Here is a 143,702-nt window from a genome sequence, read left to right as displayed (position 1 = left end):
ACTGGTGGTGGTCTGGACTCCAACTAGACCCCTCCCGTGACACTTGCATGAGGCTATCGAGGAGGAAGTGAAGGAGATGCTGGACCTGGGTATGATTGAACCCTCGAAGAGCGAGTGGAGGAGCCCCATTGTCCTAGTCCCTAAGCTGGACGGGTCTCAACGGTTTTGTATAGACTTCTGAAAGGTCAACCTGGTTTCTAGGTTTGATGCCTACCCCATGCCCCGAGTAGACGAGCTCCTGGAGAGGCTCGGAGAGGCTCAGTATATTTTAACCCTTGACTTAACGAAAGGCTACTGGCAAATACCAATGGAGCTGGGATCCAAAGAAAAAACAGCCTTTGCCACACCCCGAGGGCTATATCAGTTTACACAAATGACTTTCGGGTTGTATGGGGCCCCCACGACCTTCCAGAGACTAATAGACTGACTCCTACAGCCCCACTTTGAGTATGCGGCCACTTATCTGGACGACGTCATAGTGTACAGTCGACACTGGGAAGACCATCTCAACCACCTCACGGCCGTACTCAGGGCTCTTCGTGATGCAGGCTTGACCACAAACCCAAAGAAGTGCCGCCTTGGGTGGTGAGAAACCACCTACCTCGGATACACCCTGGGGCGAGGAGTGGTCTGACCACTAGTGGGAAAGGTACACGCAATCAGGGGGCAGCCCGCTCCAAACACCAAGCAGCAGGTCCAACAGTTCCTGGGACTAGTGGGCTACTACCGGTGGTTCATCCCCGACTTTGCCACCATTGCAGCCCCGTTGACCAATCTCCTGGCAAAGACTGAGCCGGTACATGTCCACTGGACCCCACAGTGTGAAAGTGCATTCCAGGCTCTCAAGGACGCGCTGTGCCTAGAACCGGTGCTATATAGCCCCGATTTTGAGAGGAGCTTCATGGTATAGATGGACGTGTCAACGGTGGGACTGGGTGCAGTCCTGGCCCAGGAAATCAACGGGGAAGAACACCCCATACATACATAAGCCGGAAGCTATTCCCCCGGGAGCAACGATACTCAGTGGTAGAAAAGGAAGCCCTAGCCGTGAAGTGGGCTGTGGAAGCCCTCCGGTACTACCTGTTTGGTAGTCCTTTTGTAGTGGTCACGGACCAAGTGGCCTTGAAATTGGTTACATCAAATGAAGGAGACTAACGCTCACCTTATGCGTTGGTATCTGACCCTCCAGCCCTTTGCTTTTACAGTACGGCATTGGGCGGGCCGACAACATGCCAATGCGGACGCGCTCTCCCGCTTGGGGGTACTGGATGAGACCAGCCCCGGAGACTGGGACCTGGACTTGAGGGGGGTGGGGGGTGTAGCCAGGCGGGGTGGTCCCCTTCTGAGAAGGACCCAGAGGGGGAACCAGACCCACCCTGGCTGATATAGCCCCAAAGGGAAAACCATGACCGGAAGCAGGTGGGCGGGTCCAGGTCTTTAAAAGCCAGGCCTGCGAACCCAGTCAAGAGAGGATGGCCAAGAGAGAAGGACACCTCTCCTCCTGAGCTCCCAGCTAAGGCCAGGCCAGAGACCCATGCTGAAAGGGAGCGGCCAGTCTTACCCCCAGCCTGGGAACCAGTGGAGGCCTCACCAGGGTTCCCCGCTGCCTGGGAGCCCGAGGAGGGCCCACCTGAGACACCCGCGGCCTGGGAGCCGGAGGCAGGCTGGCCTGAGCAGTACAGAGCCTGGGACCCAGAGAACTTACCGGCCCTGCCCGCGGCCTGGGGGCCGGAGGACCTGGAAGAGCTGCCCTCCGAGGACGAACCCATGGAGCTTCCAGAGCTGCCACGCGTGGATGAGGAGGGCCTCGTAGGACTACCATGCCCCAGCGACCCGAAGGAGGCAGGTGCCAGGGGTTTCGGGGAGGAAGAAGCCCAGGGGCAGCCACTGCAAAGGTGGGCCTGCATCCTCCTCCCCCCTTCCCTAACAGCCCTGAGAGAGCCTCACCCTCCATACTGCTCCAGAGAGTGGCCTGCTTACCTGGCCAGCCTTGCCTGAGGGCCGGGTGAAAAATTGCTTGCCCGGGAAAAGGGCTCAAGACTGATCCCAGCGGGAGGTAGCTGGGAGGGGTGGTCCCTCTCTGAGAAGGACCCAGAGGGAGAGGCCTGGACGCTGCTCCCTGCTTCCAGGGGCACGTCCACAATATGTACAAGGGGGTCACATTAAACTGGTTTAGGTAATTTTAATTCTGTCACTTCTAACTTCTGAGCACTTGACTTTGTAACATTAATAATGTTGTTTTCACTTAGCTTTTTGCATGCAATTTCCTAGGTTATTTTACAGTGAAAAAAGGGGGGAAAAGAAAGAAAAATTCTGTTCTGTGTGACTGCAGCCTGTCCCTTTCTACATCATCAACAGGTTTTGAACTAGAGCTAGTCAAAAAAATTCGATGGAACAGTTTTCCATTGAAGAATGCAGTTTTTTCAGAATCAAAACATTTCACAGCCATGTGTCAATTATGATATTTTTTGCTGTGGAAAAGTCAAAGCAATTCATTCTGACTCCCTTGCTTTGTTTTGATAAGGTCAAAATGTTTTGTTTAGCATTTATCATTTTGTTTGGACTTTTATATTACAAGGTTATACATGTTAAATGTTTTACATGTATATTAATGTCATAAATACAAACATCTAATTCAATGATAAGGTAAAATGTTTCATTTAGACTTTATCAAAACAACACATTTTAATCTAAACGTTGGCCTGAGCTCAACATATTTACTTGTCTCCCAACAACCAGCCCATGCCCAAATTTCAAATTGCTGCCGCAAACCACAGAACGCTTCAAAACACAATTGGAAGAATGTGTATAAGTCAAAATGTTAGTCGCTTCTGCTCGCTTTGTGATTGGCAGAGAAGGTAGATGAGGTGCTCCTATCTAATACTAAATGCATAGGAGGACATTCAGAAAAATTGAACAGCAACACATTTAAAACTGTTAAAGGGATTTTTTTTTGCATGGTGCATAATTAGCCTGTGGAACTCATTACCACAAGATAAAGCCGAGGCTTAGAAAACCCAGAGGAGCAGAGCTTCTAGGCTGTGCAGGATCAAAGGTCTGTTGGAGAGAAATGCCTCCTCAGCAGGAGGAAGAAGGGGGGCAGCTGCTCTTTAAAGCTAGCTGGCCATGAGATAACTGGCAGGCTGCTGGTCCTTAGCTCCTTACCTAATGCCCTGAGGGTGCTGGCACTGGTTCAGATAGCTGAGGTTCTGCCAGGGAAGGTATTCTGATGTGAGCAACACATTCCGTCTGTCATCCGAATGAAAACAACCCACCATTTCATTGCTAAATGGTTGCTATTCTGCTGCTGCATTGCATCAAAAACCCATGTGTCAGCTCCTGCTGCCAGCTCTGCACATCCCGTTCCCCACCCTGCCAGCTTCACTGTGGCCACCAAGCATGTGTGCAAGCAAAGAACTAGGCAAAGCAAAGTCATGTCGGCCGGCATTGGACCTGTTCAGAACCACGTGGAACTCACATATCCCAAACTGGGAAGGACAAAGACAACAGGAAAAGACCTTTGGACCAGAGCTGGCTGCAGTGCACTGTGTCAGGCTACACAGATGCTGGCTGGCCGGGGCAGCTGAACTAGAGCGACAGCCATTCCAGGAACCTGTCGGCCCACAGCCACGGTGCGCGGCAACAGCGTTGCTGTGCTCTCGTCTTTGTTTCAACCAGCTACTGGAGAGGGACTGTCTACCTCTCACAGAGCTGCCCCCTCTCCGGGGTGCTTCAAAAAAAGTCCTTCCTCAGAGGACACCTCTGGCTATGTTCCCTGCCCTGCCCACGGAAGCGGTCATATTGTGCATGCTGGACACACAGCTGACGCCAGCCTGGTCACTGTTTGTCGCTGCTTCTCTCTCCTTTTCCTTTGGGTTGTCCCTTGAGCTGCCATTTCTTGGGGGAGAGTCCTGCATGGGCAGGACTGTTTGAGCTGTAATCCTGCATCTCTGCAGCTGTGGCCTAGCAAGATGCTTCCGCCTCCAGGCGTGGGTGGTTTGCCTCCAGCTACCTCTCAGGAGAGGCTTTGTTAGCTATCCAGAGCTGGCTTTGCTTTCTGGGAGCATCCCCTCCACGCAGTCAAATAAACATTCACAAGCAGCTTTTGTGCATGGCCTGGTTCACACTCTGCCCTGCTACCGCTACCTGGGCAGGGCAGTTGCAGCAGCGTCCAGGACCCATGTGTGGGAGCCCTGCAAGGTGGTGCAGAATCACAGGCCACTGCCCCCGTGGTCTACCCTAGTAATGCTCCAAAGAGGCACAACAGCAACAAGAGTCACAAGGCTGTGTCTCACATCTCCAGCTGCCAGGAACATCCCTCGCCAGCATGGGGCAGGTGAACCCATCTGCACGGCCACGGGTCTGAGGGAATGTTAATTTTACCATGTGAAAAGAAACAGAGGGTCTCTTTAGTGTAAATCTTAATGGCTTGTCACACTCCAAAGCCAACCCCAGTGTTCAGAGGGTGACTCTGCCAGTTAACTCGCCATTGGTGTGTTTCAAACCAACTGTCGCATTGTTGGAAATCTTTCTTGCTTGGCTGCAAAGACCTGAACTCTCACAAAGTGGCGTGGAAGGGCTTCCTCTGTCAACGAAGGAATCTGCCACTTGAGTTATCTCTAAAATATCGCTGAATGTCTCTCTGATCATTTTGGTTCTGAGGCTGGACTGGAGAACTCTGCTTTCTTGGGAAAGGTTTCTCCTTCGATTTGAGGATTTTAAGAAAAGACAGGAAGGGGTAAAAACCTAGGCTTTTTAAAGCACTGAACCAAAGAAAAATCCATATCTTTGAAATTGACAGTAAGTGGAAAATGCACTTCTGGCTTTTATGTTTGGGTACTAAACAAAAATTAGGCCAAGTATTTCATGTATTTTTACATATATTTTCCTATACCGCAATACACTTTAGCAAACACAATATATAACTGGTAATGGGTTTGGAAAAATAGATGATTTTCCCTAGGGGAAAGTGACTTTCACCAGTGATACACTTTACATTTAAATGCTACTGCTTAAACTGTAATTCAGCTTTTTGTGTACACACACTGGTCACTTTTAATTATTCTAAGTTTCAAACATGCAGTCCATTGGAAAGTATAATTTCTCCCTTCCCTCCCTGCCCCCAGTGCCTCTGGTTATGGGCTGCAGGATTCCTCTGCACATAGAGATGTGGGATAGATACAGATTTAATAATTATATCCAGGGTCATAGAGGTGGAAGGATGATTTTGGTTCTGTATAAAATATTTTTTGACAGCTTTTCTCATTGAATTTGCAAGAAATGGGAACTGAGAAGTTCAGCTCCTACTAATTCTGATCAGTTATAGCAGTAGTTGAGTCTATTTCCTGATACCTAGCAGTTGAATTCCAAAAGAAAAATAATCCTCCCGGTTCCAAAGGCTGGGGTCAGCCCTGGTGGCTCAGTGTGTTAGCCATATGTGTTAGCATGCTAGCTTTGAACATGGTGAGACCTGAATTCCAGTCCTGGCTTGGGTCCCAAATGAAAACTGGTTCTACTTATCCCCATCACCGAACTCGTGTGCAGTTTGCCTGTGCTAACAGCCTTGGTTCAGATGAAACCCAGAGCTAAGTATTGCATATACAATGAAGATAGATGTGGGCCTGTTTTCGAGACTTGTGCATTTGGCCTGATGCTGGAGTTAGCCGGTCAGGACTGAGGTGAATTAGCAGGTAAGGAGAGGGAAGCTTTCACCTATTTGCATTCTCACCAGCCATTACTAGTCATCCCTGACTTTCTTAGGGCCTGAGCCACGCCTCTTTGAAGCCAATGGAAAGAGTCTGAGACTACGGCTACACTGAGTCGCCGCTGTCAGATCGATTTCTCTGGATCGACTGAGCGGTCAGTGAAGACCCGCTCAGTCGATCCAGAAATTGACGTACTAAGACCACCTTCGCAAGTGGTGTAGCGCTGCGTCGACAGGAACGCGGTTCTCGTGGGCGCAGTGCAGTGGAGTTGGTGCACAGAAGAGGAGCAGAGAAGTCAACTGGAGTTATGCAAGTTTTTTGCATAGCTTGCGTAACTCCAGGCGACTGCCGCCGAATCTTGGCAGTAAGTGTAGACAGGGTCTCAGTCTCTTCAGCAGTGCTGGGTCAGGCTAGTGCCAGATTCTGCCCCTCTTATTCATGAACCGTACGTTACTGCACAAACACAGCCACTGACATCAGTGGGGTACTCGGGGCAGAAGGCGTCACTCAGTAAGAGGGCAGAATTGGGCCCTGTCATGCTAAATTGACTCTCCACTTAGTATTGAAGTCAAAGAGGGTACCTGGGGGTATGAATAAATATGGAATTGGACCCTTCTCCTTTTTGGGGTGTTTTTGTTGTAGTTGTAATTGTTTTAGTAATTTTTTTTACATTTTCATATGGACTCTGGGAGCAGAGACACAGGGTAATAACCTTCACAGGCTGATGTTTCTGCACTCATTCATCCCCTTCCTGCCACATTGCCAAGGGATAAATATAAATACTCACACTGGTCACTAGATGTCACTCTCGGCCTGTATTTTAAACAGATCCTTGCATCTGAACCTGCCCCGTTGTCCATGCTGTGGGCGGAATCCCCCAGCAGCATCCTCTGAAGCTCAGCCATGCTGAGAAATGTGCAGAGGCAAGACTCTTGCAGTGCTGCAGCGAGTGGTGACTTGCAAACCCTTCCACTGCTTTGTCACTATCCCTGTGTCACTGCTGGAGCCACTCTAACCTTCTATTAAACCTTTTACCATGCAAACCTTTTCTTAAAATTAAACATGTCAGTATTCCCTAATTTAAAACACGTCATCTCATTTTGCTGGAAAGACTCAAAACATCTTGTTCTGAATCATTTAAATATTAAGCTGCATTTCCTTAGGTTGGCACATTGCTTTATGAGAATTGTAATTTGGGAGCCTAATGCCCCCATGGTTCTTATGGGCAAAGCTTCCAAGCTAGACTCTTTCTCTCATCTCTCAGAAGAAAATCCACATTGAATGATGGGAAATGTAGTCCTCCAGGGAGTCAAGCCCATGCGAGAAAATGCAGATCAGTGTTTTGTAGAACTGATTCAAAACAACACCTTTAGGATCAGTTCAAAGCTGAAATATTCTGATTCAAGTCACATTAGAAAACATTCTGATTGGAAATTCCTGACCAGCTCTAGGAATTAGAATGATCAAGGGCCTAGAAAAACTCTCCTATGAAAAGAGATAGAAAAGACTGGGTCTGTTACCTTAGAGAGGAGAGTGATAAGAGGGGACATGATATAACTATGTAAATTAATGACTGGCCTAGAGAAGATAGGATGGGAGTTTTTGTTCTCCCCATCTCCTAACACAAGAACAAAGGGACATTCTGTGAAATTCAGAATTGATCAAAGGAAATATTTTTGCATACATAAACTGTGGAACTCATTGCCCCAGGATGTTGCAGCGGCCCAGCACCTAGAAGTAGTAGACTTGAGGAAGCTGTTCTGGAGTTATAACAGTTAAAATATGAAAAACATAATTAAGTGGAGCCTTTTGGTCGGAGTTGATATAGAAGAGGAGAGTGGGCCAATCCCCAGGGGATTCCCCTATCGGAAACCTTCAAGAGGATGAGCCAATCACCACAATCTGGAAGGACAAGACTTTAGAAGGCCATCTGCTACAGGGAATAAGCCAGCCTCAAACTGCTGCAAGGTGAGAATGAAACTCCCCTGGAACAGGTTATTCTACAGCCGCCGAGTCTGGGGTTTCAGCTACCTCCTTCTGAAGCATCTGGTTCAGGCCATTGTTGGAGACTGGATTAGATGGAGCTCAGGTCTGATCCAGTCTGGCAATTCCTATTTTCGTCCTTGGGCATGCCCTGGGATGTCCACCATTCGCCGATGTGCTGTGCATGAGATGAGTGAGCAGTGGCCCAGTAGTGTCCTGCAGGGGGCAGTAATGTCAATTAGGGTGTGAGGTTTTTTTTGCAAGATAGCCATGCCGGCCAAAGTCCTAGTGAAGATGCAAAGTTCCAGAGGGGTAGCCGTGTTAGTCTGTATACTCCATGCTAGGGAATGTCTCTAAATCATAATCTCTACATCTTCCCTCCTAAGGAAAACAAGTGAACCCTTAGATACAAATAAAAAACTATCTAATGACACATGCACTAACATCTAATAACACATAACAGCTATCTAACAACACATACATTATACAAGTCTGTATACTCCATATACATATACTTATACAAGTATATACTTATACAAGTCTGTATACTCCATGCTAGGGAGTGTCTCTAAATCATAATCTCTACATCTTCCCTCCTAAGGAAAACATCTACATCTTCCCTCCTAAGGAAAACAAGTGAACCCTTAGATACAAATAAAAAACTATCTAATGACACATGCACTAACATCTAATAACACATAACAGCTATCTAACAACACATACATTATACAAGTCCATAAACCCAACATGTCAACTACCTGGAGAGGTTATTAGCACATCACTCTCAAGTGAGTCTTTACCACCCACTTTCCTCACATATCCTAGCAAGTCTCTATGAGTCTTTCCAGATGTTTGATCACCCAATTAGATTTTCTCAGTACCAGCTCTTCATTCAAGTCTGAATTCTCTCATTCCCCCACAGTTTCTTCACCATGTGCTGATGAAACCAGAGCAGTCAGAGGAGATATGCTGGAATCTACCTCAACTTTCACGGTGTTGGAACTCTCTGGGATAACTCATAGATCCCATTGATTACGTCAAAATGTGTCCCTTTGGTCTGTATTGACCAAACCATGTGGCTGGGACCCACCCTTCATGGATGCATTAAAGGGCTGTTTGCTTTGCTCCCTCAGTGGTAGATAACAGGGTGCTCTTCCTGTCTCCCAGTTACAGTCCAATAACCCTTGGAAGTGCATCTCTAGCCAAAGCTCCCTTGCTGTTCTTCTCTTCCTATTGACTGCCCATCCTCCTGTTGGCATGCATGCAAATGCAGTTTCCACAGTTTGGTTTACAATGTTTAATTTACATCTAGGCAGATTGGTGACTATACATCCCTTTGTCTGGAAAAACCTGTCTGTCCATCCTACCTGGGAAACATTTTAAATCCTCTTTTCAGTACTTGCACTTAGTCCGTCCTTCAATATCAGCCGTACATACACTTTGCAATGTTTATGACAAGCTGTCTGATGTAAGTGTCTGTTAGACACCTTCGGTCATATTCTTTAGGGATAAATGCTCTGAAAGCAGCGTGCTAGGTGTACTGAGTTTGTCAGGCCTCTAGGGAGGCGCTGACACAGAGCAGTGAATCCTTTACCAATTGGTACCAATTGGCCTCCCTGTCACAAATGAGCAGAGCCATTCTAGGACAGAGGCTTTATCCTGGGCTGACTCCAAGCATTGATGTCTCGGTGGACCCTTTGGGGGACTGAGTGGAAACTGCAAGGGCTGGAGAGGAAAAGTTGCCAGTTCCTGGACCCGGAGGCTGAGATGTTGGATGCTGCTAGCACTGTGCCTCATGCTCCTGCATAATATTGGTTCTTTGTTGATCATGCCGAGATTGGGAGCGATGTTAAGGAACGAGTAAAACTAGTCTAGAAAACACAGCTTTGTGCATCCAGCAAAGAGAGCCTCCAATCCCAGACTCCCCAGTCCAGGGTTTTAGGGGCATGGGGAAGAGAAATCTCAAATAACCATTGCAAATGGGAAGCTCTGCTCATAATGTCCGAGTGGGAGCTAATGTTACAGGATATTTCCCCCCCCTCAAGACAGGGAAAAAGAACACCCCTCTGATTTTACATGTGCACAAATTACCCCAGAAGGGTTAATACTGAAACGTGGCCCTTGAGATCCTTGGAATAAATTGGAACCTATAAATGGCCTGTTGGAAAAAGTGCCTCAGATTCTTGGCTCTGGTCTGTATCAGGAAATGACAGAACACAGGAGCGGAGCTGCCAGAAGGCAAAGTGGGAGGAGGAAAATATCACAAAGAAAATCAAAAGCTTTTCCACATGGCAGCTGAGCCGGCAGGGCTTGGATTTATTAACCTACAGGAGGCTGTGTTTATAGCAATGTGAGTCACAGCCGGGCCCCAAGGGAGAACGCCCTTCAGCCATTCTACAACTGGAATACATGTGGCCCCAGGAGGTGGGCGAGAGACAATTCGCTACCATCCCCAACTCAGCCTGAAATATGTGACACAATGGCAACTCTCAAAACCACCCGAGCCCATGTACGTGGTTGTGCATTGACAGCCATTCCCCAGAGCCAAGCACAGACCCAATGTTCTCTAGGCTATTTCAGTCTGAATAGCCAATCTGTTGCAGGGGGAAGAATGTGCCCATAGGTGGACAAAAAGCAGGCCCACCACCTCCATAATGTGGGGCATTAGCAGGTCTTTAATCTTGAGCATCAAAGGTGATGGGTTAGTGCCCTGGCCTCTTGAATGCTTTATTGCACCAAATCAGGAATCGAGACATCCCATTTTGCTACTGAACATTTCTAAAATAAATACCAAGGTTAGTTAGAGCTACTCAGGCTAATTCCTCTGCAGAGCCAAGCCAGTTGGTTTAAACACAGAGGATTCAAAGCTTCTTTACAGAGGCCCAGCCTGGGGGATTCATACTATTCAGTGAGGTTGTTAAAGAAGCTGGCATGCCTGACACCCTGGAGGCCTTTATTTTATCACAAGATGATGGCAGTATGTCAGTTTGGGCATTTTCTTTAGCAATTTCTTTACCTAGCAGATAACTCTGTCAAGGAGAGTCAAGCCTTACATTCAGAGCATACACATTGCCACTTTTTCCCATTCTCTCTCCAAAATATTCACCCAGTCCAATACATTTCAGACCCGGAGATGAAAGCCTGCCCTATGTTCCCTGTAAAATATCACAGTGGCAGCTATGACCATCTGACTTTGTAGTTTTTTTGTAAATCCGAATTTGGGAGTCCATTTTGATTGTTGCTGAAGGTGGTTTAGAAAGTATTGAGTCTGGATTCTCCTGGAAATCAGGGCAAAGTAAAAGTGAGCTTGAAAGTTGTAAGTTTTGCAGGCGCAGGCAGCACCACTGGCTGCTCGGAGAATCTGGAGTCAATTGGTGTTCATAGCAACAGTGGAATGTTAGTCCTGCCTGCTCCAGACAGTTGTTATCGTTTAAAGATATTTTACTCATCGTCTTCTGGAAATTATAAACTGAAAGCTGTTTGCCGAATAAACATTTTGTACTCTGTCATGTGTGCGTGCACACACACACCATGGTTTGCCATTTCAGATTTACTCATTAGTGCTACACTGCAGGCACTGTTTTTTTCAGCACACGGAATCACTTGTTTTGAACAGGAAATCACAAATTGACTTGCGATGCCTGGATCAAAGGATGACAAAGATGAGAGGTAGCGAGCCGTGATGGATGTAGTTGTACTGTCACAATTTGCTACCATTTTGAAATCACCATTCTAAACATGGACACAAATAAGAACATGAGAACATAGAATGGCCGTACTGGTCAGACCAATGGTTCATCCAGCCCAGTATCCTGTCTTCCAACAGTGGCCAATGCCAGGTGTGTCAGAAGGAATGAACAGAACAGGCAGACATCAAGTGCTCCATCCCCTGTCACCCACTCCCAGCTTCTGGCAAATAGAGGCTAAGGACACTTCAGAGCATGGTTTTGCATCCCTGCCCATCCTGGCTAATAACCTTTGAGAGATCTATCCTCCATGAACTTATCTAGTTCTTTTTTGAACCCTGTTATAGTCTTGGCCTTCACAACATCCTCTAGCAAAGAGTTCCACAGGTTGACTGTGCACTGTGTGAAGAATTACTTCCTTTTGTTCATTTTAAACCTGCTGTCTAGTAATTTTATTTGGTGACCCCTAGGTCTTGTGTTATGAGAAGGAGAAAATAACACTTCCTTATTCACTTTACTTTCTCCACACCAATCATGATTTTATAGGCCTCTATCCTATCCCCCTTGGTCATCTCTTTTCCAGGATGAAAAGTCCCAGTCTTATTAATCTCTCATCATACGAAAGCTGTTCCATACCCCTAATCATTTTTGTTGTCCTTTTCTGTGCCTTTTCCAATTCCAATATATCCTTTTTGAGATGGGGTGACCAGATCTGCACGCAATATTCAAGATGTGGGTGTATCATAGATTTATACAGAGGCAATACAATATTTTTTGGTTTATTAGCTATCCCTTTCCGAATGATTCCCAACATTCTTTGACTGCTGCTGCACATTGACTGGATGTTTTCAGAGAACTATCCACAATGACTCCAAGTTCTCTTTCTTGAGTGGTTTTAGCTAATTTAGACCCCCTCATTTTATATGTACAGGTGGGATTATGTTTTCCAATGTGCATTACTTTGCATTTATCAACACTGAATGTCATCTTGAATTCATTTTGTTGCCCAATCACCCAATTTTATGAGATCCCTTTGCAACTATTCACAGGCGCTTTGGACTTAACTATCTCAAGTAGTTTTCTATCATCTGCAAATTTTGCCACCTCACTGTTTACCCTCTTTTCCAGATGATTTATGAATATGTTGACCAGCGCTGGTCCCAGCACAGACCCCATAGGACACTACTATTTACCTCTCTCCATTCTGATAACTGATCATTTATTCCTACCCTTTGTTTCCTATATTTTAACCAGTTACTGATCCAGGAGAGGACCTTCCCTCTTATCCCATAATAGCTTATTTTGCTTAAGAGCCTTTGGTGAGGTGTAAAAGGCTTTCTGAAAATGTAATTACACTATATCCACTGGATCACCTTTGTCCACATGTTTATTGATCCCCTAAAGAATTCTAGTAAATTGGTGAGGCATGATTTCCCTTTACGAAAACCACGTTGATTCTTCCCCCAACAAATCGTCTTCATGTACATGTCTGATAATTCTGTTCTGTTCTCAACCAATTTGACTGGTACCGAAGTTAGGCTTACCGGCCTGTAATTGCAAGGATCGCCTCTGGAGCCTTTTTAAAAAATTGATGTCCCAATAGTTATCCTCCAGTCATCTGATACAGAAGCTGATTTAAATGATAGGTTACATACCACAGTTTGTAGTTCTGCAATTTCACATTTGAGTTTCTTCAGCATGCTTGGGTGGTACCATCTGGTCCTGGTGACTTATTACTGTTTAATTTATCAATTTGTTTCAAAACCTCCTATAATGTCACCTCAATCTGGGACAGTTCCTCACATTTGTCACCTAAAAAGAATGGCTTAGGTTTGGGAATCTCAGTCAAAACCTCAGCTGTGAAAACCATTGCAAAGAATTCATTTAGTTTCTCCACAATGGCCTTATGTTCCTTGAGTGCTCCTTTAGCATCTTCATCATCCAGTGGCCCCTCTGGTTGGTTAGCAGGCTTCCTGCTTCTGATATACCTAAAATTTTTATTGCTGTTACTTTTTGAGTCTTTGGCTAGCTGTTCTTCAAATTCTTTTTGGCCTTCATAATTATATTTTTACACTTCAGTTGCCAAAGTTTATGCTCCTTTCTATTTTCCTCAATCAGATTTAACTTCCACTTTTTAAAGGATGCCTTTTTGCCTCTAACTGCTTCTTTAACTTTGTTGTTTAACCACTCTTTTGGTCCTCTTACTATGTTTTTTTAATTCGGGGTATACATTTAAATTGAGCCTCTATTATTGTGTCCTTAAAAGGTTTCCATGAAGCTTGGTAGGATTTCACTTTTGGCACTGTACCTTTTAATTTCTGTTGAACTAACTTCCTCATTTCTGTATAGTTCCCCTTTTCTGAAACTAAATGCTACCATGATTGGCTGCTTTGGTCTCCCTCACCCCCCCACAGAGATGTTAAATTTTATTATGCTATGGTCACTATTACTCAGCAGTTCAGCTATATTCACTTCTTGGACCAGAACCTGTGCTCCAGGTAGGACTAAATCAAGAGTTGCCTCTCCTCTTGTGGGTTCCAGGATTAGCTGCTTCAAGAAATAGTCATTTAAGGTGTCAAGAAACTTTATATGTGCATCCTGTCCTGAGGTGACATGCATCCAATCAATATGTTGAAATAGTTGAAATCCACCATTACTCTTGAGTTTTTTATTTTTATAGACTCTCTAATCTCCCTGAGCATTTCACAGTCACTGTCACCATTCTGGTCAGGTGGTCTGTAGTATATTCCCTACCACTATATTCTTATTATTCAAGCATGGAATGGCTATCCATAGAGATTCTATGGTACGGTTTGGTTCATTTAAGATTTTTACTTCATTTGACTCTGCTTTCTTTCACATATAGTGCTACTCCCCCGCCATTACAACCTATTTTGTCCCTCTGATATATTTTGTATCCTGCTATTATTGTGTCCCAATGTTTGGGAGAGGTAACAGGAAAAGTATGAGGAAGGCCAGGATTCATTCAGGTGTTTAGGCTCCTGCTTTTGTGGAACTGGGCTACTGGACCCTAAAGGCTCAGGAACAAAGAGGCACATAAAAAGAACCCAATATCATGTATTTCTTTTTTTTTTTTTTATAAATAATTTCATGACTTGAGAGACTATAACTCCTGATTTTTGAATTCTTGTGGTTGTCAAGTTATCTTGGGGTTATAGATGTGTGTTCATTATGTTGTGGAAGCCAAAACTCTACCAAATTAGGTAAGTTACTCATGATAGGTCCATCAATGGCTATTAGCCAAGATGGTCAGGGATGCAACCCCATCCTCTGGCTGTTCCAAAACTTTTGACTACCAGATGCTGCTCGATAATCACCTGTTCTGTTCATTCCTTCTGAAGCACCTGGCATTGGCCACTGTCAGAGGACAGGATACTGGGCTAGATGAACCATTGGTCTGACCCACTATGGCCATTTTTATGTTCAGCAATAGTTACAGAAGATCTTTGCCCTTGAGAAAGATGTAATATGAGATAGTATACTGCCCTTAGTGAATTTGAGAATCGAGTTCCTCACATAGGTAATGACGTGAAAAAAGCACTCACTAAGGGCTGGATTGAGAGGCAAAATACCAGTTACAAAAGGCAGTCCCCATTGGTGGATCAAATGCAAACCAAAGTTTTGACATCAGGCCAGGACATCAGTAACACTGGAAGTCACATGATCCAACAGAATAAACTTGTGCTGTCAAAATAAGACGAAAAAGTTAGAATTAAAACTTCCAGATTAAAAATTGCAGTAAAAAACATAGCAAGTGCTGTACTAGGAACACAGATATCATTGCTAAAACTAATACCAGCTTGTAGCTGGGAGGTGTGGCCTCCCTCGGAGATTGACACCGAGGGAAAGCCAACCCCCCCCTGGGGCTTGGAACCCAGGAGTACAGCACCTGACCAGAAGCAGGTAGGTGGGGCTAGGCCTATAAAAGCCAGGCCTGCCCGCTCACTCAGAGCCCAGCGGCTGAGGGAGAAGGACGCCTTTCCCTTGGTGCCTGAGCCTATGGCCGCACCCAACCGCTACCTGGAGGAGAGGCTGCCGGAGATGCCTACTGTCTGGGGCCCCAAGCACCTGGAGGAGCTACCCGAGCTGCCAACCCCCGGTGAGCCAGGGAACCTGGGGCCTAGAGGACACACAGACACCCTGGGACACACGGACCCTGGGACCTAGAGGAACTGCCCTCCGCAGATGACCCTGAATAGTTCCCGGACCTGCCGTCAAGTGACGAGGAACCGAGGTACGGCTCAGGAGACCAGGTACTCTAGGGAGAGGATGGGAGGAAGTAGCCCAGGGAAGCCGACTACGGTCTGGCTGAGCTTGCGCTCGCTTTGAGTCAGCGCGTTTCGGCTGGAGCCCCGTTGACCCAGTGATGGAATACCCCATCACTGACAGGGCCCTGGGCAATGGAGACGGGTGGGCCTGTGTTCCCCTTCCCGCTTCCTACCCCGACCTGGGGTGAACGCCTGTTGAGGGCCAGAGCCTATCCCTTGCTGCCTGCCACGCCCTGTGTGGACTAGCTACTCTCCCTGCTGAGGGCTAGAGACTGATTTCCTTCTGACTGCCCCGCCCTGCCCAAGGGCCGGGCTTTGGACCATTTCCTCGCCCCTCTGGGGCTAGAGGCTGTTCTTCCCCATTGTCTCGCCCGGCTGACGGCTGAAGGTTGTTTCCTGCTGCCTGCCCGTCCTTGTCTGGGGGCTGGGACATAGACTGTTTGCCCGCACTGTGAGGGCGAGGGACTATTACCCCTAAGGAGCGGCCTGAACCCGAGGCTTGGCCTACTAATGGCCAGAGGCGGCCTCTTTAATTTGGACTCCCCGAAGGGCGTAGGCACCAGAAGGTGTGGTCTCCTTCGGAGATTGACACCGAGGGAGAGACACCAGCGCCGCCCACTACAGGGGATCCTCTACACAGCTATAAATATTTTTGATGAGTATTTGCTATTAAAATAAATAGCACAATGATGTGCATCTGTACAAAGATAACAAAGGAAACTGACGAAATAGTAAGAGTAATAAGAGTAGGGTGACCAGATGTCCTAATTTTATAGGGACAGTCCCTCTATTTGGGACTTTTTCTTATATAGGTGCCTATTCCCCCCACCTCTGTCCTGATTTTTCACACTTGTTATCTGGTCACCCTAAATAAGAGTAATAAAAATAAAATTTTAAAAGGAGCAAAACTATATTTCAAATGGATGAGCAGGAAGGGAGAGCAATTCAGGGAATCACAGCAGGTAAGACAAACTTGTGAACTGTTATGAGACCTTATGCAGACGTATAAACTGATAAGGGATTCTTTTAACTACTCAAACGGTGTGAAACAGTTTTTGAAGGGGTGTATGTAAAATATTTCACTGAAGAAAGTCTCCTGTAGCCCCTTAGCATGTTTTAGCAGATACGGAGGAGCTGCTGTGTCTAGGCAACAGGGCGCCCTGTGCCTTTAGGAACCAAGCCCTAGGCAACAGGTGCTGAGAGGTATCGTCTTGTGAGAGGGAAATAAAGACGCCCCTTTGCCCCAACATCCTATGTTTTGCAAATAGGGCAGGTAGCTCATCCCATCGGGGTAACCATTACTGCCCCCTCCATTGCTCCTCCTTGTACCAGGTTTTTGCCCTCTGCCCCCAGCTGGCAGCACCTCGCCCCTGGGTTAAAGCCCAGATCCTGCCTCCATTAGTCCCTAATTTTATCCCTCAGCCCCTCTCCTGCCCCTGCTCCAAATGCTTGACCCCCCCAGGCCAGTAAAATTCCACCCCTGCTCAGACCCTGCCCATCCCTCCTCCAATTTACCCCCGTTACCCCTTTCTAGCCCCTCTAAAGAGCAGACAGCAGAATCTGACTCCAAGTAACGTCAGAGTGTGAGGACAGTGGCTTCAGCAGATGTTACTGAGCATGCTCAGTTCCTGTGAGCATGCTCAGTACAACCTAGGTAGCAAATCCTGACCAGGAGCAGGGATTAGCCGTATTAACTCCACTTTCCTTGAGGTACCCGAGCAAACTTCTCTGAGAGTGGGGAAGCACAGGGTGTCTGAAGAGGAAGGGGAGAGGCGAATGGAGGCCCTATCCTTGCAGCCTTGCTCAGCGTTTATTGGTAGGACCTCATGCAAGCGGTGCTCACAGACTGGCTGGGTACAGTGAAAGAAAAGGCGCGTAACGAATGTGCCGCATTGACTCACGATGGAGCTCAGTGTGCAAAAGGCATTGGCGTGGGCAGCCCTCCGGCCTGGGCTTTTCCCCTCCTAGAGCTGTACCTCTAAGTGAGACTTGCCACCAAGACACCTTTATCAATCCAGTCAGTCTGGGAAGACAGGTGTGGGCTGGTATTTTCCAGAGTGAATGCCCATCTGAATGCCCATGTGAGGGCGAAGGCATTTGGACAGCCTCCTCACAGTGTATGGGCCAGCATCGGCCAGGATTGGCCCTGGCGCCTGCTGGGGAGCGGGCCATGGTGCAGAAAGCAGCTCCTGGCGCTGTGTGAGGAAATGGTGTAGTCAAGGTTCCCTGGGTGGGCCAATTCCATGCAGCATCCCCTGTTGGCACCCTGCAGCACTGTAACTCAAAGCTGCTGCCCTCCTGGAAAATGCTGAGGCAGGCATGGCAGCAACCCAGGGGCAGGCTGGGGAATTGAGGTATCAGTCAGCTCAGCATTGGTGAATCCTGCCCGGTGGGCGAGTGCCCGCCCTGCATGTATCTAGGCACCTCTTGTGACAGCCATGCTGGTGCCACGCGGGAGGAGCAGCCTGTCCGTAAAGAGCTCATCTGCCCTGCACCAGTCACAGCTACCCCAGAGTCACACATATGGGACCGGCTGGTCACCCCCAACCATGGTAAAACCAGATCAAATTGGGCTTCTGCCCTTGTCTCTAGGTTTCCACTCATCATGACTGCTCGCCCAGGCTAGCCGCAGACCTCATAACCCTCCCAGAGGCCAGAGGGTTTCCTAATGTACCCACCATTTAATACCAGCCCCCATCCTCCAGCATTCATGGTGGGACACAGGGTCAGGTCCTCAGCTGGTATAAATGAGCATCTCTCCCTTGAAGCCAGGAAAGTGGTTCCTGCTCTCACTGGGATGGGGGCTGGCCCACTCCCTGGGTTGTCTGTGGCTTCTGCGTTTCATAAACGCATCATCACTTTCGATGTCCCAAGGTGCATTACTTGAAAGCAGAAGCTACTGCATGCCCAGCTGCTGCCAATCGCCAGCCTCCGGCACAGAACACAAAGGAGCTGGCCTGCAGGTTTGCAGAGGAGACTGGGGCAGCTATGGCCACAGCCAGGATCTCACAGGGGATTCACCCCCAGCTCAGCCCGCCTGTGGCAGGGAGAGAATCTCCACTCCTCGTCGCAGCACATTGCAACAGCTGCTTTCCAAAGCAGCGAGCACCTCATCTGGCTTCTGCGTGGGCAGATTCTCCTTTGGGGCAGCAGCGCAGGGGAGCCAAGAGGAAATGGCAAAACCAGCTGGAGAACACAGCTGCATTTGTAAACTCCTCGTCAGTGGAGACTGAGAACAGCGTGTGCTGAATCGAAAGAAAGGGGTTTGTGCAAGACCCACACCGTCACGTCGCTGATTGGCATTTCTTGTTTAGGTGCTGGCAGTGCCCGGGGCCACAGTCAGGGCTCACGGGCCCGTTGTACTGAGCTCAGTACAAGAGAAGATAGTCCTGGCACCAGACAGCCTGCTCTAGGGGTGAGATTCTCCTCTCTACTCTGTCCCCTGTGCTCCAAGGGAGAAGGCCGGAGTGAGAGAAAGGGGTTTTGCAAGCCCTGTATCTAGCCGGGGAAGATTAAAGTCACCCTGGCCCCAGGCTCTGGCGCGTCCTGCAGGCATTGCATGGGATCTCAGCCTAGATTTAGATGGTGCAAGACCCAGGGAATGTGAGGAGGAAACAGTAACCCTAACACAAGCCTGTTTTGCATGGTGGGCAGTTGGCTCCACTGCCCATCTGCTTGGGCATGGGCCATCGGCAGGTTTCTTTAGGCACCATGGCAGAGAACAAGGGCTGGGAGGAAGACAATGTGGTCTCTTCACGGATCTGGCTGGCAGGATTCCCCTTGCACAGGGGAACAGGCATGACATTTTTGGTGAAGCCGAGGGTGCAATACCTTTTCTGCCATTGACCACAGACCTTGTCCTCGTGATTTATCCGCATCTCTCTTTATCATGCTTTGCTCAGGACTGTGATGATTTCAATGACCCCAGGGCTCTGGGATGGGACTCCACAGCCGCCCTACATGGCGAGATCATAGCAGTCAGCCAGAACAGTAAGCAAATCCGTGCCAGCATCTATGACAGTGTGTGGCAGAAAAGCCATGCCCACTGCAGTACCCAGCTGGGGAAGCTGCTGGAGTCTACCAGGCTGCCACCCAGGGACAGGCATTCAGTGTCAATGTACTGTATGCCAGGAACAAGATTGCTGATGGGACCCAAGACAACCCAAATGTGCAGGACTGCTTTGTTGGATGTCATTTATTGTGCCACTGTGCTCCTGCACATGAGCAGCTGCTGCTGCTGTACCAGCCCTGGTCCCTGGGACGCGGGTCTAAGTAACATCATAAAACTGTGGGAAGTTCGGGGGCGGGGGGAAGAGATGGGGATTCATGCAAGGAGGAGCAGCAAACGTATCCTCTAGGGCTGTCCCAAGCCATATTCAGCAGGACTGGCTCATTGCCAATGCCAGTGTGTGGATGCAGGCAGAAAGCAGTTTATGGGAGGGCTGGCGGCTTTTCTGGTGAGTCACCCTGGTTGGCCCGTCTGTCTAAATATTGCATCGCTGTAGAATTGTAATGCCTCCTGAAGGGGTAATAAGAACAGTCGCTCCCCTCCGGCCCTGCCTTAGGAGCACATCCACAGCCTCGTGGGTTGTTTTCCATTGTGCATCTGTGAGAAAGCAAAGTCCCAGAGCGGAGATATGTGTTCACACACCCAGAGAGGGCCGAGGTTAGTGCTCTGAGGGGGTGCTGGGGCTCCAGAGACGCAGAGTTTTTTCCGGGAGTTGCTCTGAGGTTAGATCAGATGTGTCCAGTCCAACCACGCTACTGCAGTCAGATCCTTTAGTGGTTTAGAGGTGGCCCAGCTCTGCCCCCTGCCAACTCTCTGTCTTCCCCATGAGTATCCTGGCAACACAGAGCCCCTCAGGGAGACTACCACATCATCTCACAGCAGGGTGCGCCACCTTGAAGAGGCATTTCTGGACAAATGCACCAGGAAGCCAATGACATAACTGAGATACAGCGATGATATTTTCATCCTCTGAACAGATGACTTAAACTTCCTCATAGATTTCCACAACTTCAACCATCACCACCCATCCACCAAACTCCCACACCACCATCCGCTCCCTGGCCACTAGGATCAATTGTAACAAGGCAACCCTGCAAACAACCCTATACAAAAAACCCATAGGAGTCAGTACCATGGCCCTACATTCATAGTTTCATGCAGCTAAGCAGTTCCCTCCTCATTTCCCTCACTCCTGGTGGGCCACGCTCACTGTAGCTGGGGGTGGCGCCAGGCACAAGCATGCCGAAGCAGAAGTGTCAATAAGCAGGTCAAGTTTAAAAAAACTTTAGGGGCGCTATACAGACCATGGTACCTCCATGTGGTTCATCTGTAGCTGCTGCCACTGCAGCCCCGAGAGGTTCCCCCTGCGCACCCACGGAATTCCTGAGCCAGATAAAGAGGAGGAAGAGGAGGAATCAGGAAAACATGTTCAGTGTGATCCTGCAAGGCAGTGCTGCTTCAGACCGTGACTAGAAGGCCTGGAACATTCCCACTGTATGGAGAAGGAAAGAGTGGACAGGAGAACGGCGCAGAAAAAGGAGAGGGAGCTGCACCAGGACATAATCATAGAATCATAGAATATTAGAGTTGGAAGGGACCTCAGGAGGTCATCTAGTCCAACCCCCTGCTCAAAGCAGGACTAACTTCAGCTATATCATCCCAGCCAGGGCTTTGTCAAGCCTCAGCTTAAAAACCTCTAAGGATGGAGATTCCACCACCTCCCTAGGTAACCCATTCCAGTGCTTCACCACCCTCCTAGTGAAAAACTTTGTCCTAATGTCCAACCTAGACCTCCCGCCCTGCAACTTGAGACCGTTGCTCCTTGTTCTATCATCTGCCACCACCGAGAACAGCCTAGCCCCATCCTCCCTGGAACCCCCTTTCAGGTAGTTAAAGGCCGCTATCAAATCCCCCTCATTCTTCTCTTTTGCAGACTAAACAAGCCCAGTTCCCTCAGCCTCTCCTCATAAGTCCTGTGCTCCAGCCCCCTAATCATTTTGGTTGCCCTCCGCTGCACTCTCTCCAACTTGTCCACATCCTTTTTGTAGTGGGGGGCCCAAACCTGGACACAATATTCTAAATGCGGCCTCACCAATGCAGAATAGAGGGGAATAATCACTTCCCGTGACCTGCTGGCAATGCCCCTCCTAATGCAGCCTAATATGCTATTAGTCTTCTTGACAACCAGGGCACACTACTGACTCATATCCAGCTTTTTATCCACTGTTACCCCCAGGTCCTTTTCTGCAGAGCTGCTGCCCAGCTTGTCGGTCCCCAGTCTATAGCTGTGCATGGGATTCTTCCTTCCTAAGTGGAGGATTCTGCACTTTTCTTTGTTGAACCTCATTAGATTTCTTTTGGCCCAATCCTCCAGTTTGTTTAGGTCACTCTGTATCCTATCCCTACCTTGCAGGGTATCTACCACTCCCCCCAGCTTAGTGTCATATGCAAACTTGCTGAGGGTGCAATCTACCCCATCTTCCAGATCATTAATGAAGATGTTGAACAAAACCGGCCCCAGGACCGACCCCTGGGGCACTCCGTTTGTGACCGGTTGCCAGCTAGACATGGAGCCATTGATCACTACTCATTGAGCCCTATGCTCTAGTCGGTTCTCTATCCATTTTATAGTCCATTCATCCAACCCATACTTCTTTAACTTGCTGATAAGAATACTGTGAGAGACAGTATCAAAAGCTTTGCTAAAGTCAAGGTATATCACATCCACCGCCTTCCCTACATCCACAGAGCCAGTCACCTCATCATAGAAAGCAATTAGGTTGGTCAGGCATGAATTTCCCTTGGTGAATCTGTGTTGACTGTTCCTGATCACCTTCTTCTCTTCCAAGTGCCTTAAAATGGATTCCTTAAGGACCTGCTCCATGATTTTTCCAGGGATTGAAGTGAGGCTGACCGGTCTGTAGTTCTCTGGATCCTCTTTCCTCCCTTTTTTGAAGATGGGCACTATATTTGCTTTTTTCCAGTCCTCAGGGACCTCCCCCTGTTGCCACGAGCTTTCAAAGATAATAGCCAATGGCTCTGAAATCACCTCAGCCAACTCCCTCAGCACCCTCGGGTGCATTGCATCCGGCCCCATGGACTTGTGTATGTCTAAGCCTTCTAAATAGTCTTGGACCCCTTCCTTCAGCACTGCGGGATGTTCGCCTCCTTCCCATTCTGTGCCATAATGTGCCATAATGGGGATTCTCAAGCAGCAAACAACAGCTGCTACAGACTCAACAATCCCGGGGTTGCTGTCCATGGAGAACTCCAGTGTAGCACCTTGCTACACCTCCTCCGGAATGTGGCATCAGATATCCACATCCCTACCCCTCTGACTCCACCCTTGGGAACATCTAGGACAAGCAGCTGATGTACATGTAGCTAAAATGGACATGAATGTTCCTTCCACCTTTTAAAGCTCCATTCCATTCATTTATTAATGTTTTTATATATTTGCTTTTAACTTGCACAGAGTTTATTATAACTGTTTTTGTTACTCACGAAAACTCTGTTGTTTGGCTAACAATTCCTCTTTATAACTTCCCAACCTATGCTGCAAAATGGCTGGCAGCATGGAAAGCACCGTCTTATTGTTATTGTACACTGGGACACAACCCGCAGGGTCAGTGACAAGTGGCGTAATAATCATCGATGTACAGCAATGGGTGTGTTGTTAGTGGTCTATTCCTACATGTTCACCACGCGCCATGCATCCTAACAGGCTCCAAAACAGCTGGGCTAGGTGAAGTACAGGCCACCACCATTCCTGTGGCTCACTGGTAAAGTCTCCACCCTGAACTCTAGAGCCCTGCTGTCTGGCTGTTCAAATTCAACAGATTACTGCCCTCCACCCCGGCAGAAACTTTCCCCCTTTGCTTCACATACATTATGCAGGACACAGCAGGCAGCTATAGCCATTGGGATTTTTTTCCTCACTGAGGTCCAGTCTTGTGACTAAACAATGACAGCGCTCATTTGATCTGCCATTCAGCTGTCATTCTGGGCCAGCTGAGCCCCTAGCTGAATCTTTCCTATGTCCTGCACATTGCCAAGAGTCACAATCCTGTGGAGCAGGAGACTATTGTGTGACATGTCCCTTCGCACTTGAACAACTACTGTCCCCACCGTGGGGGTTTTTTCAACTCCAGAATGACTTCCCACAGACCGAGAGCAAGCTGGTGTGGTAAGTTTCCCAACTGCGATCATCACTCATTTGTCCACCATCAATGCAGCTCTCAGTTCGGTGTCCCTGTGCTGGAGGCTGGGCCAGCTTGGCACACAGATCCAGGAATGTGGCCTCATGCACCCCAAAGGTCTGCAGCCAGGGCTCGTCAACCCAAGCCTGCATTACGGTGCGATCCCATCACCCAGTGTTCATTTCTCAGGCTCAGAAGCAGCACTCCTCCATTTGCAGCTGCTCCATATATGCCACCAACAGCCTTGAGCAGGTTCTCCCTCTGTCCCACAGCAAACTGACCACCAGGAAATCATCCTATTCCCCACAGCTCTGCAAATACTGAAGGATTGTGCGTCTTCTGCTTGCAACTCTCGTGACATTAATGCAGTGCTCTGCAAGCTCCATGCTTGTATTACAGTTGGCGGATGTCACAGATGACAAGTCCTGTGCGAGGGATTTTCAAAATGGGTGTAAAAATGATGGCATAGAGATGGCATCATGGGGTGGAGAAAATTGCATGACAGGAACTTGACCCCTGCTCCCAGTCACCCCCTGCATGACTCATTTCTGCCCCACCATGCATTGCCAAAGCTTCCCAGAAGACAGTGCACTGAAAGGTGGCAGGCTGCACACTGGGAGGCCTACCCGTGGTGCACCGCCCTGTGCATCATCCCCTGCATGCCTGGAAGGCACGCACAGTACCAACACAAGGTTCCAAGCATGCATGTGCACAAGCGACATGCTAACGGTGGTGGCTTTGTGCCGCCGTAACTTGCGTTGGCAAAACTCTGCAGTGTAGGGAAACCCTGAGACATAGGCTGACCCAGCTTCTGGAATTGAGGTCGTCAGGCAGCCTGTGGTTTCTCTAGGCAACATTGATATCCCTTAGAAGTACAACTGCAGGGCAGGAGAACACTTCAATTCCTCTCCTCTCACGTGAGCCCTTATAATGCCCCCCTTTCTTCCCTCCCTGCCATTTTCAAATACCTGGGAAAGATGAGCCTTGCAACAACCCCTGAAGGTCACTAGTGATGTAAATAACTCATGCAGGGTCTAAAGTTGGATGTTTTACTGCCAGGGTAGTTCTATAGGAAATGGGTAGCATCCCTTTAAAGAGCCCGTGAGCCCTCTGATGGTGCTCACTATGTTCTGAGGGTCAGAAGTCAGCCCGAGCAGCCACATGTTTGGCGCTAGGCATTCCGTATTGCACCCAGTCAGTAAACTCAGTTATTTAACCTCCTACTGTTCCCACATGGCTCCTTCGGCTCTGATGGCTGTGCGCCGAGCACGAGGCATGCCAGCACATGAGAACACTGTTTATCAAATGAATTGCTTGCGCCGGGATGGGTTCCAGGTGAGTTCCACCACTTGCTCTGGGCAGTGTGAGCCCACAGCTAACATCCTTGAGCGAAGGCAACAGCTGGCAGAGCGGGAGTCCTTTCTAGCTGCCAACTCTGGCTGAAGCTGGAGCAGGGCAGGAGATAAATCCGCCTGGCAACACCCTTTGTTGGGAAACCCGGGTCATCTGCAGCATAACTGTGCCATTTCCTCGAGCCTGTTCCCTGGTGAGTGGTTTTATATCAGCTTAGAAATTTCTGGTGACAGCTGCTAAGAAATGTCCCTGTGGGCCTAGGACCCTGCTCTGTAGGGCAGTGGGACCCCTACAGAATAACAACAGGCTCTGACAGAGGCCCTGCAGGGGGAATTACTCTTTCCTGGGCTAGCAGAAGGCAGACACTAATTCATTCCATCTACCCCACAGCCCCTCGCTAGTACTGCGAGACATATACAGATCACCAAGCAAACCCCTTAGTCTCAGACACAAACCCAAAGCCTGGATGAAAGAGAACCCGGTTCTTCTGGCCATCCTGGAGCTGCCTTGCGTCAGAAACAATGGCGTGAGGCAGTGCAGACAGGACCACCCTGCACGGGGCAGGATTCCCTCTCCACTGCTTCCTGCCATCTCCCCTGCTACCCACCCATAGATGGAGTGGGCGAGTGAGGATGGAGGGCAGCTAGCTGCTTCCTTCCTGTGCGACGGGTGGAAATCACCAAGCGCCCCTTGGGGAGATTTTCCCATGTTGCATGGGAGGAGCTGGGGGCAGTTTGCCCCCACGCAGAAAAGGATGTGGGGTCTGGCCACAAAACTGGTGGGCCCCTGGGACCATGGCTGTCTTCATGGAAGCAGTGTGCTTGGTACTGCCTCTGGCCCCTGCAATCTAATTGTGTTGGAGCCAGGCTACCAGGGGCCGGCCCTGGCCAGGCCCCCTGTAAAAGATGGAGCGTGGGATGGTGCTGTTCCCTGTCCCAGGGAATCTCCATAGAGGAGGATGGGAATGATGAAGACCCTCACGGCTCCACCCCTCCCACAGTACAAAGCCCAGATGCATGGAATGCCCTGGATGGAGTCTAAGGGGAAGGGGGATGGTCCTGCCCCCCTCCACCATTTGATCCCAAAGCAGGGAGAAATCCATGCCTTGAGGGTCCCATCCATGCATGGATCACAGGGTGTGACCCCGAGTAATGCATCTAACATCAGACTGTGACTCCAGTGTCTCAGAACCCCCTCCTCCTTGCTGGGCATTTTGAGGACACTGGCAGAAAGTAGCACCACTCCTGTCCTCCACAGAATCCCAGACCTCCTGGGCCAGCTCTGGACCACTCCATGTCCTTGGAATCCATCCTGAGAAACGCAATGTGGGAGGAGTCTGCACTTAATGCAGGCCTAAAAAACCTCAGTGCCCAGCTGGATAGAGCGGGTCACATGGGGGAAACAGTTTGGCACCAATTTCAGAGCAAGTCTCACTGTGAAGTGGCACAAATGTAACTCTTCTGCCAGGCAGAGCCGGCAGCAGCAAAGGGCCAGGTTCTATATCTAGAGGTCCCTGTCAATGATACAACACCAAACCGGCTTGACCCCCACCCTCAATCACCTGGGAAATCACACACTATCGCCTGGGCGCCCCCCACAAGGCAATACTTCCCTTCTTGCAAGGACAGAGTCTGAGTGTAGAAAAGTGAACCTTTTAATAACAGGAAGGAAGTAACACAGCGCTGGTTTGGGAAACAGTGCAAACAGAATTCATGAACTCAATGAGCCAAACCCACCCGAGTACTGGGGGCATGTCCTTCGCCTCTCCCTTCTTGCTTTCCCCTGTATTGACTGTCATAGTTGCAATGTCAACCTCTTGGTTGGGGCTCGACCAGTCCCCTTCTGCAGGACCTGCTTACATGGGCTTAACCAGGCCTCCATCACTGCTGCCTCCTGCCACCTCTGGGCCTTGTCAAGTCCTGCTCCTGGCTGCTGCCGTCTGCTAGCGCCGACTGCTCCTGGCTCCTCTCTGCTGGTTGTCAGCCAAGGTTTCCCAGTTCCTCTAGTGACTTCAGCTCTTAGTGAATTTCAACTTTCAGCTCATGGGAAAAACCTTCTACTGACACTGGAGCAATGCCCCTGCTCTTAACAAAATAAAAGACTCCAACAGGAACCATTAATTCTACCTCTTAACAGTGGGAGGAGATAGTTACTCCATGCCTGAACGTAGCCCTTTCCCAGGAGTAGTACAATTTCAACAGAAGACTTCTCCCTCCCTCCCTGCTGTCCTTACAATGGTGGAACATCTGTCCACCACTCTTGTTGTGTTCTGTTTAGATGACAGTGAATTTTTCATCAGAACAGGCTAAGCACAAATCTGCTGCCATTTGTTCATACAATCGAAGGACAACATTTCATTACCCCTACAGTTAACACAAAAGTGATTTGTAACACAATGCCAGACACATTGATCATTTCCCATCATGCTCAATACCTAGTGTGCTTAGCAATATTCTGAGTACTTAATTGTACTCATGCAAATACAAAGCCCAGGCAAATAAAATGTCCCCCCTTTCAGCTGCTGAGCAGGGGGAGTGCTACTCAGACCTTGCTTACACAAATACATTTCAAATATCAGTTCTGATTGTTTTTATTTATTTATTTATTTTTTTGTTCTCTTCTCTCGCAACTAAACACAACAAACTGAATGAGGCTTGGCAATTGGGTTTGGGGTTTTCCATTTTTTCCCATCTTTCCCTTTGCTGTTCTGTCATTTTTCCAGTGGTGAGAAAGTTCCGAAAAGTTGCAGAGCAGCAAAGGAAACATTGAAATAAAGGAAGAACAATGAAAAAGTGAAAGACCCTCCCTGAAAGACATCACTCATTCTATTGCACTGGGGTAGAAATTGAAATGTCAGTTTATCAACATTTTGAAATCCCAGGCTTTGACCAAAAAAAAAAGAAGTGAAAAGCCTTTTGCAAAAGTTTCTGGTTTGGAAGAATCTACTTTTCATCACAAAGAGATCTGAACAAAAACCATTGTTGGGCTGTACTGCTCATCCATGGAGGTGTGCAATACGATACTGCAGCCTTCCGCTATTTAGCTTTACAGACAAGAGCAAATTGCAACACTCCTAGAGTGTGATCTGCATGAGAGAGTCCTGGGAGATCTGGCTCTGTGGGCTGCATGCAAGCTAAATGCAATGTGCTTGGCTCTCAGACAGATCATTGTCATAGCTCTTCTCAGTTGTTTGCTTTGCATACAGGAAACAAACAAATCACGAAAGCAGATTTTTGTTGGGTTTCTTTTGACCACTCAACTCTTCCCCTGAACAGCGTGGGTGTTTGGCTACATGCCAGCACACTGTTGCTTTAACTTCGTCCCAGATTTTAATATTCCAACCCATAATTGCGCTTTCAGTGGGGCTATGCGTGTGGTGTGTTAGCCTCCAAAAGAATGCCACAAGGAGTTCTGTGAACAAAGACACATGCCTTGCCCCAAATGGCAGCCAGTCCAAATAATCAAACACAAGCTGGAGGGGGTGATCATTTCTGATGGGAAGATGGAAGGAAGGGTGGTGGTTTTAAGGAGAGGTTGGAGGGCAGAGGACTGTGGCTGGCAGCTCAGGACAGGAAGACTGTCCCAGGAGTAGCAGACAGCCTGAGAGATGGCGGGAGAGGTGCTGCAGGAAGAAATATGGAGAGTTTCAATTTTTCCATCTTCTGTCATGCTTAATCCCAGTCCAACACTGCTGCAGTCAGGCTTGCTGGACCCTCCTTTATGAGCCTGTGCACCTTATACAACTTGGAATGCCACATTGCCACCACCAGGAGGAGCTCTTGTACTAACACAAGAGACGGTCACTTTGTGCCACTCTGGAATTGTACTAACACTTTATTCTTTCCACATTTCCACTGTTATTTATAACGCTCTTGAATGGCAAGAATGCAATCTGGCTGCTTGCTCAGACAAGGCCGTGGCCAGGAAGGCAAGCCAGGCTTCTCCACTGTTTCAATAATATATCTATATGTTTCTGCACGTAGCGCACTGGTGCTGGCCCGTCTCTGATGGCCACTGGCCACAAAAGCAAGCACTCTGCTTAACATGGCTGCCTATGCAGAGTTTAGCTTCTCAGCAGTGGCCCGCCGCGCTGGACATGCTGCCTGCTTACCTCACACTGCACTCGCTGCTGCTCTTTCAAAAAGAATACGCACTCGGGGGCTGACAGCCCTTCTGCCACATAGAATCATAGAATCATAGAATCATAGAATATTAGAGTTGGAAGGGACCTCAGGAGGTCATCTAGTCCAACCCCCTGCTCAAAGCAGGACTAACCTCAGCTATATCATCCCAACCAGGGCTTTGTCAAGCCTCAGCTTAAAAACCTGTAAGGATGGAGATTCCACCACCTCCCTAGGTAACCCATTCCAATGCTTCACCACCCTCCTAGTAAAAAACTTTTTCCTAATGTCCAACCTAGACCTCCCCCTGCAACTTGAGACCGTTGCTCCTTGTTCTGTCATCTGCCACCACCGAGAACAGCCTAGCCCCATCCTCCCTAGAACCCCCTTTCCATCAGCAGGGCAGAGATGTGGAAGAACTGATCCCAGATGCTCTCCAGGGCCTGTCCCAGAGTCAAAGACCAGCATGGCTCAGAATGGTTTGGGAATGTGTCATTTCCAGACAGGCGTGTTAACTTGCTTACCAATGCCAGGAAAGTGCTAAAGAAAGGAATTGTGCTGAATCAAGGATCAGCTGCAAATAAGGCTGTGACACAAATAGAAAACTGTCCAGAAAGGTAAATGTAAGGCATAGAAAGTAAGGGGAAAACATGTTGCTGTTGATTACTGGTGATTATTATTGGCATTACTGTAGCATCTAAAAGCCCTAGTCATGAACCAGCACCCCATTGTGCGAGGTGCTGTACAAACAGGCCACTTATCATTCCTAGGCCATATGAAACCCACTGACTGGCGTGTTCCGTGCCCACCTTTGTGCCCGATCCACAGGGGACGTGAATCAATGATGGGCCCTGGCTCCATTAGCTTAAGCTGCACAGAATCCTGCTTCTGGCTTGTGTGGGCCCTGCTGTTGGCGGTTACGGTCGCTGACACAATATAGCTCAATAGGACAACGCTGGGGGAAGAGACCCCGGCCATCAATGAAATATCACTGCCAAACTGCTCAGCAGAAGAGTCTTATGTCACGCTGAGCCTTGTGTCTCCACCAAAGCCAGCTGGCCTTTAGCAGGTTGCTTAGCAAGGGCAGGACTAACTGCAGGCTTCAGACCTGATGCTGTGTCCCTTGAGGTCAATAGTAAAACCCCCATTGACTTTACTGGGCACAGGGTCAGGGCCCTAAAGCATAACCACAATCCCTCTAACATCTAGGTGCCCGCTAGAGAGCCCAGTAGACTGGCGCCTCTAATTTGCAGCTCTCCTGAGTATCTGAAGGCTTGTCTGTCCGTTGAGACCTTAACAAGCATTGCACTGAATAAATGGTCCAGTGGATAGTTGTACAAACAAGACAGCAGCCAGCAAGAAAGCATATGGACCAGGACTAGGATTCCTTCTCTGACCGGGTAAGCAAAAGGACAATAGCATTCAGTATAAAGGATGTAAGCTATTCCGGGGGCAAAGAAGGGGCACGTACTACCTCGGCAGAAAATGGAAATATCATTGACCTAGTCAGGACAGTGAGAAGTTGCACTAAAGGCAACTGGAATCAGGCTGCATGCACGCAGAGCCAGCATCCGGCACAGCAGAGCCAATACGGTCACTTTAAAGGGAATGGCTCCTTTGTATCTCTAACACTCTGTGGGAACAGACCATTGATATTGCAGCGCTGGGAGGTGTGGGGGAGTGTAAGTCTTTTGTAAGACGATACAGTAAGTCTGAGAAACCTGCCTTCTGAAGTAGGTTCCCTTGAGCTTATTCTCATGGGCAAAGTGGGATCTGTGAGGGGGCATAACAGACATTTTCAGTGTGATGAAAGATCTATCAGTTGGCAGAGAAAAATGGATTGAGGGTGAAAAAACTAGGGGTGTACGTGAATGGTTAGAAAAGCAGAGTATACAGGGACCTCAGGCGTCAATAGCATAGGCGAAGGAGCATGCGGGTAAACGGCACCTATCCCTGTCTCAGGTGGGGAATACAGAGTTAGGGGAGTTCAACCACATCTTTTACTAACCACTATGCTGCTGCGGCTGAGCGGCTCTTCAGGCAGGACACGTATTGATCCCCGTACAGATTCGCATAACAGGGTGAGTGATATAATGAATTCCCGAGAATGAGTCACAGCTGGCTGCCACAATCTCACCCTTCAGAGCCCCTCCAGCCCAGGTGTGGCCTTCGAACTTGCCGCTGGAGGTCACCCCAAGTGTCAGTCTGTTTTACTGGGACTCTTTCAAGCAACACCCTTGAGGTTTGTTTCATACGTGTGTTGGGAGCGGCTGCCCATGTGGAAGCCTTGGGGGGAGGGAAATAAACCAGATGGTGCCGTGGCAGATGGGCAGTTGGGAAACAGGTGCAGGAAAGGGTACGAAGTCGGGGGCGGAGGGGCGAGTGGAACAAATATGAACTCTGACTTTTGAGTCAGTGGTCACTACAAGGAGATTGGTCAGCAGGGAATGAGAGTTGATGGACAGAGGGGTTGGAGGCTGGCAAGGTTCTTATGGATTGCTGGTGGCAGGAGGACACAGGCCCTGGCTGTATGTATCTCAGCCTTGCTGTGCTGTTAAGTCTCACGGTTATGGCCCTAGACTGCAGCACAAGAGATTAGTTCTGTTCTTAGGTCAATACCTGACTCTACCACAGACTTTCAGTGTGACCTTGGGCAAGTCCCTAATGTCTCTGTGCTGCATTTCCCCATTGGTTTAGGGAGGATAGCAGCCGCACCCCACTTCACGGGAGAGAGGATAAATTTATTAATGTTTGTCAAGTGCTGGGATGCCGTGGTGATGGGGCCATGGATGCAGCAGGAGAATTGGGCCAATACCCAGACCTTTACAAATAGAGTAAATCAAAGAACTTTGTGTTTTATTTACAACCAGCCACAGAGATTGAGCTGGTTTCCACAAATTAGGGACCATCACACAAACACAGGTTGATCTGCAGTGACTTGTGAGTCAGCCAGATGATGTGAGGTCAGAGGGTTCTCAGGACTAATAGGGTTCTCTGCACCTCTGCCTGCTTGCAGCTCTCTAGTGCAATGTGAAACACCTTCCCCTCACAGAGTCGTAACAGTGGTGCCCTTCTGTGTGTAACCCCAATTTCTTCTTGTTCTTTCAAATTCCCACACTGAGGGGTTTGTGCATCCAAGACCTAAAGCAGGAAGAAATCGTCCCTTTCTGGAGCGTCAGTTCAGAGAACAGAGATAATCGGGAACCTTTCTGAAGCTGGGGGTCCAGCGTGGAGAGTCACGGTGGCCCCAAAGAGGAGTCCTCTCAGGTCAGGCACAACTACACTGATTTTCGGAAGAGAGTGCGAGGAGGAGCTGCTATTGCAGAGACCTGGAGAATCTTCTCTCTCCAACTGCTCAACAGTTGGAATTTCATTTTTCCAAGTGGTTTTCATACTATAACTGCTGGAAAGCCCCCAAGGGAGGCCAGCAACATGGGAGAATGCCCAGGCTTAACGGTTTGATTATGGCATCGAGAAAACAGTTAGTGCTTCACTCAACATCCCAGCAGTGATGGCTACAAGGCCAAAGCCTGCATTCCCCATTCATCCAAAACACCAACTCCTTCAGTTCTTGGGATACAAAAAATGCAGGCACAAGCCCTACCGAATGAAAGCAGCTAGCATCAGAATTTAAAATCAGGCTGCCCATGTTTTGCTTTTGATAGCCCACTGGACTGCCATGCTTCAGATCAGTTTTTTCATCCATGCAAACCAGTTTTGCACATTGTTACCCAAAAAGGATATAGACCATATGTAGAGAATAGTTTGCCCCTGCTGGGAATCAAGGGGTGGCTATAAAAACACAGAACTGCAAGAGCCCCTGAGCAGGGGAGCATCTGATGGTAAAAGCTACTCTGAGAACCTTGGTATGCTCCCATTTTAAATGCCACTAGCCCCGTATGCATTGTCCCTGCAATCATTGCCTCAGCTCTGTAGGAAATACAGTTCCTGAAAATGTGACTTCAGAGGGGCACAGCCACTAGGCCGAACAAACATTGAAAACTTATCTATATCTGAGCGGATTTTTGGGGTGGGGATGGGGGGATTCCCTGGCCCAGAGTTTTCTTCACTTTTAGGTTGCGATCCTAAGAGCGGGCAGCTTGCCACTTACCACGTCAGCAGTTAGGGTCTCCCATGTTGTTACGGTGTGGGGCGGCGGTCAGGCTGCCGTGCGTGGTCAGTGCTGTTTGTACTGCCATTTCTGGAGCTCCAGGTTAGCTGCGCTGGCAGAGAGCGCAGCATGCCGACTCAGCAGACCTTGATGTTGCTCATAAGAAGAGACCATGGGCTTGGTTTGGGGGCAAAGACGCTCGGCCAGGTTTATTGTCGACAAAGTGCTTTACTAGCGCCCATGTCCAATGGTAACAGGTGCACTGACACAGGTGTACCTGCCACAATGGGACCAGCTCAGTCAGAACACCAGGATCCAGTCCCCTAGACCAGCACAAAGATGCCCTTCCTAGGACATCTCCTTTTATACATTGATACAAACAAGGTACCTGTTACACTTCAGATGTTGATACCATCCTTGTACCTGCTAGTTCGAACAAAACATCCTTATCCATTATCCTGTCATCCCTGCCTTATCTTATGAGTGCCAGTGGGTTCTTGTACCATCTCTTAGGAATGCGTTTCCGTAGTAACTGGAGAGAGCTGTGGGGTTTTGTGCCAGCCTTTCTGGTCAGGAATATGCTTATGTGGTGAGCTGACACCGAGTACGTTACTATTCTGCCAAGGCCTGGGCTACTCTGATTCACTCTGTCAGCTATACCTAGGGCTCCAGCAAGGCCTGCAGTGGGATGCCATTACTCCTGGGAGTACCACTGCCTGGACTGGTGCCACCCACACTGCAGATGGATAAGTACTGTGGATTGTGTTGTTGTGGGACCCAATAGCCATGGGAAGCAGGAGCTGAGTTCTGCAGGAACCCTTTAGAAAAGAATCATAGAATCATAGAATATTAGAGTTGGAAGGGACCTCAGGAGGTCATCTAGTCCAAACCCCTGCTCAAAGCAGGACTAACCTCAGCTATATCATCCCAACCAGGGCTTTGTCAAGCCTCAGCTTAAAAACCTCTAAGGATGGAGATTCCACCACCTCGCTAGGTAACCCATTCCAGTGCTTCACCACCCTCCTAGTAAAAAACTTTTTCCTAATGTCCAACCTAGACCTCCCGCCCTGCAACTTGAGACCGTTGCTCCTTGTTCTGTCATCTGCCACCACCGAGAACAGCCTAGCCCCATCCTCCCTGGAACCCCCTTTCAGGTAGTTAAAGGCCGCTATCAAATCCCCCCTCACTCTTCTCTTTTGCAGGCTAAACAAGCCCAGTTCCCTTAGCCTCTCCTCATAAGTCCTGTGCTCCAGCCCCCTAATCATTTTTGTTGCTCTCCGACTGGAAAAAAGCAAATATAGTGCCCATCTTCAAAAAAGGGAGGAAAGAGGATCCAGGGAACTACAGACCTGTCAGCCTCACCTCAATCCCTGGAAAAATCATGGAGCAGGTCCTTAAGGAATTCATTTTAAGGCACTTGGAGGAGAGGAAGGTGATCAGGAACAGTCAACACGGATTCACTAAGGGAAAATCATGCCTGACCAACCTGATTGCTTTCTATGATGAGGTGACTGGCTCTGTGGATGTAGGGAAGGCCGTGGATGTGATATACCTTGACTTTAGCAAAGCTTTTGATACTGTCTCACACAGTATTCTTATCAGCAAGTTAAAGAAGTATGGGTTGGATGAATGGACTATAAAATGGATAGAGAACTGGCTAGAGCATAGGGCTCAACGAGTAGTGATCAATGGCTCCATGTCTAGCTGGCAACCGGTCACAAGCGGAGTTCCCCAGGGGTCGGTCCTGGGGCCGGTTTTGTTCAACATCTTTATTAATGATCTGGAGGATGGGGTAGATTGCACCCTCAGCAAGTTTGCGGACGACACTAAGCTGGGGGGAGTGGTAGATACCCTGGAGGGTAGGGATAGGATACAGAGTGACCTAAACAAACTGGAGGATTGGGCCAAAAGAAATCTAATGAGGTTCAACAAGGACAAGTGCAGAATCCTCCACTTAGGAAGGAAGAATCCCATGCACAGCTATAGACTGGGGACCGACGAGCTGGGCAGCAGCTCTGCAGAAAAGGACCTGGGGGTAACAGTGGATAAAAAGCTGGATATGAGTCAGCAGTGTGCCCTGGTTGTCAAGAAGGCTAATGGCATATTGGGCTGCATTAGGAGGGGCATTGCCAGCAGGTCACGGGAAGTGATTATTCCCCTCTATTCTGCATTGGTGAGGCCGCATTTAGAATATTGTGTCCAGTTTTGGGCCCCCCACTACAAAAAGGATGTGGACAAGTTGGAGAGAGTGCAGCGGAGGGCAACCAAAATGATTAGAGGGCTGGAGCACAGGACTTATGAGGAGAGGCTGAGGGAACTGGGCTTGTTTAGTCTGCAAAAGAGAAGAGTGAGGGGGATTTGATAGCGGCCTTTAACTACCTGAAATGGGGTTCCAGGGAGGATGGGGCTAGGCTGTTCTCGGTGGTGACAGATGACAGAACAAGGAGCAACGGTCTCAAGTTGCAGGGCGGGAGGTCTAAGTTGGACATTAGGAAAAAGTTTTTTACTAGGAGGGTGGTGAAGCACTGGAATGGGTTACCTAGGGAGATGGTGGAATCTCCATCCTTAGAGGTTTTTAAGGTGAGGCTTGACAAAGCCCTGGTTGGGATGATATAGCTGAGGTTAGTCCTGCTTTGAGCAGGGGGTTGGACTAGATGACCTCCTGAGGTCCCTTCCAACTCTAATATTCTATGATTCTATGATTCTATGGACTCTCTCCAACTTGTCCACATCCTTTTTGTAGTGGGGGGCCCAAAACTGGACACAATATTCTAAATGCGGCCTCACCAATGCCGAATAGAGGGAAATAATCACTTCCCGTGACCCTACTGGCAATGCCCCTCCTAATGCAGCCCAATATGCCATTAGCCTTCTTGACAACCAGGGCACACTGCTGACTCATATCCAACTTTTTATCCACTGTTACCCCCAGGTCTTTTTCTGCAGAGCTGCTGCCCAGCTTGTCGGTTCCCAGTCTATAGCTGTGCATGGGAAAAGGTGAAAGGGAGCACAATCTGAAGGAGAGAGCCCTTACTGCCATGAAGGGCTCGGCTCTGGGAACTTCACTACTTTGCTGGGAAAAATCTCGGCTGGTCACTGAAGCTGAAAACAAGCTGGTTAAGTCTGAGGTTGAGAAACATATTCATTATTTACACGGGCCTTCTCCCAAATGGCAGCTGAGCCTTTCCCCGGGCCCCACAACCTCTCAGATATATCCAACTGAGGTTCTCAGAACCAATGTCATATTGAAGGCAGAGCCTGACCCTCTTTGTGCAGCTGTAACAGCAGCCACTGGAATCAGTGGAGCTGACACCTGCCTTACTATGGGGTAGGGCTGTTGTCACGCAGATGCAAGGCATGTGATTGGGGCCAGGAAATAAAGACCAGTCCCTGGTCAGTTCTTCCATGTCCTTGACTGCATGGTGTGAGAAGGTCACGCAGGCCTAGATTGTGGCTTTGGCCAAGCCCTAGGCCAGGATGGTTCATACACAGATGCTACACTGCCTGGAGAGCAACCCCAGGAGGCGCTGTTACTCCAACACCCCTCTGAGTCCCAGTCCCTCCCTGCTTCCCCTAGTGGGGGCTGTTGGCCTACGCTGCCACTCTCCCTCCAGGGTGGCCAAGACAAAAGAAGCCAAGACTCCATCCATTTCCCACCCGCCCCACCTACCCTCTGTGGGCAGGGAGCAAGTGGGTGCACAGTGCCCTCCTACACCTACTCACGCAGCCCAAGGCTAAGGAAATGTTACAAAGTGGCAAAAAAGGAAAAGTGGGGGGCAAAAGAAAAGAAAAATGTGAAAAGACTGTAAAGCAGTTCCCATACTTTCTGAGGCTTTTCTCCCAGATGGTGGGAGAACCTGACCACCCCCAGTTACTTATACTGGGTGTCTCCAGGCCAGGCCCCCCAGCTCCTTACAACTTGCAAGTGGCCCTGCCTTTTGCAGGCCATCTTAAGTCTCTCTGGCTTACTCTGGAAATCCACTGCACTTGCTGTAGGGTCGGGGTGAAAGTCTCCTAGCTGTGAACTCCCTCTGGCTCCAGGAGTCACTCCAGCCATCTCCCGCTTAGGGCACTCTAGCTCCCACCACCATCAGCTGACTTCCATTTCCTCTCTTTTAAAGATCCCTGCTATACGTGATTGACCAGGCTGAGGGGCAGGGCCCAAGCCCCGGGGCCTCTCTGGTCCCTTCCTCATCAGTGATGGGTCTACATGCCCTGTCACGGGGACAAGAGGGGGAAATGGACATTTAAATTACAGATATTGTATGTCATGAAAAAATTCAAAAGAAAAGAACATTCATTTGGTTGTGAATCCTGCAGAGTGGAAACAACTTTAAAATTTGAATTTTTTCATGAGACTGTTTTTCGCTTTCCAATGAGCTCAACTTTAGATTGTTATGTTTAAGAATATGTGAAATAAACACCTAGTTTAAGATGTTGATAGAGCTCGTCACAAATTTTCCATCAATATTTGTATTGATTGAAGTTTGGGTTTTCAAGAAAACCAACCTTTTTTTGCAAAGTGTTTGCTTTCCTTGAATATTTAATTTTTTTTTTTTTGTCAGAAAACCAAAATCTTCAAGTCAAAGATAAACCAAAACCAAAAAATTGTCAGTGGTCAAAACCAAAACCACCACAACAAAACAGTTTTTGTTTTTCAGCAAAAAACCCCCCAAAAAGTCTTCAGACAAAAATGGAAAATTTTCTTTTTTTCATGTTTTCATTATTTTGATTAAAAATCTAAATTTCCCACTAAAAATTTCAATGAAATTTAATTTGAAAATTGTTCCTCAAAATTTTTCAGTGGAAAAAACCCACCATTATCCAACCAGAAACATGCTTTCTGCTTATTGAAATGAGTTGGCTCCTCAATTCTCAATGATGTGCAGCTGAGAGAGAAGAGTCTTGTTAACACCCAAGACTGTTGTGGAGACAAAATTGCATAGTGGTGTCTGCAGCGCCACGTGCACCGCCCCCCTCACCACGCGGATAAAGAAGCAGCCAAGGGAGGGTTGACTCAGCAGCATGAGCCGCACATACCTGTCTCCTTATAAGGGGATGAAGCGACCTCACCTGCTGGTGCATGGTCAGTAACTGCCTGGGAAAATTGTAATCACCTGGTTGGCTGATCCATACCTGCCCGGGAAATCATGAGCACCTGGCTGGCTAAACTCCAAGCCATGACCTTAAAAGGTCATGCAGCAAATGGCAACCAATGGGGCTTAGCCTCTGCTGACCGTGGGAAACTATAAAAGTTCAAACCCAGGTAGCAGAGGGTAAAGAGGAATTGAATCTACTTGGTGCCCTGCATATCTCCTGGTCGTGTTGGTTCGGCTGGCTGATGCATCTTCCCCAGCCCACTTCACTGAAAACTCAAAGCAGCTGTCTCCAGTATCAAAAGCAAACAGCAACTGAATTTGGCCAACATGGTATACCTGTACATAATGCTTGTGAGTATGGATTAACTGTTCTCTGTTGTGTTTGTCTTGTAACTCCTTCGGGGAACTCCAAAACTGGGCACCCTAGTGTCACACGCTGGCAGCCATGCGTTGATCTGGAGAGATCACAAACGCAAAAGTCTTGGGTGGCGCATTTTGTCTTTTCGCGCACGGAGTTCTCCTGCCCTTTGCTATCACTGTTTGCTGTGCAATTGCTTGCTGTGGAACTGTTTATTATAGAAATAGAACTGTTTATTATAAGGATAGAATTGTTTATTACAAAATAAAAGGTTTATTGATTAAGCAAACCCCTAGAATCATCACTGTCTCGCCGACCCCCTGTATCCCAAACCGAACCTATCTGAGAGTTTTTCTCTCCGTTTCCACAACTATCACGTTTCATTCAAAGTAAATGTACAGCAGTGACTGAAACAAGAGCAGTAGTGTCAAAAACACAGGCACATGGAAAAACCGAGGAGAAACTGAAACACGTGGCCTGAGGAGTTTCAAATGCAGGGCTAGGACTTGTGTTGGTGAGCTGCTTGTGTGTGTGTGAGAGAGGAGGGGCAGAGAGAGAGAAGTGGCCAGAAAGCCAAGCAAACAGTGACAGAAGCACTGGTACTGCGGCCCTCAGGGAATGCTCAGAGAGACTATAGGCAGACTGCTGGCTGAAAAGGCAGGTGTGGAACCGTGAGCAAAAGACTCACCCCTTCTGCTGGCTGATTCCTACTGTGTTCAGGGAAATAGGACTTGATGTATAATCTTCATAAGTGAACAAGATTGCACCAGAGAAAATACTTGGGTCTAACATCAGTTTCTTCTAGTGGAAACAACACACAGGAACCTGAACTTCAGCTATCTTGCGGTTGCTTGGGGGCAGCATGGGAACAGTTAGAGACCCAAGAGCAGGCACTGGAAAGAGTAAAGACAGCCATAAGCAAGGGACCAGTCCTAATGCTGTACACCCTCGCGAGCAGCTAGATCTACAGGGGGATGCCCCTGAAGGGGCCTAGGAGCAACTCTGATGCAAAGCCAGCTGCCCAGAGCATTTGCTAGCAGAGAACTAACAGATACAGATGGGAGATGTGCTCAGGTAGAAGAGGAGCTCTGAGCTGTGCTCCACGGGATGGACAAATTCCACATCCCCTTAGGGCACCAGGCAAACGTGCAAACTGAGCACAAGCCCTTAGGAAGCAACATGAAGAAACCGTTGCTAAGTACACTCAAGTGCCTAAAACAGGACATTGAGACTCCAGCACAATGGGGTAAGGATAAGATACTGCCCAGGAAAGTCACCACTGGAGCAGATACGCTGAGCAGGGCAGGCCTTGCAGAGCACAAACACTGATGGCTTCTGGGAAGCAGGAGATAGTCTATCAGCACGGGACAATACATCTGGGCAATCCAACCCGGCACCAAACAAGACAGGCACCACACAACCAGTAGCCTGGAAATCCCTGGGAGCCCCAGCTTGAGACAGGGCTTCCAGGCCTTCTGTTTTATGGCGGGGGACTCCCCAACTCCCGGGGAACCCCTGGGATACCCCACTACCTGGCTGGGAGTCAGGGCGGTGCAAGGCACCCCCCAGCACTCAGGGCAGAGCAAGGCATCCCTGGGCACTAAGGGCAGCTGGCGGCTCGGTTTCATTTTGGAAAAACTGAGTGAGAATATTGTAATTTTTCCTAAATGAAAAGCCCTGGCAACCTCCTTGCCATGGAAATTTTGAAATTTCTAGTTTTGGTTCCATATGGGAATGAAAACGGTTGCAAAATGTCAGCAGTTCCCGTGGGATAGAAATTCCAAGTTCTGCCCCACTCTAAGGAACAGCTTTGTGGGGAGCACCACGTATCCTGCTCTCCTGGATAGAGGGGGAGAATGTCATGATGGCAACCCCCACGCGACTGAGGGGAGCTGAGGTCTGGGTGGGCTGGAGGAAGAACTGTGAGGGCCTCTGTGTGGGATGTCCCTCCCTGGTGGTAAATTGAGGCTCTGCCTAGAGTCCAGCCAGAGCACCGGGAGAGGGAACTGAAGCCTGAAACATGCTGTGGATGCAGAACAGAAGCCCCCAGCTCACAGCTGAATACAGAGCGCTGCTGAAGGATTGGGTCACTGGCAAGAGCTAAATCTGTAACCCAGCCTGGCGTGTCCTTCCAGCATGGGGCTGGCATGGGTCTGCTCCCCAGGGAGTGCAGGAGGCATGTGCATGGAGTGGAAGATAGGGACAGAGCCACGCTTATGCCCCTCCCCCAAACACACACACACACTTGCCTATGCCAGGAGACTAGTGGCAATGACAGCGCTTGCACTCTGCAGTGCGGGCCTCCCGAAGGAAGTGGGCCGAGACAAGACGGAGCCACTCCCCACCCTCCCAGGATCCCTATGTCTCCTTGAGCTCTTAGTCCAGTTAGAACTAGGGTGGGTGCTTCTCCCTTGCACACAGCTCGTTGCCCCCTCCAAACACAGGCACCCAGGAGGACTCCTGGGTGTGGGTTCGTGACAGGATGCTGGCTGGTGGGCTGATGGCAGAGAGGATTTGGAGTCCTGTTTTCTTCCCCTCATAGAGCTCAATGGCTGAAGAGTGCTGTGATGAACTCCAGGCCGTGCCCCTGATGGAGATTTGCTGCCAGGTGGGGGCTCTGCCTCACGTCTGCTTCAGGGAGTGGATTTTAAACCTCTCCTGCTGCACTAAATGTTGGTGGCTTCTTAGAGAAGATTGGGTGGATTTGCACTGAGCAGCAAACCCCCCCCACTGCATTTCCAACAAGTGGCCTGACCTGGGATTTGAACCCTGGATTCCATCGTAAAATTTGCTCCTCTTCCTTATACTAAAGACTTTTCAAGCAGGTCTGCGTCATGAAGGGCTGAACCAGGGGCAGCCGATGCACCGGATGTCTGTGCACAGGGCCCCTCTCAGTACAGAGACAGAGCAGGGGCCCCTGCTCTACAAGCTAGACTTGCCGAGAAAGGAGCCTTCCTGCATTTTGCAGTTCTTGCCCTTTATGAGCAAATCTAGAAAAAGGACTAGAGACACCATTACATCTGCCATCCTCCCCTCTCCTCGCTGCAACGCTCGCTGGGTTTGGAGCCTCCTGCCCTGCCTGTAACACGCCTTTCCAAATGAAAGCTGCTCTTATTTTTTTTTAAGAACTTAAGCCAAACGTTCCCACAGACTCGGACAGCGATTACAGAAATATTAGTACCAGATGGTTTGTTTTTCCATGGAACCAGGGGCCAACATGAGGTAACCGGAAAAATATTAACCCATCCAAAACCAATCGTGTGTCAGAGCGCACCCGCAGCCCGCTGCTTAGTCAGATGGATCTGCTGGCTGCACAGCGTGCTCTGGCCTTCCTGCTGCATGGATGCTCTGAACCGCATGGGAAAGTGAGGGAGTGCCTGTGGAACTGCCATCTCTTCCCATCACTGGGCCAGCATGCCTACAAACCAGGACTGTCTTGCAGCCTTTGTAGCAGACGAGAGCCCCTGGCCGCACCATGATTGACAGGCTTGTAGGACGGAACCAGGATTGCTGGGATTTATCTAAAATCCTCAAGCCAAGCCAAACTCTCCATGGTTCTTGCTCACTGAGGGCTGCTAATTTAATCTTTGAAAGCTCCCAATAATGGCTGCTTATCGAAACAGCACTCTCTACACCAATGACGCTGAAGGAGTGTATCTCTACTACCTCCATGTCTGCTCAGTTACATGCCTTTGGAGCCGTTTCCTTCCTCCTACAGTTGCACACTCAAAGGCCCTTGGTATGGCTAATGTCCCATAAAGAGGAAGGCCCCATGGTTATCATGCTCATGTTGACACAATCTCTCCATCCTTTCGCTCCTGCAGTCGGTTTGGCTGCAGAACACTTTTTCTGTCCTACTGCTCTCAGAACATATCAGCAATTGATCCACAAAAAACATGGCCACATCAGCACCCCACACCCTCTGCTGTCACTCCACCAAACCAGAGACTTCTCAGTACTTTCCCCCTGTTTTTCTCCTCTCTTGTGGAAAGCATAGCTTCCTTCTCCCTCCGCCCCACACTTACAGCAATACTCATTTACAATTTTTATCAGTAAAATGGCGCGTAATGTCTGGATGTCAACACTTGTGGTAGCCCATACAACTGGGAGTTCTGAGGGCTGTAGCACAAAGGAGATGCTTACAATAGCCTATCAGATTTGGATGATCCCCACCTGGTTAGTGTCATCTTTATTTGTGTCTTACTAGTACCAAAATCATAGCCCTGTTATGCTAGGTGCTGTACAAAAACATAGTGCAGCAACGGATTCATATGGTTATGATGTAGCTGCAGTTGTGCATTTTGAATGGTCCCTTGCAAGTTTTATTTCTTTGGCAAGAGGCAGTGTGCGGAGATTTAGGCTTTTTAAATCCCTCAAAATTGTATTTTGCAACTTCATATATGGTTGGCCTCATATTCTATTTCCTTTGATCTCAGCTCTGTAAACCTGCTGTAAAAGCACACCTTCTTCTGCACATTGGCCTGTACATTGGCCCCTGTAGTCATCTTGTTCTCACCTGATGCATGACTGCAACTTGCCAGGATTGTCTGAGTATCTCCTGACAAAATCAAACCAATGGAGATTAAAAACATGCTGTAACTTTTGACACTGAAAACTGTTTAGTTTCCTCTTCTCAGCATCTTGGCCATGTTTCTGTTCCATATACAGAGTTGTGGTACAGCTGAAGGGCAGAAGGGACCATCAGACCATCTAGTCTGACCTCCTGCATATCACAGGCCACCAGCTGTACCCAGCACCTGTACACCAAACCCAACAACTGAACATAAACCAAAGTATTACAGCCCACGGGAAACCTGACTATTACGTGCCACATGCAGAGAATGGGAGGGATCGAGGGGCACCCCTTCCTGAAGCCCCTGCAATGGCAGGAAAATGATTACATCAGATATACTCAGATACTCCTGACAAGTGACCCATACACTGTAGAGGAAGGCAAAAAAATTTGCATGGTCACTACCAATCTGACTGTGGGGAAAATTCCTTTGCAACCCCACACATGGCCATCAGTTAGACCCTGACCATGTGAGCAAGAACCAGCCAGCCAAGCACCTGAGAGAGAGAACACTTGGTGCCACCTCAGAGCCTTGGCCCATATCACCCAGTGTCCCATCTCCAGCCACGGCCATCCCTGGTGCTTCAGAGAAAGGAGAAAAAAAATACATGGGGGTGGGTGTGACGGAATACACCCCTGTGTTCACGCCCTACACACTACCGTAATAATCTTTGTTCAAGGTATGCCTTGTGAAGCATCATCTGAAAACGCATAACTTGCTGATCAGCAATATCATGATAAAATGTGTATAGCGGCTTTATACATAAAGTTATAAATTTCCCCTGTATGATTTTAAAAATACGTGTTCAGTCTCTCGTAGCCCCAAACTTGTCAAACAGGCCTGTCTTGAACAAGGGAGTGTATGCTTTTCTTAATTTGCATTTAAGTAGTAAATGGAGTCCTCAAACAGAAAGTTCACACAGGTGAAAAAAACCCAGCAGGGAACATCCTTCCACATAGACTCTTTGTCTGCTGAGTCTCAGCTGGAAATACTTTTCAAGAGGGGGACTGGAACTATAAAAAGAAGGGATACACCACCCCCCTCCATCTGTCTCTGGCATCACACCTAAGAAGACAAAGGAAAACAGCCATTGGAGTCTGGGGCAGGGGTCCTGACCTGAAGAGTTTGGTCAGTAATGCTGTTGGAAGCATTTGGTGAGAAACTTTGCTTTGAATCCAATATAGTTGGTTAAGTTAGGCACTAGAAAGCATTTTTATCTTTATTTTCTTGTAGCCATTTCGGACTTTTATATCTCCCTACTTGTACTAATGTAATCTCTCGCTCTTTGTATTTAATAAACTTATTTTTTTTATCTAATCCAGTATGTTTAAATTAACTGGGTAACTGTTTAAGATCAAAAGCTAGTGTATATTATTCTCTTAAAGGAATAATAGACAATATATTTGGACTGTCCAGAAGAGGGTTGGGCTGTACAGGACATACATTTCTGGGGAAACTCTCAGACTGGGAGTGTGTTGGGGTTCACCCTGCAATATAACCTAGGCTGGTGAGAGCCAGGGTGTGACTGGCAGGCTGGAGTTACACACAGGCACATTGGGGAGTGACCTGTATGCCAGCAAGCTGCTTGTGAGCAGCCCAGGTCGGGAGCTACAACTGTCAGGCATTCCAAGGCACCCCACGTTGCAGGGCAAGGGTAACATGGCCCTCAACTAGTCTGGATTGCACCCAATTATGTCACAGTGGGGATGGGTGGGAAATTTTAGGAACATGAGATCTAAACCAGAAGTGAGCCCTGACCCCACCATCACAAACAGCCCCATCATACAATCACATTCTTAAATATGTCCAGCTCGCTCTTAAAACTAATTAATTTGCCCCCACAACTCCAATTGAGAGACTGTTCCAGAATCTCACCTCTCAGATGGTTAGAAATGTTTTTCTAATTCCGAGCCTGAATTTGTTCATGGCCAAGTTATATCTATTTGTTCATGGCCAGGTTATATCTATCTTGTGCCAATATTGTCCTTTAGCTCACTTACCTCCCTAAAGTATTTATAGACAGCAATCAGATCCTCTCTCAGCCAAGAGAGCCAAGCTCTTCCAGTCTCATAAGATCGGCCCTCCATTCCCCGATCATCCTAGTAGCTCTTCTCTGCCACCACTACCATTGTACACATTGTACACGTCTATCTTAATTGTCACACAGACATCCCATCACCCAAACAGAGGACTTTGAAGAGGCTGAAATATCAAACACACAAGATCCATCCAACATGTGACTTCTTCACATACAGAATCATCTGCTGTCAACTGACTACCCAAACTGATAAAATTATTCACCCATGCAATTGCATTGCCATGGACAAACAGCATCAATAGGTCATTCATTTCCATTTTATAGGAGGTGTGCATTACCTTCTCCCCCCAACTGATCTTAAGTCCCATAGATTCTACAAATATTCTATATTGGTTGACCAGCTGTCTACCATGGAAGAAGAGTGGACTTTATTTTAGGATTCTGTCACAGAGTTTGCTAGAGAACAACTGGGATTTAAGGGAATAAAAAAACAATGTTGGATTACAGATGATTTTTTCTCTCCCATAAATTGAAGGTAAGAGGCCTGGAGCAGAATGGATCCACTGGAAGGTGTGGCAAAGCATCCCCTCAGTCTTGCCAGATGACAGCCGTCTTCTCTGGCATAACAGGCCTGGGGTAAATCTATTCCACCCTGGATGAGTCCTTGGCTTCTCCCCTCAACACTTCTCCATTACCATGTGCAGGGAGGGCCTTGGCTTGGGCCTGTGGAATGCCCCTCCATCCCACCGGGAGGGGGGTGAGCCAATCAGTCTATATTGCCCAGACCCCAGGGAGTACCTTTCTCTGGCTCCTCCGCTACAGCTGTAGACCAGGCTGTGTCTCCCTGGGGTCAAAGTGGTATCAGCCTTTTCCTCCCAAGCTGGTGCCTGGGTTATTCTTCTGCTGCTCCTCTCCTGTGGAGAAGCACTATCTCCTACTATGGGGAAGTCTCTCCTCCTGCTGCCACAAGCCTTATAGCAGCTTGTGACTTTCTCCCCCACAGCAGAGGTGAGGTTTTAATAGGCTTGGAGTAGCCTTTGAGTGGGTTCAGGTATTTCTAATTCACATGCTCTCCCCTGCTGCAGGGAAAAGGGCCTTTAGCATCCTAGGGCTGACATACCTGCCCTTTTATACGCACACTGTATCCATAGCCCCACAAAGTCGCGGGACCTCCTCGTCAACCTCCTCCTAGCCCTGGCCAAAATGGCTATCTACAAGACCAGGGAGAGGAGGTTGGCTGGAGGGGGTGCTCTGTGACTGTGGAGCCTACTTCTGTTCCTCTGTCCACTTACGCATCCAGGCAGAATTCTTCCGGGCAGCGTCCACTGGCTCCCTTGACACCTTCAGGGAGCAGTAGGCACTGTCCGGTGTTCTCTGCTCGGTGTCCCTTTCTGGTTCCCTTCGTTTGACCCTGTGACCACCACGCCCGCTCCTTTTTTCATGTTTTGTCCCAGGCAATCAGTTGTGTCCTGGGTCCAGTGACTCTTCCCTCCGGGGGGAGAGCCTTTAGCAGTGGACAGGCTCATGCCCGCCCACTTCCTGGATCACAAATAGTAATACCCTTTTATAGCCCTCTGGCCTGACTTTATCACAAAGGTCAGAGTTGATTTAGTGAAGAGAGGAGAAAATGTGCAACAGAGATAAAAAAATGTCTTGAATGACCAGTCAGGAGGCCTGTTGGAATGATCATAATCAATGTGGAAGAGTATGGCACAGTGCACTGGGGAAGCCTCTGAAAGACATGACCAGAAATGTAAATGTGAGATTTTGAAGGATTTTGGACATCCTAACTGGATGTCCATTCTCATGGCTTCTGCCAATGAGGGACAAAAATCTAGCAAAAGTAGAACAAGAGCAAATGGCTGGAAGTTGGTCTAGATCAGTGTTTCTCAATTGGTGTTCCGCGGAATGCTGGGGTTCCGCGGGAACACTGTTAGGGTTCCGCGAGAAAGTGACATCTCGCTGCCGAGAGCGGCTGTTCTCCGCGCTGCTGAAAAAGGGAAGATGTCCTGGATTTTTCGGCGGAGGGTATCGAGTATGAGTGTAATTTCCCCATGGAGCCTAAAGGGTTCCGCGGGGAAATTTAATTGAGAAACGCTGTTCTAGATACATTCAGACAGGAAATAAGGTGTAAATGTCAAAGAGTGAGGGTAATTAACCATTGGCACAATTTATCAAGGGTCATGCTGGATTCTCTATCACTGATAATTTTTAAATCAAGATTAAGTGTTTTTCAAAGAGGTCTGCTCTAGGAATTATTTTGGGGACGTTTTCTGTCCTGTTCCATACAGGAGGTCAGACTAGATGATCACAGTGGTCCCTTCGGGGCTTAGAATCCATGATTTATCATCCCCATGTAGAGCTGAAGATCTGAAATAAAAAGAATGACTTGCTTAGCATCACACATAGACTCAGGGGCTAATCAAAGCCTTGAACCCACATCATCTGAAACTAAGGCTAATGTTTGAACCAGCAACCCATGCTCCCTTCCTGCTAAAGGGTATCCTGAGATATGACTCACACCTTTCTCTCAGAAACATCTTGGTCTCAGAAGAGAGGAACTCCACATGGAGATTATGACTGACTCTCTTTAAGGCATAGGAAATTACTAATGTAAATTGTGCTTAGAGAAATCTGTCACCACACATTTTGTATCTAGTTCCATGTTTTAGTTTGTATTACATAGCCACCTTGATGCCCATTACAGCATGCCTCGGATTTGCTTCTTTGCCCCATGCCACTCGCTATTATTTTGGCTAGCTTTGAGGAAATGTGTGTGTGTTTGTGACAAGGAGACACTCATTTGGAGCACAGGGTGAAGAGTCTTATTGAACAGCAAAAGCTCACACTGTCTCACGTTGATCCAAAACACACCCCTGGGTCTTTACAAGTAAGTGTTACTCGGATCCACAGTACATTTTTACTGCATTATTTCAGAATCAAACACTGAATTGTTCAATTTGGGATTAAGGTGTTATTGGCCACATAGCCCTCTCCTTTGTTTGCTTCTTTGCTAGGTGGATGAATTTCTCCATCACATCCTCCTATGGAGAAAGCCACTACTGAGATAATATCATGGGAAGTTTAACTATCATGTTTGTAGAAACCACAAAACCACGCTCTTTTCAATGAGGTTTTTGGTTGGCATAGCTGAAATGATAAATAAATGTTCAGTCAAAAACCACAGCTGTTCCCACTCTGTAGATTATAGGTGCCGGCATATAATTGTAGCACCAATTCAGCTAGAGTCAGCCAACTGAAGAGACAAGATTGTACAGTTACAAGAAAGTTTGAAAACAAAAGATGAATTTTACTGACTGGTGGACGAAATGATGACTTGTGTCATTCTGCAACTTCATGGGTTATGGGCATCCCCGGCTCTGCATTAAACAGGTTGAGGCAATCTAATGGAAGCCAGGAAATAACACTGCTTCTTTCACCTACAAGTTAGTCACTCTGAACACTTAATGAGGCTTGGATGTTTCTTGCACCAGGAAAAGATGAGTGACTCAGATAGGTTAGGGTAATGGACACAGATTTCTGTTTTGCATGGTGGTGACCATGGAAATTCAGATACTGGCTAAATTATGGCTTCTGACCAAGGTAAGTACATATATGATGGGTAGTCCTGGCTTCAGAAATGCATTACTGGAAATCTGTGGCTTTGTCTGTGCAGCTCCTGTGAAAGTAACAGGCCAGACTGAGTCACCCTGACTCACATTTGCTTTCAGTGAGAGTCATCAGCAGTAAGTATATATATATCCAGAGTTAGCTTGTTGATTGCAACAGTCACTCAGACACCCTGCCACGGGATACACTCACTTCTGGGACGTCTCCTTGTGGCCACGTGTGGGGATTAGCCCCTTTCCTCACCCCATGGTCTCTCTCTCTCTGGGACTCAGGGTACTCCTTCTTCGTGACTCAGCCCTCTGGCTAAGTCACTATGGTCCTCTCCTTCCAGAAAGTCCCACTGGATAGCAGTCCTAGGCAATCTTCTGCCCCACTGCCTGGTCTGTGCCACTGCTCCAGTGGCTGGTAGAGGAACCCAGGCCTGCCCACCACTCTGGGGCTCCAGCCCAGGGACCCTACAACCAGCAGTCAAAGTCTGCACAGTCCCAAACCTTGCTACTGTTTCCCTGAGCTGTTTCTAGTTTGTCTCAATTCGCTCTTTGACTCCAGCAGGCTCTTTCTCCACCTTCATCTGAGTACACCCTTCCCTCAGGGCCAGAGCTTCTCATCTCCCCTGGTTTCCTCCTTTTCCTCCCTAAGGCAGGAAAGTGACTGCAAACCTCCACACTGCAACCCCTGTCTGCTGCAGACTGCCTGGCTTTAGCATACCCCGACTGTTCGCTTTCAGCTGGGCTCTATTCCCAGTCAGGGGCTGCTTGTCCAGTCCAGTTCCCCTCAGGTGTGGTCTTTGGCCTCCTTTTCAGCCTCATTAACCCTTTCCAGGCTGGTACGGGGTGAACACCCCACCACACACCCCGCTAAGTCACAATCCCTCCTGGCTTCCTTCTTACGCTGTTTCTCCCATCCACTGAGGCCGCACAGACACGCACATCTGCCAAGGTGGCGCCCCCATCCCAGCTCTTCCCTGGGAAGGCCTCTCTGGGAGCTGCTCCCAGCCACTTGGGCAAGCCACATGCATGCCCCGTGCCCCTGCTCCCCCCTGTATCTGTGACAAGTCTCCATGCCACAGGGGCGGGTGGGAACAACAGGAGCTGGTCTGTGCTGCTCAGGGGGTGGCACTCCTCTGTGGGGCTGCATCACACCATGTTGTGCTCTCAGGCAGAGCTAGATCCCAGCTCTGGGCCCTGGCATTGGCTCTCAGGGGCAGTTCTGGTCTCCCTGGTGGCTTGGGCTGCAGAGAGGGGCCTGAAAAACTGAAACAGAGGGAGGGTGAGTCTCAATGCACAGCAGAGCCCGTTAATGCCCAGAGACTCCATCTATAGCCCTCCATGGTGTCATCTTCCCATTCTCCATCTGCCTGATGCGCCCAGGGATCATCCGCCTCCCCCAGATATGAACCACTCTGCTACTCTTCCCTGCTCTACCAGGGACCCTGAGTCACAATTCCAGCGAGGAATCACCCCTGTGAATCTGAACAGTGGGGGAAGAGCAAGCAGGGATCCCACAGAGCTGGAAACTGAGGGGCCATTTATTATACATTTTCAGTCAGGAGTAAGGACAAGGCCTGGCCCAGAGGGGATCCCCAAGGGCTCGCTGCCTCCGTTCTCCAGTTGGGAAACCAGAACCTTGCCGGACCATTCGGTACCTCCAGGACCTGACTTCCTTTTGTGCAGGCACAGCTTCAGCATGCCATACAGCCTGGCCCTCTCCCCATTGAAAGGAGGTCCCTGGGTTCTCCTTCTCACAGGGCTAGGCCATGTGTCTGGGAGCAGACCTGCTGTGGATAAGACCGGGGAGTGGCTGGCAGGCTGCTCTCTAAGCTGTAAAGCAGTCATGGGCCAGGGAGAACAGTTTCTTTGACAGTTTTCTTCCTCCCCTCTCCGGGAATGGCATGGTAGAAGGAAGCCAGACCCTAAAGGAGATGTATTTGAACCGATGGAAGTTGGATGACATTAAAATCAGGCTGTAGTTCTTTGTGTGAGGTCTGGGCTGTGATCTGTGAAGGCTACACCGGGGACACATTTTATCTGACCCCTAGTATACACCGTCCGTGGCACAAAGTGCATGTTATGGAGGGAAGGAAATGGCGGGCATTTGCTTTTTCCTATGCCAGTCACAGTTACAGGAAAGCATTGCACCGTCTACGACTTTTGTGCAATCTCCACCCCAGCAGCCATCCAGGAGAGCCATGGAAATGGGGAGTTTACCCTGTGTAAATATTTTTCTTAATGAATCATCTTCTAAGTCAGGGAAATTCCCTGGACAATTTATTTGTTTAAGGGGATTTATTAATATTTGCTTTTTACTGACCGCACCTTAAATCCCACGTCTCTGCTAATTTAAGGCATGGCTCAGTATTGCTGACATTTTGATTAAAAACTAGAAAGACGTAAAATGAACATGGCACACATTAAAGGAATTAAAAACTGGCTAACTGACAAATCTTAAAATGCAGTTGTGAACTGGGAATCTCAGTCTGTTCAGTACAAACCCTGAGGAGCTCAGGGAAACAAGCTGATCCAGACACAGTGGGGAGAACTGGCTTGAGCCTTGGAGAAGAGAATTTCCCCTTACTCTTGTCCTCATTGAGACACACCCTGAGCTCCATCCAGTGGCTTCCCCTTTGCAGGTGCCTATCCAGCTGTACATCCCAGTGGACCCCTGACAAATTCCCTTCCAACAGGCCCTCATTGGTTTGGAAGGGGTGGACAATTTTATGGATGCAACTACAGCTAAGGTCCTACAGATTTCCCTACTACACAAGGCCACACTGGACATGACTGAAACTATTGATGGTTCCCCTCTGTGTTCGGGTCCAGCTGTGGAGGAAACTGTCCCCCCCCGCAGGCCGATATTCAGAGACACAGAGAAATAACACAATTTGGCATGACCCATTCCCTGAATTTTCCCCTGCTCCGTTGGCTTCTCTTGGCTAATACTTCATGGCCCCCTCAATTCATAGAACAGAAGGTCACTTTACCATCAGAATTCTGCTGATAACATGGCCAGGGACCAGTGAACACCCGCATCCAGGCCCGGGAAGGTTCAGGTGGTTTAGTCGTCCACACCTCTGATTGAAACACTTCTGAGAGAACTAATCCAATCCAATCCAACCCTGCAACTACTCTGATATATCTGAGAAAAAGAATGCAAGAAAGCCTCCCCCCCTTGGGACTATGATCATGGACCCAAGAAAATACTGCACCCCACCACCTACTACTCAAGGAAACTTATCCCCACTGAGCAAAACTATGAGATTTTGGACAAAGAGCTCTTAGCAGTTAAGACCCCCTTTGAAGAGTGGAGAAATTACCTGGAAAAGGGCCATTATCCAGTCCCAGTGTTTACTGATCACAAGAATCTGGAGGACCCACATGTCTCAAGAGGTCCACTACCTTTGCACCGGGCTGGCAATTCATCATGAGGTTCTCCCAGTCATCACAAACACAGCTATCGATATTTCCAATATTCAAATCCCCCATTACTATTACCTGTCTCCTCTTGTTAACTGGGCTTTTCCCCTCCAGAGGGGTATCCTCAGTGCAAGAGGATACCATGACATCATCTGAAAGGAGGGTCCCAACTACAGGATCCAGTGTGATGTTCTCCTTCCCTGGGACTTTTATTCTTCTCAACAGCACAGGGGCTGTTAGACTAGGGCTGGGACTCTTCTAATGTGTCCTTGAGAGTCTCCTCTGTGTACCTCTTTTGTCTCCCTTAGCTCCTTGGGTTCAACCATTCTTGGCTCAAGAACTTGTACTTGGTTTCTGAGGGCCATGGGTTGCTTGCACCGAATGCACTCACATGCCACAAGCCAGGTATTCAGACCTACTGTATTCAGTGCAATAAACTGGACAATCCCTGCTCTGCTGCTGGGCTGCTGCCTGCATTCTTTGTATTTTTGCAGTGGTTTTTGTTTTACTTCTGTTTTTTGTTATTGGTCTAAATGTAGAATATGTAGATTCCCTTTCTAAACTCCCTATTTGGTGCTCCTATTTGCTAGCTCCTCTGCTTGCTTAGCCAATATTTAGTAATGGGCTTCCCAGCCTAGCAGACAAAGGTCTAACATGATCCAGTGGCTGGAAGTTGAAGCTAGATAAAGTCAGACTGAAAAGGCATAAATTTCAAACAGTGAGCATAATGAGCTATAGGAACAATTTATCAAAGGTCGTGGTGGATTCTCCGTCAATGGCAATTTAAATCAAGACTGGCAGTTTTTCTAACAGATCTGCTCTAGGAATTATTTGGGGGAAGTTCTCTGGCCTGTGTTTTGATCACAGCAGTCCCTTTGGGCCTTGATCTGTGAATCTATGTGTAAGGAGTCTATTAGCCTCTTACTGAAACTTAGTGTGTCTTTTTGGTTGGCATCTCTTGAGGAAGCAGGACCCTGAAACAGAGACAGCCCCCAGGGTTGACAGGGCGGCAGGCCAATGAGGGAGTCAGGAGGGCAGGGGGGGTCCCGTCCTCTGGATGAGCTGGAGCTGCCTGGGCAGAGAGCGGGGCCAAGCTAAGGACAGAGCAGCCAGCAGCTGGGAGATGAGAGAAGAAGCCCAAGCCAGGGAGCTGAGCAGGGTCACAGCAACAGAACCAAAGGAGCAGCCAGAGAGCCAAGTTGGAGCTGGGGCTGGAGCTGTCTGGAGCTGGGTGCACAGGCCAGAGAAGAAGCTCAGAGAGTGGAGCTGAGCTGACCCACCACAGCAGAACCAGAGGGGCCCAAGAAGTGTCCCACAGAGCAGAGCCAAGCCAAGCCGCACTGAAGCAGGGTGGGGCTGGAGCTGGTCCTGGAGCCATCTGGAGCCGGATGCAGTGAGTGGCTGGGAAGAGCGAGGGGGACCAAGGGCAGGGCCTGGCTGCAAAGAGACGCCACCAGCCCAGAGGCCTTGGAGGGGATCGTGACCCCGACATTGTGGAGAAGTGCCTTGCCCCTAGAGCCTGGGGGTGTGTGGCCACCGCCAGAGCACGTGCCTGACTCTCTGCATCCCTGCAGCGCAGCCAGGCAGGGGGCCTGAGACGTGTGAGACACAGACTGTGAACATCCCTTACATCCCAGAGACACTGGGTGTGGTGCCCCCGGGCTGAGGGGCAGCCTTATATGTTTTCCTTTAACATTTCTCCTCTTTTCTATATTTTTTATCTGATTGTTTAATAAATGGTATCTGCTTTGAACTGCTTGCATTGGTCAGAGGGTCAGGGAAGCGTCCAGTGTGGAGGGAGCCCCCCGGAGTGGGGACACCCAAGCCCCTGCTCTAAATGACCATGACAAAATTGGGGGTTGAGCCTCCCAGGAATCCTGGGCCCAGCCTTGTCAAGGTTATGGAGACTCCGCCACACAGGAGAGTGGGAGGGGAGCCCTCGAGGTCAGGCAGGCCTCTGGGTAAAGGGAGTAGGGGCTAGGACTCAGATCCTATTGCTAGCCAACTCCATCGGGGTAGTGTATGAGCCAGGAAAGTTCCCCGCAATAGCGGGACCATTCCCCCGCTTACATATGGACAAGTCACTGGTTAATGTCCATGAGCAAACCCAGGCCTAGCCATCACACTGGGTCTATGTCCCTAGAGATAGCACGACACAGCCCAGTAGAGTTCTCTACCCTGCTGATCTCCCATGAGTTTCCCTTGCCTTTTCCAAATAACAGCCTGCTTTTCCTCATCTCCATGGTCACAGACCGCTTGTTCCCAACACAGACTTAGTAAAAGATCACCCCTTGGAACTCAAGGATATAAAAGTTAATTAACACCCACTCTTGATTCATAACATGAACAGTCACAGCTTTGGTGAACTCCCCTGGTTCCTGGTGACACCATGAATCTGATTATTTCTGGCTATTGACTTTTAATTGGCTCTTCTGTAGCATTTTTGTGGAGCCACTTCTGCTTCTTCCAAATTAAAACAGGTTACGCAACATCTCTTGATTTTTATTATGAATCTCGTAATGACCAGTGTCTTTCTCAGAGCTCTGGCTCCCAGATCGATGTGATGGCAGAAGGATCTCAGCTGTCATTACCAAAAAATAAATTTCTAGCTCACAGGATTGTGAGTGTAACGATTGTGAGGGTTACTTAAGAGCAAACTATTGAATGAGCAAGGAACAGAACTTTAATAACACAGATGCGAGTGAGTCAGAGGAGTTTAGCTGGGAGAAGCCATGTTAGATCTGATGTAGGGCACATTTCCCAATTTACAACACTCCCATGCTAGGGAGCGTCTCTAAATCACAATCTTCTACAAGCATATATCTACTGTGAGAAGCTGGGAAATGTGAGTAAGGGGCACCCTAAAAGGGTCAAAACCAGAAGGCAAATAGAGAAATTGGCTTTTTTTTTTTTTTTTTTTTAATCTCTTGATTTTTAAGCTAATCTCATGGTTTTGGGGGCCTGACCCGTGATTTGAATGCTGGGGGCTGAGAGTACTCAGAGTTGCCTCCTGTGCTTGCTGAAGAGGGCGGGCCTTGCAGTCCAGAGCCACTGATCTGACTGCGCACCTGAGCCCCCAGATGCATGGACCTCGCAGGGACAGCAGGCAGGATGTCGATACATGGCACAGGGCGTGGGCACTGGGTGTGATGGATGCACTGGGAACCCTGTCTGTTGCCTACCCACCCCTGCTGGACTCTGGCACGCTGGGGAGGGGGCTGTAGGTGGCACACGGGCTGGTGTGGTGCTGGGCTCAGCGGGCCTGGCTGCCCTCCTGCTGTGTGCCAGGCAGCGATGAACCCGAGGGCAATGGCTGGCAGGGTGGGAAGGGGAGGGAAGTGGGAAGGCCAGCCGGGCAGTCCCTGCCAATGGGTCACGGTTGGGGGTGGGGGGTTGGGACTGGTTTGGAGGGCTCCTCTTGTTACTCTCCTTGGGAAGCCGATCAAGCCACCTGCAGTTCCTCCATCAGCTGCTAGAGGACGCTCTCAGGCTGGTGCTGCAGGGGGGCCTGGCAGCCTCCCCCTCCTCCCGAGCAGAGGCTGCTTCGGTTCATGGTGCCAAGGGGGAAAGGCAATGGAAACAGAGCCTTGGGCAGACCCCTTCTCTGCTTGCTGGAGACAAAAGGTGACCAACTGCAGGAGCTGCTGCAGGAGTGCAGGTGGGTGGGAGGTGGGAAGCCCGGGGCTGCAGGAGCCAGCAATGGCAGGGCTGTCCGGCCATGCGGCGTTGCTATGGGGCCGTGATGTTTTATGTCTGCCTCGGCCCAGCCCCTGGAGGTGATCGGTTACGTGAGAGCCGCAGCCTTCCTTGAAGCACGCAGGGATGCTTCCAGCCTTTGTGGCTATGCAGAGAAGCTGGGAAACATGAGCCTAGTGCATCCGGGTGGCTCAAACCAGGGGGATGGACTCTCCATTGCTTGGTGTCTGTCAGGCTAGATTAAATCTTTTCTGATACATTGAGTTGTTTTCTGGCACAGATGCTGTGGCGTGTTGGTATGGCTGGGGAGGAGGGGTCAGTCTGGGTAGCTGTGGTGGTCTCTTCTAGATATAGAGGGTGTGAAGCCATGGTCCTTCCCTCATGAGCCATGGGGGAAAACAGGATTTCCTGCGTGGCCCTGAACAGGCTCACAACACTTGCAGCTCTGCATTATCACAGTGACTCTAATCAAATCCCATGCTTCAGGGCTTCACCTGGTGACCTGAAGGGGTCAGGAAGGCATTCCACCCCATTCCCCCCCCCCAATGCACAATTGTAATCTGGATTTTTTCTGCCTGCCTGCCTCTGAAACATCAGGGATTGGCTACAGCTGGAGACAGGACACCAGCCAGGGTGGGCCAGTGCTCTGAGGGGGTAGACAATCTTCTGCCTGGCTGGTGTGCCTTGCTCACGTTCTCAGGGTCAGACGGATCACCATATTCGGAGTCAGGAAGGAATTTCCCCTGGGTCAGACCAGAAGTTCTGGAACAATTTTTATAGTGGAAAAGCCATTGAACCAAACTGTAAACCCTGTATATGATGGAAACCACTTCAAGCCAGGGGGTGTGGCAGGCAGCACCCATAACTTCAGCATCTCTGGGTCAGACTGGCAGAAACCTTGGTAGCATGTGACATGAATCACCTGCTAGGATCATCTGGGCATTCATCATCTAATCAATCTCTTACCATTGAAAGGGACTAACTCTCGCCTGGTCTCTGCTTGTGGCTCGCCACAGTTTAGTCTCCTGAGGACAGAAACGCTTTAGTCTAATTACATCATTTCGCTCAGAGCAGGGGTCTCTGGGTGAAATGTAATCGCTTGTGATATACAGGAGGTCAGAGCAGATGATCCAGGACCCCATCTGGCCTTAACCTCTATGAAACTATCTAAACTATAAAAGGGAAACAAGAAAAACCCACCATTTTTAGATATTTTTAAAATAGCTCCTGGTTTTTAAGCCCAGTTTATGATTTGTGAAGGTTTGGGCCTGGTGGCCCTGCACTGGGAAGCTAGAGAGGGCAGAGGGCTGGAGGAGGAAGGGGGCAGGGAGTGGGAGGGCGGGTATGTAGGGGGTTATGGCTTGCATTTGTGCAGGTGCAATTTTTATGGGTGTTTTCAGGCTGAATTTCCCACCTGTGCTTGTCTCCGCATGGTGCATGTGGCCAGGGAGTTAAAAAAACAGCAGCCAGACTGGGAAACGTCTTTTAAAAAAAGACCTCTCTTCTTCTGGGGCCAATCTCAGGATTTTTTTAATGCTTGCGTTGGCAATAGTGGTTCCATCACCTCTGGCCCCTGACAGCTCCCACAACCGGTTCCTCTTGCCTCCCCCCAGCAACTCCCTCCTTGGCCTTAGCCGGGAAGAAGTAGCAGTGGGAAACATCTTTGGCTATTGAAACTCAGTCACAGATGCCTGTTTATTTTTCATAGGATTCTGATCATTGGAGGGAAAATCTTTTTAGATCTTTTTGAAGCTTCATCTGATTTCAAGACGGTCCCTCACAGCATGTCGGTATGCAGCAGGATTGCGACACTGCAGGTCAGCCTGCCAGTCCTCAGCTGCTAGCCATCATTTCTTGGCCGGCTGCACCGCAAACCAGTCAGCTGAAATTCTTTAAAACTGTCTTGGCGTTTTCTGACACTTTCATATGTGTTCCCGTGGGAGGAGTGTTTAAGGCTGCTGGGACTTTGTGTCATTAAATATGTTAATAAACCCAGCACCTTGGCTAGGCAACTTATTATTTTAGATCTTCATTTTAAAAGAAACAAATCATCTGGCCAGATGGAAGAACACTGCCCGGAATTTTTAACAGGCTATTGGACCCCCTAGGTTAACATTCACTATAATAGCAATTTAATATCTGTCAGATGCTACATTAGGGGTCTCTGTTGTACCGCACTTATGCCCAGCATTGCAGGATCCACCAGCACAGACTCTGGTTTTCTGGGTTCTTGGAAGCATGCACAATGCTATATAAATAGTCCTTAATACTATGGATTAACAGTGTGGAGGAACAGAACCACTGATTTTAGTGCTTTGATTCTACCTGATTTCTCCTTCCCAACATGCAGTTCTCCTTCCCGTTGTCCTCAGGGCACACCCTCGCCTAGGCACAGGAACTGCCATTGTCCCTTGATTCCAGATGCCCAAGGGAGTATGCCCCCCAGGCCACTCCTTGGGAAAAGTGATCTGCCTACCCTTTTCCGCCATCTCCACCGGCCCAAGGGGAAGAAGGCGGGGTCCCAGTGCCCTTTGGCATGGCTTGTGCCTCAGGTGTTAGCAGGGAGCAGCCTCTGTCTCCAGGAAAATGCTGGGCCTGCAAGTGCAGATGACTGTTCACCTCCAGCGAGCCAGGGCTCTTTGGATCACACATGGGCAGGACAAGGCTTTTGTCTCCCCCCATTTCTAGGCACTGCTGTGAGGAGAAAATGCATGGCCCAGGCGTGGGGAGATCCGAAGAGGACACTCGCGGCTCCAGCTTTACAGAGAGTGGTTCTTCCCGACGGATCGGACCCCAGTGGGCAGAGCCGTGGAGAGCTTGTGAGCTGAGCGAGCTGACTGCAGCTCTCTGCTCCGCAGTCAAGATGGCGCTATTACCCTTTGGCCGGAAAGGGCTGGTTTTCAGAGCCTGCCAGACAAGAATGTGCGCTCGATCCATTCCAGATGTGCGGCAGAGACCATATATGGGCAAAGATATACTGCACAAGGCATCCCATCATCGTTTTGTCTTTTAGAGGGCTGCTTCCTCCCCTCCCGTCGGTGCGTTACAAAGCAGCCAAAGGCCAGCTGAGGGCGGAAACAGTTTCCCTAAGGCAGCTTTTTCTGTAAATAAATAAATAAAATCTGTAATAGCCTGGACCTGCTCTCCCCCGTTCTTCTACTATGAGCCAATCTAGTGTCAAGGAAAGGAGAGAAAGAGAAATTAATTCTCCTTCACTAACTGGCTCTGTGCTAGACTCAGGGCAGTCGATCAAGGGGCAGAGACATGAATCCTCTGTCTCAGACTACGATGCCCTTCTATGACCCACTCCTCTCTGGCATGCTCATGCCTTGACTCCACCCAGCCCCCATTTGTTGCCCTACAGGACCTCTTGCAGTTAAGTGCTGTGATGCCCATGGGGTGTGCAGCTTCGTGCATGGCTCCACACAAGGTTTCCCCTTCTCCAGTGGAATGACCCCAGTTTGGATGCCAAGGGCACCTTTCCAGCTGTGGAGGCTGGGGCAGGACTGCACCACATTGTGAGGGTGTGGCTGCCCGCGGAAGGGTGAAGCTAACTTTCCAGGACAAGCCCCATTGTCAGCCTGCACCCAAAAGAAATGGATCTTTCTGAAATTCACATACAGTATCTCAGCCCACAGGAGAGTGGTTTTCTGGGTAGGTTGGTGCCAGTCAAAGATGGTGTTAAGTTAGGGTGCCTTGAACGTTTACCTTGAGGATTCTCCCACCCCCTTAAGCTTTGTTTTTTGACTCCTAATGTCTTCAGCACAGCTTGGCCAAGAACCCCCAATCTGCCTTGTTTTACTGGAGGCATTGTGCTACCCTGCTCTGAGACAGACATGGAAGCGAACACTTAGGGACTTTAGGAAGGCCCGGATTCTGCCCAGTATTTAAGCATGTGTGCAAGCTGATGTACGTGAGCAGGCCCAGCCTGAATCTCTCCCCATTTCTTCGTGCTTCCCATATCAAACGTAATTAGTTCCTTCTGATATTTTGAAATGACCGAGCCTCGAGCATACATGATCACTTTCTTAGTCACTCTAGGTGGTCTGTGGAAGCCTGACAGGTCCTGGAGAGCTGAAGAAGAATGTTTTTGTTTTGCAGAATTAAATGTGGATACTTTGAAGGAAACTGTCAATAATATTAGTGGCTCCGGGTCCATGACTTTCGCTGCTTTATTTAACTGTCCAACTCTTTGCAAACTAACTTTTCCCCAATGATTTAAAAATGGGATCAGTGTCTCCTCGAGCGAAGTTAGTGTTGTATCTGATTGCTAGAAGGCTGGGTCTCACTTTGTTCCCCCCCATATTTTCAAGGTGAGGGAAAGTATCTCTGAATAGCATTCAGCTGCTTTTAGTAAAAAAAGTATTGACCTTGATGGGATAGTGTCCACTTCCAGCTCCAGCTTTTCCTGGTGTTCAGTATTATCCTCATTCCTCAATCGTGAGGTGTGAAGACACTCAGCTTCCTTCCAAAAATTGATGTAGTTATATTTTTTAAAGTAGACCTGGAGATGATATTGCCCCAAATAAAATGTATAATGGAGGAATGTAACTACTAATGCAATGGCTGAACTTAAAGTTTCTTCCAGGTTGAGAGAGATGACGGGTTCCAGTGGGATGATCCATTTTAGTCACAGTTCAATCTTTTGAAATGGCAAATGCTTGCATGAGACCATTTCTCCTTGGTCGGGATTTCTATTGGCGGTGCGTGAAATAAGGGGTAACTGGGAATAAGAGTTATCTGGTGACATTCTCTCTGCTGTGACATACAGGAGGTCTGATGAGAAGGTCCCTTCTGGCCTTAAACTATGAAGAAAGTAGCCTTGGGGAGAAGAGTCATTTCTACAGTTAAGATTCTACTGGTCCATGGTATTGTTAAATTGGTCCATTGTATTAAACTTTGTAAAGGTTTTTCGACAGAGACACACAATTTCCATCATCTGATTTTTCTAGATGGGAATTAGCCAAGTGCTTGGGGTACCAGAGTTTTTTAATCCAGTGGAATCTAGATTTTTCATCTAATGATTCTGGAATATCTTCATTTATTCCAGATGCTATTATTTCACCTTTGGGATAAGTGATTTTAATGCCTGAGCAGACCCTCAGCTGGTTATAGTGGTAATGAAGTCTATCATCATCATGATGGACAATCCTACAAAAGGCATGGCCTCCTGGCAAATTGAGTGCCCCCCAGATCAGTCTCTGGCAAGGTGCTGAAGATGGGCTGAGTGTATGCCAGTGATGGACATAAATAGAATAATCTTGTCATGCCAGCAAAGGTTTTGGCGCCCATGTGAGTGCTGGCTGTGTATCAGCATTGCCTGATACACATTCTTTGAGATTTGTTGGTCTTCCATTCTTATAATATGTCCATAACAAGAAAGCTACCAAAACTGACCCAGTGCTGACAGAAATGGTTGCTGAGATCACCTTCAAATTCCTTGTTTCTAATCTTTTCCTGCCACTTGACCTGGAGCAGATGACAGAGAAGATGGGAATCAAAAACATCAGCCTTAGAATCATAGAAGATTAGGGTGGGAAGGGACCTCAGGAGATCATTTACTCCAACCCCTTGCTCAAAGCAGGACCAACCCCAACTACATCATTCCAGCCAGGGCTTTGTCAAGTCGCACTTTAAAAACCTCTAAGGATGGAGATTCCACTACCTCCCCAGGTAACCCATTCCAGTGCTTCACCATCCTCCTAGGGAAAAGGTTTTTCTTAATATCCAACCTAGACCTCCCCCACTGCAACTTGAGACTGTTGCTCCTTGTTCTGCCATCTGCCACCACTGAAAACAGCCTAGCTTCATCCTCCCTGGAACCCCCTTTCAGATAGTTAAAGGCTCCTATCAAATCCCCCCTCATTCTTCTCTTCTGCAGACTAAACAAGCCTAGTTCCCTCAGTCTCTCCTCATAAGTCATGTGCTCCAGTCTTCTTCAGTATCCATGTTTCACTTCCATACAGCTGCGGTTCTATAACTGTGGTTCCATAGACAAGCTTGGTATCATGATGTTCCCCCACTGAAGGGCCCAAAACGTGGCGGCAGCGGCTGCTATAGGTACATCCACATTCTCATTTGAGCATTCTCCAGCACAGTCTGTGATGATGCCCAAATATTTGACACCCACTTGATGTCCCGCCCAGATAAGTCAATACTGAACTGGTTGTCATCTGGAGCAGGAGGCTGTTTGCTGGTAATGGACAGGGGCTTCATTGTATCAGAATTAATAACCAGATGGTGTTAGTGTGCCTGATTGTCTGGAGGAGCCTATGCAGCTGCAGTTCAACAATACTCTCCCCTCTTCATCAACTCAGGGATGATGTTACAAACCCCTGGTGCCTTTCCAGACTCCAGCTTATGTGAATCCGATCTCTTCTTGGTTGAAAGAAAGTGGCTCCACTGGAACACCCTGCCCCACTTCACATGGGAGAAGGACTGCAGACGAGGGACAATTCAGAAGTGTCTTGACATGATCTTCTCATTGATGCAAGCTCTGTTGGATGCTGCTACCCCATGTCTTTATGGGATGCTGCAAACACTGCAAAGCTGAATAGAGGGTGTGGAGACCGTGCTTGGTGGCATGCTGTTCTAGACTGGCTGTTTGAATCAACCACCAGGATTTTTTATCATTCTTACACGATGACTTGACAATGTTTGGAAGTCAAATGCATTCAGCTTTTGCTCTCGACAAATATGTCGTTGAAGATTCAAATTGTAGCCTTGCTTTCTTCTGAGTGCCGTCTGCTGTGAGTGTCTCCTCGCTGCCCTGTGGAGCTGAGACCCTAGCACTGAGCTGGCAGTGGTTGAAATAATGCCATTCCTCACCAGATGACAGAGGGAGTTAGACTTCAGTCTTCGATGCTTCAACGACCCAAAGCCGTTCCGAACACGAGGGCACCTGACAGCTTGACTGTAATATGAGCTTTCGGTTGAACTGGAGAATCTTGGCCCCTTAACTGGCTGCTTTCAAAGTGGGAGGTGCACTTATGTCAACGCAAGCTGATGCTCCATGTCAAGATCAGCACCTCTGCAAATTCGTACATCTGTGACCACTGACTGCCAGTAACTGTTAACAAGGACATGGACAAAAACAATCCTAGCAAAACCGTCCGGGCTGTAGCAGGTCTGCTGTGAATCTTTGGGTGATGGAAAAGCAGCTCATTGGCAGCCATAAATGCCAGCAGTCACTGGCCATTCCTCTTCTGTCCGATACTAAACTTCTTGAGTGTACTTGCCCAGGTGTCATTATCTTTTGCTGCCTGGGCATTCCACTCACCCAGGTTCACAATGACATCTCTCCTCAGAGGTTCATTAACGTTGCCTGCAGTTGCTGGTAAAAATGGTTTGCAGTCACATTGTTGGCCTTGCTGTTGGTGGGACCATCCGCTGCAGGATAGTAAGATGACCACAACTAGTGCAGACCCAGACATTGGTAAGTTGCTCATTAATCACCCACCAACCCTGCAATGCCTGTTGGGCGTTGGGTGAAAGTACAGTGGCCACCCCATGCTGAAACAACCTGCAGGGCAGATTGAGAACAAAGATGTATTTTATTCAACTCTCTTTCCACCGATTTCCTGGCCAGTGCACTTCTGATAACGCAGATGTCAATGTTCAGGCTTCTCAGCTGCTTGACAAGGAGGACGACATTAACTATTTGGCTAATGTGTGAAAGCTCCAGGCATGGATTTTACATTTGCCACCAAAACACAGGAGAACAGAATGGCCGTTTTTCAAGGTTTTGCTGGTCATTTTTGCCTCTGTGGCAGAGAAATTCTTGACCATTTCAGCAACAGGGACAACTGACCAGATTGTCACTGGTGGCATAAACCTAAACACCTTCAAACAAAAATGTACCAACCCCGAATGGCTATTTAAATTGGTGGAGCTATGGTAACTTACAACTAGCTGGTGATGTGGCCTTGAGGCTTCTCCAAGACCTATAAGCTGTCCTTCTCATTGACATCTTAAAGTGATGGTTGTAGAACTTACAGATAAAGGGTATTTTGGCATTAATTTCTTCAGCTGATCACTTTGCCTTTCACACATTTAAGAAGTGAGTTATTAATCATTTTCTGTGGTTCCACAGTGAATATTGGAGTTTGGATTGTTTGGAAAAAGAGAAAAAAGTACTGGAGACATCTGGGAAATTATTTGTTGTTACTAGATAAGGATGGCACAAGTTGAGAATCAATGATTTGCATGTGGATAAAGAGCTTGGTGGCTGCATTTGGCATGGAGAGATGATCAATACTTTCCCGACACCCAGAGGAGACCCTGGGGGTTTTCACTTTCCTCTGCAGCATGGGGCACAGGTCACTTGTAGGTTTAAGCTAGTGTCAATGGTGGATTCTCTGTAACTTGAAGTCTTTAAACCATGATTTAAGGACTTCAGTAACTCAGCCAGAGCTGAGGGGCCTATTACAGGAGTGGGTGGGTGCAGTTCTGAGGCCTCTGCTGTACAGGAGATCAGACTAAATGATCACGATGATCCCTTCTGACTTTAAATTCTACGAGTCTATGAGAGGAGCAATGGACCCTTTCTATTTGGTATGGCAGTGGGGTCTTATAAGTGGAATGGCTGTAAAAGAAGAAGCAATGACGATAACTTTAAGTTTGACAAGTTGGGGTTCTGGCAACTGATCAGAACCTGATGGAGATTAGCAATGAAACCGACATTTCACTGACTTCCCTTAAGTGTCAGAGGCTTGGCGTATTCAAAGAAGAAAAGAGCAGCTAAGCTTGAGTTTCAGAAAATTAAGAAATCACTTTTTACAATAACGTCATTGAAATGTGACAGAAGGAAATACATCAGAATACGTGGAGTTCCAACAAGAATTGTATGCATTCAGTAAGATCACAAAATGAGAAGAGGGTGAACTGTTCATGAACACATCAGTCCTGCAAACACTTGAACATGTGTACTGGAGCAGATGAACTCACAGGCTGGGACTGTGATGCTGTTCTTCTTGTCACAAGGGGTTGGAGGACCCCGTTTCCTGTCTTGTCCCACTCTGCAACCAGGCAGAGAAGGGGTCAGATCAAACGTGTGGATGGGAGAGTCAACAGAGTCTCCTAGTACCCTGGCCTGTTCCAACATCCTTGGCAGTGGGGTAAATGATAGACGTGGTGGTGCCGAGGCTGGGGCCACAGTGTCAGGAGCAGCAGTGCAGAAAGGTGAGAGAGTCAGGTGTTCCCAAAGCCACAAAGCCGGGTGGCGTGGCCTCAGCCCGGGAGAGGCAGATGATGGGGGAGGCAGTGGCATCCCAAAGCCCTCCTCTCCTGCTGAGGTGAGGGAGGAGGGAAAGTGATGGGAGGAGCTTGTGTCTCTGTGGGCTCTGAAGAGGATCTGGTTTCTCTTTGCCATGGTTTGTCCATGTATCTTTTAGGAGCACAAGGGAAACAATTTGAAAAGGGCCTCAGGGCCACTCACTTCAATGGACTGTTGCTGCCAAGTGCCTAAGTAACTTTGAAAATGGGAATAAGCCTGTGAAGGCTTTAGGCCTTTTTAGAAAATGTCATTGGATGGCTAATGAAACCCTGGCCAGCTCCAGGCCCTCTGCCTCATGCTGCCTTCCCTCCCCAGGGCGAAGGCTTGCAGAGTTGCAGGGAGGTGAGCAGTGAGGGTAGTGGGGCTACGGTGCTGTGAGGGGTGGTGGATCAGGAGCTGGGAACCAGTCCTCAAGAGACGGAGCAGCAGGCAGGCTCCTTCTAAAGGTAGTGGTTCTTATCTCTCACCTGGTTCTGCATCTGCCACCCGGAGAGAGGACAGGGTTGCTTTCTCCTGGGGCAGGCATTGGGGATGGGGGAAGACCTGCCAATCGTGGGTACACAGGGCTCTCAGCCCATTCCCCTTGGTCTTTCACCTCTGCTTTTATTGCAAAGCGGGTGTTAAAGGGAGGGTTTTATTAGTGTGTGGGCTTCCTCTGCTTCTTGCAGTGCCGCTGGGGAGGGGAAACTCAGCAGGGATGAGCAGAACCAGGCCACTGTTTCCTGACGATGGGAACAAGTCACCCGGACACCACCGGGCAGCCTGTGTATTTGTCTGTCTGGCTGTTGCAGTTCTTAGGTTTCCCCCACCTCTGAGCACCCCTTTATTCTTCCTGTGCCCATGGCAGAGTCTCTGGGGAGGCTGATCAGCTGGTGCCCTCCTGTCTCCTTTCCTTCCCTCTCTTCATTGATCACAGTGTGTTATGGGAGAATGAGGGAGGGATATGGTGAGGGGTTAAGGAGGGGTCCCTGGGATGTGGGGCGGGGGGGTTGCTAGTAGTATATGTGCCTGGAAACAGTTGTGTGGCAACTGGGGATTTGCGCTCTGGTTTTGTTCTCTCTGTTTCCCTTATGGGAAGGGGGGGTGTTACACTCCTCTCTGAACACAAGGATTTTCCATGCCTACCATAATTGTTGAACATTTTAGTTTTCTATAGAAATGCACAATCCCTGTGTGAATCTCGTAAGCTCTTGGCCTCATTAATATCTTGTGGCAGCGAGTTCCACAGGTTACTGAGTCACTGTGTTTAAAAGAATGTCCTCTCACATGTTCTGCCTATCAGTTTCACTGAATGTCTTGCTCTTGTGTTATGGCACAGGGTAAACAGGAGTTTGTCTTCTCTAGATCTTCCATACATACATCCCTTATCCTTTCCCCTTTTCATCTTCTCCCCAAATGAAACAGTTCCTGTCTTGTCAATCACTCCTAATAGGAGAGTCTTTGTCTCTATCAGTTTTGCTCTCTGGTTATGTCTACACTCTGAGGCAGGGGGGGCGATTCCCAGGTCACTTACACATCTTCAGGCTAGCAGCGGCGACACAGACTAACTGGGCCAAGCAAGTAACCAAAGGGTTTGGGCAGGTTTGTACTTGACATGGCTCAGCTGTGATACTGCTGCCCATGTTACTGCAGCTACGCTGCTATTTATACCCACATTAGTGCTCTGTTGTGACCCCAAGCTCCTCTTCCTTGTAGGCCGTAGGTAATCTAGATCCCAGCAAAGTGTGCAGGGAGATGCATTTATTCTTTTATTTGTGCATTAGCTTCTGCTGGGCAACAAAGAACTGCCTCTGCCATGGTGCTGCCCATCCCCTAGCTTTGGTACCTCTCTGACGGTCTATCAGTCTTCTCTGGGCTTGAATAAGCTAAACAATTTTTGAGTCATCTGCAAATTTGGCCACCTTCCTGCTCTCTACTCCAGGTCATCAATAAACATGTAAGCCACGGTCCGAGAGAGCTCTCCCCTGACAGCTATTTTTTCTGGAAGGAGCCCTGAGCCAGTTCCTGAGCCAGTTCTGTTTTGTAATGTTAAGAAATCCCCTTAGCTATTGAACCCAGCTCTTATTACAGCCGACCCCATGTGGCAGAAGAGTTACAAATATATTACACTACACGCGGCCTGGCATAGAACCTTGTGGCACTTTTGCCATGATGAAACCCAAACTTTGGGTCCTGCTTTTTGGCTCTTAGCAAGTTTGTGAGCCAGAACCCTCACTTTACAAATACTTCCTTTCCTCAATAACCTCTTGCACAGCTGTGATGCTCTCCTCAGGCCATCCAGAACCGCAAGCCGCCGCTACCTCTTCCTCAGCAAGACAGCTTTGCTGGAGCTGATGCTGGGAGACGGCTCCCTGCCATGCCCAGCCATCTGACTCATCCGCCAGCTCCACGAGCCTCTGCCAGCCTTCCAGGGAGCATTTGGTGAGCCTCAGTTCCCCAGAGATGTCTCCGTGCAGTGTCCAGTCCCTCTCCCTAGACTCACAGAAGTTGTTAAGTTCACTGCCTCCCAAAGCTTAATTCGAGCAAACTAGGTCTTTGCCCAACACAGTTTCTCACTTACATCAAGCCACCAGAATCTCCAGTGTGCACAGAATCAGAGGATGCTGTCCCCTTTGTCTCCTAAGTGATGGCTAACTAGAAGGTCTTTTTGCTCCCCTTATATTTCCCAACGTCCACTGTCTTTACCTCAAAAGACAGGAAGGCCTTCTGGGGGTTCAGACTCCTTTGTATCCCCCCGGTGTGCTCCCCACGCTATTTCCTCCCCCTCTTGTTACCTTGATGGCTTTGTTTACCTTATACGTGAATGCACTTTCATTGTCTATGGCTTACAGAGCTTGACCTACACAGGTAAGTCCACATTTCTTTGTCTAAGGCAGGCTTCTCTCCAAAACGCATTTTAAGAACATATTTCCAACACACACACACACACACACCCCTCTCTTTTACAACACCCCTACATGCATCACTCAGTCATATTCATAACCAGCATGTCACTAGTTTATATGATACCTTACAAAACACTGTTTGGCTAAATATTCTGACCACAGCGTGCTGAGTGCGCCCTTTGCCAGTTGGCATAAAGGCTCTTCAAGTCATAAAAGTACTTTATCAAAGGCTTTTTGAAAGTCCAGATAAATTATATCTACCAATTTTCCCTTATCTATTTGGATTGTCTTCTCTTTGGGGCAGGGATTGTCTTATTGTTCAGTGTCTGTACAGCACCTGGCACAATGGAATCATGGTCCATTCCTTGGGCTCTTAGGTGCTACTGCCATACAAATAATAATGATAATTAATTATTAATAATAATTAATAATAAATATTTTACTATTGTGCTCCAATAATCCTTGTGGATGGGAGAAGCAAATTTTCCTTACAAAAACTATGCTGTTGTATACTTATCAAGTTATTTTTCCTTAAGTGCTTTATAATTCTATTTTTCAGTATTGTTCTGCTCAGTTTCTATTGTACTGATGTAAAACTAACTGGTCTGAATGCCTAGGGACAGCATGGGCTACAATCCAAACCTTGGGCTGATTTGAAGGAGAGTGCATGTATTTGCTACCATGGACGCTTCATTCTTGAGTGTCTCCTGGACTCTGGGGTGTGCATCAGATAGTTCATGTGAGTCGCTGTTATTTCATTTATCATTTGGTCTCTTTTTTAGCTGAAGACAATTGGTCTGGGGTGGGCATCTATATAATATTCTCTCTGGTGGAAACTAATCCAAAGAAGTAGAATCACAGCTAAGGCTACGATCCTGTCACGGAGGTCATGGATTCTGTGACTTTCCAAGACCTCCCTGACCTCTTCCAGGGCAGAGCTGGAGCAGCTGTCAGCCCCAGAGTCACCAGAGCAGTGGACCCAGAGCTGAAGCAGTGGCCGGGGTTAGGTCAGCTCCTATCACAGGAGCAGTGGCGAGCCTGGAGCAGTATCTGGTGGTCAACCTGGGGCCACCAGAGCACCTGGCTGGTGGTCAGCCCTGGGGCTGCCCAAGCAGTTGGTTACGGTTGGGTCAGCCGCTCTGGGGCTGGAGCAGTGGCAGGGCTGGAGCAGCTGCTGGAGATCAGCTCCCAACAGTGCTCTGACTGTTAGACCCTGCCCCACAGGGTATATTTAGTAAAAGTCAGGGACAGGTCAGGGGCTTCCATGAATTTTTGTTTCTTACCCAAGACCTGTCCCTGACTTTTACTAAAAGTATCTGTGACAGAATCTTAACCTTAATCCCAGTTCTTCATTGCCCCACATCTAACACGGTCATGTGCAGCTCTTCAAATCAGAATGGCGATGTTTGCTTAACTCCTGCTTTGCTGAAGTGTGTGACTCCACAAAAGTGCAGGCCAGGGGAGAATTTGGCCTAAAGTCTCTATTCTGGAAGGACATAAAGGTGCTGGTCCTGCAAGAGTTCTCATCTCAGGGAGCAGAAGTGCCAGGTAATAGCAGGATTGAGTCTGTATTTTGATAAACTCTTGAAGGGGCATTTACAAAACAAGTGGGAAATTGGGAAGAGAGATTCTTTGGCCTGGAAGTCCACAAAAGATCCCGTAATAAAACGTGCTGAAGACCTACTCCTACAGTCCTTACACTGACAAAACTCCCACGGATTTCCATGGCGCTCTAAGTAATGATGCTAGGACTGGCCAACCATGATACTAGCATGAAAAATTATGCCTAGAGCTTTTTTAGTTGTATGGATTATATTCTTAGGCTTGCGACATTTACATTCTGCTTTTTAGAATGGGAGCTCTGTGGCTATGTCAGAAATCATTAGCCAATGTAAATACATGATAATATATACATGTATAATACAATGTCTATATTCAGGGTGTGGGGAAGAGAGTGGCAATATATTCTTGAAATAGAACTAAATTGTGCTTTGATGCAGATCAAGATGTTTTTGTAGGCACCTCAGTAGTTGAAGAAAAGGGTGATGGCACTTTCATTTACAGAAGAAACGGCCCCAAGATGAGCATGTGTTTCAGCAACTTGCTGGCTATGCTAATGATCAACTGAAATTGACGTGAGATCCCTCCCTTCTGGAACGCAGAATCCAGCTGCTGCTACGCACATCTCCTCCTCCTCATCTTAACTCCCTCTCCCGTGCCTTCTTCCACAGAAACTCAGGGACAGAGTAGAAAATTAGAAAAAAATCCCCAAGTCAGATAAAAACTTCTTGCTGCAGTTCCTGGCCTCTGTCTCCTTTAGTTTCTCACTTCCTTCCTTTCCATAATTATTAAATGGTAAATTTGAAACTAGCACGATGAAGTTAGCAGACTTTTTGTTCACATTCCTGCTTCAAGTCTGTCTCCTATGGAGAGGGGCGCTGGCTCAACAGACAGAAATAGTCAACAGAGTTGAAACCTTTCAAGGTAAGAATGTCACTTTGTGGTGTACTTTCTTCTCCTCCTCTCTGTGCTGATAGTTTCCTATCATGTTAAAAGCCTGATCTGCCTTCAGATCTGCACGCCTAGTACTTCTGAACAGACTTCTTAGGTTGTTTATACTCTTGTAACTTTAGGTTGCCTGAACTTTTAAAAAAGAGTATTTCAAATTTCTGTTGATTTAGTTGTTCCTTAAGGGTGTGTCAGATATCTGTCTGCTTCCCTCACTCACCTACATTCCAAGTTTATCCTGAAGCAAGTTTTTTCCAGTTATCTTCAGCTCTGCCCCATCTCATATGCTATCATTTTTAGTTGGTATTCAGCACAGAAGGGGAATAGAAACAACTAACATAGAGGATAGCATTCTGGAAACTTCACAAATATTTTATTAGAATTTTATCAAAATCTGTAAATATATTTTCTAGTTTTTTTCCCCTTTATTTGTAAGAGTCTCTTGTATTCCTGTTACAAAAAGAAATTCCTTTGTCATAGGAACTTTTAAAAATTATTATTATCCTGTAAATGGAAACTGTATACAAGATCAAATTTAACACTGCATCTGGACATTATTTTAAATAGTATGATCTATCTGATATTTTATTGGGATGAATTAACTCATCTCTAATTAGATATAGAGCTGAGAAGCCTGGAAAAATCAATCTCTCATTTTAAAAATCACAACAGTAAATGTAAAGAAAAATTTCTGGAAAAAGACATTAAAGCCAATGAGAAAACAATCGATTGAATATATGTTCAGTTTCAATCCAAGCTAGCACAAATGCCATGCAAGTGTGTATGTATAGGTTTGTTGTTTGCAAGCTGCAAACTTTAACTTAGTGTAAGAATTTAACAGTGCAATAGAGATATAGACTGCACATGTACTATAGAAAATTCATTGGCTATATCTCTTGAATATACATGCTTCACTAGGATGCATGGAATATCTTGTAGCAAAACTCGGAGATGCAGCAGCACCATGTTTAAAACTTTCTTTCTGTTTTTGAACAGATTGCCCCGTTGATCTGTTTTTTGTTCTGGATACCTCAGAAAGTGTTGCTTTAAGAGTGAAGCCATTTGGAGCCTTAGTATCACAGGTGAAAGAATTTACCAACCGGTTCATTGACAAGTTAACAGACAGGTAAACGTACTGGATGCTTTTAGTTTTTGTGCACTGCTTATTTTATTTTAATTTGCTATGTGTGTTCATACAAACTAGATTCAACAGGGTAGAAAAAGTGATATCAGTAAGATTGGGACTGTACTTGGGAATTTGTATTTGTTTTGCATTAAGGCTGTCAGGTGGTGATAAATGTATGGTGATAAATGTTTTGTGTATGGCTATCTAACAAATGAAAAGAAAATATCTGCATCAACGAGGAATTTATCTTTGTGAGTTTAACCCTCTCATTCTGTGACCATGGGCTGGAGTAGCTGAATGGAGTATTTTCCTGTCTGAAATGGGAGTTTTCTGTACTTCTGCATCCCCATCTGCAGGTGGCAGAATTCCTTCAGCAATGGTTTGTGCAGACCAGGTTTCATGTCCAATGTGGTTTGTTTTACGTGTTCTCAGAGGCCTCTGGTGGGGGCGTTAATGTCGCTGTTGTGTTTCACAGGGAAAACTATCATCTAGGGTCATTTAAAAAAAATTGATCTTAATCTGAGTGGTTGAAGTAATTCAGGCCTATTTTTAAAATCGAAGCAGGGCCTGGCCTGCCCTTCGCCTTCAGTTTCATGCGCAGTCGCTTGTGATAGTTAGAGATGCTACTTTTGCACCCTGCAGCCCCTCTGCTGTGTGTGTGCCCGGAGAAGTGTGACGCCCTGGATCCGTACCCTGCGAGGGGAGCATGTGTGTGCAGCGGCCCTCTCTCCGCAGGCCTGGAGCAGCACTGTCTCCTCCGGAGGTGCAGGACTTCAGGACGGCATACGAGGTGTGCACCCACCCAGCGTGGTGTGTGCAGCCCCACTCTACTGCAGGGAACGCTCTAGTGGGCTGGCGAGCTTTCCCTTCCTGCGCCTACACACCCTGTTGCTGGATGAGGCTGGCATGATCTCCTTGTTAACAGAGCCGGCCCCTGGGGCCCATGAAGGATAATCTCGGCCTTCATTTATTTAACACAGGCATTTTCTAGCCCGTTTCCTTGCAAGGCTTTTCCTTGAATCCCACAAATCAGCACAGCCTGTCACTCTTGTGGGGAGGAACACGCACTGAGTGGATAGCTCCCATGCTGCAGATCTGCTTGCCTCAGCCATGGCAGTTGCTGTGAGAGCAAGACCCTTCCTCCATGCACCATGCTGTTTGAACAGCAGCAGATATCTTAGATCTCCACCCCTGATTTTAAAATCTCCAGTGATGGAGAGGCCAGCACAACCTTGGGTAAATTGCTGCAATGGTTAATGACCCTCACTGTTAAAAATTGACTCCCTATTTCCAGTCTGAAGTCCTCTAGCTTCAATGCCGAGCCATTGGATCTTGTTCCTCTGCCTACAGAAGAGACTTCTGTTTTCAAAGTTCTCTTCGCCATGTTGATGCTTACAGACTGTGATAAGGTCACCCTTAATCTTCTCTTTGTTAAGCTAAACAGATCTGGTAAAAGAAACAGACCTGGAGTTTGTCATGTTTTCCCAATCCTTTAATGCTTCTTTCCCCCTCATGGCATGAGAGGCAGACCTGAAGGAAAGATCTAGACAGGCAGGACTCTGATGCAGAGGCTGCACCATTATGGAGAATGTCAGTCAGTGGGATGTTGAAGTCAGTGCAATAGTTAGGTAGAGCCGAGAGAGCGGAAGGTATGTACAGATTCTCAGGCTAGGGCTGCTCCACTGCAAGAGACAAAGCCAGAGATATGTGGGGCTGTGGTGGTGGTGAGGGGAGGGATCTGCAGGGGTGGGTGAAGCAGACACTGAAGGTGGGTGTCCCTGATTTCTCTCCAGGTATTACAGGTGTGACCGGAACTTGGTGTGGAACGCCGGCGCTCTGCATTACAGCGATGAGGTCGTGCTGATAAAAGGGCTCAGCCGAATGCCTGCCGGACGGAATGACTTAAAGAGCAGAGTGTCTGGTGTGGCCTATATTGGGAAAGGCACCTATACAGACTGTGCCATGAAGAGAGGGATTGAGGAGCTGCTCATTGGGTGAGTGAAAACAATGCTTCTTGTGTGGTGTCCAAGGAACCCTGAGGAGAAGGAAGGAGGTGGGTTGGGAGAGGGCTTGTTCTCGTTCTGGTGCACAGTCACTCTCTGCTACCTAATACAAGAGCTGGGCACTACAGTCTGGCTTCAACACCGCCCTCACCAGAGGTGCTTCCCCCCTTCACTTCTCTGGGCTCCTTTTCTTTTGCTTTACCCCCCAAAACACTCTGTAAGACCACTGGTGACCCCCAACAGCATTCTGACAATTGACATCCACACAGGATCTGCCCCTCCCCCCTCATTTTTATCTGCGCCTCAGCCTGGCCTCCACTGCTTTGAGCGAAATTTAGTAACTGCATCCGCCGTGGACACAATCTGGTGGCTTTCATTCTAAATGGGTGTAATTAGAGGTGCGATTGATTGTGCCCACAGTTAATTATGTGGAAAAATTGTATCTCTAATACTGAGTAGAGGCTGTTTTTGCAAATGTATGCAAGAACCTAAGAAGGGCCATGCTGGGTCAGACCAAGAGTCCATCCAACCCGGTATCCTGGCTTCTGACAGTAGCCAGTGCTAGGTGCTTCAGAAGGAATGAATAAAACCAGGCAACTTCAAGGCAACTTCGAGTGATCCATCCCTGTGGTCCAGTCCCAGCTTCTGACAATTGGAGGTTTAGGGACACTCAGAGCATGGGGTTGCATCCCTGCCCATCTTGGCTAATAGCTATTGATGGACCCATCCTCCATCAATTTATCTAATTCTTTTTTTGACCCAATTGTATGGCTATCCAAATGTAGCCATAAAGGTGTGGCCGAGCTCATCACACAAGGTTCACCTCCTTGAATATTGCCTAGAGAGCTAACAGGCCACTTCACCTGGAATGGTCCCTTGAAATATGTGTTAACGACTTATACTAAACAATCTGCTCCACCTTGTATTTAGCTGTGACACTGTGAGTACCTTTCCCAGAGCTGAAGAAGAGCTCTGCATCAGCTCGAAAGCTTGTCTCTCTAACCAACAGATGATGGTCCAATAAAAGATATTCCCTCCCCCACCTTGTCTCTCTGAAGAGCTCTCCACATTTCCCACAGGGGATTCCATCTCTTTGTGGAACATGCCTCCTTTTGAAATCCTTCTTCATAAGCCCAGCCCAGCCGCTGTTGCACTCACAAGCCTTTCTCCTGCACCAAAGTAGGCTGCCAGGGGCTGGGGTGATGGCAGCACCTGGCCCGGGCCCGGGTCAGCACTCTGGGGTTGTGGTGGGCATGTGCTAGAGGGGGTGGTAAGTGATAAGACTATCTGCTAACTTTGTCCATTAATATACTGTATTCTTGAGCTATCAGGATAGGATCCTTCCCTCATGCAGCTCAGGGAGGAACCAAGCCCTGTAACCAGCTCAGATGGGATGTGATCAAAATTGTGACACTTGGGTCTCATTGGGCGACACTAAAAAGACTGAATCTGCACCAGTCTTAAGAGCACCTCTTAGTGACATGATCTTCAGTGAGTACGTAGCTTTATATAAGGGAGCAGGCCAGCAGGTCCAAAACCTGTATCTTGGAATAAGAGTGACAGAATTCCTCCAGCCACCCGGACCAGTTCCCCGAGTGGTGCCCCACTTTGCCCACAGTCCAATCAGGACAGGCGAGGTTGAGCGAGAACCCGTGTTTGATGCATAGAGCTTCCTCAGCCTCAGAAGAGAATTAGAAATGGAACCTTACCATGCTTGCAGCAGCTGGGCTGAGTCTGAATGGCGGAAGATATCACTGATTGTCCTGATAATGACCTAGGAGAGTCCCCAGTCATTGCAAATCTGGCAGTGTAGACACAGAGAGCACAAACGTACAGTCGATAGCTACCCTGCCATTGAAGAAGCTAGCTCTCTGAGGCTGGCTGTTGGGTGCCAATTTTCTGAACCAAACTAAAGAGATGGAAGACAGAGAGAACGTTGTCCTTGCCTCCCGGATGAAGGGATTCCCCATCACATGCTTTCCAGGCTGGCCACTGCCACTCTCTAGGTAGCCAGGCCTGGTGAGAGCCTAATGTGAGCCCGAGTTCTCAGTCTTTTGAGGTCACAGGCCTGGTGCTGGCGCTCTGCCCATGTTGATGCAGGCAGGTTGGATTGTGAGCAGTAGAGAAGCACTGAAGATATCCTTTTAGGGAGACCTGTGGTCTCAGGGCCATGAATTGCCATTGCAAGGTAGCTGTGGGATAAGTCAAGCATAAATGGCCCAGATTGGACAGCTGACAAAGCCACTCCCATATCCCTTCCACCACGTGACTTTCCGCACAAGGGCTGATTCTGATTCCTAGCCATGAGAAGGGTCACAAAGGAAGGGACGAAGTTCTACATGCGGACAAGAGCCCTGCATACAGATTCCTGGCCCAGTGTTGCTAATCATCATGATTGGTGTTTTGCTTAAAGCCCCAGCTCCTGGAATCAGGTGATGAGGTGAGAATCTGTTGTTTACAAAAAGCAAGTTTCTAGCTCTTCTGGTGTCAGGAAAAAGCTTGAAAAATGACTCTTAAAGGCTCAAAAACCAGAAGGTAAATCAACAGAGGGCAAGGATGATTCTTTTTTTAGTCTGTCTTGCTTTGAAAGCCACTCTCACCATTTGGGGGGCCCGACTCCTGATTTCTCAACACTGGGATTTGGCAGTGCTGCTAGCACTTTGGAAGGATTCTGATGTTTCCTAAGAATAATCAGAGTTTGACTAGAAATCACCAACAAAGCCAATGTCAATTTGGGCCTGTTTAACTCTCCCTGAAGACATTAGGCACGTTGCCTTGTATCCAATGGGTGTTGGATGGCGTAGTTTGTCAACAGCAGTCACAAGACATTCCCAACAGAAACTGACATATGTAGCTGCATCTCTAACTTGTCAGAAGACTCTGAGACTTTCCTCTAGTCATTTCCTGCTTTCTCCTAATGTCAGATCCAATCCAGGCATTTGCAAGCCCAATTCAGTGTGGAAGCAGAGGAGCCATTTCCCAGCAACGCCCACCAATTAGGTCTCAGGACTCCAGTTGCAGAGTGGGTGTGTCTCATGGGAATTGTTTGTGGGTAGGCCAAAGTGGAGCAGGATTCCCAGATACCAGTGAATCGGGTTTATATTATGACGTGCTGCTTATGATAAGCGAGGCTTGAGACTGTGTGTGTGTTCAGCGACAGGTCAGACAGATAATGTGCGCTTTCCTTCCTAGTTCAGTATGCTTCTGAGCATGCAGTTTAACACGTCTTATCACTCAGGCAGGAAATCTTAATTCTCATATATGCAGCCGGAAGCAATGCCTCTTGTGTTGTGACAAGAAAAGCTCAGCTTTATGTCACAGGCCCTAACAGATGCCCTTTCTCCATGTGTTAGTGTGTACAGCTTAATGCCCATACTGCTGGGATGCTTCTTTTTTCCACTAGACTGATAGAATCCATCCTGGTGTTTTTGACACTGCACTCCCCAGCAAAAGGCTTTTCATTCTCTACAGTGATTAGAGCAGTGCCCTGTCGGAGAGATTGCTCTGTCCAAACCACCTTCCCTTCCAGACTGGTTCAAAAGTTAATCAGCTTGGCCTGGAATTGCAAGTGGTCCACTGATCTTTCTCCTCTGTGTCCATTAACTCTAAGGGTTTCCTTTTGGGAGTTAAGCTGCTGTCTACACAGACATTACCTGTGGATCCGAATTTAGCGATACCGTACTGTGTACTTAGATGGTTTGGGGATTAAATTATGAGCATTGTGTTTCTTTTGGAAATGCAGTGTATACGCGCTTTGTAAATAATTATGAATAATGTTTGCTTTGTCTTGCTGCTTCTGCTTCCTGCTGCAGAGTGATACGAAAAGGGAAAGATCTGGCTCTGTGTGTTGTGTTGGTTTAAATTTCAATTTCTCAGTATAGAAATATCCTGGGACATAATATTAAACCATCGCCCAAAAAAACGATTTTGTTTTGAATTCAGGTTGCAGGATAAGTAAGGTTCAGGTTAAGGCAATTAAAACAGCCCTACAAATTGAGACAACATTGTAAATCTAGGTTTTTGCAAACTCTTAGCCCAAATGTCCCCACCCCTTTGTATTATTTGTATAGTACGGGACGTTGTTGGTGGGGTGCAAATACTATGCTTACTGGGAGCTCTTCACTGGCAATGAAAGACTTCAGAGGAATCCAATTTGTGATATAATTGGAAGACATCCATGTTAAAGGCTGATAAATTGTTATTGTCCTAAAAAACGAGGCAAATATTTTCTAAAGAAAAGGAAACTGCAGAAAAACACGATGAACAGTTCCCCTGGAGTGTCACCATCAGCATAATCAGGCTGATATGCCAAGCGTTTGAACTCTGCTAGTGCCACATACCTGCAGACCATTAATCCTTCTGTCATGAATGCAGCAATGTCACACAAACAGGGGGTTTATAAACAATGCGGTAATGCTATGAAATATGGCAAGCCTAGCTGGGGTCAGAATAGAAGTGGGGGCAAGCATCAAAGTGACACATTTTCAGCTCAATATTTTGAATCGTTACAGTGGCTCCCATCAGAAGGAGAATAAATACCTGATTGTGGTGACAGATGGACACCCCTTGGAAGGGTACAAAGAACCTTGTGGAGGACTGGAAGATGCGGCCAATGAAGCAAAGCATCTGGGGATCAAAGTGTTCTCCATTGCCATTTCTCCTGACCATCTGGTATGAATTGCTCAAATGTGGCCCTCATTATAGGATTAGTATTTCATAGTTGGAGCTGAAGGGAATGAAACTAGAAACAGCATATTATTTAGTGGGTTCAATTAATCCTGTCTTTGGTGCAGAAGGTCCCATGACGTACAAGAATTCCAGGGGAAAAAAATAGCTAGAAATAGTGACAGTGGAGCTATGCCAGTTTACACTAGCTGACAATCTGGTCCAATGCCTTTAATTAACAGAGATGGTCCCCAAACAAACTCCTGAGTCTGACATCCACACCTCAGCTCTGGGGAAGCATGGATTCATCTCCATCACTGAATTTTATGGTTGATCCTATCTCTATGGTCAGCTGAGCAAAAGCCTTAGAGACCAACAGGCCTAGACACTGAGATGAAATTGCATTGAGGTGTGACACTTTCTGAAATCATGTTATGGAAGATGGCAGCTTGACACAAGAGACAGGCAGACACTGCAGTGACTTTTAGCTTGCTATCCTTGAGCCAAGCTAGCGTGAGTCTGTCTCCCCATGCTGGGAGGCTTGCTCCTGACTGCAGTGTCACGTACGCAAAACGATTTAAAGCTGATCAAGCATGTTTGGCTGAGGGGTCCTCCTAAAAGTGGGAGGAGATTCAAGGCCCAGGGAAAAGTTCAGCTGGCTTTCTAAATGCCAAGAACATGGCATTGCCACTTGAATGTCTCACCCCTTCCCCAAGTACTACCTTAAGTCTGGATAATACTGTCATATTCCCAGGACAGATGATGCAGCTCCAGAAACATTGGTTCCTTTGCACCAGAGGCCATTTCTAGATTCTGTAGCTTGCAAGGGTAGCACTTGCAGGAATCACGTCAAGTCCTGTTACTTGAGTTAATCAAGGTTGGAAGGGCGCCTCGGAAGGTGTCAAAGTTCCTGACTTCCTTTGAGTCCAACCTGGCTGCTTTGTTGTTGTTTTACCCCAGGAGCCCAGGCTAAGTGTTATTGCCACAGACAAAAGCTATCGTCGCAACTTCACCGCAACCAGTCTTGTACAGTTTCCAGTAGATACTGACAGTACAATTGAAACCATCATAGATATGATTGTGAGTATTCTCTTGCTCTTCACCTCCATTCCTCCTGCCCTCCCGCCCATCCAACCCAGCCCACCACTGCTTGGCATTCGGCTACGCTATTCTGAAGGAGCTCATCAAATGGTTTTGTTGGTTTTTTTATATTTCAGAAAAAGAATGTGGAACAACTGGTGAGTCTTGCGTTTTCGTGTTTCTCCGTGCTTCTCACATGTGTAGCGGGGGCACATTGCCCTTTCCATCTGGAAGCGTTCCCTTCCTAAACCACTCTCTCTCGCTGTCTGAACCAAGCTGGGTCTCCTGTGAGCCTCAACGAAAGGCAGCGCTTGTTCTCACACAGTGAGCCCAGAGCCAGGGATGCTCGGCTGCCATATATCCCAAGGGCAGTAAAGGGACGCAGTGTGACTCTTCCCTTCCAGGCAGTAGGGAATAAACTATGCCAGGCCTGGTGAGCTGCCTCTGAGCCTTTCCTGCTTTCCAGCCCCCCCAGGAATATCCTGAGCTCTGGTGGCTGCATGGACATGCTATGCAGAGTTCGGCTCTTGGGGGGAGTGCATGTACAGCTCTTCTTACTCCTGCTGGCAAAAAGTATAGCATGTGCTCTCCTAGCATTTGCTGCCAGCTGTTAGTGAGTCCCCAGCGAGGTGGCCTCTGGCTACACACCCAAACCTACATTTCTGTGCCACCTAGGGTCAGTGACTGAACATCCTGGGGGGAGAGGGGGGAGGTATTTTTGGGTATCTTCTTATCACCTCGGAATAACCTGGCCTCCCCACATAGGGAGAATGGTTAGGCTGCAGCCTCTTCATACTCTTTTTGACCTCCATAAAGCGTAAGTCGCTGTCCAGTGCTCTCTGTCTGGACACTGAAGGGCCGCTCTGGGTTGATGGCAGTTCATGGTGGGGAGGCGATAATTTGATGTTTCACTTGCTGCCCGGCTGTGGGGTTTGTTACCTGAGGCAGCCCAGCCCTCCCACGTCTCTAATATTGTGCTTTCTCCTTCTCTCCGGACAGTGCTGCTCCTTTGAATGCCAGGTGAGTGGGGCGCTACTGGCCCTCCATTGGCTCTCCCTGAATTCCCCTTTCACCATGCTTGTGCCTGTGCCCTGGGCTAATCATTACACGTTTATTGCAGCCTCCGAGGGGGCCTGTGGGACCGCGTGGTGACCCGGGATATGAGGTTAGTAAATAAACGCACCCAGCAGCTGCCCAGCCACGTGAGTGAGGCTGAGATGGGCTACGCCAGAGCAGAGATGCCGCTGGAGGATAGTGGGGAGGCCACTGGGCAGGGATATGCATGGCATCATCGCCGTCTAGCTCCACGCGCTTTGTGCTCTGCCCCGCCACTTTCCAGAGCAAGGCTGCCTTGGTCAAGAAAATCTAAGATGAAGGATCTAAGCAGAGAATAAGCTCTGTGACTTTAACTCCATGCCCCTTGGTTAGCTCCCTGAAAGTTACTAACCTTCCGCAAGAATTGCTGCTGTCTGACAGCTTACAAGCCAGCCTTCCCTCAAGGTCATTGCCCAGCCCTCTCTTAGCCCCACAGCACCGCTGCATTCTCCAGCCAGGAAGAGCAGGGCTCCTACCCACATGCTGTTCCCACTCCCAAATGCCAGTAGTGGGCTGTGCCAGGCCACGCCTCTCTTTCCATCTGGCATCAGAGTCTTGTGACATCCCCCTTCTTCTCCCCAGGGTCAGGGGGAAGCACTGCTGCTGGGCCCCCACCCCAGCCAGGCTGCCAGCAGTGGGGAGTGGAAGAGGAAGACAGTGCTAAAGCAACCAAGGGGGACAAGTATGGGCAGAGCAGGGCTCGCATCACTGCCTTGCTTTCCTGCACTTTAGGAGACTCAGGGTGGGGGTGGCCTTCTAGTGAATACCAGTGGGGCAAGCCCCGTGTATCCTGGGCTTCTCCTAAGCCACAGAGACACTGTGACTCTGGCACCCCTTCCCCACGATCACTTAGCTGTAAGCCCCTGGTTTCTACTTCACAAGGAGCAGAAGTCAGACTTACCGACCAGTCACTGCCTGCAGGAAAGTCAGCACCATGTTTGCTTTTCTCCAATCGCCCTGTGGGCGGCGTGGGAGAAGATGCATGAGATTGGGAAATAAGGAACCAGCCATGGGGAGAGCATGAGCAAAATCCTTTGAGCCCCTGGGCTACAATTTCTAATTTGCGAGGTGCAATGCACTGCTCTCTTTCAGTAGCTCTAGAGAGGTAGTGAGCTTGTTTGCCTGTAGGTATCATTTTTTATGAATCAGGGAGCTCCTTGATGGCAAGCAGCTTGTCGAAGACACAAAGCAAGTGAAGTCATTGGCTCCTTGACAGTCAGACTAGAAACACATCCAGCTGATCATAAACATTAAGCTAATGAAAATGAGAATGCCGGGGTTGCTTGTCCATGGGGTAGAGTCACTCCAGGGAGTTGCGTTGGGGATGAATTTGGATCACAGGATCTTATAAAGCTACAAATGAATAGAGACTGTGTTCTGCATTGATGAATATTCTGTCTTTCAGGGAGAAAGAGGAAAGCCAGGTCTTCCCGGTGAGAAAGGAGATGCTGGAGAGCCAGTAAGTGGGGGGAAGACACACAGCACTTTGATGGGAGATTGCATGGGAAGCTACACTTTGACCCTTAATGGCTCATGTGAAATGCTCTAGAGCCTCTTGGCCAGCACTCTTCTTGCTGGGCCAACCTGGAAGAAAACCAAAGTAGCCAAATAAATATAAAAGTGATGGGCTGGGAATAACAGACTTTTCCACAGCCGATGGGGTCAATCAACAAACAAATCCAAGGCACTTCAGAGTCTAAAAGCCCTGATGGTTCTGAGTGTGAGCAGAGATCAGCTTGAAGGATGACTCAATGTTTTCAGTAGCAGCTGCCCCAAATTGCCTTCATTTCAGATTTTCTTAAGGGCTGGAGGGGATTTCCATAGGCAGGTTTATGTCTGGCTCCCATGCTAGTCACACAAGAACAGTGCAGTGCAGAGGGGAAAAGTAAGCCGGTAGCGACATCAGATTGATTACAAGAGAATAGTAGACCGGCCAGTGCGGGCTGTCTCCCTTCCCATCCCAGTCAGGGACACACTGTTTCCTTGGGACACTGTGATAATGATGCTGAGGGTGATGATAATAGCCTGAGGTTGTCTCAGAGAAGACCTGCATTTCCTTACTGCAAACCTGTAGCCACCCAACCTCTGAGTCCCAAACCCAAAATAGCCCATTTTCCTAAAGGGTATTTCTCTGACTCACCCATCCCAGCGGCGCCCACCTTACTGTATATCTTGGGCTCTGATGCTCTTCCCTAGTATAAACAGGGCAGTGTTACAGGGAGGTGTTTAGTAAATAATCTGCTAGTAGTAGGAGGAAAACATCATTTTTCCTCCTCCCTTTTTTTTAGACACATTTATTTCTGGAGGTATATTTCTCCCACACCCATAAGTGCACAGTCAGCTTGTGTGTTTTCAGCTTGGAAAACCTGTGATTATATGTTCTTCTTAGTGTTTTTCCCCCCCTAGACTTAACTTTTGTCCCAAATAACACCTCTTGCAGCTCTCAATATCCCCAGACCTGGAAAGGACCCAATTTTCAGATATTTATATTGAGAGGTTCAGGGGGATGAATGCTTCCTTACCTTTCCAAGGAAACTATTAAGTTTCCTGTAACTTCCTGAGATGATTAGATGCTTGCATCATACATGTTGATGAGTTACTCCCTGTGTATTTGTATGTGAAGAGGAATTGCTCTGCGTGACCCACTGTAAAGTTTGAATCTGAAACCCAGCCGCAAAGTTTGCACTGAAATACCCAGGGTTGATATGGCAGAAATAAATCAATTTGTTTTAATTTTCCTTTGAATTTGCTGATAAGGTTTGATCCCAGATGTAGGAAAGTAGGTGTTAGGCAGGCGATGAAAAGTGCAGCTCAAATGAATGAAGTTCTGAAGTGGACAGAGATATTTCGGGAACATGATTTTTGGTATGGGGTTTTTTGTTGAATTCATTTTAAAACAGAGAAATCCGTCATAAACAGGGAGAGCTGGAATACCATCCTCCCCTTACATGTGCATAGCCTGCTGCTGAAAAGGAGGGGTTATGGCTATGAAGATTCCCTGCTTTAAATATTCTAATGGGTTGGGGTTTTGTACCCTAGGGCAAGCAAGGTGACCTGGGACCCATCGGCTACCAGGGGATGAAGGTATGTACAATTTCCTTTGTGGTCTATTGGAGGATGATGACTAGTAGTAGTATTGCCATGGCATCTTAGAGCTGTGTTTTGATGCCCACTTCATTGTCTTATTTTAATTGTTTTCTTTCCTTTGTTGTTTAGGGAGAAAAAGGCACTCGTGGCGAAAAGGTGAGTGTGGTGTGTGGCGTGCTGTCAGTGGCCCTCGTCCACCTGGTGGTTTTGCTGGAGTGACTATTTTCTCCACACAGTCTCCTGTGACAACATCTCCTCCCCAGAGTAATTTGGCAGCATGTGCTAGGCTTTCTCTTGGAGATTAGAACATGGCCTCCTCCACTGCCACCGCCAACACCATCAGCTACATTTACCTACCTTTGTGTTCTTTTATCAGCTTAGTGAGTCATCGGTTGCTTCGCATACAGCCACATCCACACACACAGTAGTAGGTCATTGGTTTCCCCTCATGACACTCCCACCGGAAGAGCTTACCACAGGTGTGTAGAGAAGCAGGCTTTTCCTAGTATTATGGCAAGGTAAGCCCGGAGGACAGACACTCTAGGACTCCATACCAAGAAGTCAGGATGGACTGGGGCTCAGAGAGTTGTTGTCAACATCGATGAGCCTTTTCATGAATTTTCAAACCCAACATGCTAGGCGTTTGCCTACCCACAATTTCTGCCCTTTTCTCTGGTGCCCTACTCGGAACTGCATGTTATCCAGGCAGTTGAGACAGAGACAAAGGGCTATGGACAGGTGTCGGGGTATACACCAGAGTGAAGTGTTACTTTGAAATCGCCAGTTCCCTGCCAGTGTAAGTTTTTCCTTCCTCCCCTGAGTGAGGGGCGGAGGAAAATCCTGCCTCCTTTCCTAAGGAAGAGACTGGTAGATTTTGAACGGGAGCCTACATCTCATGTCTCCTGCCCTCCCCGGGTCAGCTGATCAGTTGTGACAGCCCTGGCCAAGCCAATGCTCAGCTCGCACACGGCAGTGACCTGATCGTGACCCGTCTGCTGTCACTAACCTCTCCTCTCCTTTCCTGGACAGGGCTCGCGAGGATCCAAAGGAGCCAAGGTCAGCCGCTGGGATTTTCCTATTCTTTGATTGGCTCTGGTGGGGCGGGGAGGGTGCCGGAAAATGGCTTCTACACTCTTCTCTTGTTTCTCTCTTCCCAGGGGGAGAAGGGCAAGCGTGGCACTGACGGCATTGACGGCCAGAAGGTGAGTCTTTTGTGCTTATGGGCACAGCCTGCTGGGTGTGCTGTCTCTGTACGCTGGTTACCCTAGAGACAGCTGTGGGCCACGAGCTTGACGCAGGAAGAACATGCAGTCGGGCCAGGAGGCTGTTTCACTCCAGGGCAGTTTGGGCTCCCCGTGCCCTTGGGGTGCGGGTTCTGGTATAGGGTAATCAGGCACTGGGTGCAGGACCAGTCACTGACCTTAAGACCTGGGTAAAGCCATACAGCTACTGGGATGGGAGCAGGCAGGGAAGGAGAAAGGTGAGGCTACTGTCCAGGCCTGGCCCCTCCTCTCCCCCGCTACCCCCAGGACAGCACAGGTCCCCTAGGAAGAAATCTGTCCTGAATCCAGCTGGGGATCCAATCGGGGGTTAATGCTCCATGCGCCGAGGGCTCCTTTCCGTGCCAGTCACTAGATCTCACAGGCCTTCCCAGTGTAGCCAGTTACCAGCACTGTGTAGCCATCACTGCTGTGTCTGGGCACGCTGTGTAAGGTGAATTCAGCAGCTCAGTGGGGTGTGCCCCCTGGCTGGCTGCCATTCCTCAGCTCCCACCCCTGGTGTGGGGCTGGAGCCCTCTCCTGCTGACTTCGAGGGGGTAGGAGTTCCCCCAGTAATCCCTCCAGCACCGCCACCCCCAGGAACCCCCAGCTTTATCAGAAACCCTCACCTGCTCCTGCACTGCCCTGGCATTCCTTCCCTCCAGTGAGGAGAGGGGCTGGCAGCCAGGACTCGGGCAAGGGATTCCCACCCAGTCCTCCAGTCAGCCACCGCCCCTCCGTGCAGCCCCTCAGCTCTCAGAGCTCGAGTGGGAAGCTGCTGGTCTGTGGAGCGCGCCTCCGCAGCGCCTACTGCCAGTGCCTTCATGTCCCAGGGGTGCTGCCTGCTCACGCAGCGTGATAATCATTGCTGGCCTTTTCCTTTCCTGACAGGGGGAGAGTGGATTCTCTGGATTGCCAGGCTGCAAGGGGTCGCCAGGATTTGATGTACGTACTTGGCTGGTTTGCTTTTCGTTACACTAACCAGCACAATGTGACGGGAAGAGGGGTGGTGCTCAGAGCTGGAAGTCAGGCAGACTGGCAGCTAGGCAAAGAGAATCTCAAAGCATGGGGCCTCTTGGAAACAGGGAGCTGTCACAGGCAGAGGCAGTGGCATGCATGACGGCATTACTCAGCGCAGGCGTGGAACGTGTGTGCTGTCTTCAGAGAGCAGAAAAAGGGCTTTGTTGCTTTTCCCCCTTACGTTGTGACTCTAATTTGCTGGGTATGGATTTGTGGTAGTTAGCCATATTTGTGTACTAGCTCTGGATGTCACAGTCAGAGCACCGGTAAAAATGGACTCATTTAAGATCATATTTGATAGAGTAAGCTGAGATTTTTTTATAAGCATGAAAGCCCGGAAATACCCTGGTCAGACAACAAAACCTACCTGTCTGCAATAAAATCTTCTCTAGAGAGAGCAAGGAAGTCTAGCACAGGGCTAGTCTGCAGCTAACCATGCAAGAGCAAGGAACGACAGAGAAATGCCTAGTGTTGATTGGGTCTCCAGTGCCAGTCCAGCTTTCTCCAGAGCACAAGTCAGACATCTGCAATTCAGAGTTACAAGGGAAATATTTTACAAGATAGCAAAAAATACTGGCTCAGCCAAGCTGCTGGGCTTTACTGATGGGGGCAGAACTCCTGCCAAGCTTTGTAATGCAGTTAAGAGTTGATTATCTCAGCTGCAATGGCCATCATTACAATCACTACAGTTTTGAATTTGTAGATAATTAACATTACTAATTCCCTCAATATTTGTGGTGTTCTGGACAGCATAGTAATGATTATATAGGAAATTTCATGAGTAACATGGTTTTCTAGGGTGATTTTAGCAGCTCTTCACCTGTAGGTCCAAGTTGTGTGGCTTTTTGTTTTTGTTTTCTAAACCATTATAAAGAGGCGACTCTGCAAACTACTTTGGGTGAAATCCTGGCTCCACTGAAGCTGGTGGCAAAACTTTCATTGACTTCAACGTTGCCATAGTTCATCCTTTGTATTTTTGTGAAAATGTGGTTTCCTCATGGTGAAAACCTTTTTAGCACAGTGTGGCTTTAAAGAATTAATGTGGGGTATAAGTCTGTCCAGGGATTATCTCTGCTGTTCATCACCACGGCGTCCAAGTGGTTGGTCAACATTTTCAAATTGACTGCTACACAGAAATAGTCAAGCTAATCCTTTGATTAATAAGGGAGCCCCCAAAAGAGATGATTCAATCTAGCTACACTGTGTACACGAGTGTTTTCTTCCTAGCTGAACACCTTGTGCTCTGATGGGAAATTTTAAAATGTCTGAGGTGCTAAGAAGAGTAATTTTATTAAAACAAAACTTTCAAAACCTCAGGCCTTATTAGTCCAAAGTGCAAATTTTGTGCCTTGAATTTTCAGGTTACATCATTTGTCCCTTGGGGGGTTGTTATTTCACACCCACTTGTCTACTTTTCTAGGAAGGGTGTTTCAGTATGTGATATCTTTTTGTTTTCTATATTTTAAATGTGAGAATTCACCCATGAGATATAATCCAAAACAAAATTAAAACACTTCTTTTTATACATACCCCATTTGGTGGCACTTCATACAATGCAGTTTCATTGGTGTACAGGCAGATTAAATAATTAAAGGAAATCTTAAAATTAAATTAAAATTATAGTTCCACTAACAAATGCTTGGGAAATTTTCAAGTCAGAAACAGTGTAACTAAGGCAGATCTTGATTCCCTCTTGTATTTTGTATATGGGTCACCTAAAGAATATTGATCACAAGGGGTGGGTAGTGTATACATTTCATTTGATGGACCCACATTATTATAGCCTTTGCCTATTCATTCTGCAAAGCTATCTCAGTCTATTAACTTTTCCATTTGCCAGAGGTCATATGATCCGTTATTTCCCACCTGTTCATGGCACAGCACATTCTGCTGTATTGTGTTAATACAACATTCAAATATAAACATTACCGCTATAATCCATCTGTGAGGATCAAAGTTGTTTTGCATTTAATTTTTTTTCATTTCAAAAGCAAGTCAAGGTTTACAGCATTTTATAATAAGACAGTGTCGGAATGTGACTCTCACAAGAATACTTCAAACTTCCTCAAGCCCTGTGTTTCTGATTAGTTTACTTATTTAGAGTCTTTATTTTTATTTAGAGTCACCAGAATGTGATAGGCTATTTAGTGATGCTTGAGACATTTGATATTTTGCATATGTTGACAATAGCCTGGTTTTTAATAGGGATTACAAGGCCCTCCTGGACCTAAGGGAGATCCTGGTTCTTATGGAGTCAAAGGAGCAAAGGTGAGCCATGAGTCACACGCGGTATTAAATCAGTCGTGATATAACTCCAGCTTCCCTTTGTCAGTGGTAAGGGGGCTGCAGGGCACTCTTAGCTGTGCCCCTGCTAACTGTTAATGCCATGATGAAGTTAGAAGCCAGGACGATACACGTACAATCCAGGCGGAGGGAACTGGCAATCATGCGTCTATTAACAGTAGTTGGGTGATACTGACTTTGTTTTCTGCCTGCCACCTGGAAAGGAGATTTCATTGTTTAACAGAGTGTGATGTGTGATTGATTCTTGTTAAAGTTTCCTTGGCAAGCAAAGCTGTGTACCAAAGCGAATAACATTGCTCCAACTCCTACTTCATTCAATTCAGCTTGCAGGGCTAACTTGGGGTATAACTTGGGTTGAGGTCAGTTGAGTCAGGTTGAGTCAGGGGAACTCAGCGTCTCTCAGGACCAGACCTGTGATATCCAGCGCTTTTCTCTCTCCAGGGATAGGAAAAGCAAATGGTCTCCATTTTGCTATTGACCTTTTCCCCTCCATTGATCCTGAAATTTCATTATCTTTAATGGATAAACTTAAACACCCTGCCACAGCCTACTTTTCTGTGTATTCATTGGTGTCACCATGGTGGAGGTCTGGAAACCAGTGAGTCTAGCAGCTGAATGTTATGACACCTGGTACAACAATGAGCCACAGTGTTAAAAAGCACACCCATCCCGGCAGCCCCAATGGTGAGCCTTTTCGGTCAGCTAGCAAACAAGACACTCCTTGGTCGAGCAGCCTTGGAAATGGGGCTAAGGAGAGCTCACTTGTTCATCCATCACCACCGTCCTCGCGCGGGGCTACTCAGTACAGCATGCTGAAGTGTACAAGTCACTGGTCAACAACAAAAGTGTTGTTAGTGGTTCAGCACGGCCCTTCGGTTTAAAAAACAGAAATGCTTCCCAGCAGATGAATGTGCAGCTGCGAACACCATTGGGTTTTGTCCAAATAAAGGGGGTGTAATTTTGAAGCCCTGATATTGTAGTTATCCCAGGGCTCTCAGTGTTCCTAGCAAAATTTTCCCAAGCACATGCTGAGCTGTTCGTGATGCAGCTTGGAGGGTCGTCTCAGAGCTTCCTTTAATGGAATGCCTACAGCAGGGCAAAATGTGCCAGGCTGCTCGTCTGGTATGTGGTAGTGTAATGCTGCAGTGTTTTTCATGAAGGTTAGTCCCCAGATCTGAATAGTTGTGTGAATGTGGAGCCAACTGCTAAAAAGAGAAGAGGCGTTTTTAGAAGACTGATTTATGATTTTGGGCACTGGAGTCAGAATACATGGCCCACTATGACGCATCACTTCCTCTGTTAGTGTTATCAATTCCTTCACCGCTTTCCAAGTGACCCTGGAGAGTAGAAGAGTGTGGAGAACAGTTCAGAATACACACAAACAATCCCAGGATGCTTAGGGGCAGAGCAAAATGGATGCAGGGATGCAGAAGCCTCTTGGTTTTATAAAACCACCTCCTCATCTTTAAGAGACCTTCTTCCTCTGAGATGTATAAACCCGGCCCCTTTGTAGCCTTGACTACAGATGGCTCAAAGTGGAGCATTCCCTTTGACATCAGCAGCATTGAAGGGGGTTGAATGGTGAGCTTGAGTCCCTGTCATGTGTGCGGGGAGTGCCCTAATGATCTATTACCCAGGGATGAGCTTTCTGTGGCAAATAAAAAACATAGGTCTGACACTTGAAGGAAAAATGGCTTTTGGTAAGAGCTGGGAACTGGGTTGGGTTGCTTAAAGTTAGATGTGACTAAAATCCATGCTTCAAGATGGGCCCAGTTTGAGCTGGGAATGTTGCTTTGTTTTTATAACACCCTTTATCTTTTGTCAAGGGAGAGCCTGGGATTGATGGGAAAACTGGCAGACCTGGGAATGCTGGAAACTCTGGAGACAAGGTAAACTTCCTTTGCAACCAGTCTGTCTTCAGTCCCTGTGTTCTATCCCCCCTACCTCTGTTACTGCTGCAATGTAACTTCCAAGCACCTGTGCATGACAAGGGCAGTTCTCGTCCTTTGGTTTCTTCTAAAAACTTAAGCCGAAAGGGAAAAAATAATTGCTTTTTTTCACAGACTCGGGGGAAAAAATATAATGGGATGTGGTGCCAGTTTGATCAGTGGGCAAATGTTTGCTTCTTTACAGAGCTCCCCTTTGGGTTCAGTGGTTAGCTGGTGGGTCTTGATCAGTAGGTTTATGCGGCCACCATGGCCTTGAACCTCAGAATGCTTCTGCTAGTGTGTCACTGTGTTCACCAAGGAGCCCCATTACAAGTGAGTGAGGTGAAGCACATGCATAAGTATGTAGAGCAACAGGGTCTTAACCCTTTCTCTCTGAAAGAGGAGACTTCAGCCAGCTGTATTGCTTTCTCTGAAGAATAGATCGTCTGTGCCATCTGCCGTAGTGTTCCTAGTGCACACAGCCTTGTTCCAAACCCTGTGATTTACCTTCTTTGCTTGTATCTAATTGGCCTGTGTAGGGACAAGTTGGCAGTCCTGGTGCCCCTGGAGAAAAAGGGGAGTTGGGAGATGAGGTGAGTCATGTGTGTGCTCGGATTTGGATGATTCTATTTGCTGGCACTTTTGAGTGTATTAACATGGCTTTTGTGTCTGTGCAGGGACCTCAAGGCCCCGATGGCCCACCTGGAGAAAGGGTAAGAGCACCAGAGTCACAAACCCTGGCAGAAGGGTGGCGGGGGGAGGGGGGGTGAGCAGAGGTGAGGTAATGCTAAAATGACAGGCTGGGACTGTCTGAGAATGATTGGGATTCTTCTCTTTGTACCCCCGGTGCATCCTCTGAGTGCATGCTGCACCTTTCCAGCAGATCCCTGCATTTCGCCTGCACTGAGCCCGGGCAGTTCCTTGGGGGTTTCAGGACCGACCTTGGAACGTTTGTTTAAAACACTGCCTTCGAATATGTTCCCACTGGCAGAGTAACACTGATGGGATGGACCAGAATCTGTCCACTCATTCCTCCAGTGCCTCCTTTAGAAACGTATTCAAACAACTGTTATCTCGCCCCTTCTCTCCTCTTGTTGGGCAAAGGGCTGTTTCTAGTTTATGGATTACCATGTCTGTGTGTTTCACTGGTACATGCACGAGTGCATTAGTGCAGCTATGGCCCTGTGCTCCATAATCCTCGAAGCTGTGGGAGCCATTGTTACTGCTTTAGTGCCGGTGCTGGGCAGGCCACTCTACAAGCAGGCAGGCTGTGCCCTGTGGAGCTCACATTCTGAAGTGGAGGGTACGGTGGACTTGCTCAGAGATGATAGACTAGGAGTCGTGGGAATCTCTGTGCTATGAGCTGGATTATTCCTCCTGCGGCAGGAGGCTCTGGGGGAGGACATCTGTGGAGATCCCCCTTCGTTGTCCCAGCAGATGGCAGGGATTTAGACTCTTGTCCAAACATGGTGGATCTCCAGGTATTCATGGAGGATCTTGCTGTCCTCACCGAGGCCTTGTGCTTCTGCCTCATCTGTGGCCCTCCCTTGGCAGTCCCTCCAGCTCCTGCTGCCTGCAGGGGTCTCCGTGGGATGTACAGAGGGGAGTGCAGTGCAAGGGACACCCCTTTCCCTTTCGCACCTTGTAGGGGGATGATCTGCCCCAGGGCTGGGCTGTCGTGGCCCCTGTGCTCATGCTCAGTGATGCCATGAGTTCGTTGCCGATCCTGGTGTGTAGCAGATTCTGAACTGCTGTTCTGATTCTTTCCAAACAGGGAAGCAACGGCGAACGAGGGCCACTGGGCACCCCTGGTGTTCGCGGGCCCAGAGGAGACAAGGTAACTACTTGCATCCACATGGCTGGGCCTCGCTCCTGTCTGGCTAGGTTAGCCACACCTGCTTCGGGAGCTGAAATGTGCTTCTTGCGCCCAGCCTGCTGGGCAATCCTGCTGTCCTTTCACATGCCAAGTACTCGCTTGGGGGATGGGTAGCCGCAAGGCTGCATGCATGGGGCCCTGAGCGCATGTGAGCAAAGCCTTCCTCTGTCTGTCACTTAACCAGCGTCCCTTGCCTGGCTCTCTCAGCACCAGCATGCAGTCCTGTGGCCGTCAACTGGGGGGGCTGGAACCTTCGACTCCTAGGGGACACAACCAGCTTGGGGGGCTGCGGAAAGCTGGCATCACAGCCCTGAATTGCTAGGGCTTTATATGCTCCTAGCCCTGCCGAACGCAGAGCAAAGCTGCCCCATTCCCATGGGAATGGGGCCAGAAGAGGAAGGTAGTGACTGATAAAACCCCTCCACACAGACAGAGAATTGACTCTGTCTTCTCTGTGGCTACTTGGTGCAAGGTGTGTTGCCTGCGAGCAGATGGGGCGTGGCTAACTGGGAGGGAAGGAGGCTGCACTGAGCTTTGTCCTGACCCTGTAAAACTCATAGCTCGTGATGGCTGCTCAGGAGTGCGGTGAGCCCCATGCACCTGTGGATACTGCTGCGGTGTCCGGGTGTGTCGTGGGCAGGACCCTCCCGCCGGCCGGCAGCACAGCAGAGAGCTTTTCCATGTTGGCAGCAGAGCCAAGGAGGTGGGATTCATGGGGCTGGTGATGGGAAACATGGGGCCGTGCTATTATTTCCTGCCAGTCCCGTCTCCAGGAGAGGAGAGTGCCATAGGAGGCTGTTGTCACAAAGGCCCCAGCTGTGGGTGGAGGAGACCGCCCCTTTCCCACACTGGGATTGCTCATTGTTGTCACAGTTTTGGGTACAGAACCCGGCTAGCCCCCTAGGGTGCTATGACTTGCAGTGTAGGTTCCAACTTCTCTCTGACCCTGGCAGCTGCAGTAGCCAGCAGCAGAGTCTGTGGGAGAAGAAAGAAATCAAGGGGGAAGAAAACGAAGGGAAATAGAGGGCTGCTTGGCCCTAATTTTAGAACCCGACTTAGCCCCAGACCTGACTCAGGCACCGTCAACCTGAACCTGACCCGAGATCATCAAGATCAGTGGTGTGCTTTGTCCTTGGGGCTTGGCTTCCCACTCCTCTTGCCCATGCCTGTGATCCATCTCCAGCCGCCTCCTGCCCTGGTGGCAGCAGTGTGCCCCGCTCCTGCCAGCCACCGCCCTCTGCTGGGCTGTGTGTGTTGCCCAGTAACCATTGGCACACTCACTCCCCCATGCGCACAGCCACCCCGACCCCACTGGAGGAGGGAGTGGATCAGCGATGACCTGACTAGAGGGCAGGAGAGCCAAACACGACACCTGTAGTCGGGTCTGAAGGGAAAACCAATCTCATCTTGGTAACTAGGGCCTGGAAGGAAGCTGCTGAGAATCTGCTTTGGTGGGAGGAACTTGCGGCTAAGTGTAGAGAAGTTTCCTTTCACATTGTAGCAAAGAGTCAGCCTGGAGCCGTCATGTCACTGTAACCCCCAGCTCGAAGCCAATAAGTAAACAATTGCAATGTGGGGAATTGCTTCCCAAAAGCAAGGGAAAGGGCAAGAGATATGATTCCCCGGGCGTTTCCAGGAGGTGGCAGCGCCAGCTAGTAGATTGCGATAATGGCAGAAGTGCTAGAAAATAAATGGCTGAACGTTTTCTCATGGTATTAGCAACAATCTGGTGCCCTTGCTTTTGAGTTCGCTGCTGAAGAGCTGTTTCAAGGGAAAATATCTCCTAGCAGTGCCAGTTTGCAGGGTCCCTGCAGTTTCCTGGCATGTGTAACTCACATGGTGAGCAGGAAAATGGATGGATGGATGGAGAGGAGGATATGGCACTCAGCTCCCCTTTAATAGGGCGTGAGCAACTCAGCATGGGCTGGTAGTCAGTAGGAAAGTATTCCGTGTGTCAGCCACAGCGTGATTCATCCTGCAGGCCTCGTGCAGCAGAGGGCAGGAAGCAGCACGCCATTGGCCAAAACCAACATGCTGCAAACCCTGGGCAATGGCACTGGTCATGCCGAGTGATGGAAAACATACAGTTGCCTTGAGAGGTGCTGGGGATGAGGAATAGGAACAGCAGCGAGCAGGACGTACTGTACTAGCTTCCAGCCGATGGATTCCCCTCTGTCCAGCCGCTCCCTGTTGCCCACAAGACACGCAGGCTGCTGCCACAGCTATGTTTACAGGGCAGCCAAGCAGTCGCTGAGCCTTCCTTCCCATTCATGCTGTGAGAAAGGCATCGTGAACCCCCTCCGGGAAGCTCCTGCCGACATGGTGCACAGAGTCAGGCCTGCCTTCGGTGGAGCTAGCACTCGCTCGTTTTGCCCACATGGCTGAGCCCCTTAAAGCCCAGTGCAAAGTAACCTGAGAAAGGTTTCTGTCTGCAGGGTAGCAGTGTATGAGGTATTCAGTGAGTGTAGGAGCAGCCCCACAAAGCCCCGGTGAGAGCCAAGATTCCAAATGTTAAACTGCTGCATGTGGTGTAAACTGACTGGTTTCCTGCGCCCAGCGTGAGGATCGTCCAGCCACGCAGCAAGGAGCTGAGCTACACCAGATGGTCTGGGCATGCCATGGCCCAGGGTTCTGGTTGGCAGAGCATCTCAGCCAGGCCGGTCTCTTGCCTTGGAGGGTCACCCAAAGCCTGACCGGATTGGCCAGCATCTTGGGGCCATCTCTTCCCCCCGCTTCATGGCACAGAGGACAGCAAGCGTATCCTGAGAGTGTGATAGTGGGGTTGGAGGGAGGGGGATAAACGTGGAGCTGCTCGCAGTCCCTCTGGGAGGCTCTGTGTGATTCAGCATGTGCCCACTTAGGAAGATGTACCCTGTAGGGGGAGGAGGTAGTTCCTGTAAGCAGCATCCTCCCCAGGCCAATATCACCCATTTCTGCATCAACTCCACACTCAGAGGAGGAAGCCAGATAATGAGAGAGCCAAAGCATTGCAACAGGCTAGGCCTGCTATCAGATGCAGAGGGGGCATTATCTGTGAGGGAAATACTGCTGGTGCACGAGCGGTCAATGTCCATGGGGGGTCAGGGCTGGAATTTATTGTAGATCTTTAGCGTCTGGGAAATTGTCACAGGATCATAGCATAGCAATGTCGGGCTGGAAGAGAACTTGAGAAGTCATCAAATGCAGTCTCCTGCACTGAGGCAGGACCAATGAAACCTAGACCATCCCTGACAGGGGCTTGTCTAACCTGTTCTTAAAGACCTCCAGTGATGGAGATTCCACAGTCCCCTTGGAAGCCAGTTCCAGAGCGTAAGTACCCTGAGAGCTAGAAAATTTTTCCTGACACCTCACCTAAATCTCCCTTGCTGCAGATTAAGCCCATTACTTCTTATCCTATCTTCAGTGGACATTGAGAACAATTGATCACCATCTTCTTGATAACAGCCCTTAACATATTTGAAGACTATCAGGTTCCCCCTCGGTCTTCTTCTCTCAAGACTAAACATGCCCAGTTTTTTTAACCTTTATTCGTAGGTCAGGCTTTGTAAACCTTTGATCATTTTTTGTCGCCCTCTTCTGGATTCTCTCCAATTAATCTACATCTTTCCTAAAGTATGGCAGCCAGAACCGGACACAGTACTCTAGGTGAGGCCTCACCAGCACAGAGAATGGGACAATTACCTTCCCTGTCCTCCATATGATTCTCCTGTTAATAGATCCCAAAATGATATTAGCCTTTTTCACAACTGCATGATGTCGTTGACTCGTGTTCAATTTGTAATCCACTACCACCCCTAGATCCTTTTCAGCGGTATCACCTCCTAGTCAGTTATTCCCCATTTGGTAGTTGTGCAAGTGTAGTACTTTGCACTTGTCTTTATTGAATTTCATCTTGTTGATTTCAGACCAATTGTCCAATTTGTCAGGGTAATTTTGAATTCTGTCCTTCAAAGTGCTTGCAACCATCTCTTGTCTCCATTATCAAAGTCATTAATGAAAAATACTGAACAGTATTGGACCCAGTACTGGCCTCTGTGGGACCCCTCTAGAAACACCCAATTTGAGAGCAACCCATTGATAATTACTCTTTGAGTACAGTTTCTCAATCAGCGGTGCGCCTACTTTATAGTAATTTCATCCAATGACATTTCCGTAGTTTACTGATGAGAGTGTCACATGGGACATGGGCTGCCACTGATGCCTTTCATGAATAGGCCCAATGCTGGGCTTTCCCAAGAGACAAGCTGGTGGAGTCTTAAAGATCCATTTCTTCCTTCCCTTTGGGATCAGCTAGAAAAACTTTACACAGCTCTGATCATCTCCACCGTTTAGACATGGTAACTTATTTCTCACATCACACCTCGGATCCTTTGTCTAGGTACATAGGCTGACTGACAGCAAGAGAATGCCTGAGTCATAGCTGCAAACTGGTGCGCACCCTGCTGCAATGAACATTGGCAGTAGAAGCCATTAGCACTATAGAGATCTCCTTGGCATTCTAGACCTGGGGGAGGAGTGCATAGAACGCCACAAGGAAACTTTGTGGGGTGGGGGCACTGAGTCATGCTTGTTGTTGGAAAATGCCCAAACTGTAATTTCCTGTTTACAAGACTATGTCCTGGGAACAGCAGCCCCTCAGTGTGTTGTTTGCAAGGCAGATGTGCATGAGAAGGAAGCCACAACAGTGCCTTGGAAAGAGACTGTTAAGAAAGGGGTGGAGGCTAATTTCCAAGGCTCGGGTCTGGCTTGAGGGCTGATCGCATTGCCAGAAACATCTCCCTCAGTATTGAGAACATTCATAATGTTATGTTTACTGCTTGGCGTGGCCTGATGGAAGCTTCTAGCTAGCAAACAATGACTTTATTTCTCTGAGTTTTATAGTTCATCCAAGCTCTAGCCATTAGGCAAAGTGGTCAGTTAGATATAAAAGTAATGGAAGATTTATGCACTAGTTCTTGCGGTTAGTGTGAAGAAATGCATGGCTCAAAAAAGGTTGTAAACACACAGGAGACGTTTCTAGTGAAAGAGTTTAGATTCTTACCAAGTGGGCTTGGCAGTGGGGCTGGCAGATCTAAGACCGGACCCAAATATGCACAGCGGAGGTTGCTGCTAGGCTCATGAAGTGCACATCTAAGGGACAACGTGCTTTGCATGAGAGTGGAGCTAACTTAGCTTTGCCGAGAACTGGCCGAGATAGCTAAGAATTCCCAGTGAGACCGTGGGGGTGAGGCAATTCCTGACTATTACACCTTGCAACCTCAATGCTTTGCTCATCTCCTGTCTTGTTGTGGTGTGTATCCTGCGATGGTGTTGGCAAATCAGCATACAGGGACGGCACAGTTTCAGGGGTTTCTCTGTAGTTGTTTCCCTGTGCTATGGTTAGTCATGGGGGGTCAGCGCCACAGGGCAAGGTTTCCTCATTAATCGTGCAGTCTGGGAATCACCTTACCACAGAGTGCTTAGAAAGATGTAATACTGGGGGTCATGGGTTTAGTGCTAAATGCACTATGGGTTTCCATTTACAGCTCCGCTAAGTGGGGCTTTCCAAAGCCAGCCAGAGAGCCAGCCAGCTCCAGCACCCTTTCATCCATTCCATCTGTAGGAAAAACTCTGCAAGCTGCACAGGGCCAAATTCCCAGGAGAATCTCCACTTCCGGCGTCCAGTTCCCTGGTCTCAGCCCCATCTCTTGCCCTCACTGCCCACTCCCGGCAGCTCCTGACAGTCTGCAGAGCCAACAGGTTCTGTTTTAACAGGTGCGAGGAAGAGGATGTGAAGGGAGAGATGTGAAGATTCTAGTCCTTTAAAAGCAGGAGGCGATGAGCACACACCGCATCCCAGTATCCGCCACAGGGGTTGTTCCCTGGCCTTTGTTCTTTGGCAAGCCTTTTCACCAAGCCATGCATTAGCAGATACGTTACCAGTCTCTCTGCTTCCCCTCCTCCCCTCAATATTGAAAAAGGGCCAAATCCTGCCCCACCCCTTTGTGAGCACAAGGTCCCAACGCACATGGCAATAGCCCCGAATGGGTGGGATTGGAAACCTCTGCGCACTGTGAAAGATACATAGCTCCCTGGCATACATCTTTCCAAGGCACAGCTGAGGCTGGGGGCCAGTCTGAAAACAAGGGCCCCAGCTCCCTGCTGTACGTGCTGGGATGGCCCATGTCCGACCCATGAAGAGATGCTGTATAAAAGCATCCTGTTGGGATGCAAGGCAGAGTGCCCACCAAGCAGTGGGCAGAAAGGCTGGGAAGATATCTTGGCTTGACAGTGAGATCTTTGAGGAAAGGACCACATCATCATAGGTGTTTACACAGCCCCTAGCTCAGCGGGGCCTGATCCTGACAGGGGCCAATGGGTGCCATTGTCGTGGTCATCAACAATGATAAGTGAAACGTCACGTGAGTCATTAAGGCAGAGATGGACCCAGACCGAAACCCTAGATACAAACATCCCCAAGCTTGGAGAAAGCTTGCCTCTCAATCCATTCTGAGTTTCCCAGGGGAACCCTGCCTGTCTAGGGTGCTGCTCCACAACCCTCCATGTCAATTCCCCAGAGCTCCAGCCAATTTCCCTCCTGATCTTTGTGACTTGGACCCATGGCTAAAACTCCAAGAAGCTTTGTCTGTGGATAAAAGTCTGATTTATAAAATACTCCCTTTTCTGCCCACCTGGGCTGCTTTGCTAGCTGGCTGTGCTCCCCAACACATGCAGGACTCTCAGCTTCCAAAGGAGTTCCTGGAGTTACATGTTTTTTTCTGCCTTTTCAGGGTGATCCTGGACCACAGGGGGACCAAGGACGAGAAGGACCACTCGGAGCCCCTGGAGACCCAGTAAGAATGTGACTGATCCGTCTCACTGGGGCAGAAGGGAAATGGGGAGCATGACCAATCAGAGGGAGAGGTGGCTTAAGTTGTGTGCCACCCGGTCTGGACAGGTGCCCCCAAGAGCAGTGGCAGTGGGCAGGGTGCATACAGGAGTCCAGGACATGGACAAGCCTAGAAAATGGAGACTTGCCTGGCTGCTGGGGACCGAGAAAATGCCACATTATTTCCTCATCCCAGTGGAAACAGATGCCAGCAAGTCTGTCAGACAGAGCTGGAAACCGACCAATCTGAACGGCAGCAGCACACAGAAAGCTAGGCTCCATGCTGCTCTGAGCCATGTGAGTAAGTGAGCTCCGGGGCTGCCGGGGGCATGACTGGGCCCCTGCATTGTCATCTAAAGCCCCAGCATCTTTCAATGGTCCATTCTAAAGCGTGCATGAATTGAGGGCTCCTTTCCGCAGCAGCCCTAGCTTTCCAGAGTGCTGTTCCCGTCATTCTGCCCCTCCGAGCATGGTGCGCAGCTTTCCAAAGTGGTGTGCACCAGCGTGGCCAGAGGAGAGGAAGCTGCAGGGTCTATTGCAGTTTGCTGGGGGAAAAGGGACTCTTCCATGGCGCCTCCGCCTCACCCAGCAGGAAGCAGCGCTGGTGGGAGCAGCCCTGCCCATTTCCATGAGGGGTGAGTGGGCACTGAAAACGAATGCAGGCGCTTTGCTCCTAGCAGAGTTTCACCAAAGGCTGCTTCCCTCCTCTTGGGAGCTGAGTAGAGGGGGCCCGACCATTCCCTCAGATCATCAGCAAAGAGGGCACCCCCATGTTGATCTGTCACGCCCCGAGTGTCATGCTCCCCCAGGGCCACAGCCTTTAGGCTGGGGTGTCTCTAGCCCAGCAGGGAGCACCGCTTCTCCGCTTTCCTGTTTCAGAAGGTGGAGCAGTCTGCAGGGACCCACGCTTTGCTCCTTGTCCAAGCCCCACAGAGCCGGCCATCTGCAAAGCTTTAGTTGTTTATAGCCAGGAATGCTGAGCTGAGCCGCAGGTACTTTCCATCTGGGCCCCTGGGCCAAATGGAAAACAGCCACTAGAACGATAGCTCACAAGGGCTTCAGCTCTGAGCCGAGGCCAGAGGACACAGTGTCCTCTGCCTAAGTTAGGGGCGTGTGTGCAGGGAGGGGGCGCATAATTCTTGGCAGGACCAAGATACAGCTAGGCAATGTTACAGAAATTCCCAAGTGATTGGGATATGACTCCCACATACAATCGATTCACCCCAGGCAGGGACAGAGATAAGGCAGCACCCGAATCTGGGGCTGCCAGGGGCTGCTTACCGGGTGCAGGCCAAGGCTGCCTTAAATCGTGCCCTAGTTGCCGAGGCCTACTGCATCAACCCAGTCATGGGTGGGTAGGAATGTCTGGGGCATGACCCGGGCTGCTCGATGGCTCTGTTGTGCTGTCATCGCTGGGGCAATGGGACAATGGGGAATCAGGCTTTGTGGGGCTGCCGTTCCCCTGTGCTCTGGTGTGGGGAGGATTCTCAGGAGGTAGGTCTATGCGGACAGGCAGTGCAGCTGCTTCCCCATCAGCCTCCTCCCCTCCCCCCGAGTCTGTGCACAGAGCTCCAGGATCCCCTCCGAGGCACTGCGACGCGCCCCCTTCCAGCACAGCATTTAATTAAAGGCAGCAGCACGGGTAGGCTAAGCACGGGTGCTGGCATCAGATCTGGTCTGCAGCTTGGTGCCAGACACAGCTTGAGTCAGCCCGGGATGGAAACATTCTGTGCTGACGCTGGGCGGCAGGATCTGGCCTGTTGACAGTTCTGCTTTACAGGCAGCTGTAGCTCTGTCCCTTGTCTGGGAAGGGCTTGGGTACGGGAGAGACTTTGGTAGTAGAAAAGCAATTCTTTTTTATGAGCGCTGATGGGATTTGCCCTGTGCTGGCTGAGACCCTTTGCAAAGGCTTTTGCCAAGAGCAGCATTACAAAGGGCTCCAAAGTGCTTGCCTGTAACTCTTCCATCTCCAGCCAGTCTGCAGCAAGAGACACGGCCCAGCTGGGATTCTCCCCCCCTCTGCCATTTTACTTTGTTTACATAAAGCAGGGAAAAGTTGATCCAGTTTCCTCAAATCTGCAACATGACAATCCTGCCCTTGCTCGGTTGTGTCTGAGCAATGAACTCCTGTGAGCAAGACAGTGTGGGAGGGCCGGCCCCACAGCCTGAGCACCGCGTAATTAGGGGATGATTAAGGCTGTCACCTTGGACCCTGGGCCCTGTGGTTGAAGGGGGCCACAGGACGGTTACAGAAGGTGGCACTGTGTGGGTAGCGGCATGCCTTAGGCCATGCTGTTCTGCTTGGGGAGGTAGGCAGTGCCTTTAGCACATTGCATGCTGTGAAAGGACTCGGGAGAGCTGGGTTCTACTCCAGTCTCTGCCACCGGCCCGTGCCTCAGTTTCCCCATCTGTAAAAGGGGGCTGATGACCTCTTTAACATCCTTTGCGAATGACTGATGAAAAGCGCTATGGATTACTGTAAAGTTATTTTGCAGGACCTGTGCCCAACAGAGAGTTATGCTGATCTACCACCCAGGGTACCGTGCTACCATGTGGGGATCGGAGCCTGGACTCAACACCGCGTGATCTTGCTTTCCAGACCAGGCTCAGGGGCTGGTAGTGCTGGCTGGGCAATGCAAGCATGCGTGGGTACCTTGTCTAGACAGGGAATGTGGGTCTCCTGTACGTGTTGCTTTGCAGGGGACAGGGCTGTGCAGGAGCCCATGTTAGTTCAGCCAGCACCACTTCCTCCAGCTGTGTAGTTATCTGCTGATAAATTCCAGCCCAATCATCTGGGGCTTTGGTGTTCTCCACCGAAGCTACAAAACGACAGAGGTGGAGTTAAAACCAACATAAAAGCCCGGGGAATTCCAAAGCCTAAGGCCTTGGTTTTAAACCCCAGCTAGTGTCGAGCAACACATCTGTCACATCATTCAAAACTTCCCTGTGCTGGACAAGCGAGGAAGTGAATCATTATGGACATCAGATGTGTTCCTCTGCTCACAAACGATGGCTCCTGGCTTACGAACTGATGCACTCGGGCAAGGTCCTGCACCCAGATGAGGGCCACGGGAGTCACTTTGCAGGCTCAGGGCCTGGCTTCAGGTATGAAGTCATGCACATTCCCTCACAACATGGCAACCTTCGTTCTGACTCCAAATGAATGCTATTCTTCCGCCAATAATCCCCAGATATAAGCACCACACGAAGCCCTCGGGATCAGAACCATAAGCAGCATGTATGGCCGAGTGCATGATACAGGCATGTCTCATTTTCAAGTTGCTGGAAGCCAATGAAGTGGAATCAAATGACGTCATGGAGCGTGTCGCTTGAGCTCCACAGCATGGATGTGGTGGGAGCCGCACTGACTGGGGAGCGAGTGGCATTACAGCTTCTGGGGCTGCCTTTGCACAGGGGCCAGTCCTGCTTCTGCTTGGTCGCTGTCAGGTTCACCATTCCCATGATCTCTCTCCAGTTATCGATAACAAATACCACATGATTTCCACAGCACGCTTGGCTTCACACCTCTGATTATTGAAATACCGATAAAGGATCAAATGCAAAGCAGGCTTTTGTACCGGGGACATCCTGCCTCCCATCTAGACCAGCTGCAGAAAGGGGCCTGGGACCACAGATATGGGCTAGGGAAGCCAGCAAGCTGTAGTGTCTGTTCTTTAGGGTCTGGGGGAAGGAGGGAAGCAGCAGGGAACTGAGAGCCAGTGCGCTGCAGGGCCTGTTCTCCCGTTTAGAAGTGGAAGGATATATCTCTGTGGACGTGCTAACCGTAAGGAAGGAGAGACATACATTGTAGGTTATGATTTATGGCTTAGAAGCACTTCAGGCCCCTGCACTATTTTGTTTTTAAAATATATATTCAGGCTGCGGGGGAGGGGACAGAGGTGCATATGTAATGGATACCTCTCAAGAAAGGGACGGAGGCAGCGGGCACTCGCTTATTCCAATCACTGTTTTGTGATGTTGACAAGCTATGTCCGTTGGACGCTAAGATAAGAGCATCAAAGCTGCTTCATTTGCGGATGAAGCCTGTTCCAGATTTGAACTGAGAATACAGACATTTAGGAAAAATAATATCCCAGTCTGAGCTTCTATGCAAAGCTTGAGCAAAAGATTTTAAAATAGGTTAATTCCTGTAAATGTATTTAGGACAAGTATATTCTGCCCCAGAAAAATCCACCCCTCGTTCTTTAATAAAAATCCAAGGCAGTGGGCCTGTCTCAGCGTGCTGTTGTATGTGGAAGATACTGTGATACAATCAGTCATCCGTCAGAAGAACAGTATATGCTATAACATTGGATCTGAGTTCTTCCCAGATAGGAGACCTGCTGACTGTCTTGGTCAGGTGTAATGAAAATAGATACAGGGTTGCAGTAAGATTTCAGAAGTAGTTGTGCTCTAAGATTTTTTTTCCCATAAGCTGGGGGAAAATGCTTTTGCTCAGCCAAATTGAAAATAAATGGGTAATTGGTATTGGGAAGGGAAGGAGCTTGGAAAACAACAGTATTTTTCAAGGCTCGCTATCAGCGCGTTCTGGCTCTTCGAATGTGTTTCTCTTGGCTCAGTGTATGGACTTCTGCTAACCCTTGACTTCATTTCGCTTTCTTTATGTCTGTGAGAGAGTCTAGAGATCAGTGCATGCTTTCTTTGATCTCTTTGGAAATCCTGGTGTTCCCTTCTGTGTGTGTGTGAGAGAGACCCCCATGCTAGGCAGTGTACACACACACACATGCACACACACGCACAGTAGGCGGATGGGGAGTTACCGAGGTCTGTTGCATACAGAAACCTAAATGCATTCCAGGCTCTGTACCAAGTCTGTAGAAATGGCACGGACAGCACAAGCCAAGAATATATTGGTCAGGGGTCCAGGCGACATAAAACAAGGACAGTTTTCTGTTTCCATTATCACCATCTTCTCTGCTTTCCTTGTTTTCAAGTTCATTGTAGTGTATGGAATAAGGAAGCACCCCTTTAAATAGTCTGCGAGCCTTCTAGTGGTACTCACTATGTTCTGTTTTAGAACCCATCAGAACCCCACCAGAGCAGCCATGTGTATGTGGTTAGGCCTTCCGTGTTTGTGTATATTCAGTAAACATGGTTATTTGCAACCCAGCTGAGCTCCTGTGGCTTCTTCATGTTATTTTTGTGGTGCAAAGAGCAAAAGACACATCAGTCAGAGATGAAAATGGGATGCTGGAGGGCAGCATGGAGCACACTGAGAATGCTATAGCATCTCTGCAGCTTTTAAATGAAGACAACAACAACAAAGTGTTATTTGCATTCCCCTTCAAGTGGGAGGAGTAAAACTTAAAATGGAGCTGGATACAGCATCTGGTCTTTTTAATTTCACAGCAGGATTATCAGAGAGCACTTCATAGCGTGAAGTTGCAGAAAACCTCAGTGCTATTAAAATCACACAGGGAAATCTTCCCTCTTCTACGCATTATTACCGTGAAGGGAACATATGACTCAAAATAGCATCTTCCAAACCTATCTGTTCAGAAGCAAGGAAATCCTGCCTTACTTGGTAAAGAGTGGCTGGGAGAGATTCAGGTGAACAAACCAAAACAAATTTCCAGCCTCAAGCTCAAACTCTTGAACAAGGCAACTGATGTTTTTCAGGATGGTATCAAAACCTGAAAACATATGAAAGCAAAAATTGTGCATTAAGAGGGGGCAAGTCCCTACATGGTGCAAAGCTCATCCAGTGCCTTTTGTGACATGGCCAAAGGCAGAGACTGAACTTCAGCACTTACAGGGCTCTGAAATTATATCCAAGGTTCATTGAAGTGAAAGGAGCACACCTGTCATGGCAGTGATGAAAAGAACGGCGCTGTCCATATCTGTGATGATTTCAAGATTCCCATTAGCCCAACACTGCAGGTGGATCAGTATCGTTTACCTAGAATAGAGTGTATATTTGCCTCACAGATGCTGGTAGTGTTTCTCCAAGAGCAGCCTTGCTGAGGCCTACCTAGAAATGGAAATCAGAGACAGGGGCAAGAAGGATTGCACAATTAAAACACATATATGGGCTTATTTCACTGTAACAGGCTAGCGTTCAGAATAGCATTCACACCTGCTATATGGCAGCGAGCCAGAGCTGAGTTATGCCAGGACGTTCCTGGTATTCAGTGTTCCTAGGACAATATACAGGTCACAAGAGCGAGTGATGAAGAGCTCCTGAACACCCTCCCACAAGTAGTTGTGAGGCAGGCTGAGTGAGGACTTCAAGCAAACAAGGAAAAATGTGAATTTCCCAAAGATGGAGCTCCTGATAGAAAGCTGAAGCTATCCTGAAGGCGCTTCCATCTCCAGATATGTCACAATTACATTCTTCTTTAAGGGGTGGTCAGTTATTTCTACAGGTTCTTGCCTGATAAGTTCCAGAGTTACATCCTTCAAACTGCCTGTTACACAAAGGACAGAGATGGAGTTTGTCCACACTGTTGCCAAGGCTTTGGATGAGTCCAAGAACCGGGTATCATCTGAAAGGGCCCTTATGTGCTAATGTGCAACTGTGCTTATGATACTTCCCTCCTATGGAATAGGAGCAGTAATGTCCCATGTGATGGAAGATTACATTGAAAGGTCTATTGTCTTTGCTTCTAGGTCTCCTACTTCAGCAGAACATACCTATGGTCAAACTGATGGAGAAGCTCTGAGCTTAAACTAAGGAGTTTAAGTTTTGCCAGTCTCCATCTGGAAACAATTACTCTGGTTACAGATGTCCAACATCTAGCTTCCCCTTTTTACGCAAAGAGCAGTCCCAGCAATGGGATGATATTCTCAGGTGCTTGCTGTTAGAATATTGAGTTCCAAAGTGCCAGCCCACCATGTGGAGAAGGGGAGTCAGGAACGGGTGACTCTTGATTTGATGATATCTCACATGTAATGGTGAGGTCAGGCAGTTCAACTGGAGATGTGTCCTTGGGATATGTCTGACCCGGCAACAACTGATCTACATGCTGCCACCAGGCGAGATCAACTGCAGTCTGGACAGTTTGGGAAACAGGTCCTGTTTGGGCAATAACTGTAGCAGGGACCCATTTAGCTCCAGAAACATAGTTCTGAGCTAGGACAGGCTGTCCAGGACTAAAGGTTCGGTCTTTTGCTCTGTGTGCACGTCTGATCACTTAGTTTTGATGTTGACGTTGCACAACTTGTCAGGCTTTGGCGGGTTTCAGCAGATCAAAGCAAGTGCGCAGTTGTCATCCCATCATTAGAAAGGCTGGGGAGGCTTTGGTCGTAGCATGAGGCGTGTTTCTGTAGGATAGTAAGAAGGTGTCCAGATGCTTTTGAATGGGTGAATGTCCCCTTGCAGATCTTAAAGCTTGTTTCATGCTCTGCAGAAACCTTTCAGCTAATCCGTTGGTGGATGAATGCTATGGTGTTGAAGTGATGTGATGTATCCCATTTGCTTTTGTAAAGTTTTCAAACTCCTGAGAGATGAACTGCGGTCCGTTGACACTCACACACTGTTCTGGCAGACCGGAAAGACTAAAGATTTGACGCAGTTGCTGGATAGTACTTTCAGCAACAGAGCTTATCTTGTTGCCATAGCAATAGAGTTAGTCTATTAGGGGATAGCTCAGCCAGTCCTGACTGGTTTTAGTGTTAGTTCAATAAAGACGCTTTCTGTGTTGCATCTCTCTGTGATCCTGTGCTGGTTTCTCTTTCTCTGAATACAAGCAATTAAAAAGATTCAACATAACAAAAGTGGCGACAGAGAATGGGATCGACCTGTGCTGCACCAACAAACAAAACAAGTAAAAATCAATGTAAGAAAAAAAAACCTTTTTGCTGTTTTGCGGGTTGGACTGTTTACACTGATGGTTCAAACTGAAACTAAAACAGGCTCTGCTTTTTTCTGACCAGAGTGAAGCAGACAGACTGGGAACAGAGAAGAAACAAAAGCAGTGCTAGTGAATGGAAATCACCAGCAATTGTGTGTGAACGACCCCAACGCACATGAATAAAAGACACCAAAAGACAAGAAAAAAAAAGGGGGGGGGGGGAAGAGGGGCAGCAATGGCTACATTTACGGGGCCCCTGGGGCCTTTTGGTGAGACTCTAGAGAAATGGAACTCATATACTGAGCGTTTTCCGCTTTTAGTTATTGCAAATTAAATTACAGTTGCAAAGAAGGTGCCCATTTTATTAAGTGTTGTAGGATCTAAAACCTATAATTTATTATGCAGCTTAGTGCACCCTAATAAGCCAGAGACAAAAACTTACAGTGACGTGAAAATCCTGGAGGCACATTTTTCTCCAAAACTGCTGGTTTCTCCAAAACAGAAAGATGTAGGCTTCACAAAAGGAATCAAGAAGAAGGTGAAACAATTGTGCAATTTGTAGCAGCTCTGAGGAAGCTTGCTGAGCACTGTAAATTTAAAAAAATTTAATGATGTGTTAAAGGACACCCTATGTGATAAGTTAGTGTGTGGTCTGCACAATGAAGCAATACAGAAGCGCCTATTGACAGAGGCCCAGCTCACCTGGCAGAGGGCCATTGAAATTGCAAGCTCTATGGAGCTGGCTGCAAAGGAAGCCCAACAGCTCAGTGCATCGACTAGAGAGTGTATAAGGTGTCACAAGAACCTACCCACAAGACAGTGGGGAGCCAGGAATGTTACCACTGTGGAAAGCTGGGTCACCATACATCAGAATGCTGGTGTAAAGACCTAGTGTGTTGACAATGTGGCAAAAAGGGACACATTGAGCATGTCTGCAAACAAAAGAAAGAAGAATCAAACAGAACAGGCAAACTGGAGAAAAAGAAGCCTGCTGTCTGGCGAACCAAAAAGGAAAATGTGCACGCTGTAGAGCAGACTCAGGATGATCAAAGTGAAACCCAGTCAGAAGAAGCAGTGCCACTCCATGTCTTGTCCATGGCAGTTGGCTCACATGAATACTGGATAACCCCATTGTCGGAAGGTAAACCCGTACGCATGGAACTGGACATCGGCGCAGCAGTTTCTCTGGTCTCTGACACTGTATATAAGAAGAAGCTAAAGCATCTCCCGCTTAAACCAACAAAAATTGCTCTGAAGACATACACTGAAGAAGTTGTACCCATGTTGGGCACTACCGATGTTAAGGTGGAGCTCAATGGACAGACTCCTAAATTGCCACTGTTTGTGGTGGAAGGGAATTACCCAGCCTTAGTGGGAAGTCATGGCTTAGGAAGATCCAGCTGAACTGGGCAAAAGTGCATAGGATGGCTAAAGAAGAAATAGATCTGACAGCTGTATTAAAGAAACATGTTTCTGTTTTTAGAGAAGACCTGGGAAGTACGAAGGGAATCACTGTGAAATTGAACATTAAGCCTGACAGCCAACCAAAATGTCTGAAAGCTAGAACACTGCCATATGCTATCAGGCCAGAGGTTGAAGTGGACCTGGAGTGCCTGGTCAAAAATGGAGTCTAGTATCAGTTACCCACAGACAATGGGCAACCCCAGTCGTTCCAGTATTGAAGAAAGATGGCTCCATTCGGATTTGTGGGGATTTTCAGATCACTGTTAATCTGGTGTTGTGTGCAGAGCAATACCCTCTTCCCTGCATCAATAACCTCTTTGTTGGTTTGGCTAGTGGACAAAAGTTCAGCAAGATTGATCTGAGTCAGGTGTATTTACAGATGTACATCAATGAGAAGTCCTAAGAGCTGCTGACAATCATGACACATAAAGGGCTGTACCAATACCGTCACTTGCCCTTCGGACTAACATCTGCTCCAGCTTTGTTCCAGAGAGCTATGGACCAAATCTTGAGTGGCTTGCCAGGAGTCCAGTGCTATCTTGACAGCATTCTGGTCACTGGCAAGAATGAGGAGGCTCACCTTAAGAAGTTGGAGGCTGCCCTACAAAGACTGGAAGGGTATGGCCTACGAATCTGCAAAGACAAATGTGAATTCTTCCAGCCCTCTGTTGAATATTTGGGACATATCATAGATGCTACTGGCCTTTGTAAGGTTCCTGCAAAAGTCAAGGCTATTGTTGAAGCTCCACCTTCTCAAACCGTAATCCAGCTTTGCTCTTTTTTAGGGCTGTTGAACTATTGTGGGAAGTTTATTCCACAGTTAGCAACACTACCAAAACCAGCCAGGACTGGCTGAGCTATCCCTTAATAGTCTAACTCTATTGCTATGGCAACAAGCTAAGCTCTGTTGCTACAGCAACCTAGGCAATGAGGCAAGACACAAAATACACAACACACACCAGGCAGTGCTTTCAGTGAGAAAGGCCATTTGTATCTCCCCAGACCCCTTTGCGTAAAACCTTTTCTATAAGGTTGAGATTATTATTGTAATTGTGGGTATGGGAGCAAGAGGTGTAGATGGCTGAGTGTTTCTGGTCCACCTGACTGGTGCAGGCCATTCAGAGTGTCATGCACACACACTGGCAATGGTGCTGATTCTTGCGTGGAAAGCCTGTCCCCTTTCAAAGCAGGTGTGCAATTTCATACCTCACCCTGGAAAGCAGCTTGCTTTACCTAGTTTGTTTTGGTGATGTGGTGATTTGAGCTTGGTTCAGGGTTGCATTTTAATCTTGCATTTTAATTCTTACTGACATGGAAGATCTGAAGTTGATTTTCTTTTTTACTGACACGGTCAACTTTTTACTGACATCATTAAAAATACCATAAAGTCACAAATGTGTGTACTCACTCACGATATTCTGTACACAAGAATTCAGAATTACGCGATTGCTTTAGCTGCAGTTAATTGATCAATCAGGTTCTTTCGGAGTGTGCAATAATAGAAAACATGACATTGATAAAGTCATGGTCAGTGTAGTTTTATGATACAAGAAGTGATTCTGAACGATGACGATCAGTGTCAAAATACAATAAGCTTTATTTCTACCCAGTTTCACAGACATTTTCATTTATTTACTCGTTTACGGAGAGTGTTAAAATTGTACATTTTTTTACCTACTGTCCTTAAATTTACAGACGGTTGGCAGCCCTGGCTTGGCTGAGAATAATGAAAGGGGGTTTCCACGGAAAACAGTGCCTAAGCTGCACATGAAGTAGCAGAGTGGTCTGGCATCCAGTTAGCCTTCTCCACTGCATTCATCTGAAGGATGTGGGGAGGGAGCGTGTTTGGAGGGGGCTTGCTTGCTAGCTGAGCATGTTACAGCTGGGGCACACATGAAGACAGCTGGATGCAGCTGCTAGCTGATTGACTAGATCAGGTGTTTTCTAATAGGACTGTGATAGATACCAGGCAGACACCTCCAGAGACTGGAACGCTCAGACAGAGCACTGATGGTCCTACTAAGGTCCTTCAAGCGTCTTACTGAGTAGGAAGCTATTTCAACCTCTCTGCTCTATTAGGTGCTCGGCCTCTCTCCTGATACTGCCAGCCATGGTGCTCATTGCAATGGCAGTTGTGTGATGGGGATGCCCGTCTCATATGAACTGGACTGAGACCAACAACTCAATTCAGATTTAGTGGTCACCATCACTCAGTCAGCGTTGTCTGACAATTACTGTGCAGTGGTCTCTGGGCCGCTGCATATGTCATTCTCCATAGAATAGGAAAGCACGGTGACACCAGTTGGCAATGTAGGCTTTTGAAATGTGACTATCTCATGGCACTATGCAGCCATGAAAGGGGAACAAAGCTGTGATCGCCAGATATTATCTACAAACCTAAGGATGAAAGACTCGATTCCTCATCCTAGCTTTTACCTTACTGTGTCGTGGCAGTACCACTGCTCTACCACACTTGGCTACTGCAGTGACAAGTGATCAGCTCTGCTGCAGGTTGCAAGGCAAGGATGTGGCAGTCCAGCTGCAGAGGTGAAACGACGGAGATTGTGCAGCAGTGCAAAAGCAAATGGATAGAAATTGGACATCAACAATTAAGGCTTGAAATTAGGTGAAGGTTTCTAACCATCAGAGGAAATCTAGAACAGCCTCCCCGGGGAGCAGAGGGGGCTTCAAGACTGAGCTTGATAAGTTTATGGAGGGGAAGATAAGATGAAACTGCCTACGATGTCATTGGCCCATCTACAACTGCTAATAACAAATATCTCCAACAGTCAGAGATGGGACACTAGGTGTGGAGAACTCTGAGTTACTGCAGATAATTCTTTCCTGGGTGTCTGGCTGGTGAATCTTACCCACATGCTCAGGCTTTTGCTGCTTGCCATATTTGGGGTCGGGAAGGAATTTTCCCCTGGGTCAGATGGGCAGAGACCCTGGGGTTTTTTGCCTTCCTCTGCAGCCTGGGGCATGGGTCACTTGTAGGTTTAAGCTAGTTTCAGTGGTGGATTCTCAGTAACTTGAAGTCTTTAAACCATGATTTGAGGAGTTCAGTAGCTCAGCCAGAGGTTCTGGGTCTATTACAGGAGTGGGTGGGTGAGGTTCTGTGGCCTGCGATGTGCAGGAGGTCAGACTAGATGGTCACGATACTCCCTTCTGGCCTTAAAATCTGAGTCTGAGACACAACACTTATAGTACTATATCTTGGCTACATTATTAAAGCCTGACTGGAAGAATGGCTTTTGCTGTTGACAGAAAGGAAGTAGAGATCACACTTTCTAGTAAGGTTCTGTTTATAAATGGTAGTATAAGCTTGTTCCTGACATGAGTAGCGTGTGTGATTGATTCCAAGACCTGATGGGACCATTGTGATCATCTAGTCTGACTTCCTGCGTAACAAGCCAGAGTGCTTCCCCCAAATAATTCCTTTATAACTAAAGCTTATGTGTAAAAAGAGTCCTATATTTATTTAAAAGCTGCCAGTGATGGAAATAGTTATTAACCATGGCAATAAGCAACCTCATGCCCTTCTAGGCACTCTAGCAATTATTTAAGCATTTATTTGCTTTACATCTTTTAATCGTTTATTAACCCTGTACAGGCTATTTATAAATGGAAACTTTAATATGAAGTGTGACCAAGCTGGGTGTGACCCATTGATGTGTAATGGGTTCATCAGGCACCGGCTCCCCCACCCCGTGTGTCATGAAATGAAGAAATATTTCTCCAGCCCTGGTGAGCTCAGTTTGGAGATGAATTGACGCACAAGACCCACCTTGAGACTTCTGAGGACGAAGTTGGGGAATGATTTGCCTGGCCAGAGTCTGGGCCACCAGCCACGGCATCTGTGACTGTGCAGTATTCAGCATTGCTCTCTTGCTGGATGCGCATAATCCACGCTGAGGTTTGTGATGTGGTGGTGGCAGGGTTCAGTCCCCTAGCAGGATGGGGGGAATCAAATCCATCATCTAGTTAGTATCCTCACGTCTGCCCAGGCCGTGTACCCAACACATGGCAGATGGGTATGCATGCCTCTGGGCGTTGCATCCAGAGGAATGTAACCAGCATGACAGAGGAGAAATGAAACCTTCAGTTCTCTTTTTACTTTCACAGGGTGAGGCTGGCCTGATTGGACCCAAGGGCTACAGAGGAGATGAAGGACCCATAGGACCTGAAGTGAGTGTTCTTTATCATTGTGTCTTCAAGGAAGGAATGGCTGGGTGGCACATAAACCAGAGAGCAGGGACCAAAAAGTCTCTCTCCCAGTGGTGGATTAACGCATGGGCCCATGGGGCCTGTGACCAGGGGCCCCGACCAACTTGGGGGCCCCTGCAGGAGCACCAGAACCTGCGTAGAAGTGGTGGGATCACCGGTGCTGGAACTGTGGCTCTACCCCCTGCTCCTCCTCTTCTCCCCGAGGCCCAGCACCCTGGCCAGGCCAGAAACTGGGAGCCTGGGCTGCTGTAGGAGCCCCCAACCCTCCACCTACTCTGGGCCGGAGCTGGGGTGTCCAAAAGCAGCCCCCAGCCTGTGTACCCACCCCCAGAGCACACTGCTGCTGGTGGGATCCTGTCTGACTTCCTGCCCCTTCCCCAGGGCCTGCAGACAGGCTCTGCAGGTAGACGAGACCCTGTCCCACCTGGGAGGCAGTGGGAAGTCCTGGGAAGGTCACAGGCAGTGAGGAGAAGGCAGGGAGGGCTCCTCCGGCACAGCTTCTGTGCCCGGCTCCCATTGCCAGACTGCTCCCATCACCCCGGTCCCTCCTGCTCCCCATGACAGGCTGCCCCCACTGCCACCTGGGCTGGGCCTGATGCAACAGCCATGTGGGGCACAGCTCCTCCAGTTGCCTCTGGCCCGAGGTTTGCAGTCTGTGTGGCAACACCTCTGCCCCCCAACTACTCCCACACTGCTGCTGCTCTTTGCCTGCTTGCCTGCCTGAGGCTGCTACGCCCAAGTTAAAAGGTGAGTGGGAATGGTTTCCTCCATCTCTACCCCACTTCTGGCGCCCCTGGACCTCCAGGGTGTAGGGGACTCAAATGTTCTTTGTGCCCAGGGCCCCGATAAATCTTAATCGGCCTCTGCTCTCTCCTGCCTCCAAACGGATGGGGCTGGAAAAGCACGTAGTGCCCTTAGATACAAGAACTGAGGAAGCGATTTTCCAAGAGAGAGTAATGCAGGTCTAAAGCTGGGAGGGTAGGGTTTTAAATTCTTCTTCGTCAATGTGCACCAACAGATCTCTCTCTAGCGTCAGTTTTCTGAGCAGAGCTGGTAGACAGTACAGCTGCTCAGGCAAGTGATTCTTAGCCACGGCCGCCTGTCTGCTCTGTTCGATTTCTTCCATAAGAACCTTACAGAGTGTGGAGGAGGGGCCCTCTTAGTTCAGCTAGTCTCATCTGACAAGCCCGTGTTGGATCGTTCCCGACGGCACACCTCGTGGGCTTTTGTGCTGATCTGAAATGGATCACCTGACAGGGCCTACCCCGCTGACCTGAGAACTGAAACAATGGCACGGTGCACACTTCCCTCCATGTGCTGTCCATGAGTAACCAGTTCCACCCAGAATATTGCAATGTTCCCATTTGCATTCTCCAGTGCCTCAAGGTTGTTCTAAGGTAGGAAGTGAGGGATCAAAGTGCCACAGGAAAATGAATGGCAGCTGATTTGCTTTTGAAGGGGTCATTTGCTGTGTGCATTAATCTCCTTTACAATACGCCTGACCATTTCGCCCTTTGCCTTCAGGGCCCCAAAGGTGCTCCTGGAGCCCCCGGATTGCCTGGAGACCCCGGCTTGATGGGTGAAAGGGTGAGTGCTATTTCACCTGGAATGTGACGTGTGGAAAGTGGCTTCCAATTGGTCATGCTCAGCAAGACGAAGCCTCCCCCCCCAATTGGCTTAGAGAAGCAGAACTGCCAGATGCAGTGTAGGAGCCCCCTCTGGATACGCCCATGCGGTCACATGCTGCATGCACACAGGGTCGATGCTCAGTTGGGGAAAATTAGCACTGACAACCAATCAATCAATCTACTGACTGAACTGGAGATGTGCTGATTGACGCCAGCTGGGGTTCTGGCCCAGGGAGTACCATCATGAAACGGGAGACTCAGCTGACAGGTTAAGTCCACTGTAGAGTCTGGCCCCCAGCTGTGTCGTCTGGTATGTCAGGATACTGGGGGAGAGGAGTTGCAACATAGCATCTGCCAGTGGGGAGGGGCAGAGAGACTAGTGGACCAGTGTACGTATTTGGGTTTACTTCATTCTTAAAATACTGTCAGGCCCCAGAAGAGAGCAGAGTACACCCCCTGCCTCTCAAGTCATGCTCAGCTGTCTGCAGTAGGTTTCCCTCGGTACCTAGTTCACCTAGCATTATGGACCAGTTACCCTGCCAGTTTGCTTCATTCAAGTCACTGGTGTTACACTGATCTACGTCAGCTAAGGATCTGGCAAATGGGTTCCCGTTCTTGCCCACTTTGTGTTTTTCATACCCACCCCACCATATTCATTTTGTGCCGTGAATTCCTTCATCGGCCTGAAGATGGTTGGAATGGAATCCATTTTTCTCCACATAGAAGGTCAGAATGTTTTGTCAATGGAATTCTATAAGCCAGTGTTATCACTAGGGTTTGCTTCTGTGGGTTTAGTTCCTATAGAGAAGAAATGAACCATTACACATTAAGCATTTTTGGGTAGCCATCTCAAGAAGATAAAGAACATCTTTAATGTTAAACAACCTGTTAAAAACCTTCCTATTTCTGTATTGCTCCTGGTCTCTTGAAGCATATGATATTTATATTTGATTAGCTCTTGCAGGGGAGGATCTAAACTCTGATTTCCATGTCAGGTCCTTTTACAAAATACAAGTTGTGAACATGATGATTGTAATGGATACATTGTAGTTGTGGACAAGACTTAAGAGCTTCCACTTCGAAGTGGCTAATAAAACTTTGTGATTCAGGTGCCGGATGACAATTGTTACATGGGAGAAACCGGTAGGGTGCATTGAGAGTTGTCCCATCATCAAGGACTTTATTTATCAAGGTTGTGACTGTAAATGGAGCAGGCCAGGAAGAATGTTGTAGGGTTCTGGCCCATGCCAGTGCAGAGTTATGGGCTCTGTAAAATAAGAGGATGTGTTGACACCACTCCGTATGTGAATGGCTGCCTGGTAGGGAAAGTGTGACATGCTGATAAGTGAGTTAATTGATTCAGTTTTGACATCTCACTTGTTTTTGCTCTTCGTACTAGGGAGCAGATGGCATTCCAGGAAATGGTACAGATGGTTTCCTAGGCTTCTCAGTGAGTTTTATTTGCTACATAGAAAATTGTTACATAATTAACAGTATTTCTATTCCCCTGATTTAACACAGTCTCTTCCCTTCCCCCTCAGGGATATCCAGGCAACAGAGGAGATCCTGGTATTAATGTAAGTCTGCCTCTGTCTCTCGTACATCCTAGGATTGTCCACAACTGGGCAGTTGGCTCCATAGCCCGTTGGCTGACTGTGCTCTGAAATGGGCTTCCCAAAGCTGGCTGGTCAGCCCAGCTCACCCCGAAGGCCATGTTTCGAAAAGGTTGGGATGTCCCCTGCTACTCCCGGACCTGTGCTGCCTGTGCATCTTTAGCTATAGATACACTTTGTATGGGTTTCCTTTTCTGGTGTGACTCATAATAACTTGGGGAGGGTGTCGCAAAAGCTGAGGGGAACTGCTGGTACATGTTATAAGGTTACCTTCATCTGGGATGTATAATAACTTATGCCAAGAAAGAAGGTCTCCATCTTGATGAAACATGTTTATTGTAACTCAGCATTAAGAAATAAAGATCAGCACTGACTCCTCAGGGAGTCTGCTGTCATAGCTGGTTCTCACACTCACTGTAGACTAGTGAGGACACCTGTTACTTTAATGACTGGCTTTTAATTCAGAATGTTATTGGTGTCACCTTTCAGGGCACTAAAGGCTATCCTGGCGCCAAGGGCGATGAAGGAGAAGCAGGAGACCCTGGGGATGATGTGAGTAAAGAATGAGGCTGATATCACTTTAAAAAAGAAAGTTGAATCGTTTCCTCCAGACAGCCAAATCCAGAGGATTTGCTCCCGTTCTAAACTTATTTGTGTAGTCTGCTGCAATGCTGTAACACTTCTCAGTATCAGGAGTGCTTTTTGCCTATGTGTAAGTATACTGTTAAAAGTTTATGGGAGGAAGGCAGGGGGGTAATAGCTCTTGGTTGGCCTGATTTGTTTTCCGTAAGAGCAACACTGTAAGTGCAGAGTGGAGCTGTGGTGTCAGGACTTCCTTTTTAGCTCTCTTTTCCTGGAGCAAAGGACAGATGACAAGGGTTCCTTGAGCTGATGCCGATGGTGAAGTTCCTGAGCATAGGTGTCAATGGAACACAGGCTTGGCTAGCCATACACCCAAGTGCCCAGTGACCCAGGAGAAGAAAGTAGCTGGCAGACTTAGGGACTCCTGCTCTCAGCTGGGCAGCAGCTGGGAACTTCGCCATGCGGTCTGAGTCCTCGCGGACCCCAGTGCAAGCGCAACCTTTCCAAGCACTTGTGAGTGAAGAGCCATGAAGCAGGATGAACACATCATAACTTGCAGTTCCTGCCCTCCTACCTCATCACCTGCTGCCCCCGCCCTCCCACCTCATCACCTGCAGCCTCTGGAACCCCCAGTCTCAGTGTGGAGGAACCCCCCAGAAAAACACCCTTTGTCACCATCATAATTTCTCTTTGCCTGCTCTGAGAACGGAGGGAACTGAGGCTGTCCGAGACGGGGAGCCATCCCTCTAACTTTCCCCTGGCAAGTGGAGACTACGTAGATTGTTGCCTTTTTAGCTATGATCAGAAGTTGTCTCATTCTCCCTTGTGGTGGATGAGCTTCCCTGGGAGATCAGTAGGGCAGCCATGACCACATGCACTCCGCACTAGTCGCTGTGTCAGCTTCAAGAGCTACATTGGGATTACAGTGAGAACCTGGGAGCTCATAGCTTGTTTCCAGAGTCGCAGAGCTCAGGACACTCCAGAACACGTGAGGGAGGAAATGGTTTCACATTGAACAGTATGCCTTGCTGCGCTGGTAACCTCCTCACACTGACATACAATGCCCTGACACTGGCTTTGAACCAGCCCCGATATTTTGACTGCCCTCATGGCTGCGGTCAGACCTGTGGCACATCACACGTTACCAGTTACTCAAAGGAAGAGAGGTCCGACATCGAGCATGTAAAGTGAATCCATTTCATAAAGGCCCATCCTGCAAGAAGCTGAGTGCCTCCTGCCCTTCACTTCATGCCTTGCCAGGTCCTTCTGGAAAAGTGTCCAGCCTGCATGGGCGGCCTTGAGGACAGGAGACTCCCTTCCCTTTCCTGGCAGTGGTGAGTGTAGCACGGCACCTCGTGGTCCCCGCTTTGGAGAGTAGCTGCAAGGCAAGGCTAGTCTGAGGAGCTGCAGGTAGCTATCTCTCAGGCCGTTAGAGACCTGCTATCAGCAGCCCCAGCAGAAACTGAAAGTCAGCTCGTCAGGAGCAATCTGGACACGTCAGGAGTGTGCATGGATTCAGAAGCCAATGAGAAGGTTGATTTGCACCAAGGTCCGCATGCCCAGTCAGCATAATCTGGAGCCCTTTGGCATCTTGTCTCAGAATCCCCACCACAGGGAAAGCACTAACCCTACTGCGTGCCAGCTAGGTGCCCAGTAACAGGCAGCAGTCTCAGTCCAGGACCTCAGCCATAGCCAGGCCGCCCCTCTCCCAAGAGTCCATTCGTCCCCAGCCTTGGGCAGGACAGAGAAAGTGGATCACACTTCACATTCATTTGCTTTTCCCTATGGGGCCTGTTCCCCATCTCCATGGAGCAGCTTCAGAAAGCAGCCTGGCCAGAACAAAAATCCCCAGGCTGAGAAACCAGAGCCTTTGCACTGGCTGTGGCCATTATTTCTAGGCACCTCTCCAAGGCCTAGAAGACATGTGCAAATCATTTCCAAATACACACACACATCCATCTGGTCCGGTGGCCACAGAGGACCTGCCAGATTAGCTAGGAGACATCCTACAGCATTGATTGGTCTCTCTCATGGATCTACCCTCTCTCAACTTGTTTTTCACTGCGGAAGTTATCAAGGGGGCAAGGTGCTTTTGCAAATTTTACTGCAACAGTTTGGTTGATGTAGTATAGTCCGAGGTTATACTGGGAAAGCTGAAGAGCCAATCCTGCATCCCTGCCTCACTCAAGATACCTTATTGTGGGTTTACTTGTGGAGCAAGAGTAATAGGCACTGGGTCTAATTCGTTCATTGTCCTGTTGCTATAATTTGAACTTTGCCATGTTGGTATTACAGTCTAGTCTGCATTTTATAGCAGCACAATAGTAACTGACAGGGGCACAACTTGCATCACCCACGTGCTATAAATCTTCTAGTGCAAGCGCTCTCCAGTGTCAGTAAAGAAGGCGTCCTGCAGGTGTTATGCTGACCTTCTTTGGAAATGGGCTCCATCAGGCATACTTTGGCCACTGTTTTTAACCAAAGAACCCAGAATCGGAACATTTGCAGTGATCTTTCACAACAACTAGTTTTCGTGTATTTCTTAGTTGGAAATAGAAATCACATATCTTTTAATTTAAATAATAATGCTTAGTGTCTGAAAATGGAAAGTAGGCTATAAAGCACTAACAGCATGGGTGATGTGTGAGGCCAAAGTCAGTCATAGCTCCAGAAGTCGAGCGAAAGAGCCCTGTAATCCAACTGAGCTGACAATGCCGCTGCAGTCCAGTCCCTCACTAACAGCATGCTCTTTTCTTCCAGAATCCCACCATTGGTGCCAAAGGTCAGAAAGGGGCCAAGGGTCACAGAGGCCCTGAAGGCCCCCTGGTAAGTAACCCAGCTCTGTGAAAGAGTTTGTAATGAAAAGCACAGCAGGCTGCAGGGGACGGAGCACTTCGGTGCTATGGCCACTGGGAGCCCCTGCTGTTCAGGCCTGCTCATTGTGAACTGCAAGCCAGTTTGACAGAGATGGGTGTGTCCAGTGTTGAACCCAGTGGTCAGCTCCTGAAGCCCTGGGCAGTGACCGAGCTGTATGAACTCTATAACAGACAATCAGGGTGGCGCTGAGGGAAAGTCGGAATGTCTGTCCCTCAGGAAATTCAAATATTTCAACAACTGTTTGCATCCCCAATTGTGACGAAATGTTGAAATGTCAAAAAGTTTAAAAAAAAAAAAATATTCAGAACAATTTTGATTGAGAAACACTTCGTTCCCCCTTTGTCGATCAAAATGAAACACCGAGACGTTCCCACATCGAAAATTTTTGTTTCAAGTTTGTGAATGACTAAAAATGCTTTGGTGCAACATTAAACCACGTGTTGCCAGTTTAGCGCATGGCCTCATGGTAGTTGTAGTTTGGGAACCTGATGCCTCCATTATTCCCTATGTGCCAAGCCTCTGATTGTACTACATCTCCCATGATGCACCCCACAGTCATGCGACTCCAATGATACACCACACAGTTTGGTCAATCGAGAATCTGCATTGCATCATAAAAGATGTCTGCCAGCAAGCCCCGCCTTTAGGAGAGAATAGGGGCTCAAATGATGACTCCCATGAGGCAATACACCACAATAAGGAAAGTAGTTTAGTGTTGAACGGACTCAAAATAAAATGCTTTGGGTCAGATCAGTAATGGGAAATGTTCGATTCAGGTTGAGCCTACCAAAGACAAAATAGTTTGTTACATTACTTGCAACAGAAAATTAGTGTTTTTTGTTGAACTTGAAATTTTCCTATAGAAAATTTCAGTGAAGCAGAAACTGCATTTTCCCTCAGAGAAAATCATCGCAGTGGAAAATTCCCAGCCAGGTGTAATTCTACATTGTGTGTGAATTCCGTGACGTTGCTGCGTCGGCAGATCACAGATGGGCCACTGGTGGATGCCAGTGCTTCACATGCCCAAATGCATCCTGTTCAGTTTTTCACTCCTCCTGTGCCTATGGCAATCTCTTGTTGCCTCTGATGGGTAAAATGAATGTCTCCTTTTCCCCCAGGCACACACACTCTCTAGTGAAGAGGAAAATTAAAACAGAGGCCAGTGAATGTGGGAACTGAACCCTTGGCTGAATTAGCCACTGCTGTGATGCAGACCATGCCTTTACTGGGGCATGTGAGCACAACTGAGAAATACAGCCTCCGGGAGGGTTACGAGAGCCTTGCTGCCCTGCCCTCTTGGGCAAAACGAGCCGAGCTCTCCCAAAGCCCAATGCTGGCGTCTGCAGTCCTGGCGTCCATGGTGCCCCCGCATTCATGAGGCCCAGAGGTGACACTGTAGTGGGTTTTTACAGCGAGATAACAAATGCCCCAAATGTCTCAGACAGCTGTACCTGCTCCCAGGGAGCTCTAGCCACTAAATCCTGGAAGTGACACTACTTTTCCAGACTCTCCTCTGTGTTGTTTAACAACAGATAGTCTAGAGATAACTGCAGACAGCACTGGTTCCTCTCTTAACCTCCTTTTCAATGCTTTGTTTGACAGGGACCTCCAGGGCCCCCAGGGCCGCCAGGACCAGATGTGAGTGACCCAGATTGTGTGTACTGCTTGCTTTCCAGTCTCTGTCTTTCAGCTGCCCTGTGCTATGGCTCTTGGGGAAATATATTCCTTTAGAAGTTTCTTAGATAGCCACATGCCCAGGGATGTCCTCGATAGGGCTGTAAAATTCCAGGGCTTTTTCCAGGAGGAGGCAGAAACCCTGTCAGTCTTTTCTACCAGTCTGAAGCCCTGTGTTTTGTTGGGACCCAACTGTTCACGTAGATTTAAGGGCCTGGGTTTCCTCCCACTGATGAGGGCCTAATGGCAATCTCTTAGCATCAATAAAAGTTCCATGCAATCTGCCCATATTAATAGGAGAATTGGCAGTCTTTGGCTGTGATTTCACAGAGATTAAAGACTTCTTAGTACATTAATGAGCTTGTTGTATATGCTGCAATTGGGACATTGCTTCTGGCCCAGTGACTGCCGGAGAGGGGAAGGAGCGGTCAGACATCTCCAGGGTGTAAGACCCACTGATCTCCTGGTTAAAGCAAGATGGAAACAGCCAGGTAGTTTCTGCCATTAGACTCCTTCACGGCCTGTGCAACAGATGTTATCAATTTTCAGCAAAGTGATGGCTGTCACCTGCGGCAAACTCAGAAACGTCACCCCTGAATCATTCCCCATTTCTGCTTTCTAGCAGATGCACTCCGGCTGCCCCGTGCCCAGGCTGTGGGTACAGCCATCTGTGATGTGCATACAGGACAGCGGTCGCCCATAGTAAGGCAGGGGCCTGAGTCAGTCTGGGCCTGGCCCGTCAGCATTTCTTTTCCTTTATTTTCAGGAATGTGAAATTTTAGATATCATCATGAAGATGTGCTGTGAGTATTCCCCCTCCCCCTCATGGTGGGTCTGTGAGGGAAGGCAGCCTGCTCAGCTAGCTAGCACTGATCATATAGCCACCCGCGAGGCTTTGATCCGGGACTGTGCACCGGGTGGCGACTGGCCAGAAAAGCCCACATGACGGCCGGTGTTGCTGAAGAGAAACTCCCGTGGAAAAAGAAACGTTAAAAAAAATTGTTGGCCTTAGATTTTTTTTCACTGGCAAAAACATGGCATTTTCATGCAGAAATATTTCTGGAGCAAAGGTCGGTGGCTTTGCTCAGCTCTGGGCTGGTCATACAAATCCTTACCCAGGGAAGTATGTCGTGTGCCCTGTTCCTGATGCCATGCTGCCCATCCCTCCACCCTAGCGCACCCTGGTGCACTGCAGAGCACAGCCCTGGTGCCCTGGCCAGCCGGCGCACTCAGGGGTTGATGTGAGTGTGCGGCCAGTGCATTTGTCTCTGGGTGCACCCCGCAGTTCAGCAGCCCACCCTTGAGTAGGGGCAGTGGCTGCAGAAACTGTGGCAGCCCATGTGCTGCAACAGGAGAGCACAAAGCCCATTTACTCTACTCATTTCAGCTCAGAATCGGGTTTGTGCCCAAAGCACACTGAGAACTCCCCCGCTATGGCAAATCAGCCATCCTGGTATGGTAGCCAGTCTCCTGACAGCACTGAGGCGTGAGGGCGCTGCTTTTAGTCACTCTCTTTCACTCATCAGGGTGGAGTGAAATGGCACTGGTGGAAAATCTAGGCATTGCTTCCTTGTCAAGGAGTCACCCACGGTGATACCAGCTTCTGCCACTTTTCACCCGCAGCGCAATGTCAGACTAGTCACTGCAGAAGGGTCAGAGATGGGAAAACAGGCACCATTCCCATCCAAAGGGCCAGCTAACTGGGAGTTTGGCAACTCAGCCCTCTCAGGGTTGAACGCTCTCTACAGCTGGGAGAGCATCTGAAAATGCAGGCACTCACACTTGAATGCTGCTCTCCTTAAGGCAAGCCCTGTAATGCCCAGACTGTCAGGGCTTGATTTTTAATGTCTCGTGTGCAAAGGCATGTGTAATTTACATGTATTGTTTTTGCAACTCCCTGTGCAAATCAGGTATTTGGTGTTGGCCAGTAAAACACATGCAAATACCTGAATTGCATGTGCAAACACTGGATTTGTGCATGCTCTTGGTAACTGCATATGCAAATTATGTGCACAGCTGTGTATGGATTACTGAATGCACAGTCTTGCACCTGACTTTGAAAATCAGGTCCTTAATATTTTTCATAGGATAGAGGAATTTAACTTCGCTTATTGTGACCATGAGGGAGTATAATGCAGGGATTCACAGTATTTTGAGTTTGCAGTCTGCACTTTGACCAACAGTTACTTAATTTTGCTGGGTTTATCCTTCATTTATATTTTTAAAAGTAATAAATCGCTGAATCTAGGAATGGAACTTGGCCAAGTAAATTGTTTCAAACCTTCTAATATCTAACGCATCTAAGCCTGCAGCATGTGATCAGAGAGACTATTTAAACAGTGTTTGGAAAAGTTTTTAGTGCATGGAGACTGCATGTTATATTTTAATTTGAACGAACATTTCACAGCTTGCGTTCAGCACAAGCAAACAGGATTCCTTGTATACAGATCATTCTAAAACCTCCTCTTCTGCTTAGAAAATAATTCACCACTCCACTGAAACACAGACATGGGTTTGGTTTGGTGTCAAATGGTAATAATATATTCTCTATTCCTCAAGGCTCTTCAGTCTTTTCATTCTAACCCCGCTTGTCTAGTTGCTGCTGAGGTCAGATGTGGAATGTGCTCATTCTGAACTGAGGAGCTGTTTTTAAATGCACCAAATGTGAGGGAACCTTCCTTGAATGGGGACATTTTAATTTTGTTGTGTCCTTATATAAATCTCCCAAGCTGTAATATTTCCTGGCAGCTCTTTTCAGGCTTGCAGTGCTACTGCCTGAGTTATTGTATGGAAGAACATTCAGTACACTCTGCTTTAACATTATCTCTCTCTCTCTCTCCCTTTCTTCTAGCTTGCTGCGGTGAGTGTCACTTTACAAATCCTTTAGGAATTTTTGCTGGTTTTTTGCTCGTTTCCATCCCACCTCCTTCCTGCTCCAATACCCGAAGCCACAGTAACTGGCCAGGCAATTCAAGCTGGCGGTGCAGAATGGGCTTGGAGAACACTGACTCAGAACCAAGCAGGAACTGAATCAGGGAAAGCATGAGGGCTTCCAGCACTCCCAATAAGGAACCTCTGTGCTGTGTCTGTAGAAGATAACTGTCCACATGACCCATGGCCAGCAATGCTCTGGGAGACCTTTTCCCACCATTTCTGTGCTGAAAGAGACAGCAGCTCTGCACATGTTGTAAATCCAGATCTGCCTCCTTCTCCCCAGCCCTGCAAGGTTGGGATGAGGGAGTTGTTATTTCACTTCTCTTTACAATGTCTTGATGGAGTGTATTAGGAACCCTAAGGTCCTGTGGGGTGAGAGGGAGAGGAGGGCTCAGGAAAATTGTTTTCCAGTGTGGAGCTGCCTGATCAGACCCAGATGGCCCAGTCAATGTGTAGCTGAGAGCAGTGCCTAGAGGAGAGATAGCTGAATCAGACTCCCCCACAACCCACACCTCTGTCTTCTCTGAGCTGAGTAGCTGACAGAAATTAGGAGAATCTAGGGAGAATTACATGGGACCTGATTAGTGGAGTCTGGGCTGTCTGAAATGTTGCACGTGTGTTTTATGAGCTGGGTAGAACATTTAAAGGTTGGGAGAGGCACTGAGAAAATCAAAAGAAATAACTAGCCAACTACATCTTCAATCTTATGTATGGTGATTTGTGGCTTTCTTTTGTGTCATATCTTCTTTGCTGGTAAAGCAAACCCGCTATTATGGACTGACACCAGATGTCACGCCATGGGCTTGTGTAAGCTGCGCTGTGCTGTGTCAAAGATCATCTAACACAAATTCCTCTGGGTCTGTGTTTTGCTGCAGAGTGTAAGTGCGGCCCCATCGATGTGCTCTTCGTGTTGGACAGCTCAGAGAGTATTGGCCTGCAGAACTTCCACATTGCCAAGGATTTCATCATTAAAGTCATTGACAGGCTGAGCAAAGATGAGCGTGTGAAGGTGAGGTTTCAGGGTGACCTGATGCACAGGGTCTGATCTATGCCCCAGCCTGTAACCTGTCCCTTGGGAGTGACCCGTTCAGTGTGCCATGCCCCAAGGATCCACACAGTTCCACCGGGCAGGCCCATGGCCTCTACAGCTCTGAAACTGTGACTTTGGGTGCCAGCAGTCCCTGTCTCTCTCCGTGGCTCCCTGCAGCGAGTCCAGCCAAGCCAGAGTCCTGCAGGAGGCTTGTTCCTACCTCTTCGGGGTGCAGGGCTCCTAGGTACTATGTGCAGTGACACCAGGCAGCCATCTCAAAACAAGGCCACCACTTATTGTCACCTGGCTGCAGACTCCTTAGCTTAGCACAGGGCAGCAAAGGTTTGCCATCGTCCATACTAGCTAAAGCCAGCACGCCCTCCAGTCATGGTGCTGTAGCAACTGTCTTTATCTGTCTCTTTGTCTGTCACTGCCAGGGGAGGCTGGTGTCTCTCAGGGTGTTTACACAGCAGTTAGGCCTCCATGGCTGGTCCGTGCCAGCTGACTCGGTCTCTCGGGCTCTGCCTGTGGGGGCTGTTTTCTTGCTCGGTAGATTTCCCAGCTCAGGCTGGAGCCCAGGTGCTAGGACCCTTTGGGGTGGGCAGGTCCCTGAGCTCAGACTCTAGCCGGAGCCGGGAAATCTACCCAGCAAGGAAACAGCCCCCACAGCCTGAGCCCCGGGAGACCGAGTCAGCTGACACTGTACAGACACCCTGAGAACTCAGCTCTTATCCCAGCCACCTGATGCCTCTTGCCTTGGTTCTCCAGCCAGGCTGTGTTGACGCATTCAGCTGCACCTGCAGCGAGGAGCTAACCATCAGTTCTTGGGGTTCCTGCTGTCTCTGTAGGGTCGTTCAGTCACACGTGTTGATTCCAGCCAGCCAATCCTGGTGGCTCTGGGTCTCAAGTCCCTCGCCCGATCTCCCATGGCCTACAGAGAACATGAATTCTTCCCCCCAAAGGGTAGTGATGCCACGGCAGGGTGGCCACTTGCACATGCCTGGAAAACCGGACATTATGGTACTTCCGGGCATGGTGCGGACCTGCCCCTGCCGGTGTGTCTGTGTGTGAGATCACCCTGAGGGGGGGCACCATTTTTAAGAGCCAGAGGGGATGGAGCAGTGTCCCCCACATCCAATACCAGACAAAATCATGTCCTGTTTTGTCCCAGTACTGGATGGGGGACAAACCTCTCAAAAAGCAGAGGTTAGTCCTGCTTTGAGCAGGGGGTTGGACTAGATGACCTCCTGAGGTCCCTTCCAACTCTAATATTCTATGATTCTATGATTCTATGAAAGAGACCCGTCCAGTTTAATATCAGATGAATGGCTTCCTAATGCCAAGGCGATAGGTACGGAGCCATGTGGATAAGTCATACAAATATGACAGAAAATTCCTACATTCGCCACAACGTCCATTCTTTTCTAACCATTGCTCAACAGTTTGAACGTGGGGATTCCCAAGTGGGCGTTGTGCAGTACAGCCACGGCAACACCCAGGAGCTGGTGGCTATGGGCGATCCCAGCATTGACAACATTGGAGCCTTGAAGGAGTAAGTCTATAGGCCTGGTCAGCCACTTCACGCGTAGTTACAGTCCTGCCCATAACACAGCCTGTGTGGCTATCACTGACTCCGGCTGCTGTCGTAAGGCTGCTGAATGCTTTAAAAAGGAAAAGCAACAACATGCAAATTGCATCTTAACTGTGTGTGAGTGCGTGCGTCACAGCCATGGCCCTCCCAGCTACGGTGTAGAAGGACCCACAGAGTCATTACTGGGGCCTTGGAGGGGCTGTTCCAAAGTGCTGAGACAAGCGGGAGAGTGTGGACAAAGATGGGTGGCGTGTCATTTCCTTGGCCTGTACGCAGACCCTATCTACTGTATTTCTCCGTGGTGCTTTCCTTAGCTTGGTCTGACAACACAGCCAGTCAGAGCCCATCCCACAGTGACATCCTGTCTGAGCCCCGCGTGGTTTCCATCTGCACAAGTGCCCAGCTCCTCTGGGCTGTCAGGAGCCATTTACAAGAGATTATGCCCTCGGATGGCACATACTGAATACATAGGTCTGCGAGCACGCTCGTCGGTGTGGATGCAAGGAAGTAGAGACTGAGCCACCTGCTTGCTCCCACTGATTAAGTAACTGGATGTCTAAGTGCATGTAGCGGTGAAAACAGAGTGTGGATCCAGTGTAAAGCGGGTGCGTACGCCTGCTGTGTGCAAGTGGATTGCATCGGCAGTGTTGATGGATTAAGAGAACACTGCCTTTGCTGGCAGACCTGTGAGGCAACAGAACAGTCCTTGCCCTCTGGGAATAGAAAGAAGTCTTTGCTTTTGCTGTTGATTTGGCCATGAAACATTATGCAGTCCAGTGAGCCCCTCTTGTCCTGCAATGCCAGTGCATCAGCCACAAAAACAACTCATTCCCAGTGGCAAACTCATTTGAGCTCTGAAATGTCAGGGAGTGAGGATCGTCCAGGAGCCAGGGCATGTCAGACCTGACCTCTCCTTGCTGTTTGCTTGCAGGGCTGTGAAGAATCTGAAATGGATAGCGGGTGGCACCTACACTGGCGAGGCCCTTCAGTTCACCAAGGACAGACTGCTGTCGCAGTTTGCTTCAGAGAACAGGGTGGCCATCGTCATCACAGACGGGCGGTCTGACACGCTGCGGGATCCCACCCCACTCTCCTCACTCTGTGAAATCAACACCCAGGTAAGGGTGCCTGGGATGTACGCTAACAGACGCTTTCCTGAGGTGGCAGGGGGGAGGGTCCTAGAGAAAGAAGCCCTGAGCAGTCGGGACCTGTGCTAATTGTGCCAGTGCACACCCACTTTAATCGTCAGGACAGGGAGCGCTGGTGCCAGTGTAACTTATTGATGAATGATGTGTCTACAAGTGTGTGTAGCATGCGTGTGTTGTGATTGCACCCTTCTGCCCTGCCCCAGCTGCTTGTTAGCTTAGACTGAAAACTCTTGCTCTGGGGGCTCTGCCTGGGATTTCATGCCGCACCTAGTCCAGTAACCAATTTGTGCTTGTCCCTTAGGTTGTTTCCCTGGGCATAGGTGACATCTTCCAAGCATCCCCTAACTCTGAACAGCTGGGTGTCATCGCTTGTGAAGGCACATCCTACAGCCCAGGGCTGTCTTTTCAAAGGGACAACTACGCCGAACTGCTGGAGGACACGTTCCTGCACAACGTTACCTCCTATATCTGCCGAGGTGGGTGATGGTCCCTTGCTGGCATCGTTATGAGCTGGCTGAGCCTTGCTGAGGGATGGCACCCCAGTGCTGCTAAGCCGAGTTTATGCAGCCAGGCTGCCGTGTGGCTGGAGACCCAGCAGTGCTGCTGGGCATAGTAAACATAGGAGCCGGGGGGTTGATAGGGGAGTGGTGGTCATGGTTTGATTGTTTGGGGCGAGGGCAGCCCTGATCACATCCCCGTTGTACATGTCTGATCAAGGACAGGATTCTACCATTTTAAAATGTCTAGGCCTTTGGGTAAATCAGTAACAAGAGTCTCTAGATGCTGGCCGCTCTTCAGCCAAGGGATATTTTAGCAGACAGACACTGCACGGGCAGGATTTAGCGCCCTAGTCAGCTGCAGTTAGACGCTGACATTCAGATGCACCTTCCAGTTCTGTACCTGTCTCTATGTGCCCTCTGCTGATGTCTCCTGTGTTCATGCAACATCTAGCACAAAGGGGCCTCAAGCTCGTCCTGGCTCTAAGTGCTACCCCAGCACAAATAAGAAATCACAGCAGTGTGATTTCACCAGTAAATCCAGCAGTTACCTGCTCAAGTGCTATCAAATGTGCCCACAGTTAATCACAGGTTTAAAAACACAGGCAGAAAATTGGAGGCTGTGATAAAGTCCTCCTGGAAACCAGGGTCTAAATGCCAGGGCCTTAACATCTTTCCTGCCCATTTGCTTATGGGGGCAGTATCGGCCTCCTTTGGGTGTCGGCACTGCAGTCCAGGTACCCCGATGTGGCTGTGGGTTGGAATAACTCCATAATCTCCCTGCACACCTGCACAGAGCCTTCGGACCGCCTAGCCCTTTCTAACACCCATTTCTAGGCCTTTTTTGTGCAAGACCAGTGGAGAGCTCCCTTCTCTGACGAGACACTGCCTGCCACGGCTCCCCCTGCTCTGGTGATGCCCACTCCAGCGTGGCTCCAGTAGGGTGGTCTCATTGACATTGCCACATGCACATCTAGTCACACATTCTGCGTCCTCTTGGAACAGAGAAATGAGCCTGGCAGCGCGGCCCCTTCCCTGAGCCATTCCTGGGAACCCAGGCTCTGTTGTCCCTGAGGATCAGCCGCTGCCCCCCAGCCACAGGGATCACCCTCCTTTTCCACAGCGTCCACCCTCCACCATGCAGACTGCCCGGATTTTACAGGGAGCGGAAGAACTGGTGCATCTAGCAGTGGTGCTGAGAGTCCCTTCCTGAGAGCCCCTGAAATACATCACGGCACTGTGCAATCAAAGGTGGGGTCACTGCCCTTGTGACTCCGCTACCATCAGTGAGAGCTGTCCAGTGTCACCTCGTAGCATTACTGCATTGTGGCACAGTGACTAATGGGCAGCAAGTGGGCAGTAGGGAGCTGTCTTGTGAATCCGGCTATCCATGCTGAGTGCTGTCTGGTGCATGGCACTCTGGGATGGTGCCCTGCAGGCAGTGAATGTTTTAACTCCGGGGGTGCCAGTAGCTCCACCGTCTGCTTTGTGTCTAGTCCTGGAGACTGAGACAAGAAGTAACCTTCCTGAGTGAGTGAAATGTTTTAAGGTGGTTTGTTCTGCTTGTTTCTCTTACAGAGAAGAAATGTCCAGACTACACCTGCCCAAGTGAGTATTCCTGCCTAGTGAGAGGCAGCCCAGAAATGAGGGCAGATTGGGTTGGGGGGGGGCATGCACTGTGCTGAGTGGAGAAGACCACACAGGAAGATCTGTCTGGATACAAATCCACAGTCCAAAAAATAAACATAGGCTTGCCGGGCTGTACTTCTGGCCTGGGTGGAGAGCACATAGTGGTGAGGAAGAGGGAAGTAAGTCAACATAAATAATGGGAGACTACATCTATCTGCAGATGTACTGGACAAATGACACAATGGAGTAAGGGTTAGAGAAAGTGGATTTTTTTCAATTAGGAGTTTAATCAGAAACACCCACCAGTTAAAAGCCAAGTACATAAACCTTTAGAGTCAGTAATAGAGCAAACAAATCAGAGTCCCAGAAGGCGCGCACACTCCTAGACAAAAAAGGGGGCAGGAGGGCAAGGAAAACAATCTGGTGTGTTTAAATGACTAGGGACAGTAGGTTATTCAAGCTAAATGTGTACCTGAGAATCCACCCTGGAGAAGCCAACAGAAAAAAAGTAAGATAAAGTGTCAGATGAAACCCGAGGAAGCATAGAGGGAACTGGAAGAGCATAGCGGCAAAGACATGAAATTCGCTGAGTCTTCAGCAGCAGGAAGCCAGAGACAGCCAGTGAATCTGCTGGACTATGATGGGGAAGGGGAGCAGTTAGGGATAAGCCGTGCAAATAACAAAGAACTTTTCTCTGTGCAGTCATCTTCACAGCTCCCGCTGACATCACTCTCTTGGTGGACAGCTCCACCAGTGTTGGGAGCCGGAACTTTGAGACCACCAAGAAGTTTGTGAAGCGGCTGGCGGAGCGGTTCCTGACAGCAGGCATGCCTTCCGAGGACTCTGTGCGCATCTCTGTCGTCCAGTACAGCGGCAAGAACCAGCAGAAACTAGAGGCACAGTTTTTGCAGAACTACACAGTGATTGCCAATGTTATTGACAACATGGAGTTCATTAACGATGCTACAGATGTCAATGCTGCCCTCCGGTATGTCACCAATCTGTACCGGCAGTCTTCCCGGGCTGGCACCAAGAAGAGGGTGCTGATCTTCTCAGATGGTAACTCTCAAGGGATCACGGGGAGTGCCATAGAGAAGGCAGTGCAGGAGGCTCGCCAGGCAGACATTGAGATCTATGTGCTGGTGGTAGGCACCCAAGCCAATGAGTTCAACATCAATGTCCTTGTTACTGGGAAGACTGCAGAGTATGATGTGGCCTATGGGGAGCGCCACCTCTTCCGAGTGCCTGACTACAACTCCCTGCTGCGAGGCGTCTTCTACCAAACAGTCTCCAGGAAGATCGCCGTTGACTGAGCGGCGGGGAGGACCTCCCCCAGCCCAGAGGACAGGCTGTATATGCTTTGCATCTGTTAAAAATGAAAAAGTTAGCAATATTCTTTGGTCCACCTGATGAACTTACGTTTATATGTAAAGCCATAATGCCAGAGTCTGTCTGTGCACAACCCCCTGCCCTTGCTTGGAGCTCCCTTTTCATCTCCTGTCCATCCATCCCCTTGGGTCTGAATTGTCTTCCCCACTTTCTGCGTCCCCCCAGCAGACAAACACAGGGGCAGCATAGCTACTTGCCTTCAGAACACATACAGATCTATCACACACTTTACATACAGATTTTTTGTTTTCTTTCTTCAAATTAAAGCTCTTCACTTACCCCATTCTCCATGTGCCTAACCAATGCTGTGTTTAAAGTTAAACTTTAAAAGTGTCAACATCTCTTTGGCAAGTGGAGAGGTGGGACCATGGTCATGACTGGCAGGTTTGTTTCACATCTCCTGCTCCAGTGCGGCTTTAAAACCATCCTCAGCATCTGGGTGTTGGAGATAGGTCCAAAATGCAAATGGCTGTCAGTGCCATGGGCTTAGACTATTCAGTGCATCCATATCTCCAGGGGCAGTAGTGAAGGTGATGGAGTACAGCCCAGCTGACTGGCCCCCATACACTCCCATCCATGTCAATGGGATTGGATGGGGTATAAATCCAATTACATTGGACCCATTGACTTAAAGAGTTGGAGAATAGCCAGAGGGGAAACAGTGGAGAAACAAGGTAACACTGATCCTTTGCTGACAAATGTCATTCTGATGTAACAAAGCTGGGAAGCCCACAAGTGAACTTATGATCTGTTATGTTTCAAATGATCCTTTAGAGAACCCGTCAAGACACATTGTAGTCTATACTGACGCAGAATCCAAAGGCGTCAGTGGAAAGATTCCCATTAGCTTCAGTGGGTTTTGGATCAGGCCCTATCAGATATGCTAACAAACAAAGGTGCTACGCCTACCTGGGTGATGTCTGCCCTGTATGTTTACACAAGAATGGCCAAGACCATGCTGAAGACGTGGATTGGCTTGGAGTGTTCCTAGTGGTGCTCTTGCTATAAAATCATGTGCTTTTCAAAGAAATGACACTGATGATATCAGTGTTGCAGTATCTTTTACTTTGTAACCAAGATCCATTTTACCAGTTAGTTTTATTTTATGCCTGTTCTACTGACATGTGTCCACGTCAAGACTTTCTCCAAATAAATTGTTTTCCACTGTCCTATTGGCAGGCTATGTGTGTATAAATGTAACCCGGGGAGATGGACTTAGCATGGGGCTTTCATAACTTGTGTTAGGAGCCACCAGATGGAAAGTGGAGCTAATTCACAGTACATCACACAAGAGCTGGTGGTGATCTGTGAGTCTCTGCAGAGCTGCGTGGGAACTTTGCATATGACTAAAAGGGATGGAACCACGATTTTCACTCATAAAAATAGACTTTATTGGATTTTCTGATTTCAGAAATGTGCTCAGCTCCATGCCCCAGGGATATATTGGTCAGTGTATTTATTGCACACATAAACATGAAAAGAACATTAAGGTTGCAAAGTCAAGCACTCAGAAGTTAGGAAATGCCAGAATTAAGGTCCATCCATGCAACTTAAATGGGGGCCCTTGTTGTGTCTGCATTCTGATACAGTCTTTAATGACACAGTCACGCACTATTTTCCCCCAGGATGCCTGCCTCATTCAGTGCATAGCATGGCCAGGGCTCACTGAATGAGCAGTTATTCAATAGTTTATCTTCTCACAGTTCATTGGGTAGCCCTGGCCTGATTTATTGCCCTTCTCCAGAGACAGACTTCTTAATTTCCTCATGGGAATTTCTATGATGCTCCTCTTTGTAGTGTCAGAGTGCATCACAAAGTTGTAATGAATTTAGTGCCCCTGGGAAGTCAGAAGGGGGTATTGTCCCCATTTTACAGATGGAGGACTGAGGCACAGAGAGATTAAGGTCATAAGTGTCCACTCATTTCCGGTGCCCAATTTGCGGTGGCCTGTGCCTTATGGAAACAGTGGGGAAGATTTCAGAGAAGAGAATACAACAGAGAAGCTTCCAAAGGGGCCTGAATATCTGGAACCAAATGTTTTTCCTGTTTTAAAAGCCATCACTTCTCCCACCCCCCACAGAAGCAAACATAAAACAACCCACTTCCACGCATGCCTGCATTGTGAATCACATGGCTGTGAAAAGTTCTCTGCTTCCCCTGATCAGCCCTCCTGGTGCTCACCCCTCCCCCTTCGACTTGCACCATGCTTGCACAGGTATTGCTGCATGAGATGCTGCCACTGCTCCTGCTGCTCTTTCAAAGATTCATAGACTCTAAGGCCAGAAGGGACCATTGTGATCATCTATTCTGACCTCCTGCATAGCACAGGCCAGAGACCTGCCCCTGAAAGTTCCTAGAGCAGAAAAACATCCAATCTTGATTTAAAAATTGTCAGTGATGGAGAATGCACCACAATCCTTGGTAAATTGTTCCAATGGTTAATTCCGCTCACCATTAAAAATTTACATCTTATTTTCAATCTGAAATTTGTCTAGTTTCAACTTCCAGCCATTGGATCATGTGATACTTTTCTCTGGTAGACTGACGAGCCCATTTACTTATTCATGTTCAGTTGATTATCCACCACAAACCCACGCAAATTGCTTTAGGATTCTTTTCCCAGCTGTCCCTCATCCTGTAAGTATGGCTGACAGTCTTTGCTCCCAGAGTATACATTTACATTTAGCCATATTAACTCACGTTATATTCTTGCTCCCAGTTTATCAAGGGAGCCAGAGTGACCGGAATCAGTGACCTGTCCCCTTCATTATTTACCACCTCCCTCCCCCAATCTTGTGTCATCTGCAAACTTTCTCAGTGATGATTTTATGTTACTTTCAGGTTATTGATAAAGATGTTTATCAATGTGGATGTGGGGAAAATAATGAATGTGATATACCTTGACTTTAGCAAAGCTTTTGATACAGTCTCCCACAGTATGCAGCAAGTTAAAGACATATGGGTTGGATGAATGGACTATAAAATGGATAGAGAACTGGCTAGAGCATAGGGCTCAATGAGTAGTGATCAATAGCTCCATGTCTAGCTGGCAGCCAGTAACAAGCGACGTGCCCCAGGGGTCGGTCTTGGGGCCAGTTTTGTTCAACATCTTCATTAATGATCTGGAGGATGGGGTAGATTGCACCCTCAGCAAGTTTTCAGATGACACTAAGCTAGGGGGAGTGGTAGATACCCTGGAAGGTAGGGATAGGATACAGAGTGACCTAGACAAATTGGTGGATTGGGCCCATAGAAATCTGATGAGGTTCAACAAGGACAAGTGCAGAGTCCTGCACTTAGGATGGAAGAATCCCGTGCACAGCTTCAGACTGGGGACTGATGAGCTAGGCAGCAGCTCTGCAGAAAAGGACCCGGGGATTACAGTGGACAAGAAGCTGGATATGAGTCAGCAGTGTGCCCTGGTTGTCAAGAAGGCTTATAACATATTGGGCTGCATTAATAGGAGCATTGCCAGCAGATCGAGGGAAATGATTATTCCCCTCCATTCGGCATTGGTGAGGCCGCATTTGGAGTATTATATCCAGTTTTGGGCCCCGCACTACTAAAAGGATGTGGACAAGTTGGAGAGAGTCCAGCAGAGGGCAACAAAAATAATTAGGGGGCTGGAGCACAAGACTTATGAGGAGAGGCTGAGGGAACTGGACTTGTTTAGTCTGCAGAAGAGAAGAATGAGGGGGGCTTTGATAGCAGCCTGCAGCTATCTGAAAGGGGGTTCCAGGGAGGTTGGAGCTAGGCTATTCTCAATGGTAGTAGATGACAGAACCAGGAGCAATGGTCTCAAGTTGCAGCGGGGGAGGTCTAGGTTGGATATTAGGAAAAAGTTTTTCAGTAGGGGGGTGGTGAAGCACTGGAATGGGTTACCTAGGGAGGTGGTGGAATCTCCATCTTCAGAGGTTTTTAAGTTGCGGCTTGACAAAACCCTCGCTGGGATGATTTAGCTGAGGTTAGTCCTGCTTTGAGCAGGGGGTTGGACTAGATGACCTCCTAAGGTCCCTTCCAGCTCTAATATTCTATGATTCTCTGTTAAATCATATAGTGACAAGAACTGATCCCTGCAGGGTCCCACTGGAAACAGACCCGTTTGATGTCGATTCCCCATATACTGTTATATGTTGGGACCGATCAGGTAGCCTGTTAATCCAATTAATATATGTCATGTTAATTTTACATCATTCTAGTTTTTTAATGAAAATGTCTTATGGTGCTGTCAAACACCTTACAGAAGTCTAAGTATAATACGTCATCACTATTACCTTTATTGGCCAAACTTATAATCTCATCAAAAAAGATATCAAGTTAGTTTGACAGAATCTATTTTCCATAAATTCATGGTGATCTGCATTAATTACATAACCCTCCTATATTTTTTAATTAATTAAGTCCTGTATCAGCCACTCCATTATCTTGCCTGGGATTGATGTCAGGCTCACAGGCCTATAACTATCTATATCATCCCATTTATCCTTTTTAAAAATTGGCACATTAGTTTTCTTCCAGTCTACTGGAACTTTCCCAGAGCTCTAAGACTTATTGAAAAGCAACACTAATGGTCCACTAAGGTCCTCAGGCAGTTCCTTTAAAACTCTTGGATGCAAGTTATTTGGAACTGCTGATTTTAAAATATCTAAAAATGTAGTTTCTGTTTAACTCCTCCAGAGATACTAGTGGAATGGAAAGAATGTTATCATCCCCATATGATGAGACTATATCATCTGATTTTTTCACCAAACACAGAACAGAAATATTTATTGAACACTTCTGCCTTTTCGGCATTATTATTGATAATTCTACTATTTCCATCTAGTAATGGATCAGTACCATCGTTAGCATTCTTTTTGCTCCCAATATATTTTAAAAACTCCTTCGTATTGTCCTTAACTTTCTGGCTATAAGTTTCTCCTTGTGGCCCTGGGCTTCCCTTATCATTTTTTTTATCATTCCTAATTTCTGGTTTATATTCATTACTATCATTATCCCCTTTCTTCCATTTGTTGTAGATATAATTTCTTACAGCTGCCTTCACTTGCACACCAAGTAAGGTCACTTTTATAAACAGCACAGCCTTCTTCCTTGAGTGAGGGATTGTGACTTTTGGGCAGTTGGTAAGGTGATCTGAAATTGTTCCAAATTATTCTTCACATTTTTTTTATTAAATTTTTCCTCCCAGCTGATTTGGCTCATAGTTGTTTTCAGTTTTGTGAAATTGGCCCTATTAAAGCACCAAGTATGTATTTTATTGGTCTGAACTTTTATTCAGTTTCCACATGAGGAATGTGATCATGTCATGATCACTTGTACCTAAAGTACCATTAGTTTTAATTCTGTGATCAGTTCCTCTTTATCTGTTAGGACAAGGCCTAATACAGAATTCCCCCATGTTGATTGCGACAATTTCTGAGTAAGGACGTTGTCGTCCGTTATGTTTAGACATTGCAAGGATGTTTTAGTGCTGGCAGCATGGGCCCTCCGGCATATGGCAATCCAAAGGAAGTGCTTCACAAACACACAGCTTATTTTCTACACATCATAGATAGTCATCCTGGTTCTTCGTGTGATTTAGGGTTTGCAGCAGACACCAGCTGGCACCCCATGTTGTGCTTGATCTGTTAGGACATTGATCCATTAGCATTTGAGATAAGTCAGAAGAAAATTATCAGAGACTCTGAAACAGGGAAAGCCATTTCTGACAGCGTGATGCCTCCTCCCCTTTTGTCCACTTGATCCTTCCTAACGAAGTCCTAACCACTGACAATAACATTCCGATCACGGGAATCATCCCACCACCTTTCAGTGATACTAACTCCATCACGTTTATGCAATTTATCGAATGAACAAGTCCAGTTTCCGAGTGTGATCCTCTTCCTTTCAGGAATGTCCAATAGTGGATCTGACTGCCCTGAGAGCTGGGAGCCTCCCCTGAAAATCAGCTTGCTGCTATCTAGACACCTCAGTATAGAGGTAGGTGTCCTGAGTCTGTGTCAAGTTTCGTCTCACAGAAAACCATTGCTCTGATAGCAATTTCTCCTCTGGCCTCCTCAGTCATGGGCAAGTTGGGGCTGGGCAGACATGGGGAGAGGCAGACAAGGTGCCAGGAAAGAATGGATCATTGAGTCTTAGGTCTTACTGAACAAAAGCCAGAAAATGGCAGCAAGGAATTCCTGCAGCAAGCCCAGGAGTTCTGTTTGTGCTGAAGCACCTTTTCTTAGGAAAATCCCAACTTAATTTTCACTTCTGGCATCTGTACCTCCAGGGAGGTAAGAAGGAGCCCACGTCCTGAGGGCATATTAGCTTGAAACATCACTGAAATTCAAGGCTGTCTCATTTTTACTGGAGCTGGTTGAAAAATAGAAATTTTCCCCATGAAAAATTTCACAGGAAACATTTTTGAAAGAATTTTTCCCTGCGAAATGTTTCGGTTTTTTTTCAGACATTTTCAACATTTTCCTTTTGTTTCGATCTAAAAATGTTGTTTCAGTTTGGAGTTTTGGAAAATACTTTTTTTTTAAAAAAATTTCCATTTGTAGCCTTGGGATCTGAAAGGGCTCCCCCATGCCTGGTTTCCCTTGGAAAATGGAGTGTATATGAAAAAGAGAAATGTGAAGAAACCCCTATTACCATACTTTACTGTTCGCCAACTTTTTCCATTTGGCAAACAATAAAAAAGTGGGGGGAGGGTACCAATTTCACACACTTTCCTACCATTTTCCAGTTGAAAAAAAGTGGGGGGAAGTTAAAAAGAGAGAGGAAGAGGACAGAGAAAAACCCTGATAGTCCAGAAACTGAGAATGGAAAAAAAAAATTTTCAGTTCTCAAAAACCAAAATGACAGTTGAAGTGAAACAGAACATTTTGTTTCTTACTCTTCCCCTCTGGAAATTGAAAAGTTTCCTCAAAAACTGATATTTCCCCACCACAAACACCATTTTCAACAAAACCACATTTTCTGACACAAAATGTTGGGTTGCGCAGCTGTAATGTTCATGCCCCGTAGCTCAGCGTAATGCACATGTTGTGCCTTGTGGTCATCCTTGGGTCCATTTTCTCTTGGGCCATTTGTGTAATAGCCAGTACAGCCTTTGGCCCATGTCTCAGCATTTTACTGTAATTCAGCTTTCTTCATTTGAGGCTAATGTTGTTCCATGTCCCTGAGCCAGTCCTTGCCTACAGGTGACGGGGCGTGTAGGTGTGGCAATGCTGAGCTCTGCCGGGTGGGCCTGGTTGGTGGGGAGGGAAATTGAGTTGGCCTTGCTGAACACACCTTTGTAAGGAAAGCTGTAATGACATTCACTGCACAGTTGAATTCTTAAAAGGCAGATGGACACATACAAAGCAACTAATCACCTGTGATGGGGTGTTCAACCCGCACAAGGCCTGAACAGGTAAATTAGGCCAATTAACATTTGGAGGAAACCCAGGGAGTGCTAGGGCCTAATTGTGGATGAAGTCCAGCTAAAGAAGGAGCTGGGCAGGCTCTATAAAGAGAGGAAGTTGGTAGGCTGCAAGGAGGAAACCTGTAGTCATACTCTCTGATGCAGGACGCTGTAATGAGAGAGTAGGAAACAGGCCAGGGAAGGAGAAGTAGGGGCTGGGAGACTAAAAGCCTAGCGCTTCTGGGCTGAGAGTACCTGGACTGGAACCTAGTGTAGAGGTGGGCCTGGGTTCCCCTACCAGTCATTTGGGGATGGCTAGAAGCAGACTTCAGTGGTACCCCAGAAGTGCAGAGAACTTTAATGAGACTTAGCTGGAATGCTAAGCCATGAAGAGGAAAGCATTGCTGCTCTTGGTGCATGAGAGGCCACGGCGTGATTGAGTGAGTAGAACAATGGGCTGAATAACCACAGGAAGGAGCGTCAGACCAGGTGGCAGAGCTAATTCCCCCCATGAGTCACAAGGAGGTGCCTCTGAGCAGTAAGTAGGGCATATCCTGTTGCACACCCATGCAAATGGGTGAATCATCAACTGGCAAAATACCCAGCTGGATTAACCATGTCACATATGCCAATGCAGAGATATCACTTCTTTTTCAGAATTTATCCTCCAGAGGGATGAAAGACACTAATCCACAGATATGCCCGTCCTTCATGTGAGGCTGACTAGTCCCCAGCATGCTGGGCTGTCACACATGGGGACAGGATTGCTATGTTGGACAATGACAGGTGAGAGCACCATGTTTCTAAATTAAACTGGCTCTGTATTAAGAGAACTATTTACCGAGGTGCTGCAGCAGTAGCTGGCATTCCAGCCACATGCACATAGACCTACGTCTTGGTGCCACTCCAAACTCTCCCCTGCTGCAACCCATGCTCCTCCTTCCAAGTCCTGGGCAGGTTGTTCCATCTTTCTTTTTAATAATTGTTGTTGTCTTTGGCATGTCTTTTGTGCAAGCATTTGCTGACGTGCTGGGGCCAGAGGCCATTAGCACACAGCCCATTACCGGGTCATGCCTGCTATGGCCAGCTGTTGAGGCCTATCGTGCCTCATGGTCCTTCAAGTGTGCTGGCCTTCGACCCAGGCTCCCACATCTTCTGTTACCACTGTTAGTGGGGGACTTGATCCCACCCCGTTGCTGCCTTCAGTCTGTTAGGGGCCACCTTGCTGGGCCTCTGTGCTGCTCATGTACTTTGTTTCTTCTGCCTCTCCTGTGTCAGACCAGCTGATGAGAAGGCTCCTTCTAAGTCCTGCTGGTCCTGTCTTTGGCCCCATCTGTCCGAGCATGTTGTCTGTCTGTCACAAGTATGCAGTTGTTTTTGGTTTTGTCTTCACTACTGCCTGGAGTCTGTAGTTCACTCCTATGACCTGTGTCCCTTTGCAGCTGGTACTGTTACCTTTTGCCATTGAGTTGTGTGGCTATTGGATGGTTAGACCCAAACCTGTTCACCTGTGCCGCGTGGCCTCAGGGCCTTTGCTCCTTTATTGCCAGACTAACATGGCATTCTCTTACTGCTTCGGTGTCCTCTCCTCCTCCACTGGGCTGAGCAGACTGCCCCTCATGGGAAGCCGAGTCTTGGTTCCCCAGCCCATCAGTCCCTGTGCTGGGCTGCTGTCTAGTCTAGTGTGCTATCTAATGTGTTGCAGTGACCCAACATTGTCAGGTGGGGATCCCTTCCTGTCTGTTTTGCCTTTGCTGTCAGTCCCTTGGCTGCCTTTACTGCTGACCCTGCCTTCCTGGTGTTTTGTGAGAACCCACAAGAGGCATCTTCTGCTCAAATTCCCATTTGGTGCTGAATCATTTGAATTCTGCTGCAGGGGCTGTGGCCCATTGTCAGAGCACTGAGTGTCAGGCCTTGCGACACGCATTTCCAGCCTCCTGATCGCAGTGCCTGTCCATTGGGACCTCCACATTGGACTCCCCCAGTTCCTGTCATTCAAAGTGACCAGGTCTGTTCTCATGGTCAAGCTATGCACCTTGCTTTTGGGGAGACTAGCCCCTGACCCGCCTCTTCCACCCAAGACCCTGCCCCCCATTATACCTCTTCTGCTCTGCTGCCCCTTCTTTCCCCCCCCCCCCCCAGCCGGTGCCCAGAGCAGCCCTGAATCCTGGCCAGCCTGCCAATGCCCAGTCTAGAGGAGCCTTGAGCCCCAGCCAGCCAGAGGCACTCTGAGCCCCATCGCGGACTGGCCCCCCAGTCTCCATTACCTGCCTCCCAGGAGGCATGGGAAGAGGCAGAGCCACTACAGTCCAGACGTCCAGCAGCGAGTCGACGATGGTTGCACTAGGAGAGGTTTAGCCTTCTCTGGCCGATTATACCTGCTGCCCATGTCTGCTCTGATCTTTCCCCTGGGCTGGGCTGGAATTTCATGAAGCTGCAGATGCTGCTTCTGTTGTCCTTCACTATCCTCTTTGCACACCTCGCACTGTTCCATGGACGCTCTCAAGTGGGCATTCGTACCGGGCAAGCAGAGGCACTCCTGGACTCATCTCAGGCATGCCTCCAGTCCCAGGAGTGGAATGTGGATCCACTGCATGATGTGAGTTCTTCACTGTGCTAGGATTCCGGGTCAGTCCCCTTTTAGCAAAAGCCCGCCTTGCACACACAGCTCACCCCTCCCTTGGCAGCATTTGATCCTGGCAATCTGGCAGCCCTGAAGGTTGAATCATTTTATCACCTGTAGCAACCCATAAGAACATCAGAACGGCCACACTGTGTCAGACCCCGGGTCCATCTAGTCCAGTATCCTGTCATCCAACAGTGGCTGGTGCCAGGTGCTTCAGAGGGAATTGACTGGAGAGGGCAATCATCAAGTGATCCATACCCACCCATCCTGTCCCAGCTTCTGGCAGTCAGAGGCTTAGGGATGCCCAGAGCATTGGGTTGCCTTCCTGACCATCTTGGCAAATAGCCACTGATGGACTTATCCTCCATCATTATATTAAGTCTTTTTTGAATCCCATTATAGTTTTGGCCCTCATAACATCCCCTGGCAAGGAGTTCCACAGGTTGACTGTGCGTTGTGTGCAGAAGTACTTCCTTGTGTTTGTTTTAAATCTGCTGCCTGTTAATTTCATTGGGTGATTCTGATGTCATGTGAAGAGTTATGGAAGGGGTCCGCGCAGGGCCCTCTGCACCCACAAACCAGTCAGAGATCTTGGCTTTGTGCTCCTACCAGTAGGGTTTATTTACAGTTTACTTGCCCACCACCTTCTATTAATAGATACTTCAGCTCAACAGCCTCGGGGGCCTCGCTGTCTCAGCCACCAACAGAGAGGGCCTCGGCCTCCCTCCTGCTCGCTCTGTGGTTTCTCTCTCCCTTTCTTTCTTCCCCCCACCCCTGCACTTCATTCCTGTGAGCCTTTTGTAGCCCCTGGCTAATGAGGCCGGCAGCTGCTCCCTATTTGCCCATGAAGTGCAGGCTTATTCAGCTGGTTCCAATTCTCCTTCCTTAACTGGGGCACACATGACAGAGGGCTGGCTCAGCTTTGCTTTGCCAAGCACCCTGTCACAGGGTAAACAACACTTCCTTATTCACATTCTCCACAGCATTCCTCACCCCACTTAGTTGTCACTTTTCCAAGCTGAAGAATCTCAGTCTTTTCAATCTCTCCTCATATGGAAGGTGTTCCATACCCTTAATCATTTCTGCTGCCCTTCTTTGTACTTTTTCCATTTCTAATACATCTTTTTGACCAGAACTGCGACCAGAACTGCACACGATATTGAAGGTGTGGGCCTAGCATGGATTTGTATGGTGGCATTATGATATAATAGTGCCTAACATTCTGTGAGCTTTTCTGACTGCAACTGCACATTGGTTGGCTGTTTTCAGAGAACTATCCACAATGACTTCGAGATCTTTTTCTTGAGTGATAACTGCTAATATAGGACCCATCATTTTTTATGTATAGTTGGGATTATGTTTTCCAATTGCATTACTTTGCATTTATCAACATTGATTTTCATCTGCCTTTCTGTTGCTTAGTTACCTGGTTTTGTGAGATCCCTTTGTAACTCTTTGCAGTCTGCTTTGGACTTAACTATTTGAGTAGTTTTGTATCACCTGCAAATTTTGCCACCTCACCATTTACCCCTTTTTACAGATAATTTATGAATATGTTGAACAGTCCTGGTTCCAGTACAGATCTCTGCAGGACTCCAGTATTTACAAAAGCCATGTTGACTCTTCCCCAACAAATACTGTTCATCAAGGTGTCTGATAATCTGTACTTTACCATAGTTTTAACCATTTTGCCTGCTAATGTGATTACTGTAATTGCCAGGAACACCTCCAGTGCTTTTTAAAAAATTGATGTCACATTAACTATTCTCCAGCCATCTGGTACAGAAACTGATTTAAATGATAGCTTACATATCACACTTAGTTATTCTGCAATTTCACATTTGAGTTCCTTCAGAACTCTTGGGTGGATACCATTTGGCCCTGGTGACTTATTACTGAGTCACAATGAGGCCGCAGCAGCTCCTGAAGTGAGAGAGGGGCTGCAGACAGAGAAAAGTGAGACAGAGAGACGGGGTGCAACCACAGGAAGTGGTGCCTGCCTTTCAGAGCTAATCCCCAAAATGGCCAAGAGTAGGCACCATCCCGTGCTGCACAGTGAGCCCCATCACAGTTCTTCATGAGTTATAAAAGAGCTGGCTGAGGAGCTTGCTGGACCATTAATATCAATTTCCACTAAGTCTCGGAGCACTGGGGAAGCTCCAGAAGAAGGGAAAAAAGCTAATGTTTTGCCAATATTTAAAAAGAGTAAATGGGATGACCTCAGTAATTATAGGCCTCAAATGTAACTATAAACAGGAAATTGTCACTGAATGGGTCTATTTCCAGTGGGATCTTGGCTATATGTTATTTAACATTTTTATCAATGACTGGGAAGAAAACATGTCCT

General features: G+C 48.3%; 1 protein-coding gene across 1 annotated transcript; it reads left to right on the top strand.

Moving 5' to 3' along the window:
- The first annotated feature begins 70,657 nt into the window (after positions 1-70,657).
- COL6A1 (collagen type VI alpha 1 chain) lies at positions 70,658-132,511 on the top strand. Its single transcript, XM_067548584.1, has 35 exons — positions 70,658-70,907; positions 71,928-72,057; positions 73,851-74,051; positions 78,572-78,731; positions 79,686-79,805; positions 79,943-79,963; positions 80,805-80,825; positions 80,926-80,970; positions 82,306-82,359; positions 83,940-83,984; positions 84,117-84,143; positions 85,017-85,043; positions 85,145-85,189; positions 86,138-86,191; positions 88,472-88,534; positions 90,397-90,459; positions 91,038-91,091; positions 91,176-91,211; positions 92,273-92,335; positions 99,145-99,207; positions 112,646-112,708; positions 114,272-114,334; positions 115,775-115,825; positions 115,917-115,952; positions 116,478-116,540; positions 119,331-119,396; positions 121,050-121,085; positions 121,888-121,924; positions 123,973-123,981; positions 124,931-125,064; positions 126,528-126,637; positions 127,608-127,794; positions 128,126-128,300; positions 129,900-129,929; positions 130,653-132,511. Exons 1-35 carry the CDS (start codon positions 70,799-70,801, stop codon positions 131,261-131,263), a joined length of 3,072 nt encoding a protein of 1,023 aa, XP_067404685.1. The 5' UTR covers positions 70,658-70,798; the 3' UTR covers positions 131,264-132,511.
- Positions 132,512-143,702: the final 11,191 nt, after the last annotated feature.

Source organism: Emydura macquarii, unplaced genomic scaffold, assembly GCF_026122565.2.
Source record: "Emydura macquarii macquarii isolate MOO-44397 ecotype Brisbane River unplaced genomic scaffold, CSIRO-AGI_Emac_v2 contig_1253, whole genome shotgun sequence".
Taxonomy (NCBI): domain Eukaryota; kingdom Metazoa; phylum Chordata; order Testudines; family Chelidae; genus Emydura; species Emydura macquarii.
This window is presented reverse-complemented; position numbering and strand designations above follow the sequence as displayed.

Bases quoted from the DNA above. Each gene is read 5' to 3' on its own strand.
- COL6A1 (XM_067548584.1), top strand. From the start codon at position 70,799: ATGAAGTTAGCAGACTTTTTGTTCACATTCCTGCTTCAAGTCTGTCTC. The intron at 86,192-88,471 runs GTACGTACTTGG...GGTTTTTAATAG, and splicing joins AGGGGTCGCCAGGATTTGAT to GGATTACAAGGCCCTCCTGG. The intron at 92,336-99,144 runs GTAACTACTTGC...CTGCCTTTTCAG, and splicing joins GCGGGCCCAGAGGAGACAAG to GGTGATCCTGGACCACAGGG.